At 39.5% G+C, this 121,638-nt stretch overlaps 2 protein-coding genes across 2 annotated transcripts; one reads left to right on the top strand and one right to left on the bottom strand.

Annotated features, from left to right (window-relative positions):
- Window positions 1–37,727: 37,727 nt before the first annotated feature.
- LOC126175936 (SUZ domain-containing protein 1) lies at window positions 37,728–102,870 on the bottom strand. The gene is made up of 5 exons (XM_049923014.1): window positions 102,720–102,870; window positions 102,202–102,260; window positions 101,961–102,129; window positions 43,053–43,141; window positions 37,728–38,463 (listed from the first exon to the last, which is right to left on the bottom strand). Exons 1-5 carry the CDS (start codon window positions 102,777–102,779, stop codon window positions 38,352–38,354), a joined length of 489 nt encoding a protein of 162 aa, XP_049778971.1. The 5' UTR covers window positions 102,780–102,870; the 3' UTR covers window positions 37,728–38,351.
- Window positions 102,871–102,956: 86 nt separating this feature from the next.
- LOC126175935 (tetratricopeptide repeat protein 36) lies at window positions 102,957–119,550 on the top strand. The gene is made up of 3 exons (XM_049923013.1): window positions 102,957–103,104; window positions 118,718–118,909; window positions 119,009–119,550. Exons 1-3 carry the CDS (start codon window positions 103,002–103,004, stop codon window positions 119,263–119,265), a joined length of 552 nt encoding a protein of 183 aa, XP_049778970.1. The 5' UTR covers window positions 102,957–103,001; the 3' UTR covers window positions 119,266–119,550.
- The last annotated feature ends 2,088 nt before the right edge of the window (window positions 119,551–121,638 follow it).

Raw genomic sequence — 121,638 nt, 5'->3', positions numbered from 1 at the left:
GGACTAATTGCAGAATTCTGACAGTGCAGTATCATAAGTTATCAATATTACTTGTTTGGAAGTACCTGTAATGAGTACCTGTAATTCAGTGTACCTGACTTATATCATCAGGATATTACTCTTGTGTACATAATATACTTAAACATGTCACTACAAAGATTGTGCCAAGAAAATATTGTAGGAGGAAGTTCATATATGTCGTGATCCCATGTAAATGTGTTGTGAATACTCATATTTGATGCTCCATCAGTAGCTTGCTCTTTTCAATATGTGGTCTGACCCCTTTTTTGCCTTGGTGGTACTAATAACATTATATGTACTGTAATCTCTTCATATATACACACTCATTCACATTGACACATTCATACACGGATTTATACGAGGTACAATCCAAAATTTTCAGGACTGGTGCTGCCATCTGTTGAAACCCTTACCTTTGAACTAATGGTCACGTACACACCAGTCCCAGTGCTTCTGCCACTGGTCAAATGTTTCCTGGAGGTCCTGTTCTCTGAGGGTGTTTATCACTGCCAGTGATGCTTCGTGAATCCTCTCTAGAGAGTCAAACTGATGGCCTTTCAACTTGAGTTTCAGTTTTGGGAATAGTGCGAAGTCGCAAGGTGCCAAATGTAGTGAGTACTGTGGGTGGGGTACAACCGCCATGTTGTTTTTTGCCAAAAAGGTCCTCGTGGGCAAGGACTTGTGATAGGGTGCATTGTTGTGATCCAGCAGCCAGTTCCCTTGATGGCAAAGTTCGGGCCATCATTGCCACACATTTTCACGGAGCCATCACAAAACGTCACAGCAGTATATGGAATTCACTGTTTGATTGGGTGTGACGAATTCTTTGTACACAATTCCCTTGGTATTAAAGAAAATAATGATCATGCTCTTCACTTTGCTCTTCAGCTGTCTAGCTTGTTTGAGTCTTGGAGAGCCCGGGCTCTTCTACTGGGATGATTGTTGCTTTGTTTCTGGGTCATAACCGTAAATCCAGCTCTCGATGCTGGTGATAACCCATGACAAGAAGATTGGATCATCTGATGCGATCTGATGAAGGTCCGTGGACACTTCAACACACTGTGCCTTCTGATCGGCAGTCAAGATCCATGGCACAAATTTTGCGGCAACATGAATCATGCCCAATTCATCAGTCAACATTCGTTGACATGTCCCAGAGGGGCGCAGAAAGCGATGCGCAGAAAGCAACGTGTTTTCTCAGTTGTGCGCATAACGTCACGGTGGAAGCAGCTGTGCCAAACAGTACACAGTTCGAATTGTGTGTGATTGTTTTTGTTGTTGTGTTGTGTTGTGTTTGAAGGAGTATTTTGATTGAGTTCTTTCTTCTGAGGTGCTCAGTCAACAGCGGAAACATTTGGAATTCAGGAGTGTTACGGTTTTTGCTGTAATTGATATTTGATTCGGAACTGAAATAGTTAGCGACAGTGGACAGCGGGATCAACATTGTGTTTGCCAGCTCTATAGTTTATGGTTCGTCCTGTGAAATTCTTATCAGAGAATCTACAAGTGAGTGAGAAAATTAATTTTTTACAATGCCCGGCTGTGCTGTTACGGGTTGTTTTTCCTGCAACCAGAGCACAAAGGGAACTGACGTAATGTATCAGTTTCTGGCATAATGAAACATTACAAAAACTATGGTTGTCGAAATGTTGTAGGAAAGACAGTGTAAACGTTGCGCATGCACAAATATGCTCTCGCCATTTTGCAGAAACAGATTACTTAAGGGATTTACAGTCTAAATTGCTTAATTTGCCCCAAAAAAGAATGCTCAAGCTAGATGCAGTTCCTTCACGCAATTTGCCGTGCAGTAGTGCGACTGTCAATGTGTCAGCCGCAACAGAAGACAGAACCAAACGGTATAAGAAACGAGAACCACATTAGAGATCTCTGGTAACTCTGGAAAAGCTGTCACCAAATAAGAAACATTATAATAAGAGCACATGTACAGATGACAGTTTTTTTTCAGACACAGATAAAGTTACTTTGATGAATACTTTTAGCGGTGTTAGAAGGAAGGAATGCTGTTCTTACAAACAAGTGTGTGCAACTTCAAGCTCTTAAGTAAATTCATTTCAATGCGATTAAATGAATAGTTTCTGATTTATTTGAGCTGAGGTTTCGAATTTCAAGTGTGTGTCAGTGTGATTGTGAGCTGATATTTTACCGATGTTTAAGGCATAAGCTGCAAAAGAATATAACTCATCAGTTTTAACTGTAATATTTTAGCAGCAGAAAAGCAGTTTAGACATCTCAATTCTGGTATAAACAAAATCTTCCGCCAAAAACTTGATGTAAATGCGCATGCCGTGTCGTCTGCTTGTGAGCGCTTACTTCCACGCTGACGTCACTAGGCCAGCCAATGGCAGAGCAGAGCGCTTACTGCCCAACCTTATTATTTAGTAACCTTGGACATGTCCCATAACCAACACCCACTTCATCCTCAAGGCCTTGAATGGTTCGACATCGATCCGCATGAACCAATTGTAGAAGTTTGGCAACAATGTCTGGCATTGTGCGGCTAACGGGCCTTCTAGCATTATGATCATCTTTGATATCTGTACGGCCGGCCTTGAACCGAGCATGCCACTCAAAAACATGCGTAAAGCTCATGCTCTGTCCCACAAACACGTGTTAAATCATTGCAAGGGTCTCCGTAGCACTTTTCCTGAGATTCGCACAGAATTTGATACACACGCACTGTTCTGTTCATGGATCCATCGTAAAATTGCCACACACCAAACACAGAGTATTACAGAAATCACTGTGGGCACACAACACATCTTGCCAGCTGAATGTCACTCCACACATTGACTCATCAGATTTGCAGCCCTCACCACCTAGCAGTGCAAAGATCTACTACTCCTACTTTCCAGATGGCAGCACCAGTCCCGAAAATTTTGGATTCCACCTCGTATACATATAATTACTCATATTGGGATGTGATCTGTTTCCTTTGGTACCAGCTACCTAAATTTTCCTTCCTGCCTTTAGCAGGGTGCATCCTTGCATCATTGCCTGGAAAAGAAACAACTTATAAATTAAGAACATAGTCACTCTGTGGTGACTATTGTATCATTTTTCTCCTCATACACTCATCTTTTTATTATAAGCACATGGGTGTGTAAATTCCCTTAAAGAATTAAATTCCCTTAAGAATTAAAACCCCTTTTTAATTCTTAAACCAATTCTTATTTGTAAGAACGCAAATATTCAGACATGTCCATCATTTCAATTCACCTTCTCCAGTCCTTCCATGTTCATAATATGATTATATCTGCAATTAAATAAGTGTTGTTGTAGATGGGCACAACCACATTATCTTTAGTAGTTGTTCAGGATGTGACCATAGTCCTACAATTATTATCTCTTTCTTTGTATATAGATATTTTCCTTATAGTGTTTTATTCATTGTGTATATAACAACTGAAAATTTGTAAATACTGTACATAGTAGTGTAATGTGCGGTTAGGTTTCTATAGTTAGTTATTCTTCCTTCCTCTGTAAATCTTCTTTTATTTTAAACATCCTTACTATATTAGCTTTTTCTGTGTAGTGTAGATTCCTTCATTTTAACAGCAATTAGCTTATACTAAAGCCTCCAAATTTTGTGTTGTATCCAGTATGCAAAGCGGCATGATGGAGTGGACTATGCAAATGTGCCGAGGTTGCTGATCTGCGTGTTAGCTCCTAATATGCCTGCACATCCTCTCCCTCTAGTAATGTTACGTCACATTTTTATATTTCATGTGCGTTGTCACATTCTATTTGGGAAATATACGTATTGTAGAATGAAACAGCACTGTGATAGTCTTTTGAAATTAAACATAATCTTAAATTATTGTAACTTACCTTGGTTCCATTTAAAAACATGTAAAATGAAAGTTTTCTCTTAAAACTAAGCAAACAATTCTTATATACGAGGGTTGTTTTTTAAGTAAGGGCCATTTTTATTTTTAAAAAAAGATACAAATGCTTCTGTAAAAAAACTTTTATTTTCTGGATCTACACACTTTTACCTATTTTTCTACATAGTTGCCTTGTTTATTTAAGCACTTGTCATACCGTACAACTAAGTTTTTAATTCCCTCTTCGAAGAATTTGGCCGCCTGCTCCGACAGCCAAGAGGTCACGGCCGCTTTCACTTCATCGTCGTCATTGAAGCGCTGCCCGCCAAGATGGTGTTTCAGGTACCGGAAAAGGTGAAAATCGCTAGTAGCAAGGTCGGGGCTGTATGGTGCATGGTCCAACACTTCCCAGCCAAAAGAATCAATCAAATCCCGAGTCTTTTGAGAGGTGTGAGGCCTAGCGTTATCGTGCAGGAGCAAAACTCCTTTTGTCAGCATGCCGCGCCTTTTGTTTTGAATTGCTCTGCGGAGCTTCTTTAGAGTTGCACAGTAGGCATCTGAGTTGATTGTCGTTTCTCGTGGCATAAAGTCCACTAGCAAAACACCGCGCCGGACCCAGAACACAGATGCCATAATCTTGCGCTTTGACAGCGTCTGTTTGGCTTTGACCTTGACGGGTGAGGTTGTGTTTCGCCATTCCATCGATTGTCGCTTGCTTTCGGGAGTGATATGGGATACCCATGTTTCATCTCCAGTGACAATTTGACTCAACATGTCATCCCCTTCTTTCTCGTAAGGAATCAAAAAGTCCAATGAAGTGGCAAATCTCTTCCCTTTGTGGTCCTCTGTGAGGAGTCTGGGTACCCACCGAGAACACAGTTTCTTAAAGTTTAGGTTTTCAGACACAATTTTGTACAAAACCGATCTTGAAACTTATGGAAATCCCAAAGAAAGAGTGGAAATTGTGAATCTTTTGTCCTCACGAATCTTTGTTTCAACTGCAGCCACCAAATCATCAGTGATCACATAGGGCCAGCCTGAGCGTTCTTCGTCATGGACGTTTTGACGGCCATTTTTAAACTCTCTAACCCATTGACGCACTTTACCTTCACTCATTGCATTCAAGCCATAAACTTCTGTTAACTGACGATGAATTTCTGCAGCTGATAGACTTCTCGCGGTCAAAAAACGTATCACTGACCGTATCTCACATGCGGCGGGCGATTCAATAATCGTAAACATTATAAAGTAGCACAGCGATGCGTACACGTCAGCTACAGAGCTGCAACTTGCATCAGTGTGAACGGGAAGGATGCCGGCAAGGGGCGCGGTGGCTTGTTGCAGCGTCCGCATGAACTACGGGACTCTACGCGCGAACGGCCCTTACTTAAAAAACAACCCTCGTACATATTATATTGAAATATTTCATTTGTTCATGTACAGTACTTTAAATGAGGTTTGACCTTTGTCCCATTCTTTTAGTTTACAAATTCTCTTAGATTCTTGTGAGGATAAAGTCCCATGTCCTTTCCACTATTAGGGTAAGCTATTAGCTTACCCTATATATGCAATTGGATGTGGGATTTTGTAACCAAAAATGGCCCAGTGTACAAAAGCTGCCATTAACGACTTAGGTTCCCATATTTCGTACATTTAGGGTACATTTGTAGTAATACCTCTTGTCCTACTTGAAATTGTGCAGTGCACCCTAATCTTTTGTCATACAACTTTTTCCTTTACATCATCTTTTTCTCCAAATTAAACAAAGCCTGGGATACTTTTTTTTTCAGGTGACATCCCTCCCCTGGGTATATTGGGCAATAGTCTTTCCCACTCATTGACTTCTCTCCTTTTAAACATCAATCCAGTAAGTGTGAAACCAGCTGAAGTGTGTGGTAAGTTGTTAATGATTTGCTGAAATGGTGAACTCAACCCATTCCATGTGCTTCTGGGGTGTATAGGTACGTATAAACCTGTTAAATTCTTTAAATATCCTTTGTATTGGGCTTGCCTTGGGGTGAAGTCTGGATATCAATATATGTTTTATATTGTTTGTGTTAGTAAATTCTTCCATCTATTACATGCAAAGTATGCAGCGTTCTCTATTAACAATATCACTGGCTTCCCCAATATCAGGAGATAATCTTCTGTAAGCCTCCTAATAATAGAACCTGCAGTCACAAACCACACTGCATACCACTTAACATATTTTGTGAAAACATCATTCAAGGCAATAACATATTTGACACCCCCTTTCCCTTGCGGATACAGTCTGGCAACATCCAAGGACACTATTCTAAAGGTTTTGTGGGCAGTATAGGATGTAGTTCAATCAACTTGGACTTATTTGTGTGCTTCATCTTTTGGCAGGTAATGCACTTCCAAATTACTTGGTGAACTCTTCTCCACAAGCTGGGAAAATAGCAGTACATATCTGTCTCGTTCGTGCATTTGGAAACCCCATAGTGACCCCATACATTGTGTGTACAAAATGAAATCATTAGTGTAACTTTCTGGTAAACAACCCCCCCCCCCCCCCCCCCACACACACACACACACACACACACACACCACAAGTTCCTGATTTGCTACACGTCGATCAAACAGGACTCTCTTGCATATAGTGTAGAATTTCTTCAAATTCTCATCATCATTTTCAGACAGTTTCGACGTTACTTTTCTCCCTTGCTGGTCTCCCTCCTTGCAACTGCTCCAAACTCTTGTGTCTTGTCCTGCATAAATAGAACCCTAATTTCGGGATTCTGCTCTGTGAATTCTAAAAATTCATTGAGCCCTTGAGGTAACCTTGACAAGGCACCTGCAATTACGTTTTATTGACACTTTATGTATATAATTTCAGACCTGAACTCCTGCAAGTACATGCACCACCTGGCTAACCTGTGATGTAATAATTTGCACATCAACGGAAATAAAGTGCTTTATGGTCACAGTAGACTTTGGTGTGCTTGCCCCACAACTAGTACTCAAATTTCTTAAATGCCCCTATAACCCAGAGAGCATCAAGCTCTGTCATGGAATATGACTACTCAGATTCAGAAATTGTTCTACTAGCAAAACTTATTGTCCTGGGTGTCGACTCCCCATCATCTTCAGTTATCTGAAATAAGCATATTCTGAGTCCCTGTGAAGAAGCACCTGTACTCAAGCAAAAATCCTGTGGCATATCAGGGTGGTGTAGTATGTTTGCACATAGTAAAGCTTCCTTTATTTTGTCGAATGCTGCTTCACCTTGTTGTTTTTCTTCAAAAAAATCAACAATGCATCACTATTCAATTACTGACCTGGAATGAATTGCCTATTTTTTTTTTTTTTTTTTTTTTTTTTTTTTTAATTCTTTGGCGATGGGAAATGTTTGATTGCATCAAGTTTTCCTGAATCAGGTAGTATGCCCTGTCATGAGATAATATGACCAGGAATTTGAACTTTTCTTTTCCAGACTCTGACATTGTTAAGTTAACTGTACCCCATATTCTGCAAGTCGGTAAAACACCTGTGCCAAAAGCCTCGCATATTCTTCCCATGTGGGAGTAGCTATTAACAGATCATCAACATAGAGAATGGCTCTACTGAGGAGTTCTGGTTCCAGAACTTTGTCGAATTTGGAAGTGAAAACACCTGCACCTTTGTGTAATGCTATTTGCCAATATGACATGTCCAATACAACATGTTTAAATCAATTATAGTGAGGTATTTAACATTGTGAAATTTCAGTAACTGTTCTTCAAGACTGTCAGGGCGTGTCCTGACAGGAATGATGATTTTGTTTATACTTTAGGTATCAAGCACAAGCCTGATGCTACCATTGGGCTTGGCAATAGCTAAAATAGGGCTAAATATGAGGAATAGGAGGGTTGTATGATCTTCCAATTTATCGTCCTTTCAATTTCTTTCCTCACAGATCCTCTTTCTGGCCAAGGAATTGGATATGAAGGAAAGCAGAAAGTCTCCCGTGGGTAAACATCCATTTTATACTCATCACCCTTTATTACCATGGGGCACCTTCCAAATACTTGCGCACATTTAAGTATTACTCCTTGTAACTCCACCTTCTGATCCTCTGGCAAACAAACAGATTCACTTACCTTGGTTCGAACAGTCTCCAGTTTCATGTCATCTTCAGACAGCTGCTCACCCCTTTGTGTATCAACAAACAGTACATTTGGATATGAGAATTGTACTTTTATATCAGTACTCGCTTTGAGAGTATTAGCATTTTTGCTGGTTTTAATTAGATTTACTGACTTTTGTTCATTGATTGTAAACAAAATTTTCCTTGTCCTACATTAATATGTACTTTATATTGTCTATAGGTATCCATTCCAGGAAGAGTGTTTACTACAAGTTTTTCCACTACCATAAAAATACACTTTAGAGAAAAATTGCTGATGGTAATGGGTACTAGCACCTGATGTTTAGCTCCTTTTGACTTCTTCCCCACTGCAGTCAGAATATGACAATTCTGCACCAGAAAGTTTGGTATATAACACTGTCATTGCAGCTTGTTAAACAGACCTTGTGATATTACATATGTCGATGCACAGGAGTCAAGTATCACAGGTACATCTAGATTACATATCCAGGCATTAATTACAGCTTGCACCGACTCATTAGCCTTGTCTAAGTTGTTTCATATCTATCCCTTGGTCACACCTGAGAAAGTAATTTGGAATAAATTTCTTGCTCTGACCCCTTCTACTGGTCTGGGAATGGGGGGCTTATCACAACGTGTTCAAGTTTTTCTGATTGTTGGGTGGTTAGCCTTTTCATTGTAACTTCAATTACCTGCACGTTGTGGTTGTGGCCTTGCCAGTTCGTGTCTTCTAATGCCCTGGAATTAAATTCTCCTTGACCTTGATTCCCACCGTATATATAATTGTTATTCTGTTGATTGTAATTGCCAGGTGGATGACTGCCAGATGGTCTATTTGCTGTTGTTTCCTGGCAATTACTGCATTGCTTATTGCCACTTGCAGAGGGGGGGGGGGGGAAGGGGGGGGGAGTGTTTTGAATTTATTGGCCACAGCCTCTCTGTTCAGTATAAACTAGTTATTATGATTCTTTTTGTGATTTTCTTTGAAACCCCCTTTTTTTTGTTTCTCTGTTACCATAATTATTTCTTGTATTATTGTTGTTGTTGCACAGGCCATAAAGGTGCCAACCTTGTTGGTTATTGCCACTGTTGCCATTCTGCTGTTGACTTTTTTGTGGCGGTGTATACTATGTATTAATATTTTTATGGTTTCAATGGCCCCTCTTCGTACATTAGGTCAATTGAGTCGAGTGTGTATACAAAATACCATATATAATTTTCATGTGTAATGATAAACTTTTCCCTGATATGGGCAGGCAGGTGACTTTTCAGTATTTCAATATGTCCACGTGGGAAACTGGGTTGGCAGGTGACTTTTCAGTATTTCAATATGTCCACGTGGGAAACTGGGTTTTTCCAATACCTGGTTTTGCTTAAGTACTTTTCAAAATCCTTCCTCAGTCCCCCATGTTTGCTACAGAATGGTGATCGGTTGAAAACCTCTTGATGTAATCTCTCTTAGACTGCTGTGGACCAATATTTTTCCAAGAAAGCCCGTTCAAATTGCTAATAGGTATGGCATCTATCAGTCATATCTGCTGCCCACAATGAAACATCGCCCTCTATATATCCCAAAACGAACCAGATCAACCTTCTGTGATTCTGTCCAGTTGCAGGGCAACATGTTATGAAAAGCTCTGATAAACACTAGGGCAGGGGCGGGCAGGAATCCTGCACATGTGCGGTGCACATGCACGCGTGCAGTTAACAGGTGTTCCGCGTGCACACAGGGGCAAGCTGGCCACCCGCTTATCTCCCATCCCCACCATACCTTCTGTCCGCTCCTTCCTCTGTAACGCGTTTTGTTTCCTAGCTTGCTTTATTGAGTGAATGAATAAGGGTAGTAGGAGTGCTTGAAAGAAATCATGGTTTGAAAGAGTACCTATTACCTACGATACGTTTTATTTAATTATCACAGGTGGAGTTTACAATACGTTTAATATCTGGAACAAAATTTCTACATACAGACAAACACAAACAGTTACGTAAATTTTCATCACTGATGTTTGCTCTTAACCGAGACTTATTAATTCAGCAAATGGTTTTCCAGCTCTCGCTATATTAAGTGCAGTCTTATAACTTGCACATACCGCTGGGCTATTTTTGTTGTCGTCCTGAAAACTTGAAAACAGTGCTCCATAAAATGTTAAATCAGTTAGATGAGAGACGTGACGAGAGAAAGTCACAGATCTCTTGTGACAACAGCAACTACGACAAATTCAAATGGCTCTGAGCACTATGGGACTTAACTGCTGTGGTCATCAGTCCCCTAGAACTTAGAACTACTTAAACCTAACTAACCTAAGGACATCACACACATCCATGCCCAAGGCAGGATTCGAACCTGCGACCATAGCAGTCGCGCGGTTCCAGACTGTAGTGCCTAGAACCGCTCGGCCACTCCGGCCGGCCAACTACGACAGATTCATCTGGTATCGTCAGATCGCTCTTCTTAAGCTCAGTCAATTCCCGATCTGCTCAGAATCCGACAATAAATTGTACTCGTCCTTGTGAAATTTATTATAATGGCCTTCAATACTAAACTTCCGTTGACCAGCAAGAATACTGCCACATATTAAACATTTCGAATTTTCACGTTTTTGCACAAAGAAAAAATGATTCTCCCATTACTTTTTAAAAGATAGCAAATCTCCACTTCTCCGTTTCTTGAAATACAACGTTCACTACATAGTGCTTGCTTCGCATCAATGTCCGCAGCTTAGCCTGGCACTACACTGCCGCAACCTGCCGGCTGTCGCCACAGCCCCGGTCGACGCCTGCATGCGAGCAGCACACGTGCAGCGCTGTGCGCTCATGAGCCACATGCAACGTTTGCCCGCCCCTGCACCAGGGGATTTGTTTTCTTAGCCCCAATTGAAAATATTGGAAATGCCTATGATGGAGTAGATCCTTTCTGCTGACAAACATGTGGTATTGTCTGTATGCATCTGATTTACTCTGGATATGTTTGCGCAACTGGTATTGAAACTGGCAGTGGCTGTAGCATTTTGTAATTCATTTCTTCTCCATCTGAAGGGCTGGTAGCAAATGTTTGATAAGTATTCAAATGTGTGTGAATTCCTAAGGAACCAAACCGATGAGGTCATAGGTCTCTAGACTTACACACTACTTAAACTAACTTATGTTAAGAACAACACAACACCCATGCCCGGAGGAGGACTCGAACCTATGGTGGGAGAGGCCATGCGATCTGTAACATGGCGCATCAAACCGCGTGGCCACTCTGCGCAGCTCAATAAGTATTACTGCTATCTATCTGGCCGACTGCATTTGATTGCTTGCCATTGGCATCTCCCTTGTAACACCCTCTACATTAATGAGACTGCTTTGCAATTTCCCTTCTGCTCCCTTTATGCCTACCTCAATCCTATCAATCAATTCATTTTCCCTTTCCTTCACTACCTCTTCAACTGCTTCAACATAGGTTTTATGCCCTTGTATGACCTTCTGTGTGAGGGTCATACCCTTATCCAGCATTCCCTTTTCGCCCCTGGCCTTTCAATTCTTTACCTCCTTGTCGATTTTTTCTTGTGCTTTCTTTATGAATTTAGTGCCTAAATCTAAATTACTCAATTTTGCCGACAGCTCCTGTACTTCTTCCAGCAGTGCTTTAGGTAAAGATTGCAACCCATTAACAGTACCTGTAATAGTTCCTAAATTTCTGCAAATTTCTGACTGAGCTTCTTGCATCTGAGTCTGCACCTCCTTCACAATCTTAATTTAATTGCCATTTCCTTTTGTATCCAGTCTATAGATGACTCTTTTGATCTAGGTTGTTTACCTCCTGAGACAAATCAGTGAATAATTCCACCTTTAATTTCTTCCCCATATCGACTCTGGATGTTAAATCATTAGGAAGGTCAGTGCATAGATTTTGACTTAAATTATCAAACCACTGTGATAAGTCATTTTTAAAATCACGAAATTTTTTGTCAAGTTTTTTGTCTTGTTGCGTGTAGAAAAATTATTAACTAAATCCTTCATTAGATCAGTGAGGCCTTTATACTTGTCCTACACTGATACACATTAGCGTCTTGTGTACCTACTGTGTCTTCTTCTGTCAAATTTAAAACAAATTCTCTTGACAAAGAAAAATTGAAATTTACTGATTCCGCACTAGTGCCTCTTTCACTGGCTTCATGCAAGAAAATGCTTCTCGATGAGATTTGGGAATTAGTCTCATCTACCATGAGCATGGTCGCGTCACGAGATAAGACATTATTATCATCAGCATAAACTGAATTTGTTTAATATTCCCGGCTGCCGTTGATATGATCGACATTTTCGGTGTCACTATCATTTGTCATCGCACATTTTGCATTGTCTACACTATTTTCATTAGTTGACAGAACCTTTTTAATTGGTTCCATTTTGTAAATCTTTTGTAAAGTTATAAATATGAAATAAAACTGAATTTTAATCTTAAAATTGATTGTGAGAATTTTCCCAATCGGTACATGATTTATCCTATGCCAGTATTGCAGATTATCGTTGCTGTTTACAATTTTTGTATCTACACTCCAAAAAATCAAAATAATTGTAACACAAATGTCTGTTGCTTTTAAAAAATGCTTCAGATTTATGACTGGATAGGGTAAGATACTGATGTTACTTTCGATCGAAGCAATACCAAGTGTAGTCATGTGAGCTATAAGATGGAGCTCTTTTCTACCTCGCAGATGATCTTCTTAAATGTTGTTGATACAGTTCCTCCATTAACCACTTGTAATTTATGCACATTTGCCCATCTTGAAACAAAGTAAATAAATAAACAATTAGTACAATAGAATATTATACAACATGTTTTACATCATTTAATTATTGCACCTGTTTAATCTGGCACTGTCCAGGGAATGGTCCCCAGTTCTACTGTTTAATTAATAATTTTAAGAATAATGATTATAATGGAAATTTGCTGGCACTGCACAAGAGGTGCAACAATAGTGAGTTCGCTCAGTAAAAAAAAAATTTACAGGTACCGATGACATAGATAGATCTGCTGAAATACAGAACTAGTAAGCGGCATAGCTAACACTTGGTTCAAGAATCATAAAAGAAGGTTGTATACATGGAAGAATCCTGGAGATACTAGAAGGTATCAGATAGATTATATAATGGTAAGACAGAGATTTAGAAACCAGGTTTAAATTGTAAGACATTTCCAGGGGCAGATGTGGACTCTGACCACAATCTAATGGTTATGAACTGTAGATTAAAATTGAAGAAACTGCAAAAAGGTGGGAATTTAAGGAGATGGGGCCTGGATAAACTGAATAAACCAGAGATTGTACAGAGTTTCAGGGAGAACAAAAGGGAACAATTGACATGAATGGGGGAAAGAAATACAGTAGAAGAAGAATGGGTAGCTCTGAGGGATGAAGTAGTGAAGGCAGCAGAGGATCAAGTAGGTAAAAAGACGAGGGCTAGTAGAAATCCTTGGGTAACAGAAGAAATATTGAATTTAATTGATGAAAGGAGAAAATATAAAAATGCAGTAAATGAAGCAGGCAAAAAGGAATACAAACGTCTCAAAAATGAGATCGATAGGAAGTGCAAAATGGCTAAGCAGGAATGGCTAGAGGACAAATGTAAGGATGTAGAGGCTTATCTCACTAGGGGCAAGATAGATACTGCCTACAGGAAAATTAAAGAGACCTTTGGAGAAAAGAGAGCCACTTGTATGAATATCAAGAGCTCAGATGGAAACCCAGTTCTAAGCAAAGAAGGGAAAGCAGAAAGGTGGAAGGAGTATATAGAGGGTCTATACAAGGGCGATGTACTTGAGGACAGTATTATGGAAATGAAAGAGGATGTAGATGAAGATGAAATGGGAGATACGATACTGCGTGAAGAGTTTGACAGAGCACTGAAAGACCTGAGTTGAAACAACACCCTGGGAGTTGACAACATTCCATTGGAACTACTGACGGCCTTGGGAGAGCCAGTCCTGACAAAACTCTACCATCTGGTGAGCAAGATGTATGAGACAGGTGAAATACCCTCAGACTTCAAGAAGAATATAATAATTCCAATCCCAAAGAAAGCAAGTGTTGACAGATGTGAAAATTACTGAACTATCAGCTTAATAAGTCACAGCTGCAAAATACTAATGCGAATTCTTTACAGACGAATGGAAAAACTGGTAGAAGCCAACCTCGGGGAAGATCAGTTGGGATTCCGCAGAAATGTTGGAACACGTGTGGCAATACTGACCCTACGACTTATCTTAGAAAATAGATTAAGGAAAGGCAAACCTACATTTCTAGCATTTGTAGACTTAGAGAAAGCTTTTGACAATGTTGACTGGAATACTCTCTTTCAAATTCTAAAGGTGGCAGGGGTAAAATACAGGGAGCGAAAGGCTATTTACAATTTGTACAGAAACCAGATGGCAGTTATAAGAGTCGAGGGGCATGAAAGGGAAGCAGTGGTTGGGAAGGGAGTGAGACAGGGTTGTAGCCTCTCCCCAACGTTATTCAATCTGTATATTGAGCAAGCAGTAAAGGAAACAAAAGAAAAATTCGGAGTAGGTATTAAAATCCATGAAGATGAAATAAAAACGTTGAGGTTCACCGATGACATTGTAATTCTGTCAGAGACAGCAAAGGACTTGGAAGAGCAGCTGAACGGAATGGACAGTGTCTTGAAAGGAGGATATAAGATGAACATCAACAAAAGCAAAACGAGGATAATGGAATGTAGTCAAATTAATTCTGGTGATGCTGAGGGAATTAGATTAGGAAATGAGCAGACACTTAAAGTAGTAAAGGAGTTTTGCTATTTGGGGAGCAAAATAACTGATGATGGTTGAACTAGAGAGGATATAAAATGTAGACTGGCAATGGCAAGGAATGCGTTTCTGAAGAAGAGAAATTTGTTAACATCGAGTATAGATTTAAGTGTCAGGAAGTCGTTTCTGAAAGTATTTGTATGGAGTGTAGCCATGTATGGAAGTGAAACATGGACGATAACTAGTTTGGACAAGAAGAGAATAGAAGCTTTCGAAATGTGGTGCTACAGAAGAATGCTGAAGATTAGATGGGTAGATCACATAACTAATGAGGAGGTACTGAATAGAACTGGGGAGAAGAGGAGTTTGTGGCACAACTTGAAAAGAAGAAGGGACCGGTTGGTAGGACACATTCTGAGGCATTAAGGGATCACAAATTTAGCGTCGGAGGGCAGTGTGGAGGGTAAAAATCATAGAGGGAGACCAAGAGATGAATACACTAAGCAGATTCAGAAGGATGTAGGTTGCAGTAAGTACTGGGAGATGAAGAAGCTTGCACAGGATAGAGTTGCATGGAGAGCTGCATCAAACCAGTCTCAGGACTGAAGACAACAACAAACAACAAGCGGCATGGGCTTATTACTATCGGAATTAATATATTTCATGTTATTAGTGAACCAAACAGAAATTCATGTCCTCTCTCTATCATGGACGATAAAAAAGAAACAGTACAAGATACATGAAACATTCAATAGGAGTTTTTACAAAACATTAGAAAAATAGTGTTCCTCTTTTTTTTCCTCACTATCTCCACAGTTTTGATTGCTGTGCACATACCACATTTTAATCTTTTCTCACAAACTACTTACGCAAATTAATGGATAAAAATAAACAGAGAAAAATGAAACATATTCCTAAATATCAGTCAGATTTGATACTGAGTTTGTGGCTGAGTTAGCCCTCTTCTAACTATAATCTGTCATAGATCCCTCAAACAAAAAACTGTGCTCAGTTCTTGGGAAAAAAGTGCAAGTCATACCCATCTATAATAAGGTAGTGTCCTATAATATCAATGACTCATTGTTGGAATCGGCCAACTCGTACAAATACCTGAGTGGAACACTTTGTTGGGATATGAAAAGGAATGACCACATAAGCCCAGTCATGAGTAAAACAGATGGTAGACTTAGGATTATTGGTAGAATACTGGGGAAGTACAGTCAGTCTACAAATGAGATTGCTTACAAACCACTTGTGTGACCGGTTCTCAAATATTTCCCATATCAGCTAGGACTAACAGGGGATACTGAGTGTATACAGAGAAGTGCAGCATAAATGATCACAGGTTTGTCTGATCTGTGGGAGGGTGTCACAGAGATACTGAGGGAACTGAACTGGAAGATTCTTGAAGATAGACGTAAACTATCCTGAGACTGTCTACTTACCAACAAAAAGGTTCAAGAACTATTTTTAAATGGTGACTCTAGGAATATACTACAACCCCCTATGTATCGCTCACATAGGGATTGCAAGGGTAAGATTAGAATAATTACTGCACACACTGAGGATTCAGACAATCATTTTTCCCATGCTCCCTACGTGAATGGAATGGGAAGAAACCCTAATAACTGGTAGAGTGGGACATACCCTCTGCCATGCAGTCTAACATCAATAAAGAGGACAGTTCCAGCAATGTCCTGGTTGTCAGAAATCTTGGTGTAATGGACAGAGACCTCACCAAACACCTGCTGAACTCTCATAATTTTTCCATGACTGAGAGCAGCAAAACATGATCCCCACTAGCTGTTGCCAGTTAACAGTGGACTACCAATTACTATCAAGCCTCATAACTGACAAATAGTCTGTTATATATTCTCCTCTCTCCTAACACTGACTGTGATAGGTTAGAGCCAACAAAATCTAGGTGATGGTCTTATGGCATTAGTAGAAATGCAATACAGTTTCATGTAATAGTTTTACATTAAGTCTCTATATTTTACAGTTGTTAATGCTTACAGTGATTTATTGCCAACAGTGTAACTGAACAGTAATGAGTCTTTCTGCATATTTTTATTCAACACATTATTTTGATGTATACTGAGGATCAGCTGCCAGTCCCCTTATAAAGCTTCACTCCTCTGCATGTCTTCCTGAATTTGATACTGCTCGAACTTGGATTTACATGTGTAGCCACCATTAGATGTTACAAAATGAGAGATATTAGTATTGCTACAAACAGCGTATTGTCCACCTTGGTGTAGTGGTTATAGTCACTGGCTGGTGACATGCAGGTCACCTGCTCAGTTCCTGCTTCTTGCAATTATTTAACACTTAATAATCATCATTTCTGACAGTTATTTATAGAGTAATGGTATTTGTTAGAATATAAAATCAATATCCGCCTTCTGAGTCATTTGATGAAGCTTGTCATGAATTCCTCTCTGGTGCTGTCCCCTTCATCTCAGAGTACCACTTGCAACCTACACCTTTAATTATTTTTTGCACATATTCGAATGTCTGCCTTCCGCTACAGTATTTATCCTCTGTAGCTCCTGCTTGTGCCATGGAAGTTTATTATCCAATTCTTAATATATGTTCTACCATCTTGTTACTGTTTTTCATGTGTTCTTCTCTTTACAGATTCTATAGGAAATTTGCTCATTCCTTATCCTCTCAATCACCTAATGTTCAATGTCCTTCTATAGCACCGCATCTCAAACACTTTGATTCTCTTCTTTTACAATTTTCCTGCAGTTCATGAGTCACTATCACACAGTGACATGCTCCAAATGTACACTCTCAGACATTTCTTCCTCAAATTAAAACCATTGTGCGTTATTCTGCTTACAAACTAGCAGAAGTCCTTCACTTAATGGTCCCTATTTTTATGTTTACTTTGTTGATAATTTCATTCCTGTTACTCCTCATTCCTTTCCACTTCTGTGATTTATGAAGAACATCAAGATAACTGCCAAGGACTGCTGAAAAAGTTTCTTTAGTTAACAATCCATTTTGATCTACACACCACCATCAGGTTCATAAAAGCATCTACATCACCATATTACATGTTATAAAACAATTGGCATCAAATAATGAATTCATCACTGTTGTTATGTGGTCAGTCATAAACTGAGCCAGACAGTGCACTTATTTATGCTACATAAACAGTCCATATTGATGTAGCAAAGTTAAGTGCACTGTGTGATGAACATTTCCTTTTGAATTCTTCACATTTTTCCTTTGCCTCCCTGTACTTTCTGTTTATTTCATTCTTACATCACTTTTATAGCTGCATTCCAGTCGTTTCCTGAACATTTTTGTGCTTACTTCTTTTCTTCAATACAATTAAGTACTTCTTCTGTTACCCAAGGTTTCTTCAATATTGCCTTCCTTGTACCTATATTTGTCTGTCTGACATTTCTCCTTTTAGAGATGTCTTTTTCTTTTCAATTGAACTACTTACTTTTGCAGTGTCTACAACCTTAGCGACCTTCAAAAGCTTCACCATTCCTCAGTACTTTTGTATTCCACTTCTTTCTACAGTGATTCTTTTGGACAGCTCTCTTAAACTTCAGTCTACTCATCATCATTACTAAATTTTCATCTCAGTCTATATTTACTCCTGAGTATGCTTTAGTACCAATATCTGATTTTGGAACCTTGTCCAACCACCAGCTGGAATATTCCCAGGACCCCAGGCCTTTCCAAGAACACCATCTCCTATTGTGATTTTTGAACAGTGCATTCACTATTACAAGCTGAGATTCATTGCAGACCTTCAAGATGAAGTCAATTGCAAATCTCAGTTACTCTTTCTTCTCTGTATTTCCTGCTAATGAGTCCATATTCTCCCCTAACTCTGCCTTTTTTCCTTTCCCTACTGCTGCATTCTAATCACACATAATGATTAGACTATACACGCTAAACTGGCAAAAGTTATGGGATATCTCCTAACATAGTGTTGGGCCCCCTTTGCCTAGCATAGTGCAGCATCTCATGTGGCAGGACTCAATAAGTCATCAGAATATTGGGCCATCTATAATTCCAAAAGTATTGCTGGTGCAGGATTTTGTGCATGAAGTGACCTCTCAATCATGTTCCATAAATGTTCAATGAAATCCACATTAGGTGATCTCATACCCTACCATCAGCTCTTACCAACTGCTGGAACTGGGACTCACCTGAACAGTCCACAGTTTACCCGTTGTTTAGGGCCCAACCGATATGGTCACGAGCCCAGGAGAGGTTTTGCAGGCAAAGACACTTGTGTCTGTCATCTGCTGCCATAGCCCATTAATGCCAAATTTTGTACATTTGTTGTATGTCCCATATCGATTTCTATGGTTATTTCATGCAGTTTTGCTTGTGTGTTAGCACTGACAACTCTACGCAAACATTGCTGCTCTCGATCATTAAGTGAAGGCGTCAGCCATTGTGGTGAGAGGTAATGCCTCAAATTTTGTATTTTTGGTACACTCTTGACACTGTGGATCTCAGAAAACTGATTTTCCTAATGATTTTCGAAATGGATTATCCAGTGCATCTAGCTCCACCTACCATTCTGCGTTCAAAGTCTGTTAACTTCCGTTGTGCAGCCATAATCATGTCGGAAACCTTTTCACATGAATCATGTGAGTACAAATCATAGGTCCACAAATGCAATGCTCTTTATACCTTTTATACACAATACTATTACCATCTGCATATTGCTATCCCGTGAGTTTTCTCACCTCAGTGTAGTCTTCCTTTACGTTCTGAATTGTGTGTTCAATAACCTCTCATACGTTCTATGTCCTTTCACCATCTGCTTGTGACATTGGCATGTATACGTGGACTAGTAACATCAATGATGTTGGTTTGCTGTCGTTTCTGAGAGCAACCGTACCACTGAACTGTTCACAGTAACTCACTCTCTGCCCTATCTTCATATTTGTAATGAATCCTATTGCCATTATACCATGTTCTGCTGATGTTTATCTATATTCAACTGCCCAGAAATCCTTCTTCTTTGCAGTTCACTTCACTGACCCTTTGAATTTCCGTTTTTAGATTTCTACCATGTTGAGACTTCTGATATTCCATGTTCTGACTTGTGGGACATTACCCTTTCACTGACTATTCAGTTTTTTCCTGTGGTTATTCTCTCCTTGGCAGTCCTCTCCTGGATCCAAATGGGGGACTAATCTGGAGTCTTTTGTCAATGGAAGTATCATCATGCCTACTGCATCCATCCAGGACTCAAGATATTTTTGTCACAAATCAAAGATGCTATTGCTATATTACTCTATGTACATATAAACAGGAGCACACACTGCTAAGGCATGCCATTTTTGTGTGCACTCAAAAAACAGCCTTTCAGTGTGAAGTGTTAGTTGTAGTGGTTGTTGACAATGATCTTACTCACATAACTAATATGGTGATTAGCCTGTCTCTTTTCTTGGCCTACATGTACCTGGGACATTGGGGAATACTTCAGAAACTTTGATGGTTGTTGATAACAGTAGTCTATTGATAAAGGATTCATACCAGACACTTCCAGAAGAAGAATACAGCAGGCTTGCAACTGGTTCAAAGCTGACACCTCAACTCACATTAAACCATTCCAAACAAATCAATCTCAATTAGACCAGATACCAAAAGTGGAGATCAGTGGCCCCACACTGGATGAAACTCCATATGTGAAGTTCCTAGGCATCCAGATGGATAATAAAGTAAGGTGACACGAGCACATGGATAACTTAACCAGAAAACTCAGTTCTGTCTTCTTTGCACTTATCAATCTTTCTCATTGTGGTGACCTGCAGGTGGGATTGCTAACATACTTCATTCAATACTGTCATATGGCATAATAGTCTTGGTCGATGTGGATGAAGCCAAAACATATTTATCCTTCAGAAACATGCAATAAGAATATACTGTAAAGTTCATACCCAAACATCTTGCAGAAGCATCTTCAGGAATCTAAGGACTCTTACGTTTACTCCACGTGCTCTCTTAATGGCATCTGTGGTTAATAACAAGTGTGAATTTGGAATGAACTCCATAGTTTACAGACACACCACTAGAAGTAAAACTAACTTCCATATAGACTATGCATCCCTTCCAAAAGGTACAAAAGATACAAAATTCTATAACCAATTGCCGACAGAGGTGAGGCTGGAAATTGAAAATCCCGATACTGAAAAGGAGAATAAAAGAATCTCATTAGCCACTACTCCAACCACTTGACAAAATATTAATGTGGCATTTAAGTAAGTCAGGTGTCAAAAAGTGAGAAGCTGAGTTATTGTGGAAATTTCACTGTAAATGCCGAGGCCAGTAACACGTATTTTGATATAAGTGCCAGGACAGTGGGAAGCAGTGTTTACAGCTGTCTCAAGATGGCACTCGTGTCAAGCACCAACATTGGTGTTCAAATAATGAGCCATGCACCAACTCTCTGTTCACTGTTAGTGTCTTTGCATGCAGTTGTGTGAATTGCTGACAACTGAAGCTGCTCTGTGGTTTGTTTGCAACAATAGGGCATTGCTGAAATAATTATTACAGATAAATAGTACAGAATATTGCAAAATGGAAAGGAAACTGAACCACCAAAATGGAGGAAGAGAGGGGAAGATTGTGATGCAAGGGAAAGAAAGAAACTCAAAAAGGCAGTATTGTGGTTCCAGCTAGATAGGCTCCCAAGCACCAGATAGGCCTTGAGTAGTGTTTTAACCTTTATTATGTGGACTGGAATCAACATAAGTAATATTCAAGTATTTTAATGCATTACATTTATTATTGAAATGAATTTCATATAAAAAAAATTAGCATTCCGAATATGTGGTTATAATTAACTACTTGCACAGAATCATTTAGTTACTTGAAAAAACTTTATGTTGTCATATGTTGATTTAAAAATGTTATTGTACAAGGGGTGTTCAATCAGTAATGCAACACAGTTTTTTTCTCAGCCAGTTTTGGTTGAAAAAATGCATACAGATTCCTGGCAGTGAACAAAAGCATAGTGAGTCATTGGGCGAGTTGTCTGTCATCACCACAACAAGGTCAAGCAAAGCTGCGACGATGACGATGTTTGGTTTGTGGGGCGCTCAACTGCGTGGTTATCAGCGCCCGTACAATTTTCCAACCTTTGCTCAGTCCAATTTCGCCACTTTCCTGGATGATGATGAAATGATGAGGACAACACAAACACCCAGTCATCTTGAGGCAGGTGAAAATCCCTGACCCCGCCGGGAATCGAACCTGGGACCCCGTGCTCGGGAAGCGAGAACGCTACCGCGAGACCACGAGCGGCGGACAAGTCAAGCATAGCTGTCCAATCTTCTTAGTGCCAGCCAGCTGCACACACCTGTAACTCCTGTAATACTGAAATGAGCAGATACACTCATTCGAGGTGATCGATGGGTCAGAATCAAACACCTCGCTGCACAACTGGATGTTTCTATTGGTAGTGCTGACACCGTAGTCCTCTAGTTGGGGGTACTCAAAGATGCGTGCTCACTGGGTTCCTTGCTGCCTAACAGAAACCGTAAAGAGTAATAAAGACCATTTGTGCATAATTGCTTGCAAGTCATGAGACTAATCATGGCAATTTTTTTTGTACCAAAAACATACCAGCAATCCATAGAGTGATGCCACACCACCTCCCTTGCAAAGAAAAACTTCAAAGCTGCATCCTCAGCTGGTAAAATCATGGCAACTGTCTTCTGGGACTCTGAAGGGGTTATTCTGTATGTTGTTCTCCCTCATGCTGCAGTGATCAACTCTGAAGTATATTGAGATACCCTCAGGAAATTGAAGAAATGACTTTAGCATGTCTTGTCACCACAAAAATGCATACAAACTTCTCTTTCTCCATGATAATGCAAGGGCTCACACAAGTATGTGCACCCGAGAGTAGCTCACAAACTTCATTGGACTATTCTTCCTCATCCACCCAACAACCCAGATCTCTCACCTTCTAACTTCCATCTGTTTCGCCCAATGAAGGTACCACATGAGAGACAGGTCCATCCAGTAAAGTGGTGTAAGGCCATCACATTAACTGGAGATTATGTTGGAATATAGAGTCTTGCATCCAAAAAAGTGGGGAATAATATGGTATAATAAAATACTAAATAAAGCCAATGTGCTTTTAGAAAAAAAAATTGCTGCATTATTTGTTGAACACCCCTCATATATACTGTTTCACTCTCCTAGGTTTCCTGCAAATGTCAGTTTAAAAGCAGATATATTTCATATGAGCAGAAATGTAAGTTGCTTAATGATTTCTATTCAATAAAAGACACAGTGAAGACAAATAACTATGCAGTGTCTCACTAGTGTTTGGAAAGTGAAGATGCAAAGATCAAAAGTAAATGACGACAGTAATCAAACTCCTCAGCTTTCTATTGAGGAAGGTGTTGAAGAACCAGTAATTCCAAAGAACCAGTTATGTTAAGGTCCTGAAAGACAAGTTCTCCAAACAAAAATTTCATCATTTTGTCAAATGACACTTGTTCTGCATGTGATCTTAAAGTCAAACTGCGAGGCAATCCCAATAATAAAGAAAATAAACTGCAGCTAGAACTACAATACCATAAAGCAAAGAAAGTTATAGCTTCCATGAAAGTTAACACAATCCAGAGTCAAAGGCCTAACTCTCAAGTATATACATCTGCAATGGATTTACAAAAAGTGATCTCTCTTCAGTCATTAAGGCACAGTGAGATGTACTATTTACAACATTCTCAAATTACAACTTTTGCATTAAGTCTGGTCACACGTTTCTCTCAATTGAAACTGTATCTGGCAGGGATGAGAATGAAATTACTTCCTGTGTGCAAAAAGCCTCTACTTCAAAACTTACTTGTAAAAAGAAAGAGATTTGTCAAGTGACAACTTCTGTGGGCAGAACAAAAATATGTCGATGTATCTGTAGGTTTAACCAACAGTAAAGCATTACTTTAATGAAATAAAACCCAAGTTTTTTGTGAAAGGACATTCATTCATGATTTTGCTCACTTTGAGAAAGGGAAGATGCTAACTATGTGAAGTTCCAAAAGATTTAATTCGCCTCATCACTGAAGCTACGCCCACAACACTGATCCTAGTGACTTATGAAAGAAACGTATTCTATGACTTAAGTCAGCTGCTGAAAAGTATATGAACATCACCAACGTGCATATTTCAAAAGCACAGTGGATCAAGCAAACTGCTGAACACCTTTGGGGCACTGCAGGTTCGGTTGACTGTTAATGCAATTGAAGAGTTCAAGGAACATTACATCTTAAAGAGGAATGTGAAGACAACACTGTGAATCTAGGTTGTCTCAAGAAAATAAAAAGGATTTAGCTACACTGATTCCATTTGTGAATGAGGGGAATAAGTGGTTTTATGAGAACCTTGTAAAATGCTTTAAAATTGGCACAGTGGCACTTTTATTGTTATTTATATTTAAGCCATTGCCTACACATTTCATTTTCTTCAAATTTTTAATGCATTGTTCTTAAATCAAGTAACATAGAATAAACACACATATATGACAAGAAACTTTTGTAGTGATCCTGAACTTTTACAGCTCTTGTGTAAGTGCTATAGACACATTTTGTTCATTATCTGTAAACCAGTTTTTTGGCACTTCGCCTATTATTTACTTATATGCCACATTTTGACTTCATTGATGTAAATTCTACATCACTTTGTTTTACACAGATCACTATTCTATCAACATCCACAGTGACAATGTTTTGTGTGAAGTACATGCTTTGTTTGATATATACAATAAAAAATAGCTGACTAGTGCAAAGAAGAATCAGTGGTTTTTTGAAAGTATCAGTTTTTCTCCTATTACGTGCATTATAAAGCAATCTAGAAGTAATTCCCATCATCGTCAGTGTTAGTCTATTAGCATTAGTCGTATTTTATTGCTAGCATACTCTACAGAAGTAGCCAGCTGTGGCAGCTTCAGCTTATTAATTATTATTATTAAAATATGATCTTGCTTGGTCCACATTCCTGATAGCTCTCCTTCATGACAGAATTTACAGGATATGTGTCTATATGAATGAATGAAATCAGTCAATCAATGATTGGACACGCTTATGGATTCTACAGGATAAAGTTAGTAGGATCCAAAAGGCTACACAAAACTGTTGCTGTACAAGCAGGAACCCCCTTAAAAACAATGCCTCCCGCAGTCTGCTTTGTCAAGGTAACTGATGGATACAAATGATTAAAGATTCAGATACACACCGATTCAGATGCACATCAGGCAACCAGCAGTGCTTTTGGGAGATACTGCAAGAATCTGACAAAATGGCTAAAGGAAAATCCAAGATGGAATAATGACAGTATTATGAAAAAGATAAGTCAACTCTCTCCATATACACTGAAGAGCCAAAGAAACTGGTCCACCTACCTAATATCATGTAGGGCCCCTGCGACCATGCAGAAGTGCCACAACATGACATGGCATGGGCTCAACTAATGTCTGAAGGAGGGTTGGAGAGAATTGATACCATGAATCATGCAGGGCTATCTATAAGTACCCAAACAAGTCAATCTGCTCAATTCAATTTGAAACAAGACTCGTCTGACTAGGTTCCAGTCATTAACAGTCATATGTCGGTGTTAACAGGCCCGGACAAGGCGTAAAGCTTGGTGTCATGCAGTCATCAAGGGTACACAAGTGGGCCTTCAGCTCCAAAAGCCCATATCAATGATGTTAAGTTGAATGGTTCACACACTGACACTTGTTGATGACCCAGCATTGAAACCTGCAGGAAATTGGAGAAGGGTTGCACTTCTGTCATGTTGAACGATTCTCTTCAGTCCTCGTTGGTCCCATTCTTGCAGGATCTCTTTCCAGCTGCAGCTATGTCAGCATGCGCGCGGGATCATGTGCAAGCAAGTGTTGTCTATTTTTGACAAAGGTCTTATTGGCCAAAAGTTAACTTTTTGACAGTCTTTTTGTTGTGCCTTTCTCGACTCAGCATCTCCGCTATGTGGTGAGTAGCAACTATCCTTTTCATAATATTGTTATTAATCTTCAGTTTCCATTTGGAGCCGTAAGGACCGCACACTGATATTTTTCAACTTTGGACACATGGGACAAATTGCAAACCATTGTAAAGAAAGGAAAAAAATTAAATCTTGCAAGACCTACAACAGGGCAATTCTACATGCATGTGACAGAAGGCTACAGCCAAACTGCATAAGCCGGCCAAGCCCCCTATCCACCAATTCCAGGTGGATAGGGAGGTGGGGCAGGGTTGCAGTTTCTCTGATAACCAGGAAACCTATCTGTGTTTGGATTCTTATTGTCTGCAGCTGCCACAGCACAGGTTATTTCATATAGCCAGCAAAAGAACCCTTTGTGAGGATAAATTATTGTTTGTGAAAAATACGAGGGGGAGTCAAATGAAAACCTTAAATTTGTAATAACAAATCAAAATTTCGTTCCATTATCCTATAAGTTGATAAATATGCTACAAAAAGCATGCAGAATGGCCTGTAGGTGGCAGCATAGTGCAGATGCACACATACCGTCACAGTATCAGTATAAAGATGGCCGCCCCACTTGCGACTTGCACCAGGAAAGAGCAGCGTTCTGTTACTCGGTTTTTGTGTAGTGAAGGTGTGAAACCTATTAAAATTCATCAACGAATGAAGGTTCAGTACGGTGATGCATGTTTGTCACAGCAGCAAGTCTAAGAAGGGTGTAGGAAGTTCGCAAATGGTGTGACTTCAGTGGAAGATGCTCCTCGTCCAGGTCAGGCACAACGAGTTGTGACGCCACAGAACATTGCAGCAGTTGAAGCCATAGTGAAGGAAAACTGCGAGTGACACTGAGTGACGATTGCAGCATGTTTACAGATTAGTCATGGGTCAGCACACCACATTGTGCATGATGTGCTCCAGTTTCACAAAGTGCTGCAAGATGGGTGCCAAGGCAGCTGGCTCCTGAAATGAGAGAACGCCATGTTGATGCTTGTGAAGAACTTCTTCAGCACTTTGAACGAGAAGGTGATGGCTCCCTTGCAAGAATTGTTACTGGGGTCGAAACCTGGGTTCACTTCCACCAACCGGAAATCAAGAGAGCGAGCAAGGAATGGCGCCATTCCTCATCATCAAAACCAAAGAAGTTTCGAACAGAACCATCAGCAGGGAAGGTTATACTGATTCTCTTTTGGGATGAAAAAGGCATCATTTTGGAGCATTACATGCCTAGAGGGACCACTGTCACCAGTGCATCATACACAGATCTCCTTAAAAATCATCTGCGGCCTGCAATCAAAACAAAGCGACATGGATTGCTGTCAGCAGGTGTCCTTTTGCAACATGACAATGCAAGGTTCCACACTGCCCGTACAACAGTTGCAACAACCACAGACCTGCATTTTGAGTGTCTTCCTCATCCACCATACTCACCTTGCCCCAAGTGATTTCCATATATCTGGACCACTCAAAGATGCAATAGGAGGAAAAAAGTTCCGTTCTGATGAAGAGGTACGCCACGTGGTGCATGAGTGATTGCGCGGACTACCAAAAGAATTTATCTCTAAAGGAATTTATGCACTTCATAAGTGCTGGAGGACTTGCATTAAGCGTGGGGGAGATTATGCTGAAAAGTGGTACAGCTTTGTGCCACTTCTGCACAATAAATAATATTTTACAAAATATTTAAGGTTTTTCATTTGACTCACCCTTGTATAAGGACACAGAATGACAATCATTTTGTTGCTCACAAGTTTTTCATTGGGTGTAAGTATTTTAGGTTTAGATATGTTCGCTGCATTTGGGTTCCAACTATTGGATGCAGTGAATCTGGTACCCAACTCAGTACCATTACAGGATTTAGAATCATCAAATAGTCTGCTCCGCCTAAATTTTGTTGTGCATAGCCAGTTCTGTTTGCAGTGTGTGGCACAGAAAAAACTGACTTAAGTCAGGTTACAGGACTTGGGAGTGATTGTGCCAATCTCAGCTAATCAGTGGATGACTCCCATGGTGGTCGTGAAGTAAGCAAACCAGTAGATCAGGATTTACAGTGATTTTAAGGGCATGATTAATGTGCAAAGTGAGATCAACATTTACCCAACCCCTTGGACAGAGGTATTGGTCCAACGTTAACTTGGGGTTAAGGGTGGGGGGTTTGGTTGCAGCATTGTTTTTCAAAGATTGATTTGTAGGATGAGTTCTTGCAGTTATCTCTAGATGCTGGCATGTACAAAATTCTGTTACTAAAAACACTTTTTGGAATGTATCAATACAAGAAGTTGCCTTGGGGGTTGTATCAGCACTATGATTCTTCCAGACATCTACAGAGCAACTGTCTCAAAGTGAGTAAACTATTTGCATATTTTGCTGATGGGTGCTACAAGGATGAGCACATGCAAAACTATTTCAGCAGCTCCTGGAGAATGGGCTTTGTCATCACCCAGACAAATGCAAGTTTTTTTCACCAGGGAAAAGTGAACTACTGTGCTAAATTCATTCTCCAGGAAACTCAACTTGCACATCCATTGCACCATCTGACGAAGAGAGGTGATCTGTTTGTTTGGTCTCCTGAGTGGCACAAAGCATTCTTGCAGTTGGAAACACACCTGAGGTCATTCCTATGCTTAGTGATGTTCACACGGGGCAAGCTCCTGACCCTTGCAGCTAACACGTCACAACAGAGGACGGGCCGTTCTCTCTCATAAGAAAGCTGATGACACAGAACAACAAATTACTTTTGCATCTGAGGTGCTCTTGCAGGCACACAAAAATTGTTCACAAACTGAGGTGGCATTGACCATTGTGTATTGTAATAGAATTCCACATTTGTCTATAAGGGAATAAGTTCCAGTAACAGATCGCAAACTGCTTGTTTCTCTTTTTGGTCCACATTCTCACCTTCCAGATAATAAATGGTGCAGTGTTTGCAACATTGAGCTCTGTTCTTGAGCAGTTAACAATATGACATTCATTTACATCTCACTACACAATTTGCAAATGTCAATGCATTATGACACCTCTCCACTGGCCCCAATGGTGAGTTTGACCATGACCATCTGGAAGCAGTGTTTTGCTCCAGATGAGACTGTGCTCCATACATTGCAACAATTCCTGATACTGGTTGTGAAATAGCAATGGCTACTAACAAGAACCCCCTTCCCCCTCGCCCCTTGCATAGACTTGTGTCAGTGGTGTGAATTGGTAAGACAAGTATCTCCCTAAAGTATCAGCCTATGAAACATAGGCTGAATACTGTTCAGAGTGTAGTATTGCCTACAAAAGAAGCTGCATGTCGCATTGTCGTCCCACCTCTGCCCTGTGGCTCCATCCTTCACTTGCTTCATATTTTCCATTGGGGGATGTCAAGGACGAAAGCTTTAGCTTGGTGCTACAATTATATTATTGGCCTGTGAAACACATACACAGCACTATAGAGGCAGCTTGAACTCCTAACCAAGCCTCCCCAGCAAAAAGTTTTACCCCTAACCCTGACCTGAGCACCCTTGGGAGAGGGTGAAAATTGACTGTCAGCCCATTTTAGGGGGCAGTGTTGTTGCTGGTTGTGGGTGCACACACTAATTTTCCAAATGTGGTTCACATCTCCTCTATAACCGCACGGCACAATCGGAGCACTAACTACCATTCTCATCATTGAGGGAGGCCACCCCAACACCTTAGCACTTGACAACAAATCTCAGTTTATTTTGGCAGAATTTGAGAAATTGTGCCAGCACTATTAAGTACAACACCTGACCACTGCCCCTTTCCACCCCGCGTCAAACTCAAAAGGAAGCAGATGGTCAGAACCTTCGGGATGCAAATGAGATGAGGAAAGCACTGGCATCAGTGCCCACTGACAAGCCTTTAACAGCATTTATTTCGACCTACCAGTCCACTCTCATGAACAAATGGAACCTGGCTGAAGTACCACAAAGACGCAGCCTGTACACATCCCTGGTTCTGTTATGCCCTGCCCATAGACACCAAGCCCTTGTTCCACAACCCACTACAAGTAGGGTGCCATTTTGTGGGCTTGCACATTCGGTCGCAAGCTGGGTTTGCCACTAGGCATTATTCTTGGCCACAAGGGGTGCGAACTGTTCCTCATCACAGCTGGACAGGAGCACCTGTTTCATCATTGAAACTGGTTGTGGCAGTAGCCATACCCACTCCTCCAACCAGCACAGGGAGCTTTCAGCACTACCTTGCTCAGTGACCATATTTTCAAGTGGTCCTCACAGACTGCTGGTGCTTCTATGTTCACACCCTAGCCACAGTCACAATGCTATTACAACCTGCGCCCACACCATTACTATCACCAATGTCTGCAGCCAATGACCAAACCGAGGACAGGCAACCTATGGAGGTTGAGGCCCATCCTCTAATACTATTTTCACTGGCTATTATCAATGCCTCAGCAGCTACTGCATGAAGTGAATGAACAAAATGGCCAGGGGATGGAAACACCGGAGATTGAGATTCCGTTGGAGCCACTGACAGGTATCCAGACTGCTCTCCTTGTCCTGGTGCGCGAAGCACAAGTCTGGTCCTTTCTGATCCTATATGTCAATTAAAATGGGGAGCAAGTTAGTATTGATACCAGATTCAGACACCGATATTGAGACGCATGCACCTACACTGGCCATACCATCGGCAATGTACACATCAGGGGAGTTGGCGAAACCCTGTGCGGACGCAGGCAATAAGCAAAGTGACTGCGCACTTCTCGGCTCATTGTGTTTATGTATCTGAAGCTTGCTGGTCGCCAACATTACTATTTGCACACAATGACAAGCATGTTTTAGGTTTCTCTTGTTCTGCTATTCTGGTTTTGTTTGTGCACTGTTTTTGGCATTTATTTTGATTTTCTCTGTTTGTCCTTCTGGATTTATGTATGGCTAGCCAATGTCCACTCAACAGCTATTTAACAGTGTTCCTGAGAAACCATGTTGTGGCGCTCCCCAGTGGGATAGTGCATTACAAAACCAATGGCTTCAACATATCTGTAAATTTTAATTTTACATTACAGTATTCACATTCAACGTTTGTCTTTGTTGCTAATCTTAAGTGGCGATTGGAAGGAGAATGAGCTTTACAAAGCCTATAATGACGAATTTGTGCCACATGAAACAACCAATTATTATGGTACCCCAACTACCAAATGGACTGTTGAAGCAAGTACTTATGCACAATGTTGCCCCTTGTTAAGCCTATTTTACTCTGGAGCAAAAATAGGCACATGAACATCAGCAAACAAGAATTCTCTGCTGTAAATGGTAGGCGAATGAACAAACTTCAATTGGTCATGTTCAGTTTGCATTCACAAGTGTTCGCTCATGTTATGCTGATTGCATTTCGATGCTAAACAAAAATGGTTTACCCAAGATCATGTATCTGCCCTCTAGCTACACAGCTGATTTTTATCAAGTAGGTTATGTGACATGCTGTGTGTGTATTTTACATTTCATTAATAATATTTTATACATACTATCTTCTTTATATGTACTTTAATAAAATCCTTGAGTGCTTTGGATATACACTGCTGGAAATTGAAATAAGAACACCGTGAATTCATTGTCCCAGGAAGGGGAAACTTTATTGACACATTCCTGGGGTCAGATACATCACATGATCACACTGACAGAACCACAGGCACATAGACACAGGCAACAGAGCATGCACAATGTTGGCACTAGTACAGTGTATATCCACCTTTCGCAGCAATGCAGGCTGCTATTCTCACATGGAGACGATCGTAGAGATGCTGGATGTAGTCCTGTGGAACGGCTTGCCATGCCATTTCCACCTGGCGCCTCAGTTGGACCAGCGTTCGTGCTGGACGTGCAGACCGCGTGAGACGACGCTTCATCCAGTCCCAAACATGCTCAATGGGGGACAGATCCGGAGATCTTGCTGGCCAGGGTAGTTGACTTACACCTTCTAGAGCACGTTGGGTGGCACGGGATACATGCGGACGTGCATTGTCTTGTTGGAACAGCAAGTTCCCTTGCCGGTCTCGGAATGGTAGAACGATGGGTTCGATGACAGTTTGGATGTACCGTGCACTATTCAGTGTCCCCTCGACGATCACCAGTGGTGTACGGCCAGTGTAGGAGATCGCGCCCCACACCATGATGCCGGGTGTTGGCCCTTTGTGCCTCGGTCGTATGCAGTCCTGATTGTGGCGCTCACCTGCACGGCGCCAAACACGCATACGACCATCATTGGCACCAAGGCAGAAGCGACTCATCGCTGAAGACGACACGTCTCCATTCGTCCCTCCATTCACGCCTGTCGCGACACCACTGGAGGCGGGCTGCACGATGTTGGGGCGTGAGCGGAAGACGGCCTAACGGTGTGCGGGACCGTAGCCCAGCTTCTTGGAGACGGTTGCGAATGGTCCTCGCCGATACCCCAGGAGCAACAGTGTCCCTAATTTGCTGGGAAGTGGCGGTGCGGTCCCCTACGGCACTGCGTAGGATCCTACGGTCTTGGCGTGCATCTGTGCGTCGCTGCGGTCCGGTCCCAGGTCGACGGGCACGTGCACCTTCCGCCGACCACTGGCGACAACATCGATGTACTGTGGAGACCTCACGCCCCACGTGTTGAGCAATTCGGCGGTACGTCCACCCGGCCTCCCGCATGCCCACTGTACGCCCTCATTCAAAGTCCGTCAACTGCACATACGGTTCACGTCCACACTGTCGCGGCATGCTACCAGTGTTAAAGACTGCGATGGAGCTCCGTATGCCACGGCAAACTGGCTGACACTGACGGCGGCGGTGCACAAATGCTGCGCAGCTAGCGCCATTCGACGGCCAACACCGCGGTTCCTGGTGTGTCCGCTGTGACGTGCGTGTGATCATTGCTTGTACAGCCCTCTCGCAGTGTCTGGAGCAAGTATGGTGGGTCTGACACACCGGTGTCAATGTGTTCTTTTTTCCATTTCCAGGAGTGTATTACTGAGGACATCAGAAATAGTCTGAGGTATAGAAGCTATTGAAATGCGAAACAGTCACTATCATTAATGCCTGCAGTTGATAATAACCAAATTTTAAATGATAGCCTTCCTTCAGATTAGGTTTGGTGGTAGCGTTCTGCTTTTAAATTTCCTCATCAATAGTGTAATAAGGACCCAGAGGAAAATGTTAACAACAATGTGCAAAGTTTTGGAACAATACTAACGAAAATGTAGCTGCAATTCAGTGTTAAGTGATCTCCACACATTTCACACTTGTGGACAAATTGTGACACCTAAATTCTTATTTCCTTGTGGTATTTTGCATCTGCAAAAACAATGTACTTGTCATGCAAAATAATCCTCTACAATCTCAAAGTTATCCAACCTGCCGATTATTAGCACCACAACCCAATGGTGCAGCATTCTTAGGCTATGCCAGTTCTCTTCCATTCTATCTAATGTAAATGCTTCTTCACAGATTCAAATGTATGAAAGCACAGGTGAACTTTCTGTGAATGCTCGTTCACTTACGCTCGCTCACATTCGCTCAAATAGAGCACTCCCCCCTCCCATTTGTTGTGCAATCTCACATTCTGATCTACTGAACCTCTATATCCTTATTTTTCATACAAATTTCACTATTAAATATATAAGCTATCAAATCTTTACTCAACTGTGTGTATAAAACATGTGGCAAGAATTTCAGTCATTCATAAAATAAGTGATGTTTCTGGTATTTCAAGACCAAATTACAAATCTTCATGATTCTTATTTAAAAAGAATGACCTCAAATAACAAAAAGACAAGGGATAAGTTTACTTCTAATTTAATACTGTTATTTTGAAAAATTCTAGTATCCATGTCATGCAACTATTCAGAAGAGCGAGCAGCAAATTTTGACCCTTTATACAGAACAATATATTACAAGCAAAAGTACTGTAATGTCATGCTTTACACTACTTGTGTCACTTGACTATAAACTGCAGCTGTCACAGATACAGACACACAAAGACACACCGTGTCATTGGTTGTGGTATCTCACTTTCATTCTCACTGCTTCCATATGTGTGAAAGTTTCAATTCAGAAATCAAGAACTTAAGTTCAAACTCCTAACTATGATGCCCAATTTCTTTTTTATGAGCCTATTAAGGGATCAATGTCTCCACTATATGGCAAGTACGAGGGTTGAATGAGAAGTAAAGTCGCCACCTTAATTGGGTTTGGATGGGAATGCAGTGTTGTGATGTAATTCTCTGAATTTATTGTTCCACAGTCAAGGAAATCAACATGGATAACACCATCTGCATCCCAGAACACTGTGGCCATGATTTTTTCCACCTGAGGGCTACGTCTTTAATTTCTTTTTCTGGGACGAGTCTTTGTATCGATATTCCTTAGACTGGCGTTTCATCTCCGAGTCGTAATGGTGTAACCACGTTTTGTCTCCGGGTCGTAATGGTGTACCCATGTCTCGTCTCGTGTTACAATTGAATGGAGAAAGGCATCACCTTCATTCTCATAATGCAAGAGGAGTTCATGGCAAATTTCAAGCCTGTGTGCTTTCATTTCAGGAGCCAGCATCCGGGATACCCATCGTGCATAGATTTTCCGATAGCCAAGCAAAGCAATAATGTTACCCACACGTTGTTGTGAAATGCTGATTGTGCTTGCAGTTTCTCTCTGATTGATACGACGATCATTCTGAATCTGTCAACAATTTGCTTGCGAAACTCTGTAGTTGCTGTCACAGGATGTGCAACTCTTTGTCACGCAGGTCAGATGTTCCCATCTCAACATCTTTAAACTTATTCACTCAATGACGCACAGTACTCACATCAACACAATCACCATAAACTGCTTTCATTCTCTGATGACTCACTTTTGGGGGTGACACCTTCTGCAGTCAAGAATTCAATGAGTCTACATTACTCAAATCGCATTGACTGACTATCTGCGCAGGGTTCCATACTTTACACTGTAACAACACAACTGTTCAATGCTAAGGCTTCCTGCCAGCTGGAGCTATAGAGAAGAGGCTACAAAACAAGCCAGTACCTACTGAACACAAATGCTGCCAACTGTTGAAGAGTTATGAATGTGGAGGCATTACTTTTCAGTCAATCCTCGTACTTGCTTGTCTTTATTCTCTCCATTGTATTCGGCCCAGGGTTTCACTTTTCGGTATTAACTAAGAAGATAAATGGATTTCACACACATGCTGTATTGCTTGAACTTATGGTCTGGACACTACTCCTAAAACTTGTTGTCATGCTTCAACGATACAGGAGCATTAAACAAATTGGATACATTATTACAAAATAGCAATGATCATAAAACTATCAGCATTATGAAAATCTGCAAGTGTTTACTCCCACCTAAACCAAAGCAGACAGACTTTAATAACCCATCAATGACAAGGCCATTGAACATAAAGCACAACCTAGGACTGGGACAAAGGTGAGGGATGAAATTGGCACTGACCTTTTAAAAGAGGCCGACCTGGCATTTATAGCAAGTGACTGATGTAAATCATTGACACCCTAAACCTGGATGTGCAGATGGGAATTTGAGCTACCATCCTCCCAAAGTGTGTCCTGTGTGCTAACCAATGTACCATATTGCTCAGTCATTACATAAACTGTAAAGATTCTTTTCAGGGCTCATTATGATTACATAATTTTGAAACACAAAAATGTCATTAATGTACAGAAGAAGCCATCATTGTTTTCTTGCTAATTTATTTTTTGTTCAATATATTGAAAGATTGAATTATTGGACTTTCAATGTCTTTATACCACAGAATGTATTTCCTGGGGACCACATATACTACTGTAAAAGAATTATTCAGTGTTTGATATAAAGACAATTTTATCATAAATAAACCTTATTTTTATAAGGATATGGGAAAAGCTACTACTGAGGCTTTGTTACACAATTTAATCTTAACAAACTGCTAACTTCTTTGGCATCTTGACTGTGCTACATATCTGTCACTGCTCACAGTTCAGCAATCTATTTTTTTAAATATTAAAACAAGTGATATTGATAATTTTTTAAAAATATATTAACTTCCTTCACAAGTAACCCATTTTAATAATAATTTTTACATATATCTCAAAATGAGGGCACATAAAAAATATCCAAGATTTAATCACTAATGTTTCTTTGAGGTGGAAATCCTACATCTGAAAACTTTAAATAATTTAAATCTTAAAAACTGGTTACAAACCTTCCAAAATTTATTTGCATGCAGCAACAATGATCCAAGGACAAATACCAGCAGCATATCTTTAACAAAAAGTGAAGCCTTACAAAGAGACACTAAATGCTCATTAATCACTGTTACAATCTTTTTTTGGGTACAGATTCAATTAAATAACAATTATCATAATGCAAGATTCTGAATACAGACCATTCTTCATTAAAATAATACTTGAGCAGGCAGAAGTGGAGAGTTGGCCTTCTACCATCAACTGCTTATACTCCAATATAAACACAGTAAGACTAACACTCCAATGACTTTCTAAGAGATAGGAAACGGCAATTCATTCAACTCATTGATAGTGCAACAGAAAAATCCTCTGACACTAGAAGTCAGAAAAACCTATCCACTCAATATTTAAAATGAAATGATTAAACATGAAAATTGTGAAACCAAATACGAAGTGCAAGCAATTTTCAACTTCAGAAAGGAAAATCATATACATAGAAATTAATATTTCTTTACACATAATAAAAGAAAAAAAGCTTTTTGCCTTTCATCTGTTGTTTTGCTGACACTGGGAAACTATTCATTTTTACTGAATTTCTGCAGTCAAAGTTGTGACCACTGTGGATTAACATGCCACAAAGTATTTTCTGGCCCCTACACAGTCTGTGATATTTTTCTTACATTACTATAATCTGCTTCATTGTGTATCTACTTCCATTTCAGAATAAATAGCTGTAATATTCTTCTGTAATAAAAATAAAAATTCCTTTGAAGTTGTTCTATAAGCCATTTTGCCCAAAATCTAAGGCACGTTAATGTGTTTATCTAACTTAAGCCAGGCAGCACAGTTTTTGCAAATAGTAGAAAATTTATTAAAAAAAACAGCCAATGAGGAAAATGCTATTTAAATGATAATTTTAATGATTGCATAAATTAAAACTTTCCCTTCTTTATGAGCTATAAAACTCTCATTGTGTTTGATGGCAAATTCTACCTATATTGAAAATGTGTGCTCAAGAATTACCAAACATTTACAAACCATTTGAGCAGGCCTGACAATTACTTTTCCATACATACAAAACTGACTGTGACATTTCAGAAAACTCTCCAACAAGATTTACATCCATACACAAAATCCGTGGTGGAAATACTTCTGTTCAAGACTAGATCACGACTTCAGGTAGTTCCAATGTATCAAACAGTGGAATGCATCCTGGACTTTTAACATCTTGCAGCTATCATCATTGTTTGTCATGATATTAAATAACTACAATTCAGTACACTCAGTCTTCATGTTAAGTTACAACAGAGGGAATCTTGTATCAGAAGGATGAAACAAACAGAACATGTCTCACTATGCACACTTACATTTATGAAACTGTCATTTTTTTTTTCTTTTTACAAAATTGGAAATATGCACATTCATTATCACTCCATGTCCCATTATTTATTCTCAAATTTATATGAAATGTGGAAAAGTATAAATTCACTTAATTCCTGTAAGCTTAAGTGGCAGCACTGTTCCACCAAGTTCCAAGTGGCATAACAATTTCTTAATGCACAATCTTTACATGTATATCCAGCACATAGATATAATTATCTACTTTTTGAATGAATTGTTTTAAAAATATGCAATCCTGTTATTTGAGTTTAATTCTGTTCACTGCATCTAAATCCTGTTCACTTTTCCTTATTTCATACTGTCACATAAGTCAAAAATGTCTGGATAGAAACACCAACCATGACACAGTAACAATAAAAAAATTGAGTGATAGAGGGAGGGGGGAGGAGAGGGAGGGAGGGGGGAGGGAGAGAGGGAGGGAGAGAGGGAGGGAGAGGGAGAGGGAGAGAGAGAGAGAGAGAGAGAGAGAGAGAGAGAGAGAGAGAGAGAGAGATATATGACGACGACGGTGATGAAGAAGAAGAAATATCTGGTAAGGTATTGTCCTGTTTCCATCACTTATTCTATCATAACAAGAAAGTTGAAATCATCAGCAGAAATCAAAATGCCACAGAAACGTGTGAAATTATTTGCAACTGAAAACAGTCTATAAAAAAAAACCATAAAACCTAAAACATATATAAAATTTGAACAACACAACATCCATGGCAATGAAATGAGTGTATGATATATAATATGTATGTGATTATGTATATGAGAGGTTGTTTCATCACTGGTTTTCATTTCCATAGGGTCCACACACACAGAACTGCGAGTCCATTAAATGTATCAAAATATCAACACAATTGTCTCTTAAGTCATGCCACAACAAGCTGATACAACTAGGCATTGTCTTGTTTTCACTATATAAATCACGCAATTATGTACAATCACATCACAAATATTGGTTGTGAATTCTCCCTTCTCCCATGTGCCTCAAATGTAGGCAATGTCAATTAATTAGTCTGTATTGTCACGGGGAGAGGCAAGGCAGGAGACATCAATAACGTAGTGCTCCTAAGGGCACTATCTACGCAAATTGAATCCTCTCGTTCCGTCGGGTCCCTTCGGATGACGCAAAATGTTGCCAGTTTCTGACGTTCGCAACACCTCCATTTTTGTCTGTATTTTGCTTATCCTGAAACAACGAAGTACAATATAAACAGTGAAAACATTTTACATCACTTCATCACTACATTTAAATAAAAAAATAAAAATAATAATAATAAAAAATCAAATTAGGATAAGACAATGCTCCTACTACTATTTTCTGGCCTTACCCCCATATCTTCATGGTGTTGGCATGTCGATCGGGATTTGGCAATACCAGAGGCAGAGGGTGGTCCCTCACCTCACCATTACTACTATGCTGAGACAGGATTTATGTACCCCATCTGCCTGTGTCTAGTGTTGTGGAGGAGGAGGAGGAGGAGGAGGAGGAGGAGGAGGAGGAGATTAGTGTTTAACGTCCCGTCGACAACAAGGTCACTAGAGACGGAGCGCAAGCTCGGGTGAGGGAAGGATGGGGAAGGAAATTGGCCGTACCCTTTCAAAGGAACCATCCTGGCATTTGCCTGAAGCAATTTAGGGAAATCACGGAAAACCTAAATCAGGATGGCCGGAGACGGGATTGAACCGTCGTCCTCCCGAATGCGAGTACAGTGTGCTAACCACTGTGCCACCTCGCTCGGTCTAGTGTTGTCCCATGTGAAACAGTGAGAAGGTTTTTGAAGTGTTTGCAAATCATGTAATTGAGGCAGGATTTGGGTAAAGCTCGATATTCGCCTAGTCGGATGTGGGAACCACACCCAGGCTGGCTGACACACTGGCCTTTGTTGTCAATCTACCAGTGAATTCTATCATGCTATTGCACATGGCTGTTTGGACGAGTCATTTGGAATAACAAACTAATATCAATATTTTGCAATAAAGTTGTTTATGGGCTGCAAGAAATTCCACTGTAATCTCAGAAAGTAGTTTATCTTTCTACTTATCCTTCTTATCCTTTGATTTCAGTGAAGATTTCACCCTTTTATCTACTGGGAGGATGGTACTTTTCTTCTGCCCACTAACTGCAGGTGCTGGTCCTTGTCCGGACACACACACACACACACACACACACACACAGGTGTCCTCATCCCTCATATGTGGGAACTGCCGTTGCTACAGGGGTAGGGGGCAAGGGAGCTGAAGTTCCTTCCCCTCAACTGTGGGGCAATGCCAGGACGTGTCGTGTAAGACCGTGTCATCACGTGAGGTTTGGACTATGACAACAGTCGCAAAATTTGAGACCATATCAACTGGATGAAGTCTTTCAAACTATTTCTTTGCACCTCAATGAGACAGGTGGTCAAGTGTTTTATACTCTTGGATTTTATTCTGACTCTTAAATACTGAATTATGGTGAATGAGAAGGGTGCACTTCCAGACAGTTGACAAAGTGAGGTGGTTGGTCACAAGGGCTGCCCGTCCACATGCCCAACAGATAGTCTCATTAGAACAGCCACCCAAAACATCTCATCAGAGGAGGAAAAATAAGGCCTGACATCCCATCTAAAAACCATGACCTTAACCTTCTCAGGTAAAATGTTGCCATCGAAGGGTAGGATAAAAGCTCCAGTGTCCACTCTATTACCTTTGGGTCCCTTCTGGATGTGGAGAACAAAATGGACTGCACACCACACCTGATTAGTGTGCATTTCTTCATCAGTTTGTAGCATTAGGTTAAAATGGGAGATTAACACCTTGAATTCTACTGACCTTGTTAATAGGAGAAATGGTGACAGGTATATCTCTTATCTTTGCACAGGCCTGAAGTGCCCGTGATTGGTTGATGTGTGATGTTTTGATCATCAAAGGTCCATTTTTCACTTTCCTATTGCTGTAATCTCCCCAAATTGATCTTCAATATTTGCAAAGAAAAACAGTGGCTTCATTGCGGCATTTGATCCACCGTCAGTTCGAGAACAAACCAAGAGCTCGGCAAACTGTCCACTCCCATAATAAACAGAAGTCAACCATCCGCCTTCCCTGTTACCATTCTTACACGCTCGTTCCATTTCATATTGCCTCGCAACGTTTCGGTTTGATATTTAATCTACATTACTCTCGAGCATTGCGCTAATAATGCAGTATTCGAACATTACTGTATTGTCTTTCCAATTCATCTGCATTAATTTACATTTTTATACATTTAGAGCAAGCTGTCATTCATCACAGCAACTAGAAATTTTGCATAAGTCATCTTATATCCTCCTACAGTGCCTCAACAACAGCACATTCCCGTACACTACAGCATGTTCAACAAACAGATGCAGATTGCTGCTACCCCTGCTGTCAGATCATTTATGTACAGCCAGAATAAGAGCAGTCCTATCACACTTCCCTGGGGCACTCCTGATGATACATTTGTCTCTAACACTCACTATCAAGGACAACATACTGTGTTCTATTACTTAAGAAGTCTTCAAGCCACTCACACATCTGAGAATCTATTCCGTATGCTTGCACCTTTGTTAACAGTCTGCAGTGGGGCACCATGTCACACACTTTGCAGAAATCTAAGATACAGAATCTGCCTATTGCCCTTCATCATGGCTCACAGGATGAGATGTGAGAAAGGGAAAGCAATTCCATTTTAAAATACAGTTTAATTTAAAGAACAAACTGTATTTAGATTACATTTAAATTGTAATTTAAAAAATGCATGTTCACTGTAAATTTATTCTTTTCAGAAAAATGTTTCTAATTTGTGACAGTAGTAGATGTCCTGATGGCATTTTTTTTGTTAACAGCATTCATTCATGATTTAGTTGTTCACTGTGTAAACGAAATGACAGCCATTTACAACTAACTGTAATCAGATGCAAAATGTGGTGGTTGTTAAGAAGGCCTACAAAAATGTTTAGAATGGAAGCAAAAATTACTTCTTTAACTTATTTACCATCTCAATGAGTAAAATATTCAGTCATCATAATGCGCCTAATACCCATACATACATTTTGCATACAGTAAGATTATCTCCCCAGTGTCATGACATGATACCCACTAAAATTTTATATACTACACTAGCCAGACTCAAATCATGTCTTCTATACCTGTTACTTATAAGTCAAATTTTGAATCTGAAACAGTGAAATGCGTGTATTTTGTTGTACATGTCATTTCAATGTCATGTCGGATGCAGAAATCGGACATTAAACAGAACAGTAAACATGCAGTATGTGCCTGTTTACTTGCACCAGCCCCATCTCTAGCAGTGGAGCTCACAGCCTAACAAACTTTCTTGTACTATTGCTAGCAACTGATAAGCAGAAATCAGTTAGAACCACTACTGGATTATTTGCAAGCTATTAACAACTCTAAAAGAACGAAGTGTGAAACCAGGAGTGCCAGTGACTTACAGACAGCTGTGATTGAATTCTATAAATGAGTTTAAAGCTCTAAAGCAATCCACTTGTGACAGCTAACTAGTGTTTGCTTTGAGCTGAGTTTATAGAACATGTTCAATAACTGAAAGGACACTACTTTATTAAATTTAAAGAAGTTGAGAAGAATTAAAAAGCTTTCTAGTGGGAAGCTTTTTCTGCCCTCATAAATCCATATCAAATTAGCTACACGGACTCAAGTAAAAAGCTTTTACAGCGATACACTCTATATCCAAATAATAACTCATGAGAAATGTTTATTTTATAAGCATTAGTTCTAATGATTTCATATTTATTCTATTTATAATTGTAAGAAGTATTCCTGCAGTACAAATCAACTGAATTGGTAGCATATCACAGTGGCTAATTTGCATTCATTGATTGGAAACTCAGCAAAAATTGCTAAACATATAAATTAGAGATGATCTTCAGGTACAGTTGACTGTGGGATGAATGCATTTGATGAGTTGTGCTCCAGCCAAATGCTGATAATTGGCGACAAACTTTGCTTATAACATTTCACCGATGAACAGCATTGCTCATTCCATGGTACGTCTAAATCAATGGGTATCATAGTGCCACGTGCAATATTTGTTGTCCAATGACAAAACTATTTATGCAGTTGCCTCATTCACCTTAAGAATGGGCAGTCTATTATGTGATCTAGAGTATTATCAAGGCATCATCACAAACTAATAGTAAAAATCTGAAATGACATGAGGATATTTCTCTGAAATTACTTCAATTATAACCCATTATACTCCGATATTACACGAAGATAAAGAACCAGTCAGTAAAGTTATCTGTGTAGTGACAGCTGATTACCCATAAATCCTAATATTGCTGAAATTTGGGGTTGTGTGCAAAATTTAACGTCATACTTTTTGTATGATTCTTACTGCATCACTCATTTGTCTTAAACTTTTTCACTAACAAATGTTTCATTCCATAATTATTATTATATTATTAAATAAAGTGCATTCATTTAACAAAAAAGCAAAAATTTGAAAATTAACATAAATTATGCAAACTTGTCTTAATATATTGGTAGAAGTACAATAATAAATACATGATCTTATTGGATTTACAACCCAGCTACTCTTCTTTAAATATTCAAAACAGTATATCGTAAGTAAATATTTACAGATATAATCTTAATGTGTTTAGTTTGGTGACATTCAAATATATGCTCCCACAACCACTACTTATTAAAAGATTTTCTATTTCTATTCCACATTCCCACTGAGCAATTTGAAATTATGTTTGTGTTACTATCACTAGCAAAAAGTACAGCACCAACCTATCATCAGTTGAGGGCAGGTGTTGTTCCTCAGGACTTCGAGCTTCACCAAGGATTCGTAATCTAGCTTCAGCATAAGCTTGTTCACGCTGTAAATAGAGGAAAAAATAAAGTTTTCATATGAATATTTTATATTTGATGGAGAAATAAATTTTAAATCATGCTATACTTGCTTTTCTCACTACCACACATCTTTAAAAAATGTAATGATATAATGTGGAAATGTATCAACTAATTCTAAATGACTAGAAGAGGGCATATATGCTGAAGATGTTACGCAAAACACAAACTAAAATATCCTGTTATATCAAACTGTGTTTTCAGATCACGATGGCTGGGGGATTAATGGATCAGAGGCATTTATTTTCAGTTACTGTGTCAAGTACTGTAACAATGTCTGAACAGAAAGGATTTTAAAAGAGAGTATTTTGAGTCTGTCACAATCGAATCATGACCGGTAAATAAGTTTCAAAGAACTGTGGGACAGTAAATATTTTCACCTACTTAAATACATAGGTGAAAAAAATTTTAACTAGTTGAATGCAGGCAATGTGGGACAACATATTTTACCAATTAAAAAACTATACAAATAACCATTTACTTGAACAATGCCTTCAAAGACTATGAGGATACTGAAACATTCAAATACAAAGTGGAGATTCTTGAAAATAATTTAGGAGTACAGGAGATCTCTTAATGGCGAGTAGTCTCCTTTACTACTAAATAATTTTCATGCTGCCAGAACTTTTCTTACTAAATAAATGAAAATTCTTTGACCTGTGTGGTCTTCCCACTTCAACATCCTTTGTATTTACTATTTTTCAAACGCATTTTCAACTGAGGATATGGTGCATTAGTAATACACTGGACTTGGATTCTTGCTCAATGGAAATGTCAGCACAGACCTCTTGAAAAGGACACAGCTGATTACATCACTCCACCTGAAGCTTGTGCTCAGGTGCTCATCCTGCCACATTGTCGGCAGGATGTTAAATCATAATATTCCCTCCTGACTTCACCTCTCTTCTGATCTGTATCACAAGTTGTGTTGCCCAAACTGTACATGGTTAATAGCACTGGTTTTATTATTATTATTATTATTATTATTATTATTATTATTATTATTACAAGTTCATAAAAACAGAAAAAGAAATACTTTCACTTAATCCATTTTTCCTCTCAATAATCTTGCCTTCACTATTTTTCAATCATGCGCACTTAGATTTTCATTTATTAAGACATATATAATTTTTTTTGAGAAATCTCTAATTTTTTCACGAATTATGATGATCAGATAGTACAGGGTTAATATCACCGATTTTCTCACCTTTAACATGTTGATTATAAAGAGCGTTTGTAAAATAGTTATCTAGATGTGGCATGTACGTGAACAGTAAATGTTCAAATAACACTGATATTTATTTGGATTTTCTCTTGAACTTACCTGAATTCTAAACATTGTTTCCTTAATTTGACTTTTTCCCAAAGCCTCTTCTCACATATTTACAAATGACATTTATGTTCTTGAAACAAATTAAATCCTATTTCAAAGTCACTAGCATAACTACTCATATTATTCAGATTTTAAAAAGGACATGTTACTTGTCTAAAAGAAGAAATATTAAAAGTTTTGGATGTATCTGACAGGTACTTTAATTCTGATCTCAGTTGCCACTGCAACAAAAAACTTTATAAACAAAGTGGTTGAATGATATGGACCTAAGATACAGCTATGGAGAGAAAAAGTTCAACACCCAGTAGCGGAAATCAAACTACATTTGTTGAGAAGATTGCAAGATTAAAGTCAATAACTACAAAAGCACACCAAACTAACAGAAATGGAAGTGAGGAATAATGGATGCAATGCTAATCCCGAACTACTATAAAAGTAACTCAAAATTTCTTTTCTGTCCACATATAAGACTGATGTCAGGCATGCATTCCTAATAAAGTTTCAAAGAGTCAGTACAAGTGTCGTTCACTTAGTCACTACAAACACATCAAGTGAAAATCACTTAGCCAAAACTTAGAGCTGAACCCAACGAGTGGTGACCTCTATGCTGATGCAGGTCCATTGACATATAACTGTGAGGTCCTGGCTGTTACCAGACACTTACATATTCTCATCTGCAAGTTGAAGCTTAAGGCTTTACTATCTATATGAACCCCAAGCCCTTGATATTTGCATGCAGGCGAAAGAGTGCCAACTGCTCACCCAGGCAATTTAATCATCTCAAATTTGTGGCCAAGTTCACAACACACATTAGACACATATTCGAAATTAACAATGATTTTGTAGACTTTCTATCGTGGGTCAACAGTGTCTCAAGTTCACTAGATTTTTTTCACACTTGCACATGTGCAAAAGGAAGACAACAAGCACAGTATGTACATCAATAAACCCACATCAGGACTGAAGTTGCAACTCAATGATGTACCAGGAGAAGAAACACATCTGTACAGTGAGGTCTTTTATGGTTGACTTTGTCTTTTCCAACTGCCAGTGCTCAGAAGGCAAGCTTTTAGCACTGTCCATGAGTTGTGCCATCCTGGGGTGTGTCCCACCTTTTGTCTCATGTCTCAGGATTTTGTGTGGCCGGGCATGCAGAAAGACTGTCAGGAATGAGTCAGATCTTGTCTCAAGTGTCAATCCTGCAAGATTACCCACTATGTCCAAGTCCCGACTGGCGACTTACCAGATACCCCCACGCGCTTCCCCCATGTACATTCGGACATTGTTGGACCACTTCCCCCATCAAACAAGTAGAGATACTTATTAACAATGACTGACCATTATACCCATTGGCCTGAAGCAGTACCAATTCATAACATCACAGATGAGACATTAGCTTCCACCTTTGTTCTAACATGGTTTGTGATATTTAGACGTCTGCTGCATATCTCAATGGACCACAGACATCAGTCTGAATCAGATCTGCTTGCTCAGCTGGTCAAGTTTCGTGGTTATACCCACCGTAAGACTACTAGCTACCACCCGACAAGCTATGGGATGATCAAATCAAGTCAAACACCGGTTCATCCGTGGCAGAATTGGTTTATGGTGAGACACAGCTACTGCCTGGTGATTTTGTTGACACAGACATGATCGAGATAGCTGCTCAAGATCAGTCAGATTTTTCGCATCACTTGAGACAGCACATTTCCAGGACCCATTCTCTTGAGAGCTTCGCAGCATGGCACACCGCCATCTGTTGTGTACCAAGATCTTGAGCAATGTACGTATGTTATGCTCCGCATGGAAGGCACTGCAAGCCCCATATAAAGTTCTCCAATGACATACACAAACAATGGATATTCTGGTGAATGGTAAGGGTACAATTGTCACATTGAACCATGCTAAACTAGCATATGTCTTTCATGACACACCACCGATAGCAGCTCAACAAAGGTGGCCACCCACCTCGGATCGAGATGCTATGTCATAAGCGCCACCACTGTAGCATCCACCTCCCGGGACACAGTTCCAACGACAATGTAGACCAGGGCACAGTTCAACTATGACGTGGACAATTCATTCTGGCCGTAGGATGTGGTTTTTCGATGTCAAAACTGCTTCCATCTGGGACTGATTTAACAGCCTACATGTCAGGCACCACACACTAGTGTGAAGTTCACTGTTGTGTAGCGTACACTGCAGTGCAATGTTCTTAGCAAGTGAATCGGCTGTCTGAGCAGTTCAGTACCCAGCCACCAGGAGTGCTATGTTTTTTTATGCTTTTGTGCGTTTTCTGTGTGTTCTGTTTATTCGTTGTTTTTTTGTGAATTTAATGGTAATGAATGCTCCTTGCCAACGATCTGTTGCAGAGTGTTATTGTATAGTACCCTGTAATCAACTCTATTTTATGTCAAGGTTTAGAGCTCCAAATTACGGTATTTCTATCCTGTCCATTTATAACAGTGACGTCAGTGGTGTACTCCTAATAAAGTATGAAAGAGTCAGTACAAGTGTCATTCATTCAGTCACTACAGACATATCAAGTGAAAGACAGTTAGCCAAAAAGTAGAGCTGAACCCAACAGTTCTAAGCCATGTAATTATCACTGAGGTGTTGAAGTACCCGGATTAATACCATACTACTGTAGAGTCGGCAAAAGGAGATTCATGACAGTTGTAGAGGGCTTGGCACAGCTGCTTCAATTGCACTTCATAGTTTAAAACTGTCAACAGTGCTGCCAGCAGTCAGTTGCCCGAGATCATGTTTCACCCCCTCTATTGTGAACATGATATAAATCCATAACACACAAACTGCTCACTGCCGCCCCCCTCCTGGTCAGGACACGTGCTGGAAAACTAACACCTGTAACACTGCATGACTCTAGAAATACTGTAATAGTCAATCCTTTGGTGTATCTTATCATACTGGCCACACTTAATGGTGATTGCTGTAAATGAGCCAATGCCAATCAGCAATTTCCATTTCCTGACTATTTAAAGCCACTCCTTTACAGCAGATACCTAGGCCTTGATATAACTGACAGCCTAAAACATGGGAGCTGAATCTACCATCCAACTGCCTACCAACAGTATGAGAAGACACCTTATACGAAAGGTGTTGCATTTGGACCCAAGTAGCAAGCACATGGCTGAGAGATACCACTGTGTTCTGTTGATCTTAATGGCTTTTTTCTTAATTATTTTGCACATTACCACCCATCAGAATGTCAAGCCACTGACTGGTTGATTTTTTTCTGCAAAGGACACTTTTACATCATAAAATGTATGTTTATTGTTGTCTATGCTGCTGCTTGAGGGATCTGGGGCAACAAGAGCCAGCATTAACCTGGACCATCGACCAGTGTCTGCCGCGTGCCAGCTTCATCGCCTGTGGTGGAGCTGGCCACGAAATTTAGAAGACTATCATTATAACTATAATAAAGACTCAAAGCACAGTTTCTTTTTCCATTTAGAGGGTCTATTTGGTTTATTAAGTGAATGAAGCCTGACCCAGCACACTGAACACAGTTTCTGGACTTTTATGCTCATTCATGTTAAGGTACGAGGAGGAGGAGAGTGATTTGCTTCTTAATGTGGAAATGGTTGTTTGAGTATAAATTGGAAAAAAATAAATTATTGTGTACAGGAATACTGGGAGAGTTTCACATTAAGTTAGAAAGTAGCACCTGAAAAGAAAACCGCTCTGTTTTTGTTTCTTCTTCTTCTTCAGTAGCACTACAGCCCCCCAGTGAGCCTTGGCTTCTTCAACGATCTTCCTCCACACTTCTTGGTTATTTGTTGCTCTTTTACACCCCAGGACTCCCATACTGGTGAGATCCATTATTACATTGTCAATCCATCTTCTTCTACATCTCCCTTTTCACCTAGCTAAATGGATAACACATTACATCATTTTCCTTGGGATTCTATCCTCTGCCATTCTCTCCAGGTGTTCTAGCCATCATATTCACTGTGATTTCACAAATTTTACTTTGTCCCTACTCATTAACTCTTTTAATTCAGCATTGTAGCATATTCTCCAGCCTTCTTCCTCCCTTATTGGCCCATAGATTTTGCGTAGTATTTTCCACTCAATGGTTCTTAGCACATTTTTATCATGTTCTGTCAACGTCCATACATCTGACCCATATGTGATAACTGGGTGGACTAGGGAGTTATATATTAGCAGTTTCGTTTTTCTTGTAACAAGGATGTTTCTGAAAAGCTGCATATTTGCAAAGTAAGCTCTGTTTCCTGCTTGTATTCTTTTCCTTATAGCCTTTCCAACACTTATTTGTTATTAGGGCTCCCAAGTACTTAAAAGAGGACACTCCTTTGAAGCATTTCCCACTGATGTTTAGGTTTTTAGGGGTTCTTCTGGCCTCAGATTGTGACATTATCATATATTTTGTTTTGTTTTCATGTACTACGAGGCCAATTTTTAAGGCTTCTGTTTCCACTGCCTGGTATGTTTCTTGGAATGTATTGATATTCTAATGGTTTTGACGACACAAGAACTGGATTGCATTCACAATTCACACTCTCATCAGTTGACTTACATGATGTGAGTAACTGATCCTCTTCTCTGGATATTTAGCTACATCAATCTCCCAAAAGCTTCTTCTACGAAGATTTTCACTCGTTAGAGGAATTAATTAGACTCTTTCTCTATTCTTGAAATAATTGGGTACCCGTAGTATACTTTCAGTTCAATCATGATATATATTTTCAGCTTTCACAGACAACAACTTCTGCAAGTCAACTTAATCATCAAACATTAGACTATATTAAACATATTTATAACAACACTGGTCTAACAACCAAATGATTTATGGACGTCACATACGTCTCACCTCGTACAGGGCTAAGACATGACGTAAGTTAAAAGTCTATAATCAATTGTTTGTTTGTCTTTTTACGATAATCACATTCACTAACACAGCAAAGAATAGCCTATAATTACTCCATCTTCTTTCATACAGCGTCTGTGGCGCTAGCGGCAAACACTTGTCGTCATCAGTGGACTGCCACTCATACAGTCTTCTCATGACAAACTTCCAACCTGCACACAGAAACAGGTGGCGCAGTAGATACGCTTCCACTCTCCCACTTATATTTAAAATACCATGTGTTCGAGACGGTGGAAGGATGAGTGGCTCTAGAATTTACACGGAAATTCTCAAAGCACTACATATCCCTCCCCTCGGCTCAAACATGCGATATTTTATACATAATCACCATGTACATTAATATCACATAGGATAACACTTCATTTCTCAACAATACATCTTCTTCTATTAATAATCGTAAATACTCTTGTTCTTATTGCCTAGTCATTCCTTTTTAACATTTTACTACAATTATAAAATGTGAACCTTTCAATCCATGTTGGAGTTAGCTCTTTCAATATTTAAAATCGAGAGGACCCAAATTGTTCTGTTTTCTGCTCTTTCTCCAGGTGTGCATGACCCATGAGTAATCTACTGTTTGTTCCTTCTTTCCGTACTACCAGGAACTCTGGGTAAAATAAGAGTATTTTTTTCTTTTTTTTCCACTTGTAAACATAAAACGTAATAGACTGGTGATGCATAGAATTCAAACTTACTGGACTAACTCCTATAAAACATGTGACTTCAGTCACGATACTGTCCTTTTGCCCTTTAGGAACAGTACCTATACCTCACCTATGGGTTGACCCTATTAGTGCACTCCCTCCTCCTGTTTTGGTAGGTATGCCCCTCTCGATTCCTATTCTCCTATGGTACAGGTCAATCCCCTTCCTGGTGCCCCTGTCCGCACAGTATAGGTCAGCCTTTCTTAGATCTGCCTATCTGACTTTTGTATTCAATAAATGCTGGGTGCGACCCCTCTTATCCTTCCTGACTAGGCCTCATGGTTCATTGCCCTAGTATACATCTTTATGTACACTACCATTAAACATTCTCTGGTAAAGTTACTCACCTATTTTACACCTCAACTCCACTTTATAATACTCCATCTAATACCCTTGAGTTCTCTTGTGTGTGTGTGTGTGTGTGTGTGTGTGTGTGTGTGTGTGTGTGTGTGTGTGTGTGTGTGTTTGAGGTTTACGGGCACTAAACAGCGTGGTCATCAGCGCCCAAACGCATAAAAACAGGAACACATGCAGTGAAGGGACTAAGACAAACAGCGAACAAGGAGAACGGCTAAAAGACACAGGCCTGACGCAGTTCCAAATCCTCACACACAGAGGCAAAACAAGAGGAGAAGGGACACACTAAAATGGAAAGGAAACACAAGGAAAAAAGAAACCGAAGGGAAACAAGGAGGTAATCGTGACTGGCTGACCTCTTACCTAAAACCTGGGTGAGCCAGTCACTCAGCAGCACATTAAAACCCTCTCCCTAAAATCCGAGGCAACAAATTGGACAGGACACAGAACTGTAAGACCTTAACTACAGTCGTTGCGTCATCTTGCAAAATAGAGGGCAAATCCAGTGGCAAAGAAAGCACCGCCCTCTGGTGAGAGAATAAAAGACAGTCAAGTAAAATGTGGCGGACAGTAATCTGGACACCACAAGAACTGCAGATTGGGGGGTCCTCCCGCCGGAGTAAAAAACCATGCATTAAGGGACGATGCGGAGGCGAGTGAGGAGAACCTCATCCCGCCTGTATGACTGGTAGGACGTACGCCATGGCCGCATGGTAGCCTTGACCAGACGCAGCTTATTGTCACCGACTGCCAGCCACTCCTCTTCCCACTGACGCATAACACGAAAACGCAGGAGGGAGGTAACAGCATGGAGGGGGACGGCACATTCAACAACGTGAGGGAGGGAATATGCATCTTTGGCAGCCACATCCGCCAGTTCGTTTCCCCTAATACCCACGTGCCCCGGCACCCAGCAGAAGGACACCTCCTTCCCCTACCGTTGCAGGTGGAGGAGGGCATCATGGATGTTCTGGACGACCGTATCCGCTGGGTACAAGTGTTGCATGGTCTGAAGGGCACTCAGGAAGTCAGAACAGATGAGGAACTTAAGACTGGGAACACACCTCATCTGCTCCAATGCCCGCAAGATCGCAAACAATTCGGCATCAAAGATGGTAAACGCCGCAGGAAGCCTTAACTGGACGACTCGATCAGGGAAAACAACAGCACAACCAACAGAGTCCCCCTCTTTAGAGCCATCCGTAAATACTGGTACATGGTCGGGATGCTGGTTTAAAATATCATAAAATAAGGAGATAAAAACAAACGCAGGAGTGCAGCTCCTCCTGTACTCCGACAAGTCTAAAAGGACGCTGGACCTCTGGAGCAACCAGGGAGGCAGGTGAGTAAAACCTTGTCGTCGGGGGGCCACACGCTCCACACCAAGGGACTCAAGCAAATGCTTGGCACGAATCCCAAATGGTCTCGTTGCCCTGGGACGACTGTAAAAGAGACGTTCCATAGGCGGTCGGGCAACGGTAGGGTACGCAGGGGAGGTAGGACAGGCAAGGAATTGACACACCCGTCGCACCATGAGGAGTTTCCGCCGGATGGCGAGCGGCGGTTCCCCTGCCTCAGCACACAGGCTGGGGATGGGACTGGTACGGAAGGCACCAGTGGCCAGCCTGATACCCTCATGGTGTACTGCATCAAGAATCTTCAGAGACGAAGGCCTTGCTGACCCATACACGGTGCAACCATAGTCAAGACGCGATCGGACGAAAGCCCTATAGAACTGCAGCAGACGCGCCCGATCTGCTCCCCAGGAGCGATGGCTCAGACACTTCAAAGTATTCAGTGCCTTCAGGGCCCGCACCTTGAGGTCTTTAAGGTGAGGCAACCACGACAACTTGGAATCAAAAGTGAGGCCCTGGAACCGCACAGTGTCACTAAAAGGAAGACTGGTGTCCCTCAGACGCAATTCAGGGGAGGTAAAAAGACGTCGAGAACGATTAAAATGAACACGCACACATTTGTCTGCAGAAAAGGTAAACCCGTCCGCGCAGTCCATGCCTCTAATCGCTGTATCGTAAGCTGCAACTGCCGACTAGCAGTGACAAGACTGGAGGAAGAACAGAAAACAGCAAAATCGTCCACAAACAAGGAGCATTGGACAGGACTCCAGATAGTGGACATGATACTGTTAATGGCGACGGCAAAGAGGGTGACACTTAAAACGCTTCCCTGAGGAACACCATTCTCCTGCACATACAAATCAGATAGCACATTACAAACCCTATAACGAAAGAGGCGGTGGGAAAGAAAGGACTGAATGAAGATGGGGAGACGGCCACGAAAGCCCCACTCATGGAGTTGATTGAGGATATGGCGGCGCCAAGTAGTGTCATACGCCTTATGAATGTCAAAGAAGACACCAAGACAATGCTGGTTACGTAGGAAGGCCTGCTGGATGGCCGCCTCCAGCAGGGTCAAGTTGTCTACAGTCGAACGACATCTCCGAAAGCCACACTGAGAGGGGCTAAGGAGCTGCCTGGTCTCGAGCAGCCAAACCAGGCGACGGTTGACCATGCATCCCAACGTCTTCCCGACACAGCTCGTCAAAGCAATACTTCGATAACTGCTGGGATGCGTGCGGTCCTTCCCCGGTTTGAGGAGAGGAATCAAAATCGCCTCCCTCCACAAGTCAGGGTATGCGCCGGATAACCATATCATATTAAAACAATGCAGGAGACCTTCCCTGGATGGCAGCAACAAGTGCTGCAGCATGCTGTACCGGATTTGATCATGATTAGGCGCAGTATCATGAGCCACAGACAGCGCCGAATCCAGTTCCCACATTGTGAAGGGGCAGTTGTAGGGTTCAGAATTTGGAGACCGGAAGTCCAAGTGACCCCTCTCGATGGCAGTTCGGTAGCGGCAGAAATCTGGACCACAGTTAATAGTGGCGGTAGATTCCGCAAAATGCATGGCCAGTGTCTGGGCAATGTCTCTCAGCGCCGTGAGGAGACATCCCTGATGCAGCAATGCCGTGACAGGTAGTTGGCTGCGTTTCCCGGAAATCCTCCTGATAGCTTCCCATACTTTCGTAAAATTAGTGGAGCGGGAGATGGAGTTCAAGAACAATTGCCATGACCGTCGTTTGCTCTCTTTAATCACTCGCCGTGCTTTGGCCCTTGCCACCCGAAAGGCCGCAAGATTGTCAGCTGAGGGACGGCACTTGAAGCAGCGCAGAGCTGCACGGCGGGTTCGGATGGCGGAGCGGCACTCAGTGGTCCACCAGGGGACAGGACGCCTCTTGGGATTACCGGATGACCGTGGAATGGACAATTCAGCAGCATGGGAGATCACGGCTGTAACATGGTCTACCCATTCGTGAACGCTGGCACGGTGTTCCAAAACAGCCAGTTGGCTGAAAAGTGTCCAGTCAGCTCTGCAGAGGTGCCACCGAGACGGCACTGATAATGCCACAGCCTCATCCAGGAGGTGAATCCAAAGGGGGAAGTGGTCACTAGAATGGAGGTCAGCAACAACCTCCCACAGAGCAGAATCCGCGAGTGCTGGAGAGCAAAAGGAAAGGTCAATAGCCGATGACGACCCGGAAGCAGCACAGAAATGAGTGGGAGCACCAGAGTTGAGGATGCACAGTTCTTCAGACATCATGAAGCTTTCCAGAATGCGACCCCTGGGGCAAGTAGTCGGAGAGCCCCATAAGACATTATGAGCATTGAAGTCCCCCAGCAGAAGAAATGGGCGGGGGAGTTGGCTAATAAGGTCTGTGAGAGCCTCAGAGTCTATCACATCCTGAGGTGGTAAGTAGACTGAACAGACTGTGAGCCTCCGACCCACAAGAAGGTCAACTGCAACTGCTTGCAAGTCTGTAACGAGAGGGAGCTCAGATGAGGGGTGCATGTCACGGACAAAAACCGCAACACTACCCTTTGCCCTTTGCCCCGTCAGATCATCTTTCCGATATACGGTATAGCCTCGTAAAGAAGGAGCATCAGTGGCCCGAAAATGTGTCTCTTGGAGACATAAGCACAAAGGGCACTCTCGTACAAGGAGTTGTAATTCGGTCACATGCGTCCTGAACCCATTCAGGTTCCACTGTAATATGGGAGCCAGTGATTAGGGTGGCTGAACTTTCACCCTTCCTCTGTGCTTCGGAGGAGAGCCCGTACCCGCCGGAGATTTATTCCTGGGGCGAGAAGATCGCCCCCGGTCGACATCAATGTCCATCAGCTCCGATGACGACCCACGGGAGATGTCAGACAGTACGATGGCCTCGTCATCGGACCGACCCTGACTAGTCTCCTCAGGTGGCAAAACCTTCACCTTCAGCGTCTTTGTCTTGGAGGGCTTAGAATGCAGAGCCTTGTCTACAGGAGGAGCTTTACTCGCCTGGGCAGAAGGCGCCATAGGGGGAGAGGCAGGAAGTACCCCAATGTCAGCAACCACAGCCTTGTCCGACGTTGCAGGGAGAGCCGCAGGTTGCAAAACAACCGCAGCAGCACAAGTGCACTGGCAAATGCAGGTATTAGTGCTAACACTAGCAACCTCTGTTTGCGTAGCAACAGTGGCCATTGGTACCGGTTTCTTCAGAGCGGAAGCGAAAGATGTTGTAAACACAGGAGGTTGCATGGCCTTAAAGAGCTTCTTGGCCTCACCATAGGGGATGCGCTTAGATGTTTTAATCTCCTGTATCTTCCGTTCTTCGAGATAGATGGGGCAGACCCGGCTCCAGACAGGGTGACTCCCAGAGCAATTCACGCACTTCACAGGCGATGAACAATCGGCTCCTTCATGGGCAGGCTGACCACATTTACCACAAGTGGCTATCCCATTGCACCCCAACGTAGTATGCCCAAAGCGCTGACATTTAAAACAGCACATTGGGTTGGGGAAATATGGCCTGACTGGCAAACGTAAGAACCCCGCTTTAACATGCTCTGGGAGTCTCGGGCAACTGAACGTGAGAATAAACGAGTCGGATTTGACTAGGTTCCCATCGACTCGTTTCATAATATGCTGCACGTCAACAATACCGTCATCAGCCCATTCAGATTTTAACTCATCTGTGGGGATATCCACCAAGTCCCTACATGTCACAACACCCTTACTATAGTTCAGAGTGGAGTGGAGCTCGGCCTCGATAGCGTACTCTCCGAGACAGGTTGCTTTCCTAAGAGAAGCGACTTGATGGGAACTAGAAGTCTCAACTAACAGAGTCCCATTGCGAAGTTGCTTCACAGATTTAAGTGTTCCTGCAATCCCCTCAAGACCCTTGTGGATGTAAAAGGGGGAAACCCTCTCAAAGCTACCCTCCTTCCGTTTAATAATCAAAAACACAATCTGATTATCAGCATGTGCTCTGTTACGACAGTCTGATAAATCTCGATCAACACCAGGCGCTGGAGGACTCGCAGCACGAAGTCGCTTCTTCGATGGGGTGTGTTTTCCTACCAGTGGCCCACCCAAGCCACTGGTAGGGGGAAATGTAGAGGTCGAAGGGTCCATTGCGGTCCCACGAGCAGCTAGGGAACTAAAGGTCCGCTCAGACAGAGCCCCACGTGCCTGAGTAAGCCTGATACAACTGGGGTGCGGCAGGTGCCCCAGAGGTTGCCCGCTTGCGACTGTTCCACCCCAACAGCCATGCATCTCATAGGCGCGGAGCACACCGGAAGATTGAGGGGTTTTTATAGAGGTTGTCCTTCCTCGCAATCCAGGCGGTCAAGCCAAGATTACCATTCCCCGCAGCACACAACATTCCACCGCCGCGCCATACGGTGGTCACTGAAGCACGTCCGGGGGTTATGGTGACAGGAAACTGGCGGCGCTGACCAGTCCCCAGCTCAGGACCCCGGGGTCGCCAGGCCCATACTCAGCAAATGAATGCTGAGCCCCTGGGGGATTGAGTTCTCTTCCGCTCCTCACTCTGATCATATAAGTAGATACTATGCCTACACATATTGTTCAACTCATAGTAGATGCTATGTCTATCTGTATTAACCAACTCTCAGTAGATACTATGTCTACACACAATGATCAAGTCCCACTACTCTATAACTCAGCAGAGTATTTGCTACCCTGACTTTTCTCAAACAGTTATCACAATTAACTCCAATTTGGCTTATCACTGTTTTATAATTATTACCCCAGCTCTCCTGCTCCTGTCTCTCTAGGTTCACGAGTTGATTGCTATCCTTCTTTCTTTATATACCTGTACGTATATATAAGAAGAGACAAAAAAAGGGAATGATGTAGAACCATCACTCATTAAAAAACAATGTAATTTGTGCATCTACCCAAATGTACAAATACCTTTATTCCCCTACATCCCTTGGTGGTTCTGACATCACTTCTGGTTTCTAATTTGTAATTTTCATGTTTGTGTTTAAGTATATCTTTGTGTCGATGTGTGTTTGTACAGCCTGATTCTTTGGCCTACTTATATGAAATAAGTTGTAGGTTATTGAAAACCACGGACATTAAGAAGGACTTCAGCGATGGAAGTAGTTGAATATGGAAAGAGGGAAAGATAGATAGGCACTCAAATGAGAAGTAAGAAAAGAAAAAGTAGAAATGGTTGCTAAGATCGAAGAAGTGAAAGAAGATAGCCCCAAAGACAGGAAATCCTTCCCACACCCCCTTCCCCAGGATCCCTACCTAGCCGGTACTCGAGTGAGCAGCCAGAGGAGGTATGGTGTTAATAGTATCCTACAAGAACGGACATTCTCACCTTCACCCCGAAGAAAAATCTTAGCAACCCCTATGGAATGGCAAATGGTGAAGAATCAGTCACACTTGTTTGCGAGAGTTGTTTGGAAGGTGTGGTGTATGTTCTGTGTTAGCACTGATTTGTCTATCGGTGGAAATCATGCTTTAATCTACAGTACCCACCATTTTCCAAAACCAATACAAACCCTCCCCTTTACATAACATTTCATAAAAGGTATAAAATATTCTATACCAAATAAAAAATTATACACTACAATCAAATAGTTGGTTTAGTTATTCAGTTTATACTATATTTTATACACACATAAAAAACTCTGTTCAGTTTATGTCGTCCTGATATCACACTGTTTGAATAGTACCATGATATTATTTTTCCATTAATACTTACTCTATTCGTCTCATTCCATGTTTAGAGATCATTGTTTTTCCACGATTCTCTTAAGTCTATTATTTTTCTGACATATGTGGTTTTCTATATGCTAAAATTATAGGATGGTTTAAGAATTCATTAATAGATAACAGAATAGTTTAAGATTTGAAGAGAATTCCGTGTAGGAAAACTAATTTTGAAGAAACACTGATACAAATCGGGATCTGGTGGTCGTCACTCCGCCTGTTAACTCAGAACGTTAACGTCCCTGGGAGACAGATGTGATTCTGCCCAGATCCCATGGATCTGATATTGACTTTACTTGAGCAAGTGCAAACCAGTACTTCTCATTAAATTTTGTGTGAAAGGCTCCCCACGACAAAACAATCACCACTTTACTGGGTAACACAACATCAGGTAAATTTATTCTGTTTTCTACTCAAGCCTGGATAAGTTTGAATCCTTTCAACAAGTCATCTACATTTCTCTCGGTATTACTAAGTTTGGAAGATAAAATTGGAGGCACGTTGTCAGAGGTCACCCTTGCGGCATCTCTTCTACCTGTTCCTCCACACTACTGATATTTATTATGCCTGACGTTGCTAGTTTCTCTTTAAAATTTCTTTCCACATTATCAACCCGAGTGTTAATGCCTGCGATTTGCGACTGGACCATAGGAATTAGTTTGTCCTACTTCTCAACACTTCCCTTTAAAGGGTTTAATCTTTGCTTTACAGCATCAAATGTAACATTACACACACTTTGAAATGATCCCAAATTTTCACTAAATTCAGATTCTACATTATTATATTTGTCTTCAGTATCAAATTCTAGCTTCTTTGTCAAATTCTGAAATTGCTCATTCTGTCTCTGGTCAAAGTCAGTAAACAGTTGATTTACGTGAGTATTTAAAGAACTAGTTAGTTCACTCTTTAAACCTAACTTCAGATTTTCGATTTTCTTATTTAAAATGTCAAATTAAGTCTTTAATAAACCTGTATTTGTTGATTGACTGTTCAAGGTTTCACTCTGCTTACTTAAAACCTCACTTTAAGCGTCTAATTTAATATTTAATTGGGTATTCACTATTTCTCTACTTAAATTAACATTCTGTGCATCGAGCTTTTCACTTAATGTTGCTGAATCTGCCTTCTGTTCACCCAACTTAGCATTCAACTGAGTATTCACTAAATCTAATCTAGAATGTACTGAGCCTATCTCTTTTCTTAAAGCTGCACTTTGGGCTTTAATTAAATTTCCTAACTCAGTCCAGTCTGACATTTCCCTTCTCACTTTAATAGCAGTGGTTGGTTCTGAAGCTAGCTGCTGTTCTTGATCCATAACTTTACACGTTTCAGACCTCGTGAGCATTAAAAAAAATTCTAGTCTACTTATAATGACTAAAATATTACAGTCTTTTTCAACAGTTCCTTCACCTTTATACTCAAATAATTAATGTTTTACACTCACCCGGCATAGAGTTCTAGCTGTGTAGGTGAGTGTATGTGTATTCAGTGGTGGTGAACAGCACTGGTGCCGGCAGTGTCTAACATTGTTTGAGCGTCGGCATCGACAAGCTGATGTGGAGTCAGCACTGGTGAGCAGCAGCTGCCGCCGTTGGCGTCAGTTGCTGGTTAATGTGTCGGTGTTTGTTGTGATGTGTGAGAGAGCTGTGTACTCTCCAAACCGAAACTTCTTAGTCGAAGTATTCTTGCATTTGCAACTTTCTTCCATTTTGTTCCTTGGACTCAATCCAATTACTTGAAACAGTTATCTTATCTTGCTATGCCTGATTCCTATGGCAACTCAAAATATCTTCTTCCCGTTTCCTTCGAGTCCTGTCACTTAGGTCACCATATTCTAACAGTTTTGATAACACGAGCAGTGGTGCGAAACTGGATTGCATTCACAATTCACACCTCACTTTCATCCGTTGACTTACGTGATGTGACTAACCAATCCTCTTCTCTGGATATTCAGCTATGTCAAAAGCTGCTTCTCCAAAGATTTTCGCTGGTTAGAGGAATTAAGACTCCTTCTCTGTTCTTGAAATAACTGGGTACGCATAGAATACTTTCAGTCCAATCATAATATATTTTCAACTTTCACAGACAACAACTTCTGCAAGCCTACTTAGTCATCTAACATTGGAGTCTATTAAACATATTTATAATAACATTAGTCTAACAACCAAATGATTTATGGATATTACATATGTCTTGCCTTGTACAGGGCTAAGACATGAAGCAAGCTAAAAGTCTATAATCAATCGTTCGTTTGTCTTTGTACAATAATCACATTCACTGACACAGCAATGAATAGCCTATAATTACTCCATGTTCTTCCACACAGTGTCTGTGGTGCTAGCGGCATACACTTGTTGTCATCAGTGGACCACCACTCTTACATTCTTCTCATAACAAACTTCCAACCTCCACAGTGAAACAGGTGGCGCAGTACATACGCTTCCACTCTACCACTTATATTTAAAATATCATGTGTTCGAGACAGCAGAAGGACGAGTGGTTCCAGAATTTACGCAGAAATTCTTGAAGTACTAAAATATTTCTTCCTACTATAGCAATGTCATCAGCATATGCCCACACCTGGCTAGTTTTGATAAATATGGTGCTTCTTTTGTTGATTTTCTTTACTGCATTAAGCAGGGCTACAGTGAATAGAACAGTGGAGAGACTATCACTTTCCTTCACATCTTTATTAAAGTCAAAGCTTTCACTAGTTCTGCTGAGGACCTTTACTTTTGCTCTTGTCTCTGTCATTGTCATTCTGATTTTAGCACATACACCAACTTCTTCCAGTACTCTGTATAGTTCTTACTGATTTAGGCTCTCAAAGGCTTGTTTGAAGTCAACGAATAGGAAATGCAGATCTACATCATATTCACAGAACTTTTCCATAATTTGTCTTATCACAAATATTTGATCAGTTGTTCCTCTGTCTGGTTGAAAGCAAACTAATAGTCCCCTAGTATGTCTTCTGCACACTTCTGTATCCTTTCGTTTAATATACTTGTGAAAATCTTATAAGCTGTACTTAGGAGTGTTATACCTCTATAGTTTTCACATGCTGTTCTGTCCCCTTTCTTATAAACGGGGATTATTATTCCCGTTTTCCAATTACCTGGTATAATTTCTGTTTCCCATATATCTGATATTAATGTGTGCAGTTCCTTTATTACAGCCTCACCACCAATTTTTTTTAATTCTGCAATTATGCTCTTTTCCCCAGGGGCTCAACTCTTTTTTGACTTGTGCACAGTCTGGGAGACCTCTCGTAGTGTTGGCTTTCTTGCCTCACTGGTATCACTGTCTACTTCCAGATCCACTCTTTCCTCCTGTGTGGCTGTCTCTTCTTCATCTAGGTTGGTGCTTCGTGTATCTTTGAAATGGTCTGCCCCTCTTCCCACTATCTGTTCTTCCTCCCTTATTTTCCCATCCTTACTGGAACAGGCCATTGTTTTTGGCTGTAATCTATTCTTCATTTTGTACAGCATGATAGAACTTTCCTATTTCACTCTATTCCTTTAACTCTTCTACTTCCTGAAATTTTTTCTTAGTCCACACTCTTTTCTTTCTCTTGCATAGTCTGTTAGCTCTTCTCCTTAATTCTTTATATAGTTCCATATTATTTCTGGTTTCTCTCTGAAGCACTTCTGTTCTTGCCCTGTTCTTTTCCTCTATTGCTGTCCTGCAATCTTCATCAAATCATTTCTGGTTTCTTCTGTTCCTTCTTATGCCTATTATTTCCTCTGCACCATCTTTAATTGCTTTTTCAATCCTGTTCCACCTTTCGTCTACTCCTACACTGTGATATCTGCATGCTCAACATTCTGCTTAGTGTTACTTGGTATTTGTTTTTCTGTATTCCATTTCATCATCTTTCCTATTCTGTTGCCATTTGTTAGTGACAGTTTCTCTCTCAAGACTGATTTTATCACAAAGAGATCTGAGTCACAGTTTGCTCCTCTGCAGCTCCGCACATCCGTAACTGACGCGGAGTGGCATGCGATCACTAAAATATGGTCAATCTGATTGACTACTCCATTGGCTGCAGATTTCCAAGTACCCAGATGGATCCGTTTATGTGGAAAGCAGGTACTTTTAAAAATCAATTATTCATTGCTGCGAAATGGCATAGTAAGTCTCCATTCTCTTTGTTTTCTTCATGTAGTGAATATTTTCCAGAAACTATATGGATGTTCATTCCTCCCTATTTTTGCATTAAAATCTCCTATTATTAGTGTCAGGTCATATTTAGGTACTGTGCAGCATACTTTTTCCAAGTCTTCCTAGAACTGTTCTTTAATTATATCCTCTTTCCTGTGTTGGTGCATGTGCATTCACTATTGATATACTCCTAAATTTCCATCTTAGTCTGAGTCTGCACATCCTTTCATTTATGGGTTCAAATTCCAGAAGGCTTTTCCTAACTTCCCTAATTATTATGAACTCTGTTCCAAGTTAGCCTGTTCTTTCTTCTGGTCCACTATATACCAATGAGTGCTCAGGTTTATCTAATCTGCCCATTCCCTTGCCACCTGATTTCCTGTAGTCCTACATCATCATATTTAAATTTTAAAATTTTATTGGCTATTTCTTTCACTTTTGCAAGCTAAAGCATTGTCCTCACATTCCATGATGCTACTGTCAGATCCTTTATCAGTTTCCTTTGCCGAGGTCGTGATACATGTTTTCCATCCAGTGTCCGAGGATTCTTTTGAATTTCCGTAATATTTTTTTTTTTTCAGTATGGGGTTATTAGCCTCATGCCCAACCCCCAATCTGCAGGACCAGGATTTGTACTAGTTTTACTCCTCTAGGGAAACTGGCTTCACTATGGCTATGGAGCCCTCCCTGCACTATGTTGTGGGACACACTTCATCTGGCTCCTTGGCTCCTCAGTCGAGACCAATCTGGCTTGGGTGACCTTGCCAGTAGCTGTGCTACTGCCGGCATAGCTCTCGACTTCAACAAAGTACGCAAACCCTCCCACCCGGCACTGAAGGTGCCTACTATAAGGCCGTGTCCCCTGGAAGGGTCTGTTTTTGTTTGGTAGACATAAACATGGCTGAGCTATGTAGGTTTGCTTTGATTTTTATAATGTATTCCTTATTTATTTAGAGTAGGAAGTGTAGCCTGGAAATTTTAGAGAAGTTGTGGGATTATCCACTTCTTTTTTGACTCAACACAATGGCAACGAGAATAATAATTTTGGTGAATAAAACTAATCCGTGGTTGTAATAAGACTAGTTGTAGGGTAGTTAATGAATGCTTCAATACTACTAAAAGTTTAGCACATTGTACCAAGCAAGGTCGCGCAGTGGCTAGCACACTGGACTCGCATTCGGGAGGACGACGGTTCAAACCCGGGTCCGGCCATCCTGATTTAGGTTTTCCGCGATTTCCCTAAATCACTCCAGGCAAATGCCGGGATGGTTCCTTTGAAAGGGCACGGCCAACTTCCTTCTCCATCTTGCCCTAATCCAATGAGACTAATGACCTCACTGTTTGGTCTCTTCCCTCAAACCAACCCAACCCCATTGTATATTACCCGATCCATATTATGTAATGGACAGGTGGTGTAAACTATGGTTTTTATTAATATAATCTAACCTATTTAACGTGACTTGTGCACTTTATGCATCATGTCAATCATGAAAAATTAGTTAGATAAGTTGTAATTAACATTTTCATTCATGATTCTTGAACATTCTGATGTAAATATTATCGATTTTCAGTCATTTTGATACTATGAAATTATCATACAGAAATTTAATCTGAAATTTGTTTCATCATTTTGTAATGTACGTCAATTATTCTCAAGAATAAAATAGAAAGTGAAATCAAGATGTACTTAATGATTTTATGATAGGTATTGATACTGTAACTTCACAACCAAATTTTCACACAAAAGTCAAAAGAGCAATATTTAGAAATTATTTAGGATGAATCCTTTATTATCTTTAAAACCACACTAACAGTTTGTTGTAAATCATTAACTTTTCATTAGAGATCAGTAAATGTAATTGCTTTTTACAACAAGCTCATGAACACTCATTGTTAAGGTAGGAATATAATAGAGGGAAACATTCCACGTGGGAAAAATATATTTAAAAAGAAAGATGATGAGACTTACCAAACAAAAGCGCTGGCAGGTTGATAGACACACAAACAAACACAAACATACACACAAAATTCTAGCTTTCGCAACCAACGGTTGCCTCGTCAGGAAAGAGGGAAGGAGAGGGAAAGACAAAAGGATATGGGTTTTAAGGGAGAGGGTAAGGAGTCATTCCAATCCCGGGAGCGAAAAGACTTACCTTAGGGGGAAAAAAGGACAGGTATACACTCGCGCACGCACACACACACACATCCATCCGCATACACACAGACACAAGCAGACATTTGTAAAGGCAAAGAGTTTGGGCAGAGATGTCAGTCGGGGCGGAAGTACAGAGGCAAAGATGATGTTGAAAGACAGGTGAGGTATGAGCGGCGGCAAATTGAAATTAGCGGAGATTGAGGCCTGGCGGATAGCGAGAAGAGAGGATATGCTGAAGGGCAAGTTCCCATCTCTGGAGTTCTGACAGGTTGGTGTTAGTGGGAAGTATCCAGATAACCCAGACGGTGTAACACTGTGCCAAGATGTGCTGGCCGTGCACCAAGGCATGTTTAGCCACAGGGTGATCCTCATTACCAACAAACACTGTCTGCCTGTGTCCATTCATGCGAATGGACAGTTTGTTGCTGGTCATTCCCACATAGAACGCTTCACAGTGTAGGCAGGTCAGTTGGTAAATCACGTGGGTGCTTTCACACGTGGCTCTGCCTTTGATCGTGTACACCTTCCGGGTTACAGGACTGGAATAGGTGGTGGTGGGAGGGTGCATGGGACAGGTTTTACACCGGGGGCGGTTACAGGGCTAGGAGCCAGAGGGTAGGGAAGGTGGTTTGGGGATTTCATAGGGATGAACTAAGAGGTTACGAAGGTTAGGTGGACGGTGGAAAGACACTCTTGGTGGAGTGGGGAGGATTTCATGAAGGATGGATCTCATTTCAGGGCAGGATTTGAGGAAGTCGTATCCCTGCTGGAGAGCCACATTCAGAATCTGATCCAGTCCTGGAAAGTATCCTGTCACAAGTGGGGCACTTTTGGGGTTCTTCTGTGGAAGGTTCCGGGTTTGAGGAGATGAGGAAGTGGCTCTGGTTATTTGCTTCTGTACCAGGTCGGGAGGGTAGTTACGGGATGCAAAAGCTATTTTCAGGTTGTTGGTGTAATGGTTCAAGGATTCCGGACTGGAGCAGATTTGTTTGCCACGAAGACCTAGGCTGTAGGGAAGGGACCGTTTGATGTGGAATGGGTGGCAGCTGTCATAGTGGAGGTACTGTTGCTTGTTGGTGGGTTTGATGTGGACGGATGTGTGAAGCTGGCCATTGGACAGGTGGAGGTCAACGTCAAGGAAAGTGGCATGGGATTTAGAGTAGGACCAGGTGAATCTGATGGAACCAAAGGAGTTGAGGTTGGAGAGGAAATTCTGGAGTTCTTCTTCACTGAGAGTCCAGATCATGAAAATGTCATCAATAAATCTGTACCAAACTTTGGGTTGGCAGGCCTGGGTAACCAAGAAGGCTTCCTCTAAGCGACCCATGAATAGGTTGGCGTACGAGGGGGCCATCCTGGTACCCATGGCTGTTCCCTTTAATTGTTGGTATGTCTGGCCTTCAAAAGTGAAGAAGTTGTGGGTCAGGATGAAGCTGGCTAAGGTAATGAGGAAAGAGGTTTTAGGTAGGCCGGCAGGAGATCGGCGTGAAAGGAAGTGCTCCATCGCAGCGAGGCCCTGGACATGCGGAATATTTGTGTATAAGGAAGTGGCATCAATGGTTACAAGGATGGTTTCCGCAAACATGCCTTCGCCCTAGCCAGATTACACTCCCATATTTTATTTTCTCAGGCTTGTCTGACATTTGGCATCACCCCCAAAGGCCTCACACTTAAAGCTCCCATCTCTGGCTGCAACCCTTCTTTTCATCAGTCCCTATACCAGTTCCAAACCGAACAATCCATTGCCCTCACCCACCTAATCCTTCACCTACACACCCACTCAGCCAATCAACACTCCCAACAACTCCTATCCTTAATAAAAGTCCTCAATCTTTCCTCTCCCACATCCACACCGGCTGTTCAGAGCATCCTCTTACAGGCCAACCGCAAATTAGAACAGCATGCCACCCTCCACCTTAAAAAACTATCCAATCTCCTGGTTTCCCACCTCCGGAAAGGCAACTCACTCACCCTTCACAACCTTTCCAGCAAACCTCAACCTCCTCTCATTGCACACAAACCCAGTCTCTCCCATCTACTCAATCTCCCACTTCCAGCTCCACTCCCTCCAAAACCTCAAAATTCCAATCAACACAATCTGGAACCACAACACCCCAATTCAGTAGTTAACCTTTCCTCCAAACCTCTCTCCCAATCCGAAACCTCTGTCCTATCCAAAGGCCTCACCTTCAGCCCCACTCCCATATTTAACCAAACAGCCCTCGTCAAAGATTTACTGTCCTACACCCGTACTCTCTGCTGGAAACATCACTTTGCCACGAAGAAAAATGATCCTAATCCTACTCCTAATGATCCAACTCCCCAAGACACTATCCAAATTGAACCATGCCTGGAACAGTTCCGTCCTCCGTCATAGTGGGACCCACCTCCTCTTCCTCAAAATCACCCTCTCCTAACCTTCCAGGAATTTCTGACTTCCAGCCTTGCCTCTCAATCCTTCTTAAAAAGCCTTAATCCTACTCCCAACATCACCACTGCTGAAGCCCAGGCTATCCGTGATCTGAAGGCTGACCAATCCATTGTCATTCTTCCGGCGGACAAGGGTTCCACGACTGTGGTACTTGATCGTCGGGAGTATGTGGCTGAGGGACTGCGTCAGCTTTCAGACAACACTACTTACAAAGTTTGCCAAGGCAATCCCATTCCTGATGTCCAGGCGGAGCTTCAAGGAATCCTCAGAACCTTAGGCCCCCTACAAAACCTTTCACCTGACTCCATCAACCTCCTGACCCCACCAACACCCCGCACCCCTACCTTCTACCTTCTTCCCAAAATTCACAAACCCAATCATCCCGGCCGTCCCATTGTATCTGGTTACCAAGCCCCCACAAAACGCATCTCTGCCTACGTAGATCAACACCTTCAACCCATTACATGCAGTCTCCCATCCTTCATCAAAGACACCAACCACTTTCTCGAACACCTGGAATCCCTACCCAGTCTGTTACCCCCGGAAACCATCCTTGTAACTATTGATGCCACTTCCTTATACACAAATATTCCGCATGTCCAGGGCCTCGCTGCGATGGAGCACTTCCTTTCACGCCGATCACCTGCCGCCCTACCTAAAACCTCTTTCCTCATTACCTTAGCCAGCTTCATCCTGACCCACAACTTCTTCACTTTTGAAGGCCAGACATACCAACAATTAAAGGGAACAGCCATGGGTACCAGGATGGCCCCCTCGTACGCCAACCTATTCATAGGTCGCCTAGAGGAAGCCTTCTTGGTTACCCAGGCCTGCCAACCCAAAGTTTGGTACAGATTTATTGATGACATTTTCATGATCTGGACTCTCAGTGAAGAAGAACTCCAGAATTTCCTCTCCAACCTCAACTCCTTTGGTTCCATCAGATTCACCTGGTCCTACTCTAAATCCCATGCCACTTTCCTTGACGTTGACCTCCACCTGTCCAATGGCCAGCTTCACACATCCGTCCACATCAAACCCACCAACAAGCAACAGTACCTCCACTATGACAGCTGCCACCCATTCCACATCAAACGGTCCCTTCCCTACAGCCTAGGTCTTCGTGGCAAACGAATCTGCTCCAGTCCGGAATCCTTGAACCATTACACCAACAACCTGAAAACAGCTTTTGCATCCCGTAACTACCCTCCCGACCTGGTACAGAAGCAAATAACCAGAGCCACTTCCTTATCTCCTCAAACCCGGAACCTTCCACAGAAGAACCCCAAAAGTGCCCCACTTGTGACAGGATACTTTCCGGGACTGGATCAGATTCTGAATGTGGCTCTCCAGCAGGGATACGACTTCCTCAAATCCTGCCCTGAAATGAGATCCATCCTTCATGAAATCCTCCCCACTCCACCAAGAGTGTCTTTCCACCGTCCACCTAACCTTCGTAACCTCTTAGTTCATCCCTATGAAATCCCCAAACCACCTTCCCTACCCTCTGGCTCCTACCCCTGTAACCGCCCCCGGTGTAAAACCTGTCCCATGCACCCTCCCACCACCACCTATTCCAGTCCTGTAACCCGGAAGGTGTACACGATCAAAGGCAGAGCCACGTGTGAAAGCACCCACGTGATTTACCAACTGACCTGCCTACACTGTGAAGCGTTCTATGTGGGAATGACCAGCAACAAACTGTCCATTCGCATGAATGGACACAGGCAGACAGTGTTTGTTGGTAATGAGGATCACCCTGTGGCTAAACATGCCTTGGTGCACGGCCAGCACATCTTGGCACAGTGTTACACCGTCTGGGTTATCTGGATACTTCCCACTAACACCAACCTGTCAGAACTCCAGAGATGGGAACTTGCCCTTCAGCATATCCTCTCTTCTCGCTATCCGCCAGGCCTCAATCTCCGCTAATTTCAATTTGCCGCCGCTCATACCTCACCTGTCTTTCATCATCATCTTTGCCTCTGTACTTCCGCCCTGACTGACATCTCTGCCCAAACTCTTTGCCTTTACAAATGTCTGTTTGTGTCTGTGTATATGCAGATGGATGTGTGTGTGTGTGTGCGTGCGCGAGTGTATACCTGTCCTTTTTTCCCCCTAAGGTAAGTCTTTCCGCTCCCGGGATTGGAATAACTCCTTACCCTCTCCCTTAAAACCCATATCCTTTTGTCTTTCCCTCTCCTTCCCTCTTTCCTGACGAGGCAACCGTTGGTTGCGAAAGCTAGAATTTTGTGTGTATGTTTGTGTTTGTTTGTGTGCCTATCAACCTGCCAGCGCTTTTGTTTGGTAAGTCTCATCATCTTTCTTTTTAAATATACATTGTTAAGGTAGGGTATAAATTGAGTGATGCAAAGCACTTGAAGTCAGTCACAGTTTGGCCAACGTAATGATGCAAAGTCTGTAACAGCTGCTTTTGTCAGTGATGATAGAAAACAGTTTATATGTGAACATCTTTGTAAAGGCTTACAGAAAATACATCTGCTGTTAAAAGGCTTCATTAGCATGTTGAAAAATATTATTTTAACATCCAAGTTTTCATCACGTCCAAAATCCATGCAAATCTGCAATATACATCCCCAAAGAACTTAACTGGCAGACGAGACTCAACAGTTCAAAGCTAAGAATTCCATTGAAAAACTACATCACTCTCATACTATGATGAATCTCTTGTAACTAGCAGCATTTTAACCAGAAATGCAGCGGGGGTAACATTGGACAGTCCAGCATCATGTCTTTGCATTTGGAGGTTTTTCAAAGATTTTAATTATGTAATGGTTAAGCAGCATCATTAAATGCATGAAATGCGAAAGAAATTTTACGAAAAAATTTTTAAGTTTTATATGTTCTTATGGTGAAATAACAAAAGTATTCTTCTTTGTATGATTGGCTTTGCTGCAATATCTGAGGCAAAGATAATGCTCGGGTTGTAGGGATGCAGCCTACTCAAGCCTTATAAAATTCACAGCAGTCTTTCCATTGTGTGCCAGCCAGTCCGCTGTAACTAGCTCTGACTTCCTAAATGTTGCGCAATACTTTAAAAATCAAGTAAATAACCTGAAACATTTCTAGCATGTCAGGAGTAATACTAAATCGATATGTGTTGAATATCAGTTCAATAACTTTAACCATTTTCAAAATTTGGATGGTTTTCTCTAAAAATCATTGGCACAAAAGAAAAGAGCTAGAAACTTAAAAATTTATATTTAGATTCCTTTTGCATAATAATTTAGTAGAAACAGTATTCTGGATCTCACAAATTAAAATTTTAGTTGAAATTCATGATTTTCTGGTTTTTGTCTTAGAAATTAAGGAAGCAAGATAGATTAAGTAGGCGAATAAATAAAGCTAGGATGTTTAAATTTAAGTAGAAGGGAGATCCGCTATAATCATAAAGATGTGAGAAGTTTCAATGGAATAACTATAAAACTATAGCTATAGCGTATCTCCAAAGAGCAAGTTCAGAGCTTGTCTACTGCGTGTAGTGTAACTAAATTAGTTCTCTCGCCCAAAATATTACACTTAGCTTCGTCAGACTTTTATTACGATTACTTACTTGTGTGCTGATTACACAATTAAATTGAAAGCTTCATCGGCCATCAGCAAAGGAAGCAATGATTTATTCGATAATAAAGTGGTGCATTACTAGCCCAGCGGCTAGTCGGGAGAGCAGATTTGATCAGGCGTTCCCTTAGCCGTCCGCGCCGCGGCTTAATATGTAAGAAACCTGCGTGAAAAAAAAGAGGAAGGCCCCAGTTCTCTCCAGACGCTGATTAGCGCACCACCTGTGCCAGGAGTCGCGTTGCGTCGGTATCGTTGGTATAAACAGCCTCGGATGCAGTACTGAGTTACTCAGGATACGCGTAACCATGAAATCGTTTTAGAGTGAAGTGTTAATTTTGGGATGATGTTAATGATTTATCTTTAGTTTGCGTATGTCGTATTTTCACGTGCCGCCGCAGGACAGACATTCTACCATTATTAGTGTGGCGTTTGGTGAACATTATCATCAAATTATGGCAAGCATTCACTTTAAACATTTAATTTGAACAGTTATAGTTGCATCAGCGCATTAGACTCTGAACTGCTCTGGTAATTGGATTGTGTGGATTCTTTTTGGTCTGTGACTTTCAGAATATAGTGAACATTTGAGAGAGAATGGTTTCTGATTATGAATCCCAGACAATCTCCTAATTCCTCAGAGCTATAAGCTGTAGCTATAAATGTATTTCTCAGATGAAGTGGGCACTAGGAATTCTAATTACAGGCTTCACGTTTTGCTAATCACTTTCTGGTTGCCAATATTGTAGTTAGAGAGCCAGTGTTGAGAATGGCAAACAGCATAAATACATAACATTTATTCTATTATTCCATCCGCCGCCCCACAGGGTGACTATCCACACATTAAAAACTACTGTCACTAGGACTCTGAGTATACTTTTTGAAGTTAAAAATTAGGATCTATTCACTGCTGCACACACAATTCAGAGCTGGTGAAGATCACATTGCCCCAGCATATCTTATCAAAACTGTAAAAGTAATCCATGTAACTTTTCGTAGTTTTGTAAAGCAATTAAGACTTGAGGGTTCTTTTGAAACAATAATGTTTATCTGGCTACAATTTTAACAGTCCTCCAGCGCGTATCACTATTTTCAAACTATACAGTGTCAAGAACGTTAACAATTAGTGTGACATATTTGACCCTCATCACTGTTACTTTAGACAGCAGGCAATAAGAAATGAAAACTACTGTATTTGGTATAATTGATCTGCCTGGATAGCAAATAATAGCTAATTGGCAATTTTTGTGGCAAGAATTGGATTTCTAATTAAAGACTGTAAAATTTCATGGGTCAGACTCCATTATTAGGAAGAAATAATGCTCAACCAGTAAAAAAACTATGAGTCAACTGGCAAAATATTTTATCATTACTGTGGTCTTAGGCACACTGAAAGACACTTTCCTTCTCAACCCATCTGGCAAGTCTCCTCCAAACACAGTTTTGTGGGTAACATTTTCATAACTCTCCCTATTTCACAAGCTTCAACAGTACTTTTTCTTCATTCCTATTCCTTTCTTTTCAATCCTTCTGCCAGAAAGAGCCACTGGCTCTGAAAGTTTGTGCATTTTCCAATCTTTTAAGTCTGTTTTCTCCTTCCACCTCTTGGTGGGTAGATTTTTTAAACTATACAATTATATTTTGAAACACTGGTTATTTTTATTGATTCATCAATCATTTTTAAATTCTTATGCATCACCACATTTCAAGTGCTTCTAGTTTCTTCATCAATTTTTCAGTTCCACTGCATTGAACCTTGTGGTCCCGGTTTATCGGTTCTGAAACATCTGCCTCAGTCCATGTAAATACTTAATGACAAAGCTATTTTGGAAAAATGTGATCAGCTTTGCCAATTTTTGGTCTTGTTTTGGATAAGTTTTTTAAACACACTTCCCAAATAACACAATTATTCACTAATTTTGTTGTTATTCTGCATCTATGTACATACTCCACAAACCACTATATGGTGCATTGAGGAGGGTATCATGTACCTCTAGGAGTCATTCCCTTTTCTGTTCAACTCACAAATGGAGCGGGAAAAAAACAGTGTTTACACACCTCTACACCAGCCCTAATTTTTTGTCTTGCCTGTCATTAAGTGAAATGTACACTGACAGTAGTATACTCCTTCTGCAGCCAGCTGCAAATGGAGGTTCCCTAAGTTTTCTCAACAGTGTTTTATGGAAAAAATGTTGTCTTCCCTCCAGAGGTTATCATTTGAGTTCACGAAGTATCTCTGTAATACTAGTATTTTGTTAAAACTGACTGGTAACAAATCTAGCAGCACACCCCTCAATCACTTCAATGTCTTCCTTTAATCCAACCTGGTGGGGATATCAAACAATGGAGCAGTACTCAAGAATGCATCACACTAGTGTTCTATATGCAGTCTCCTTTATAGACAAGCAACATTTTCAACTAATAAACCTATGTCGAACATTAGCCTCCCAGTGTCAATCTTATGTGCTCATTGTATCTCGTCTAACTTTGTAATGTTACACCAAGATATTTAATTGATATGAATGTCAAGCAGTACACAACTAATACCATATTCAGACATTGTGGGATTGCTTTTGTTACTCATCTGCATTAACTTACAGTTTTCTACATTTAGAGTTAGCTGCCATTCATCACAGCAATGAGAAATTCTGCCCGAATTATCCTGTATCCTACAGTTCTAAACATGGCTGTTTCTCAACAACCATATACAAGTTTCAACATAGGACTCACAGCCAACCGGTTGCAAATAATAGGTACACTGTGTAATGGATCTGGGAGACGTTATTTTTTTTACCATATTTGTCGATACCGAATTGTAAATGTTTTCTTATATTTTTGTCAGGATTTATTATAATTTGTCTTATTATATGTTAATTTACTTCTGTTTTTGAGAGTAAAAGCATATTGATTACTATTAGAAAATGTATCGAAGATTAGCAGAGAGACTGATTACAACTGGAAGATTGTGTGTGGTGTAAAACATCTTTGACATTGGAGTCATCTTTGACTGTTCTAAGTCGGCAGCTAACTCTTGGTGTGTGTTTACCATGGTGTTGACGGAAGAACAATTTGAAGTATGTTACTATTATTTTTGTATTAACTAAAAAAAAAGAAGAAACTACATTTGAAGAAACTGTATTTGAAACACCAAAATGAGAGAAACACGTTGAACCACGTCAATTCTGCAACCAACAAAGACGCATTGTGGAATCATTCTCAGACAACTGAAGCCAAGACTATATCGCCGTATAAACGTTTAATGGAAAAGGTACTGTCACGAAATATGGCAAATTTAAGTAAATAAGAAAAAATAGTGATCATATTTTCAACTTGTGTCATTGCCGCATTTCAATTGTGGGCGTCAGCCGGGATAACAGTTAGCCGTATTTCAACTTTTGTCTCGTCCGGGATAACATTTTGCAGTATTTCAACTGGGGGCTCAGCCGGGATATCATGTTCACGAGATTTTCAACAGTGCTACGAGGAAGAAAATTTTTGTGTGTTAATACCAGTTTCTTCAGAATGAGTGTTACAGTGTTTGTGTTCATCGGGAAGTAAAAGTTTTGGAGAAGAAATGTTTCGGCGAAAAATATAATTTTCGACAGAAGAAAATATTTCAAGAATTTTGGTCAACAATCAGATGGATGGAAAACGTGGTTTTGCAACAGTAGAAGAGTGTTCCAGATAAGTCACGAAACCATCGTATTTTGTTAAAACAATATTTTTATCTTGTTTTGTATTGTTGTGTATAAATTTTTGTTCTTCACAATGACTTATGAGATTTTCGAGAGTATTGTGCCGAAAGTAGTAATTTAATAGACTTCGAACATCAGGACAGGTCAAATGAAAGTGAAAGAACCGATAAGTTTGATTTAAAAAGTTTTCTTGTAAATTTCACGAAAGAAATTAAACAAACACTTGACGACAATAAGACTTACTGGGATGAAAAAATTGATAACATTTTGTTGCAAGTGCAAGCAGTCAATACCCAAGTGGGTGATCTTTCGAACAGAGTTGACAATGCTGAGGAAAAAATTGAATCTGTGGAAGCAAAAGTAAATGAAATTGATGCTAAATTGAGCGGTGAAATTAATACTGTAAAAAATGAGTTACTGGCAGATAGGGAAATAAATTTAATTGATTTTAATGACATTAAAGGGGAAATTAAAAATTTGGATGAGAATACAAAAGTTTTAGTAAAAAATGTAGAACAAAAAACTGACAATCGTTTGGTTACTCTAGAAGAAAAAGTAGAATGCAATGATTTAGAAAACAAAAAATCTGTCAAAGAACTTAGCGAAAAAATTGAAAGTTTTAACATTGAATTTCAAAGCAAAAATTACAATGTCAACACTTGTAATCTTGTATCTAATATTCCAGTGAAGCACTTTTCGGTAGATGGACCCTTACATCCCGTTGATTTTATGCAGTATTGTAAAGATTGTTTTTTACCTCACTCACCAGATGAAATAAAAATTAAATTTGTGAAAAAGTTCTTGGAAGGGGAAGCTTTGACTTGGGCAAACCAGATCGTAACTATGGGGATGACATTTTCAGAATATGAATCAAAATTTCTGGAAAATTTTTGGGATGATCTTAAACAAACTAGAATCAAAAGTGAATTTTTGAATGGGCGAAACTATAGAGAATCAGATGGGAGCATGAAACAATTTTGCAAAAGTGAACTTCAAAAACTTATTCATTTAACAAAACCTTTGGATGACTTGATCAAAATTGATACCTTAAAGAGAAGATTGCCATCAGCAATGCAGTTGAATTTAGTTCAATGTCCTGATAGTAATGTAGAGCAGTTTCTCAATTATATTGAAAAGTTGGATAGGGTAACAACAACAACACACAGTGGGTTTACTCAGAAAGGTAACGGTCAAAATTGGGGAAATGATAACTTTCAAAAAAGGGAACAAAACAATTATCATGGTGTCAGTCAAAATTCAGGGGGATATAACAATTTTCAGAAGAGGGACCATAATTTTTATCCAAAACAAGAACAACATTTTTGCAGAAATAACAGACAAAATTCAGGGGGATATAACAATTTTCAGAAGAGGGACCATAATTTTTATCCAAAACAAGAACATGATTTTCGCGGTAATAATCAACAAAGTAGAGAACACTTTAGGGATCAAAATCACAGAAATTTTGATAGAGGTCAATACGATAGAAACTATCGACAATTAGGTAATGTTTGGCAAAGGAATGGGAACAGAAATGTGGATCAGAGGCATTGGCAGAACCACAATCAGCAGTTCAAACAGGAACAAGTTGTAATTCAGGAAACAAAAAACGAGTAGACGCCCCCTTGAAGGTCCGCAAGGTTGAGGCAGAAGGTGAGCATGATGAAAGGACCAATGGATTTGAGTATCATAAACCCAAACATGACAGTTCCAAACCTAAGCAATCACATGAGGTCATTAGTTGTTACTTATTGAAGAAATTTCAAGAGGAAAATAATATTGATAAAGATAAAATTTTCAGTACACAAGAACATACAGTAGATAAAAGTAATTGTGATTCATTTAATTTAACAGAATTTTACACTTGGGCAGAAAAGAACAACACTTTGTCAGATGATGTAATTTGTAGTAGTTCAGAGATGTGTGTGAATGAAAGAGAGAATGCGTGCTGTGAGAATGAAAATATTGGTGAAAGGGATCTGGTAACTTTAGAAAGGGGAAATAATATTTTGGGGGATAATTTGAATGTGTATGACTTGAATATTTATAATGATAATGATGTTGTTGATAAAGTTGATAATGATAGTAATGGTATTGATGATGATGATGTTGAGGAAAGGTGTTTCATTAGTTTAAATAGAGAGTTGGGTATACACATGGTTGAAAATGGATTAAATAGTGAGAATATTATAGACATTCCCAGGGATGTTACCAGGATGAATAAGACTCACAAGCTGGGTGTATGTAAAAGTGTGAATTTTGATGTTGTTGGTAAAGAATCTGACTACACAAATAACGGTGCCACATGTATAACTTGTAGCCTAAGTGAAACTTTTACAGATACTAATGACACACACACATTTCTTATGAATATATGGCTGAACAGTGAAACTATTTCTTTTGACAAGAACTTTAGAAAGATGCTTATTAATGTATGTGAAACTGTATGTCCTGAGTGGTGGAAAAAGATGAGATATTTTATTTTTGAAAAGCTGAAGGATAAGTACTTCAATAGTATACAATGTGATTTGGATGAAAATTATTGGCTATTTGAGATAATAGAGAGTACTAATGATAATTTTGTGTCTTGTGCAAATTTTATAACTGTGACAAATAATACATGTAATGATATACCATATGATTCTGATAAGTATAGGTTTGGGGAAATTGAAAGTGATTTGTTACATGAGGATACAGGTTCTGAGAAAAGTGATCAATTTTGCAGTCCTTATATAAAAGTTCAAATTGGGTCATGGATTGGTAAATGTTTAATTGATACAGGAAGTGAGATCTCGGGAATATCTGAAAGGTTAAGCAAGAAATTGAAAGTGGGGAAAGATTTTGTTGAAATGCCAGTTGTTGGGGTAAAGATAAAAGGTGCTACTGGGAAGAGCAGTAAATTGGTAAAAAGCCAAGCTTTAGTGACATTTTTAATTGAAGGCAAGTTGTTCACACATGGATGTTTTATAATTCAGGAATTTAATGAGGATTTTCTTTTGGGTATGAATTGGATAGTAAAAGTAAATACAGCATTTGATTGGGTTGGAAGAAAACTTTTGATAGAAACTAGTGAAAGGGAATACATTCAGACAAATTTTGTGAACACACTTGGTGATCAGAGTAATGGAAATTTTGACAGTATCAATTTACTAAAAGAAAATAGATTGGAGAGTATTGAAACTCATAGGTTTGATACTGATGAAGTTGAATTTGGGAATTTAGTAAATTTGAAAATTTCAGAAACACAAAATTTATCTGGGGAGCAGAAACAACAGTTAGAAAATCTGCTGTGGGAATACAGTGATGTTTTCAGTGACATACCTGGTAGGGTAAAGGGTTATCAGTGTGAGCTTCAGGTAAAATCTCATGAACCATTTTTCATAAAACCATACATTATTGCAATATCAAAAAGACCTGCTGTTGAGAAAGAGCTGAAAAAGATGGAAGGATGTAATATAATAGAAAGGAGTATCAGTGCATATAATAATCCTCTAGTAGTAGTTCCGAAAAAAGATGGTGGAGTGAAACTATATAAACAGAAATCATAATTTCAAAATTTAAATAACCTATTATCATCTAAAACAAAAGTCCTCCACTGGAATACGCTTGTTAGAACAAAACTGCCTGTACAACCAAGTATGTATATTTGCGTGTATAAATCAATAATTTGAAGTCACATGTTAATTGAAACTGATGAAAAAACACTGTTGTAACAAAAAATGAGGTAGAGATTTATTTTTACTTTTTTACAAAAAAAAAAGTCTCCATAGTGAGCATTTCTGAATTTTTCTAATTTTTGGAAGCCAAGTCTTCCCTGTGGGTGAAGGCATGCATGTGAGGACATGCATGCAAAGGTATAAGTTTCAAAACCAATTTTAGATAAAGCCTCATGATATATGAGCAGTTTATTGTTGTTTATACTGATGTTGTGGGGAGCAAAAGTACTGTTCACAAGAATGTGACTTGTAGTAATATTGTAGTAGAGAGGCAAGTGTACATAAATAATTGCAAAAAATTTAGACAGTACTGATGTATCTTTAGCTGTACTAAAAGAAGAAAATCATATGAAAAAAAAAATAAATAAATACAAAATAAAAAAAAAAACATAAGTAAAAAAAATTAAAAAGAAAATCATAATCAAAAAAAAAATATACAAAAAACAAAAAAAAACATGACTAATAAAAAAATATAAAAAATAAAAAATATCAGAAGTTAAAAAAAAAAATATATATAAAAGGCAAATATAGAGAAAAACACATTACACTATATATGTCCAGTATCATTTTTACTGTACAATATGTAAGAATAATGAAACTAACATTAATATTTATAAAAAAAAAATTTAAATCTTATTCTGGGAAATGAGTTGTGCCTTTCTATTATTTTCAATCTGTATGCTGTATGTTAGAATATTTCTCATGTATGATTTATACCATGTATATTTGTCATGTCAAATAATTTCTTTACTTGAATTTTTGTGTATGAGATTGATGGGGAAGTATCATTGCAACAACAGCCAGTAACAAGTCCACAGATTCAAAGAGTCCAAATTTGGAAGAGGTTATCAGACTGCATCATTAATGTACTAATTGTGTAATACAGATCCATTACTGAGTTTGGTCGGGATTTTGTTGTATATGTCCATAACAACAAAAGCCCTGGGGAGCAGTTGTAATGGATCTGGGAGACGTTATTTTTTTTACCATATTTGTCGATACCGAATTGTAAAGGTTTTCTTATATTTTTGTCAGGATTTATTATAATTTGTCTTATTATATGTTAATTTACTTCTGTTTTTGAGAGTAAAAGCATATTGATTACTATTAGAAAATGTATCGAAGATTAGCAGAGAGACTGATTACAACTGGAAGATTGTGTGTGGTGTAAAACATCTTTGACGTTGGAGTCATCTTTGACTGTTCTAAGTCGGCAGCTAACTCTTGGTGTGTGTTGACCATGGTGTTGACGGAAGAACAATTTGAAGTATGTTACTATTATTTTTGTATTAACTAAAAAAAAAGAAGAAACTACATTTGAAGAAACTGTATTTGAAACACCAAAATGAGAGAAACACGTTGAACCACGTCAATTCTGCAACCAACAAAGACGCATTGTGGAATCATTCTCAGACAACTGAAGCCAAGACTATATCGCCGTATAAACGTTTAATGGAAAAGGTACTGTCACGAAATATGGCAAATTTAAGTAAATAAGAAAAAATAGTGATCATATTTTCAACTTGTGTCATTGCCGCATTTCAATTGTGGGCGTCAGCCGGGATAACAGTTAGCCGTATTTCAACTTGTGTCTCGTCCGGGATAACATTTTGCAGTATTTCAACTGACAGCACTAAGGATGCCTTCATCAGAATGAAACTTTGAGAAATCATCAAATTACACTGAGAAGCATTGGTCAGAGTTAAGGGCAGATATGCTCAAATCAAAAAATAAAACTAAACACAATCCCGCCTTTGGCACATACACCTAGCTAGGAACAACATCAACACCTATATCTTTCCATTCAAGCTCTGATTTCCCTTATTTTATTATGATAATCATTTCTCCCTATGCAGCTGGTGTCAACAAAATGTTTTCGTCATCAGAAGAGAAAGTTGGCGATTGCAATTTTGTGAGAAGATTACACCTCAATTAGAAATGTCGTTTTAGTGATGTCCATTCCAAATTCTGTGTACCTTGTCTGTGACACTATCTCACTTCTTTCCCTATGATACAAAATGTGCTACCCTTCTTTGGAATTTTTCAATGTACTCTGTTAATCCTATCTGGTAAGGATCCCACACCGTGCAGCAGTATTCAAAAGAGGACGGACAAGCATAGTGTAGGCAGTCTATTTAGTAGATCTGTTGCAGCTTCTAAGTGTTCTGCCAATAAAATGTATTTTAAAAAACTATAAAATTCAAAGGAGACAGAATGGCTAGCCATTACTTACCTTCAGCAAAAAAAAAGGTACTGCTAACAGGTGCATATAGGCAAACTATCTCAGCATTCAGAATTGTTAATTCCTTCCCTGTGCAGGCAAGACGGATAGGTTAAGACATGTCAGAAAGGAAGAAAAGGTCATTTGAGAGGATACACTAACATTTCCCCCTTCATCTTCGTCTCTCCTCTTCCTCCCAACAGATGGATTTTTCTCAAACTGAGGTTCCGAGTGACTATCCTTCCTTTTTTACTAAGTCCAACTCATCCCACTTTCCCACCCGAGACGGAAACTAACAGTCCCAAATTAGGGAATAGTTTTTCTTCTATTTTTTCCCATCAGCAGTACTTAGAATGGGTACTGAAGACCATACACCCTAGCCATTTGTGGGTGTCACATCTACTGTGATGAGCAGTCCCTCTCTAAATATGCCAAGGTCAGGTGACAAATTATCTTACCCACCTTATACAGAAACATATTTCTCACACCCTGTGTCTCAGTTAGATTAGAGTAGATTAGATTCAGTTTTCGGTTCCACAGACCCAAAAAAATTAGATGATTCTCGCGGGTGTGGAACAAATCAGAAAGTATAACAAAAAACATAAAACATTTGAAAATAATACTTACTACTCTGAGATCATTTGTCAGGAGATTGTCAGTCGCCTAAAATCACCCACACACCCTCTGACCAGCCACAAAGGAGTATCCCTGTCATGACACAGTACCACCCATGGGTAGAGCAACCAAATCACATTCTCTGACAGGGACCTAACAACATCATCATGTCCTGAAATGAGAAATCTCCTCCCACAGTGACAACTCACTATCCACTTAACCCAAGCAATAGCCTTGTCTGTCCCTATTGCACCCCTGCTACCAGCACCTTGCCTGACTCCCACCAATATAAAAGACCCAGTTGCAAAACCTGTCCCATACATCTTCCAACTACCACCTACCCCTGTCCTGTCACAGACACCCGTGGAAGTATTCAAATAGTCTTCCAACTCCGCAGCAACCACTGTGCAGTATTCCACATGGACATGACCACTAACAAGCTGTCTGTCCACATGAATAGCCACCATCAAACTGTGACAAAGTTGCAGCTGGACCACACAGTAGCTGAGCATGCTGCCCAACACAGCGTGCTGGACTTCAATGGTTGCTTCACAAGCAGTGTCTTCTGGATCCTTCCAGACACTAGTTTTTCTAACCGCACAAGTGGAAATTCTCCCTGCAACATATCCTTTCTTTCCACAAATTGCTGGCCTCAACCTTCATTAGCCCCTGTCCTCCACCTACCTACCCTGCCCATACTCCAGCCACATGTATGACCTCTACCCATATATTGCACCTGAATAGTCCTTTACTTGCTGCTCCCTTCAGCCCCCCTCCCCCTTTTCAGCACAGATCTCCCACTGCTGCATCTGGCAGCAAAAAATCCTGTCACCCACCACATCTCTGCATGCTCCACAGCATCTACTGCTACTCTCCTACCCTCACCCACTATACCCCACAACTCTTCTGTGACCCACAATCCACTCCAACCAAGTGCCACATTGAGACTACAGTGTATGGACATGACTGTGGCCACATGTGTGCAGGTTGCACTTGTGTGTGTGTGTGTGTGTGTGTGTGTGTGTGTGTGTGTGTGTGAGCGTGCGCGTGCACACCTGCGCCTTCATCTTATGAAAGACTGATGGCTAAAATGTGATTCTTTATCTTATGGAAGACTCACAGCTAAAATAAATCTAAGTTTATTTTTAAATATAGTAATAAAAGTTCTGGCAGAATGGTAATAATTTATAAGTACAACTCCAAATGTTAAATTCCTAGAAGTTACTGAACCCTTCAGAACTAACACAGGTGTTCAGCAGGGCAATGGGCTCTCGCCGATTCTCTTCAATCTGGCCTCAGACAAGGTCCTCCATCAACAAGGTGTGTACAAAAGTAATGATACTTATTTTTTTTTTTATTTCTCAAAGTTTTTATCTTTTTCAAACAACAATATTGTCCCCTTCAAAATAATTCCCTTCGGCAGCTATACACTGGCGGAGTCATCGTTCCCAGTCTTGGTAGCAGCACTGGACGACCAACTGGTAGGGCCTATAACATGTCAGTCACATTCTTTGCAGTGTTCTCCATAGTCCCAAAATGATGTCCTTTTGAGACTTTTTCAATTTTGGCAAAAGGGAAAAGTAACAAGAACTCTACTTAGGTGAGTAGGGGGCATGGAACAACAGGAATGCCTTTTGAGGTCAAAAATTCCGTGATGGGAATGTCCATATAACATTTGTCCGCAACAGCCGGTCTCACTCATTTCACCCTTTCCGTGAGACTTTAAAAGACATCTTTTCATTTTCAACATGTTCTCAGCCTTCCAAAAATGATTTGTAGCAGTGAAAAACTTGGGCTCTTGATGGGGAACGTTCCCCATAGGCTTGTTTTAACTTTTCGAAGATTACATTTCTGGATTCCAAAGTTTAACACAAAACTCGTTCGTATAACGTTGCTCTAAATTCCACTGTTCCATTTTCATAACACACAACAAAAATGCAACTTTTCTGATGGTGCTCTTAAAAAGCATGTGACTGCTGTATGGAGCTGAAACTTTGATTGAGCATCTGGAAGGGGTGAACACATTGGTCTGCACATGTAGAACAACAAAGCAATTGCTAGATAGCCTGCAATGTTGCCAATCTCATTATGTTTTTCACACATCTCATGAAACAAGGATGAAGAAGATCTAATATGAAATGTCTCCCTTCTGTTGACAATATTGCAATAATTTCTAAGGACAAAACAGATGCAAAGAGAACGATAGAAACATTCACGAAATTGCAGCTAAAACATGATAGCAAATACTGTATGAGAAAATGAAATACATTGAACATAAACACAAAGAGAAAAATATATACAAACAACACAGAAATATCAAAAGTGTTGATATGTTTAAGTATTTGGGAGAACTGATACAGCCAAATGGATTAGATAATACCACAAGCAGAGAAAGATTGTAGAAAGTGGAATTAGCATACAAACTACCCCAAAACCAATATAATAAAGGATCAATATCATTCCAGGCAGAAATTAAATAACATGCACCAGTAGTTAAACCAGAAGCACTATATAGACCTGAATACCTAACATTGACAAAAGAGGTAAACAAGAAACACTGAAAAAGAAAGAAAAGAAAACACCTAGAAAAATTTTATGACCACAAAACAACAAAGATAACAATTAGATGAAGAGGAGAAATTGGTACCTATACAGAAACATAGAAACAAGCACAATAAGGAAGAGGAGATAAAACTTTAGTGGCAACATTTACAGAATGAATAACAATAGGCTAATGAAGAAAATTTTTAAATTTCATTTACAAATTACAAAACACCACAGGAGGACTGGAAGAGATCAGAACGTATCTGAGAAAACTTATCACAAAAGACACCATACAGGACAAGAAAACTTTCAAGCTACTGATCAATATTGCAAAATTTCCTATCCAACAAAAAACCACAACCAAAGAGGGTGACGCCAAATGAACAAAAGCAGGCTATCAGGCAAAACATTAGGTAGTTCTGGGACTATTATTGTTGTTGTTAATATTATTATTATTATTATTATTATTATTATTATTATTATTATTATTGGCTTGTGGGGCACTCAACTGTGCACTCACATCAGCACCCGTACAAAGTCCCAATTTTTTCACAGTCCAATCTAGCCACCTGCCACAAATGATGATGAGGATGATGATGAAATGATGAGGACAACACAAACACCCAGTCCACGGGCAGAGAAAAATCCCCAACCTGCCCGGGAATCGAACCTGGGACCCCATGATCCAGAGGTAGCAATGCTAGCCACTAGACCACGGGCTGCGGAGAACTGTGAAGTTTGGAGTGAGTGGGGACAGTGGTTAGCAGGGACTCAGGCCAGGAGGATTGTGAGAGTAAAGGATGTGTCGCAAGAATAACTCCCATCACAGTAGTTCTGAAAAGCTGGTGCTGAAGGGAAGGAGTGTGAAGCAGCAACAGAACTAACACGCTGCATTCAGACGTGTGTCGTGGCACTGGGTGGTTAACTCTGTTCATTGCCACTGTCTGGCAGCAGCCATTTGTTCTAGTGGACAGATGGTTGATGCTCATGTACACGTAAAATGTTGTGCATAAATTGCAACAGAGTTGGTACATGCTGCTTCTGCAACGGCCTCTGATAGGACTGGAGTAAGATATGCAGGGCAAGTTAATCAAGCATGTCTTGCACATGGTGTCTTCTACAGGGATATGACCCATGTGGTAAGAGGTTGGGAGTGGGCGTGGTGTAAGGGTAAACAAGGATGTTGTTTGGATGGGTTGGGCGACAGAATATCGCTTTAGGAGGTGTGGGAAGGATTGTGGGTAGGATGTCACTCATTTCTAGGATGATACTAGATGATGGGGGGAGTGCTCCTATGCAGCTGATTCTGGGGAGGGGGCGTGATTAGGTCTGTGTGAGGGTATTGCACGGGAAATCTGTTTGCGAACTAGGTCTGGGAATTAGTGCTTGTCTGTAAAGGCCTTTGTGAGACCATCAGCATACTGGGCAAGGAAATCCTCATCACTGAATATATGCTGTTCACGTGTATCCCAGATGTGTGTGTATCAATTTTTGGTGTGGGAGAGATGGCAGCTGCAAAATGCAGGTACTGTTAGGTTAGTTGGCTGAATGTAGAGAGGGGTATTGATGGATCCATCAGAGGTGGAGGGCAATGTCGAGAAAGGTAGTGCTTTGGATGAGGAGTACCAAATGAAGTGGATGTAAGAGAAGGTGCTGAGGTTTTGGAGGGACACAATAGGGTGTCCAGCCCCTGGGTACAGATCAGGAAGGTATCATCAATGAGCCTGAACGTGGCCCCGACTTTTTTTTATGTAAGCTTTCCTCAAAAAAGTAGTTTTGTGTGAGAATACAGCTGGTAAGCTGCATAAGGAATGAGGTAAAGGGTTTGGAATTTGAATGACACTGTGAGAGGTAGTGTTCAATAGCAACAAGGCCTTGAGCATGAGGGAAGTTGGTGCATAGGGAGATGGCATGAACATTGATGAGTCAGTGTCCAGATGGTAATGGTGTGTGGATGGTCGACAGTTGGTGAAGGAAGTGATTTATATCTTTGATATCACAGGGTAGTTTATAAGCAATTGGTTGGAGGTATTGGTCAACAAGGGTGGGGATTATTTCAATGATAGCACAATAATCAGCTACAACAAGGTGTCCAGGATTGTTGGGTTTGTGGATTTTGAGAAGCACATAAATGATGTAGATTTGTTGGGGTGAGGAGGAAGATGGGCTCAAGGGAGGGATTCTGGGATAAATCTAAGGATCTAAGTAGGAATTTTAGGTAATTTGGGATTTCTGGGATGGCATCACTACAGTAGATGCTTGTACATGGAGGAGTCAGACAGTTGGAGGAAGTCTTCTGTCAGGCAGTCACTGGTTCATCATGACAGTGGGGAGCATTTGCCTATAGGGAGAATGATTAAACAAGGATCTGATTTGATGTTGCAAATGGCTGTCCGCTTCGAAACTGTGGCCAAGAACAGAGTTGATAAACTGGTAACATAACACACTGTTGCTGAGCACAACATACTCGAGTTTGAAACATTCCAAGATGTAGGCTAAATTTCATATGTATTATTCAATGATACAATTGAGCCTTTGTAATGGCAATATATTTCTTGCCTTTTTACAATAATAATAATCACTTCCGTCAGTTACAAGAAGTTACCATAATATTTCTCAAAGTTTGTTGTTCTATTATTTTAGTTTTGAAGAAATTATGAGAGACAGTAATAGGTCACAACTGTGGTAATTAACAATTGACTTTTTCTACATTTTATCAAACACAAGCTGGAAAGTTTGAAATAACCAAAAATTTATTTACAAAGTTGTCAATTACAATTTGTTATTTATTATTTCATGTTTGCTTTGTTGATATATATAGCATGGGCAAATTTACAGAGAACTATTCTTTTGCAGAAGTTCTGTAAAACATTTTACTTTAATTTAAATAACAAACTATTATGGTTATATTTAAATTGGCACTTCATAGTATATGTATTTTTTTCCTATAAATTTATTCTGTTTAAGAAATCATTTGTATTTTGACAAACTTTCTGGAAGTTCCTGTTCAAGAAAGTTCACTCACCATATGCGAGATTATTTAAGACCTAATGATGAGCTATCATTTAGTATGTCAGTTTGCTATCAGCAGTTCAGTTTTCTAGCGGATGTCATATGTGCACGATAGGTTAGTTGATCCTTGTCTGTCTGATTTCTCTGTTTCAGTTGTTCCTTTACACTGTGACTGCTTTTATAACTCAATTTTATACAGTGTTTGGTGAATCAAGATATTTGTTAACAGTTATGACAAATAAAATTCTCGTGATAAAAGATGTAAAGAAAAAGCATTTGAGTAATCAGTTAATATATAAAAAGGACCCAGATGTTCAATGTTGTTAATCAAGAAGCTGAATGAAATAATCCCTTAGTCACTGAAGCCTGAGCATATGGTAAGTACTAATTCCATAAGTTTTAACACATCTTTCAAGAAAACCTATGTCTCGCAAAAATAGTTTCTTCACTAGACGTGTTTGCAAATAATATACATACTGTTTATTTAAATCCGTTAGGGATGTCTGAAGCTCAATGACTGTTTCACAACCACTGTTGTCTGGATCCGTTTCTGAACAACACAGATGGGTGTTATCCTTGCAATACATCCTTCACTCTCATAATCCCCCTCCTCTTGTTTCCATTATCCTAATGTCCTCACAGCCTCTATCCAACAGGCTCCTGTTCCACCATCCTACCACGGTGCCTGTGTGTCGCATACCTAGTCTGTGTACCTTCTGCCCCACCCTCCTGCATTCCTATCCTGCACATCTACAGCCTCCCTCTGAGCCACTAGCAACTGTCCCCTTCCCCCCCTCCTGCTTCTCACTTTTTTCTCCATCTACCCGCCCCACCCGACATAATCCCTCACCCCAGCCAATCTGCCAAACTGCAGCACTAAGATTTCACTCTTTTTGTGAAGGCCAGCTGACTACTCAATTCGTCTGCTATTTGTTAAGTCTAATTTAAATTGTGTCACCTGTTCAATGCCTCCTGTTGTGGTTAGCACCTATCTATCATGATTCCTATTTTTAATATTTCACACACACATTAACACTAAATGTCATTTGTATTAGAGCTTGCCAATATTATGGAAACAGAAGTAGATGTAGAGAAGATTGTAGATATGATCCTGCAAGATAAATCTGGGAAAACAATGAAAGACCCAAGTCAAATCAAACCACCTGGAGTACACTGGTCTCCCTAAGAAATATTGAGATCCTCGAGTGAACGAATGATGACAAAACTAATCCACCTGTTACGCAGGATATATGAGATGTGGAAAATACCCTCAGACTTTCAGAAGAATTCAATACATACAAGTCCAAACCAGTCAAGTGATGTAAATATTACCAAACTTTAGTTTAATATGTCATTGTTGCAAAAACACTGATATGAACTGTTTACAAAAGAATGGAGAAACCGGTCATACAAACCTAGGCGAAGATTGCCTGGGTTCCACAGAAATGTAGGAACAGATGGGCAAAACTGACGCTATTGTTTATCTTAGAAGATAGGTTAAAGAAAGGCAAACCAATGTTTATAATATTTGTAGATTCGGAAAAAGATTTTGACAATGTTCACTGGAATAAACTCTTTGAAACACTGAAGGTTCCAGGGATAAAATCAGGGAGCAAAAGTTATCTTTTTATTTATCCACATTATATGAATATTATTTGAGGGCTGCAACTGTATTATAAGATTTTTATGAAATAATATACACTGTAACAGTCACTTGTTACTAATATTTTATTAGTATGGCACGTTTCGACAACTTATAATAAGGTGCATCTACAGTTACTTTTATACATTGTGATTAATATGAAGTGAGGTTAGTTTCCTTTGATGTGTGTGCCAGTGAGGAGTTGCGAGTTAAAAAGACACCTGTTCAGGAAGGTAAATATGTTATAGTGTCTAAATTATGTGATAAGCATGAATAGCTGTGCATTTTCTTACATTTTGTTGGTAATTTCATAGTATGGCACACCGGGTGCAGTAACAAGTACACCATAACTTGAGACTTTCTTGTTTACATCAATCCAAAGAGTCTTAAAAGCCAAAATGAACTAGTTTCTATTGCTAAAGCAGTAGTATACAGTAAAAACAAATCATTTATGTCTAGATGTATCTGAGTAGTTGGTAAAGACTTTTTTTTCCTCAGTGCAAGAAATTGACTGCATTCATGGACCTCCTTGAAATAGTGCTAAACTATAGCTATTTTACATTTAATATTAAAATATATGTGAAACATAGATGTCTTGCAATGGGTTCAAGTATAACAGGTAAAATTGCCAACATATATATTAATCACCTTGAGCAAAAAAACACTTGCTAGAAAATCAAGCTTTATGGATAAAATTATTTACTACAAACATCATGTTGTTGATACATTGCTCCTGGTATATGGTGACAAATGATATTAACAACATTCAATAAACAGGATAGAACTATAAATTTCACACAGGAATATGAAAACATCCGTTTCCTAGGCCTTAACAACAGTCAAGGAAACAATTCACATACCTTCAAAGTTTACAGAAATACAACAGCAACAGATACCACCATACACAGCTCATCTTGCCACCCTACAACACACAAACATGCTGCATACAGAGCATTAACAGATGCAGCAGAATACCATTGGATAAATGTAAATCTTGATGAGTTCAGTACAGTTACACAAACAATTACAGCTGCAATGGCACCTCTTTGACAATCTTACGCAAAAAAGAAAAAAAACTATATTAAACCAACCTCTACACAGAAAATGAAAAAAAAATCACTGTTTGCATTCCTTTAACGGGCAAATTCTCCTATAAAACAGCAAAAATTTTTTGGACTGTACAACATTACCATAGCCTTCACAGCATAAACTGCAACACATACTGAGACACAACATTAAACTCATACAAATAAACACTCACTATCAGGTGTTTATAAAATAGTATTATTACCTGCAAAGCCCTCTATGTAGGCCAAACTGGACGAGACTTCCAAATGAGATAACGAGCATATAAATGTCCATTATACTAAATGTAATAAATCATCAGTAGCCATCCACACAAAAACAGGGTACCCATTTCATGATCTTCATATACAGGGTGTACATAAAGTATGGGAATACTTTCAATTATTTATTGCACAAGAATCAAAAATTGTACAGATATCATACATGTCATTTTGAAGAGAAATCCTGAAAGTTTTATTTCATGTATAGTGCACACAGCCTACTTTGGTAACCTGCCGATAGTCAGCGCTAGTCACAAACATGGCGAGTTCAGGTGCGCAGTGGGCTTTTTGTGTGTTGGAGTTTGACAAAACCAAGTGTGCAACAGCTGTTAAACAGAAGTTCAGAACCAAGTACAGTAAGGAGCCACCAACAAGGAAGGCCATTTACCACTGGCAAGGCCATTTACCACCAGCACAAAAAATTCGTTACGACGGGTTGTTTGTGCACGGCAAAGAGAATCAGACGTCCCAGTTTGAGTGAAATGAGTGTGGAGGGCATACACGAGACATTCATAAGGAGTCCAAAGAAATCTGTGCGTCGTGCATCCCGTGAACTCGAAATTGCTCCAGTGGAAATTCCTGTGACAGAAGCTGTCTACGAAACCATTCAAGTTCGTGGGTACCTGAACACAGAGATGCCGCATTGATGGATCGGGTGTGCTACAGAAGAGGACAGGTGTTTCATGAAATGGCCTCCCCAATCACCAGATCTCACTCAGTGCGACATTTTTCTGTGGTGACACATTAAAGATCTGATGTACGTACCGCCTCTACCACATGATGTAGCAGAGCTCCAGGAGAGAATATGGGAAGTGACTGCCTCAGTTGATGGAGCCATGCTGGGATGACTATGGCAAGAATTCGATTAGCGTACTGATGTCTGCTGTGTCACTCATGGTTCGCATATCAAATGTTTGTAAAAAAAAACCTTTCAGTGTTACTCTTCAAAAAGAGACATTTGTGCAATGTTTAGGTCTTGTGTAATAAATAATTGGAGACTTTACATACACCCTGTATTACATAAAATGGACAAGGGACACCAAATCAACTTTTATGTAGAATTGGAAATGCTCATTCATGGCACAGTACATGGAGACATGTTACTAAATGATAAACTTGAAAATAATGACATTAACTTCTTTAATAACTTCTCGAATGCTAACGCCTATTTCACTGGAAAAAAGTCTTTACCAACTACTCACTTAATATTGGTCACGACATAAATACATCTAGATAGAAATGTTTCATCTTCATGGAATACTACTCCCTTAGCAACAGGAACTACACGTAGTTTATCTTAGCTTTTAAGGCTCTGGATAGATGTAAACAAACGACTGTTAAAGTGTTAAATTATGTACTTCCTACTGTACTGTGTCCTAGACAATTAACAAAAATTTAAGTAAGTAAGAAAAAAGATTAATAATGCTTATTACATAATATACACACACTTTTTTGACACACAACCTCACTGGCACACACCACAAAGGTAACTAATCCCACTTCACTTTAACTACAATGTAAAACTAACTATAAATGGACCTGATGATGGCAGCATGCAGCTAAAACATGACGTTCTAATAAAATATTAGTAACAAGTGACTGCTGCAGCATATTTTACTTCATAAAAAATTTTATCTACATCTTGTGCAGAAACCAGACTTCTATTTTAAGAATATAAGGACATTAAAGTTAGGTAGTAGACATAAAGGAAGTGGGAAAGGGTTGTGGCATCTCCCTGATGCTATTCAATACTTACACTGGGCAAGCAGTAAAGGAAACCAAGGAGAAATTGGAAAGGGAATTTCTTTGAGAGTGCCAATCACAGAAATTCTGTCAGACACAGCAAAGGACTTTAAATACAATCAAACAATGGAAAATTCAGGACGGAATGCAATAATATTATGGAAAGGAAAATTGCATAGAGCACAGATGCTGAGCCCCAGATAGGAAAAAAAAAAAAGAATGTCACAAATATTATTTATGGATCACATGTTGAAAACAATAGACTGGTTGGGTGAGATTAAGGTATGTGAACACAAAATAAGCAGTATCGCACATGCGGATGACTTAGTTGTGATGGCAGATTCGATTGAAAGTTTGCGAAGTAATATTTCCGAGCTAGATCAGAAATGTAAGGACTATGGTATGACGATTAGCATCTCAAAACGAAAGTAATGTCAGCGGGAAAGAGATATAAACAGATTGAGTGCCGAATAGGAGGAACAAAGTTAGAACAGGTGGATGGTTTCAAGTACTTAGGATGCATATTCTCACAGGATGGCAACATAGTGAAAGAACTGGAAGCTAGGTGTAGCAAAGCTAATGCAGTGAGCACTCAGCTACGATCTACTCCCTTCTGCAAGAAGGAAGTCAGTGCCAAGACTAAGTTATCTGTGCACCGTTCAATCTTTCGACCAACTTTGTCGTATGGGAGCAAAAGCTGGGTGGATTTAGGTTACCTTATCAGTAAGGTTGAGGTTACGGATATGAAAGTAGCTAGGATGATTGCAGGTACTAGTAGATGGGAACAACGGCAGGAGGGTGTCCACAATGACGAAATCAAAGAAAAACTGGGAATGAACTCTATAGATGTAGCAGTCAGAACGAACAGGCTTAGATGGTCGGGTCATGTTACACGCATGGGAGAAGCAAGGTTACCCAACAGACTCATGGGTTCAGCAGTAGAGGGTAGGAGGAGTCGGGGTAGACCAAGGAGAAGGTACCTGGATTTGGTTAAGAATGATTTTGAAGTAATAGGCTTAACATCAGAAGAGGCACCAATGATAGCACTGAATAGGGGATCATGGAGGAATTTTATAAGGGGGATATGCTCCAGACTGAATGCTGAAAGGCATAATCAGTCTTAAATGATGATTATGATGTCACAAATTAGCTTTCAGCCAGTATGGCCTTCATCAAAAGCAAACCACACACACACACACACACACACACACACACACACACACACACACACACACACACACACACATCTATTTTTGATGAAGGCCATATTGGCCGAAAGCTAATTTGTGACAGTCTTTTTGTTGTGCCTATCTGCGACTCAGCACCACTATATGGTGAGTAGCAACTTTCCTTTTCATGACTTTGAAGAAAAGTTGCATGGAATAGACAGGACCTGTAAAAGACGTTATTTGATGGGAAAAAAAAAAAACATTCAACTTAAATCAGGTAACTATGAGGGAATGGAGATCAGAAAAGGAGACAATAAACGTAGTATACAACTTTTACTATATGGGCAATACAATAAATGACAATGGCCAAAGTAGAAAAGATACACAACGCAGACTCACAATAGCAAGAAAAGCTCTTCTGAAAGAGAAATTCTTTATCTAATATAAATACAAGTATCACAAAATCTTTTTCTGTAGATATTTGTCTGGAGCATAGCCTTCTGTGGAATCAGACAAGCAGTGCAGATGGGAAGAAAAAAGTAACTTTAGAAATGAAGTATTACACTAAAATCCTAAAAATCAGATGTGTAGATCTAATAACTAACAAAGGTGTATTTAATTGTATTGGGGAGATGAGGGTGTTATAATGCAACTTGACAAAAGAAGATATTAGTTGACAGGACACATCCTGAGCCACAGGAATTGTCAAATTGGAGGGAAGTGAAATAGAGAAGAAAGAGAGAGAGAGAGAGAGAGAGAGAGAGAGAGAGAGAGAGAGAGAGAGTGTGTGTGTGTGTGTGTGTGTGTGTGTGTGTGTGTGTGTGCACGCTGGAGGGGGGGAGTCAAGGTTCAAACATGTAGGTTGCAGTACTTGTGCACAGATGAAGCGGCTTTCCCGAAGAGACTAGCATAGAGAGCTGCATTAAGCAAGTTTTTGGATTGAGTACCACAATGACAAACAATATTAGAAATTCTGACTTCATTTTGTACGTAGAGAGGCTGTCTAAAATCAGTATTGTCTCCTACTCTTCAGAGGACAAATCTTCGCAAGAGTGCCTCTCATGTACTTCATGACACAGCACAGCATACTTGTGTCTCAACTACAAATGCTGCATGAACATGAAAATTGCTGCAAGATCAACTTAAAACTCGTAACTGATGACTATTTGTGGACCTGTGAGCTGTGCATAGCAGCCGCATGTGAAAGTAAATTTTCAAACATTATCAAAAATAAGGACGAAATAATCAGAATGCTACAAACCGATATTGAAGTGCTAGAAGCGAAATACGTTGTCCTCCAAGACCGATATACAGCTCTACAAAACAGTAGTGCTTCGACAGTGTGTGTAGATCGGTGTTATGTACGTCATGAAAACGTAACCGTCGACGATGCCACATTTATATACAAGAAAGGAAACCCACAAGTGAATAAAGAAGCCTCAACAGTGGACAAAGTTCAGTGCTTGATAAACAGTGATAATTCAAATAACAAAAACAGTGCATCTAAAATTGTAGTAGATGGCAACACGAGTACACAAAACACGCGTGGTTGGGTAAGAAAAAGTTCCGATCGCGTACGTAAACAAACACAACGGAAAAATAACGTAAAAATATTTGGAGACAGTCATGCTCGCAATATTTCAACATGCATGTCGAACTCTGCTCAAGATGGTTCGTGTATGTCAGCAATTGTTAAACCAGGAGCAAAATTCGTGAATGTGGTAGAAGACATACACACAGAATGTGCTAAATTCACGGAAAAAGACTGTGTTGCGATAATCGCAGGAGCAAACGATGTTTATTGCAACGAGGCCAGCACTTTCATTAAAAAGCTACTCGTATTGCTGTAGTTATTACAGCATACAAACATAATACTAACAACTGTGCCCACGAGATATGACCTGGCAGACTGGTCTTGTGTGAACAGAGAAATTCGCCTAACGAATAGTAAACTGAAACACTTTTGCACTGGATACAGACAGGTATGAGAGACACTGCTTCACAAAGCATGGACTACATCTAAATCAGTTTGGCAAAAATAAACTAGCAGCAGACATTGGAAAAGCTTTTCATGAAATAATAGGCCTAAACAATAACGATCATGAAAGCAAACCAGTCATAGCCCTACCTAACGAGGGAAACTAGTGAGCTGGGCCAACTCGAGCAGGATTTGGTCCAGTAACAAAAATCTGCAACAAGTAATTAATACACAAACGAAAGTTCACTCAAACAGCAATACAATTAAAGACAAACAAAAGTTAACAGTGTTTCATCAGAACATAAGAGGCCTATACTGCAAGCTGGATCAGTTCACAGCAAATATAGAAGACACAAAAGGTATAAACAGTGCCCACATTCTGTGTCTAACAGAACACCACATCACTGCTGGTATTGAAGTGGTCCCTATTCCCAACTATGTTTTGACAACGTCTTATTGCAGGAACTATATGGACAAAGGAGGAGTAGCTGTATATGTAAAAAAAAAAGTCTTGTTCACGGCAATAAATGTAGAAAGATTCTGCTTTGAGCTACATTTTGAAGTATGTGCTATAGAGGTGCCAGACACTGTCTCCAGATTAACAGTTGTGGCAGTTTACAGGGCACCATCTGGTAATTTTAAAGTGTTTGTTAAACAATTAGATACTCTTTTGTTGTAGAAAAAATAGGGGCATGGTAGTTGTTGGGGATTTTAGCATAGATTTCTTGGTTAATTCTCCCTGCAAGGTGGAGTCTGAAAATCTCATGTGCACGTACAACCTTGTTCCTGTGGTTAGCTCGCCCACCAGAACCACCTCTTCCAGTACTCTCATTGATAACGTTTTTGTTGATCAGAGTAAAGTCAACCATATTAATACTGAAATGGTTATAAATGGTCTGTCTGACCATGACGGACAATGAGTTACTTTCAACAGCTTGGGAATTCCTCTGAGTGACACCTCACTTAGATGGAAAACAGTAAGGAAAATAAGTGAGGAAGCTATTCAAACGTTCAGATCATGTCTTCAGCATACTGATTGGACACCTGTTTATATAGCAGAAACTGCTAATTCAAAATACAATTTATTCACAAATGAGATAGCAGGTACCTTTGAAAGTGTATTTCCAAAAAAGTCATACAGAGTCCATCCTGCTAGGTCTGCAAAAAAACCATGGCTCACTAAGGGCATCATAGCTTCCTGTCAGAGAAAAAGACAACTCTACATAGCATCAAAGACTTCTAACAACCCTGCTCAGCTAAAACATTATAAACTCTACTGTAAAATTCTTGCCAAAGTAATTAAAAACTCTGAAAGTATGTGTATAGCATCTGAAATTACTAATTCTGAAAATAAAATTAAAACAATCTGGAATGTGATAAAGAGAGAAACAGGGACAGTAAACTACACCAAAGACAAAAATATTGTTTTAACTGTTGACAACTCAGAGATAACTAATAGTGAGGAAATTGCTGAAATCTTTAACCAACATTTTTTTTAACTGTCCGAACACAGATAGGTTGCCATGGTTCTGTAGATAAAGCTGCCTGTATAATGAAAAATAATTTTCCAGAACCTTTCAGTCAAATAAGTGTGCTTCCCATTACTGCCAATGAAATCAAAAAAATCATACAGTCTTTGAAAAATAAACATTCTGCTGGTATCGACGATATTTCAAGCAAGCTGTTGAAGGCTTGCTGTAGTGAAGTGACCGAAGTTTTGTCTCACATCTGCAACACATCCATGCAACAAGGAGTGTTTCCAGACAGAATGAAATACTCTGTTGTCAGGCCCCTGTACAAAGCAGGGGATGCTACAAATGTGTCAAACTATCGCCCTATCTCTCTATTAACAACATTTTCAAAAGTCCTAGAAAAAGCTCTGTACAACAGGATTGTGGCACACCTTGGTGACCTGAACATCATTAACAGTCAGTAGTTTGGTTTTTAAAAGGGAGTTTCAATAGATAACGCAATTTTCTCATTCACAAATGATGTTCTAGAGTCTATAAACAGCAAGAGGCTGCCCATTGGTGTCTTATGCGACCTATCAAAGGCGTTCGCCTGTGTAGATCACCAGATACTCTTCAAGAAGGCCTGTCATTATGGAATTACAGGACCTGTAGGGAACTGGTTAAAATCGTACCTCGAAAATAGGAAGCAGAAGATTATTCTAGATGTTTCAGATAGTGTATCACAATATATAGTGGACTCTGAGTGGGTAATTGTGCAGCATGGAGTGCCACAGGGATCAGTGCTTGGGCCCTTGCTGTTCCTCATATATGTTAATGACCTGCCTTTATCCATCAATAAGCAGTGTAAATTTACAATGTTCGCTGATGATATGAGCATTGTGGTGGATAATGTGTCAACTACTGACTTACAATCCGAGGTCAATGATATCCTTAAAGAAGTTCTGGATTGGTTTAGTATTAACTCCCTTTCAATAAACCTGGGGGGGGGGGGGGGGGGGGGGATTATCCAGTTCCAGACAACCCACAAAAACCCAAAAGAAATAGTTATCACACAGAATGATCAGATGATAAAGCAAGTGTACTTATCAAAATTCCTAGGCGTATACGTGGACAGTAGGCTGAACTGGGAACATCACATTTCACAAACACTAAAACGGCTGACGTTGGCAACATTTGCTTTACGAATTTTGTCACACTTCAATGACATTACCATCTCAAAGTCAGCTTACTTTGGCTACTTTCATTCAATCATGTGTTATGGCATCATCTTCTGGGGCAATACACCTGCCGCAAAGAAAATCCTCACAGCACAAAAAAGAGCAATAAGAATCATTTGTGGTGTACCCCCACAAACCTCATGTCGAAATCTTTTTAAAACGACTTGAAATACTGACAGCAACATCTCAGTACATATATTTACTGATGTGCTTCATAATAAATAACCCCACTCTGTATGAAATGAATTGCCTACATCATGAACATAACACCAGAAGAAAAGAGGATTTCCACTGTGAGTTAAAGAACTTGACACTTATTCAGAAAGGGGTAAAGTACGCTGGAACGAAAATTTTCAATTCCCTACCCAACAGCATCAAAAGTATAAGGAGTAGTACATCAGTATTTAAACGTAGCTTGAAAAATTATTTACTTGAGACCTCACTTTATTCACTAGAGGAATTCTTTCAGAGAAATAAGTAAAACCCAGATTGGAAAGATGTTTTTAAATTTTTTGACACTGTTTACTGTTAAACTAATGTAATAATGCCCTAATGTAAAAATTCCTGTTTTTCTCATTTCCATTTTTGGGTCACTTTTAAACCCAAAGTGGGAAGTTTTGATTACTGTTCAAGGTTAAAATAGATGCAATAATGCCCTAAATATGAAACTGCTATCTTCACATTTATGTTGACTAGTTTTTAAGCTAATAAGTATGACTTTTGTGCACTGTTATTAATACTATAACAATGTCTTTATTCAATGTATTTTAATATGTACATTGACACGTTCCACATCTGAGTGACTTGCTCACATGTACAGATCTATGGAACAAGTATATAAATAAATAAACAAGTTCTAGTTCTCGTGCAAACAGTACCTGCAAGAGGTCCCCCCTTCCAAATAAATGATGAATAGAGCCTATTGCTTGCATAACGTTTGTTGTAATAAGCCTTGACCATGTATCAGCACTACTACAGGGATCTTCTTCAGGACAAATAAAGTGACCTGCCTTACATTATGTTTAAATTATAAGCACAGTTTATGAACTAAAACACTCTAGTCAAATAGCAAAAATCATAGATTAAGTCCCCCACGAGAACAGCAGGACTTGAATCAACAATTTCTGTAACGTGACTTGAGCATTTTAGCTCATAATACATGCTTATAATTTAAATGTAAATTAGGTTATGTAACTATTCTTTCTGAAGAAGATACCCCTAGTGCTACTGAAACCTGGTCAAAGTTTACTACAGTGCACTTTATGTAACTGATCTGCTGTATCCCTCACTTATTAAAGGTTTATTTATGGTTTCTAATATAAACCATGTTTTAAATTATTGAGAAATTAACTGCTTTTATACATTCCTTTTGTGAGAATTAATCATACAGCTTCATCAAAATTTTGCATGCTTTATGAGCTCCATAATGCAATAGCAAATACAATTTCATTTCTGCTATCTAATTCATGCATAAGTAAATTGAAGCACCAAGGAGATTTCTGATGTATCTTTGAAACAATCTCACGGTATAATTGGAAGGAGAAACAGCATTGGTCGTATTTTTTTGTTTTATTATCCGCAAAATCGATTTTCGGTCACTTAGTGACCATCCTCAGTGCTGTAATATACAATTAAAAGTGGTAGGCACTGGTATCAACAAGCTTAGAGCGATCACACAAACTCGCTCTATGTTTGTTGATACCAGTGCCTACCACTTAATTGTATATTACAGCACTGAGGATGGTCACTAAGTGACCGAAAATTGATTTTGCGAATAATAAAACAAAAAAATACAACCAATGCTGTTTCTCTTTCCAATTATATCCATTATCTGGTCGTGGTGCACAGAACACTCATTGGAGTCACCAATCAATCTCAGGGTAATTATAATTTATTTTACAAAATATCAATTTTTGTAAAAACTTCAAACAGAACATAAACCCCACTGTATTAACTAATGAGCTCTCTGGCCATTAGAAAACAAACAGTTACCACTAAAATAATTGCTGCGGTTTGCAGGAAATCAGCAGTGACAACAGCATTAGGCTCATGACCTTTGGAACATTGGAAGGAATGTTCACCAACAGCACAAATTTCCAGTGGAAGGATATACATAAATGAACTTAGGTACTGCCAGATGGTAAAACAATCAGGTAGATCACATTGCAACTATTATCAAAGTAAAGACCTTTGTGATGGATGTAAAGATAATATGGGGCAAAGAATGTGGGAGCAGGCACTCACAGTAAATAGCTAGTGAATACTACAATCCACAGCCAGAGTTAGGAACAAAGTACTGTGCTACCATGTTGATGCACTCAAAGATACTACAAAGAAAGACATTTCAGCTCCATTTCAGCAACCAACTTGAAACTCTGCAGGAAGAGTACACAAAATAACCCAGAAGAAATGTGAAAAGACGTCAAGGATGCAGTAAATGAGGTAGCAAGTGCTGTCATCAAGCCAACCAGCAGCAGGAAGATTTGGTTTGGAGACAAATGCATTATGGCATTGGGCCAAGGGAAGTGAAGCTAAGGAGAGTTGGATATGAGGCACAGCAATTGGACAAGGCAAAGCACAGTTTGTAGAAGTATAGAGAACTACCCAAGCAAACTCAAGAAAACCAAAGAGAATGCACATCAAAGAAATGATAGTGGAGGCTCAATAAGATTACTTGAGATAAGCGAGACAAAAGAAGTACTGCAAATATAACTTCTTTAAGAAGGTATACCAGACCAGCCAGAAATTCAAGGACAATAATGGAACCATACACACCAATGAGTTCAACATTGCTGACACAGGGGAAACAAGACTTCAGTCAACTCCTCAACTGCCGGGAATCTAAAGATCTGCTCAAATTTAAACCTCCTGACAGTGTGGATTTGGATTATCCACCACCTACACTGGAGGAAATAAAGAAGGAAATAACGAAATCTGAAGAACAAAAGGCCAGGAGAAGATGGAATGCAGGCAGAAGTCATTTCAGTTGGACAAAGGGTGACCACCACAAGAAAATTCACCAACAAATCAAGAGCCTCTGGATTTTGGAGATCACAAAAGACTGGAAGACTGTTCCAACTAAGCTACATAGAAACTGCCCTCCTGAACGTCTGCTATACGATCTTGCCCAGCTTTATACTAGATCGAATATGAAAATTTGCAGAAGTGACTGGTGAATATTAGGGTGGGTCTCACAACGAGCCGTTAGACTGTCAACAATACCTATGTGCCGCGAAAACTCACTGAAATGAGGGAATAAGGCATGTGCTCTTCATAGATTTTAAGAAGGAATATGGCTACATTCACTGGGACAGCATGACGAATTACTTAACTGAGTTTGGAATGCCCAAGAAATTTTTCAGCCTAGTCCAATATGGTCTCATTTACTCGAAAGGCAAAGTAAAACTCGAGAACAGAGAGCTTTTACAGCAACACTGGGTTGAGACTAGATTGGGTGTTACTGATATTGTTCAACCTGACGCTCAAAAAGATGATGGAAGCTTTCTATAAAAACCCCAAATGCACTGATGTACAGGATGAGAAAACCATACCTCACATTTGCCAATGATGTTGCCCTGTTGTACAGATGTAAGGAAGAACTGACGAGGATGAGTAGTGACATCATGGAGGTGTCTGAGATCTGAGCAGAATCAGCCTCCTTGTGAATGAATTGAAGACTGAGTGCACGGTGATGGGCAGGACCTGTGCCTATTCAATCAAGAGACCCACTCCAGTCTCATAGCTGGAACAAGGCCATTAAATGTACATAATTTTATATATCTGAGGACCTTTCCAGAGGACATGAGAGAGAGAGAGAGAGAGAGAGAGAGAGAGAGAGAGAGAGAGAGAGAGAGAGGAGGGAGAGAGAGGACAGGGGAATGCAAGTTGTAATTTACCCATTATGTCTCAGTAAATCTATTTTGACTTCCTCAGTCTAACTTATGTCTTCCTTTGCTAAGGGCTTTTAAAGATGTTTGAAGATTGATCAATAGTATCTGAGTAAGAAGAGGAATACCATATGGCTGGTTGGTTTGGGGAACGGGATGAAACAGGGAGGTCATCGGTCACATCGGATTAGGGAAGGAGATTCGCCATGCCCTTTCAAAGGAACTACCCTGGCACTTGCCTGAAGCAATTTAGGGAAATCACGGCAAACCTAAATCAGGATGGCCAGATGTGTGTTTGAACTGTCATTCTTCCAAATGCAAGTTCAGTGTGCTAACCACTGCACCACCTCACTCGCTGGAACACCAGTCGCGACAGTGTAGGTCAAGAGAATCTAGTATTGAGCAAACTAAGAAGAAAAATCATTTTACACCAAAAATTCAATCTTACTTTTGAATTTAGTTCAGACACTTTCGAATACACTGTGATACACAGGGCATTTGGATCTAGGATACAGATAAGTCACAAGATCTGGAATAAGGAAAAATATGAGCCTCAGATTATTTTCAACTCAAATTTAACAAATACGTATTTGGTGACAACACTTTGTTATTATCTGTTTCCATTAATATCCTTTTTTTCTCTTTCTGATAGTTAACTCAGGTTTATCAATTACCTGCAACTCCCAATGCTTCAAAATTTGAATTTTGATTTTTCTCTGTTTCCCTTCTTTCACTCTCTCTTTATCTCAACCCCAAGATCTAGAACAACATTTTTCATTACTCTGTGTATTGTTTTCATCTTTATTACTTGCAAACTCCTCACACACCTTCAACATTGCAAACGTACAATTTGAAAGTCACTGAAGTTAGGGTGCACTTCGCATATCCATCACCCTACATTTTCAGCAAAATGTTAGGTATACAATGACATCATTACCTCATAAAAAAAGCACAAGGAAAATTTAATCACTACAATTTTCTTCATGATGAGAATAATGTCAAAGATCTGTTAAAACTAACCAACTGGTTGCAACAAGTAAGATTTTTACATACCACAAAATCTCACAAAGATCCTTAGGGGTTGGCTTAATGTGACAGAGTGATAGTATGGTTTGGAAATGCATTGACGGCCAAAGACAGATGTGGTTATATTCACAGCCTAATTAAATTCCATGCTTCAAAAATGTCACTGATAAGCTTGTGGAAATCTTCAATCAGTATTTTTTTCCGGGAACTTTTCTGCATGTATGGCACGGATACTGGCCTATGCATTATTTGGTAGATTTCCAGTCATAAGTTCTGCTCAGTGGTTCAGAGGATAAATGCAAGACTATAAACCAAAATATTCTTGACCATCAGTGGTCTAGTGCTAGGAATTTTTTTTTTTAGAATTCACTTCCGTCAAAAGCAAAAAAATATCAAGTTACGTCATCTTCCAATAAATGAGTGACTTTGTTCTCACATTAGCTGAAGGCAAGAAAATACCAATCCCACAAAAAACAATAACTAGTAAATAAAAGTCGAGTACAATGTAATCTCAGAATAACAGCTTGACTAATCTAATAGTCTATACACTACGTTTTTCAATGTAATACTTCAGATCTACAATTAGAGACAGTAATCGAAGCTAAATATGTTTAGTATCGCAACAATACTTCCACTATGAAAATGTCAATTCAGTAGCAACTCATTCTTCATTTTCTATTCTCACTCTTTGTTTTTAAGCTGTGTATAGGGGCATTCACACAAACATTATACAAATTGATATATCACACGCAGAAGACTTTAGATATAGATGTATTTTTACCTGCTGAAGGGTTCTTACAGGCTGACGGGGTTTGGTATCACCATTAAGCAAGTGTCCATTTCCATTACCCTGAGCAGTCCTCTGAGGCCTTTTAAGTATTTTCACTGCAGGTTCCGGCATTGGAAATGGGTTGCTTTGCAAAATTATTGGCCCATTCGACATAACAGGGCTGGAAATAAATGTCATGTATCCAAAACCGTATAATGAAGACCCTGACGGATAACTAGATTTAAGCACTTACTTAACATTCTCAGTCTCTTCTGGTGCTGTAGGTGATGGTAAGAATTTTCTATCCAAGACCTGTGAATATGAAGAAAAAATAATAACTTTAGGGTGCCTCGACAAACTTCCTTTGGTTACATAAGTAATAGAAAAATATCACTTCCACTGAAAAAAACTGTAGCAGAAAACTGGATTCAAATTCGCTTGTGTCATTTGCCTTGCAGACTGAACTAGAAGTCTTTAAACACTTGAAAGCCCACTACAACTCTTCAAATAGTCACTGAAGCAATCAAAGTAAGTGTCTGGAGTTACAGTAACTATGGAAGACGTAACCTGTCGCTATTTAAATGGAATCATATAATTAACAGGTAAAATGTCGGCCACGGTACAGCGGCGCTCTTAACATATCAAACAAGCACTTTCTTCTCATTTCACTGCCAGTACCTTTAAAACCCAACTTAAATCTAAAACAAGTGAACAGTTGCAGTTGTAGACACAATAAAGCCCGAATTATCAAACAAGACATGTCACACTTACTCCAGAGTCTTCAATTTCTTCCCAGCTATCCACAACATCCAATTCTTCGCTGGCAGCCATATTGGGTCTACGCCAAAGATGTGTGCTCTATTTTGATGACTGAAACTGTAATCCATCGAATTGTGAAAGATTGATACAGATAATACTTGTGTCCAGGTTGGCGATCAAATTATAGATTATGTTTCCTCCTCTTAACAAACAGAAATTGCATGTTATTAATTACAGTCCCAGTGTAGAGTAACGTCTTTGACGAAAAAAAATAAACAACGACAAAAGGTAAAAATGTCAACGCAACACGATAGGGAAATACTTGATACCATATTTAATCCTTTAGGGCCCCTCGCAGACAAATTGCCAGACGAGGCAACTGACGAATCTGTTAAAGGTACTGTCTATTCTTCTTCATCAGCAGCGTGTAATGTTCTGTTACTTCCCGACAAATATTTTGGTATTGCGAGTTAGTACTGCAGCATATGTCACTTAGGAAATAAGCTTAACACCAGATGGTTGTCAGTTATAGCGTTTGAAGTAATATTTTCACACAATCTCATTCTCTCAGTAAAATTTTAGGTGCGCCTGAATTTTGCGGCAGTTCGGTATTGCATCCATATAACAAAACAACCGTGTAAAAATAAATGGATAAATCCGCACAGTTTGAGAATAAGCTTAACACCAGATAGTTGTTAAATATTGCATTTGAAGTAACATGTTTACACAATCTCATTCGTATAATTTTTGGTACGCCTGAATTCTGCGGCAGTGCAGCACTACGTTCATAACAATACAACTGCGTAAAAATAAAACGGATACATCTGCACAGTATGAGGGTGGATTAAGTACCGCGTTTCAGATTCATAACGTGAACAATAGTAATACTGAATGTTGTATGAAAATGTCAACAGGACTGCTTATCAGAATAACTCGATCACTATCACTTGCGCTAAGAATGAGGAAGGGTGTTGGTCGCCATCCAGAGTAAGAAAGCGCACCATTATTAGACGATGGGACAACCCAAATCGCGACAGATGGACCGGTGGTCAAATGTATGTGCTCTAAGCTTCAACTGCAGACCTCCAACATGTTTACTTTCTCCATCTGAATGTATTTACACCAACAGGTGTTACATGAAACATACTCTATGTCCGCAATGAAGATGAGACCAATGTTAAAATGAGAAGAAATTTTTGTGGCCAATCTGTAAATTAATACTGTATATTCTTCGGCGGGCTCGTTCTGAAGTTGTAAATTATATTTTGTTTGTAAAATACATAGCATCATCAAAGAAAACGCCCTTTAAACTGTTTAGGCACTTAATTTATCTGCTCGACAGTTGCGAGAGGTTGATTCAAAGGTCTCCGCCCCGCCCTCACATTCTCACCCATGCTAGAACACGAAAATAAGTTTCTAAATAAGTATCAGTTATTCCATTATTGAAGAAAATCTATGTATGCACCGAAAGAAAAAGAAAAGTTCGTTGTAAAAAAAATATTGATGAGATAGGCTGCAACATTAGATCAGGTATAGCAGAATCGTACTTTACAGTGTCATGATTTGACAATGTAATCAGGTCTCATGGTTATCATTAGTGCAGATATTGCAGGCTTACGGCTGGTCAAGTTTTATTAGGGTATGAAGATCGAAAACATATTCTGTTGCATAGGCGGGATGCAGTCTGTATGAGGGCAAGGCGTAGGCTGCAAATTTAGCTACCGGTACCTCACATTCCATAAAGCGCGCAAGAGATAAAGAGAATTCCAACGATATTACAACCGTCACCATTCGAACGTTTACTGCGGTTATTGTTGGCCATTGGAAGGAATTCTCTACAACCACATCTAAATCTATAACGCAAGCTATCGTGAAGTGCATGGCAAAGGATACGTGCCATAGTACCATAACCACTGTTAGGGTTTTTTTTCCGCACCATTCACATATGGAGCGCGGGAATAATGATTGTTTGAACGCCTCTTTGCGTGCTGTAATTATACAAACATTATTCTCACGTTCCCTATGTGAGCTACAGGTAGGGGATTGTAATATATTCCTAGAGTCATCATTTTCAGCCGTTTTTTGAAACTTTGTTAATAGACTTTTTATCTTTAATAAGAGTCCGCCACTTCAATTCCTTCAACATATTTGTGACACTCATCCACGGATCAAACAAACCTGTGACCAATATTGCTGTGCATCTCTCTATACGTTCTAGCCCTTCTTGGTACGGGTCCAACACACTTAAGCAATATTACAGAACTGGTCGTAAGAGTGATTTAAAAACAATCTCCTTTGTTGGCTGATTGAACTTCCCCAGTGTTCTGCCAATAAACTCAAGTCTATCACCAGTTTCGCCCACGACTGAGCCTATGTGATCATTCCATTTCATATCCCTACAAACTGTTACGCCCTAGGATTTGTATGTGTTGGCCATTTAAAACAGTGACTCATTGATGTTATAGGATACTATGTTTTCTCGTTTTGTGAAGTGCAGAGTTTTACATATGTGATCATTTAAAGCGAGTTTCAAACCTTTGTACCACTTACTGAGATCTGATTCAATTTTTCTGCAGCTTCTTTCAGATGGTACTTCATTGTAGATAACAGCATCATCTGCAAAAAGCCTGAGGTTACTGTTAATGATGTATACAACCTTATTAATCAGTCACAAATTACATGTGATACCCCATATGATTGTACTTTTTACAATAAGCATAGGTGTGGTATTGCGTCAAAAGCTTTTCAAAAATCAAGAACTACTGCACCTACCCGACTGTCTTGATCCAAAGCTTTCAGTATTTCATGTGAGAAAAGTGCGAGTTGGGTTTCACATGATTGATGTTTTCGGAATCCACACGTTGGCACGGAGCAGATCATTCTGTTCAAGATATCTCATTATCTTTGAGCTCAGAATATGTTTTAATATTTTACAACAAATCTATGTCAAGGATACTGGGCAGTAGCTTTGTGGATCACTTCTACTATGCTTCTTGTAGACAGGTGTGACCTTTTTTTTCCAATAACTGGGCACCATTTTTTGCTCGAGGGCTCTATGTTAGATTATAGTTAAAAGAGAGACTGACTTGTCCACAAATTCATTATAGATTCTGATAGAAATTCCGTCAGGCCTTGGAACTTTGTGTCACTGTAAACAATTACAGCTACACCCTGTAGAACGAGTGATGATGTAAGTAATCAGTGCAGATCAAATGTGCTCAGTTTTGAAAAACGCTATTAGTTTAAGCTATTGTAATTGGTGAACATAACCTCTAATGCAATCAGACAAGCCCATGAACTGTGTTTGTACATGTATAAAAGTACTTGATCCGAACACTTTCAATTATAAGAACCTGGCGTGGTTTCTGCTCCTTACTTTCAAAGTAACATTGTGAGTAATATATTTTGTTCTTTTTTATTTCAAGCTTCAACATTAAAATGTTTACTATTTGATGCAGTAATAAACTCTGTTGACATAGGTTTTGACTTCAGTGTAAGTGGATCCCAGATTTCACTCCTAAACCGGATACAAACACGCCCATTGTGTGTTCTCTTACATCAAGGGTAACATCCATGCCCTCTGTTCAGAATACTGTAAGTTTAACACCCAGGTGCTGCTGTTCCAAGCAGACACCCTAAGTGTAACAAGGAAATCACCTTGAAATCTCCCGTTATCAGCACCACTGTAGCAGAGTTCTGATCTTGGCGCATTGACAGTACTGCTGCTAGAAAATGCCATGCCTGATCGTTTTACACCCACTGTGACTGTAACTGACAATTTTTTGGGTCAACAAGGATACACGTATAGCTCATCTGCTGCAGAACCCTATCTGCAGTTTGCAGTGAATAGTGTGCTTTGAAGTGTGTATACATGCTGCACAGTCAATTATGTCACATGTTGGTACCTATTTTCCTTTCCAACCTGGACAAACATTCTCCCTATCAGTGGGGAAGAGTAGTACACAATGAAACAAAAATTATATATTTGATGATTTTGAAGAAATTGTTTCTCACAGAACAAAATATTTGTATTTATTTAAAAGTATAATTCATTGCCCACATTATGTAGTAAAATAAAATAATTTGGTCCCTAATTAATATATGAACATAAAATTTGAAAGAGACACTCCAAATGTTTATTGTTATTTGAGTAGCTTGAATCATACATTAAACATTAATACATATGTTAAATACAAACATTGTGATACAATAACTTTTACTCACTGAATATCAAATTGATTGCATATAGAATTAATTTTGAAAACTCTCCTAGTAGCCATAGGCAGTGCTGGAAGCAGAAACATTGCAGTGACCTTACATGATACAGAAGCTATGTCTTTTGCTTCCGGGAATCACGAAAACCATTTTTTTCTCAAAGGAATGAGACCTCATATTTATCATCACCATCTACTGATAGCCACCAATCACAAGATACCAGTTAGAATCAAAGAGATCTAGTGATGAACACTCCTCTGATTCATCATATGATACCTCATCTTTATTGCTTCATTCATCACTTTCACTTGAAGCTCTTATACTTTCACATTGCTTAGTTTTTCTGTTGTTGGCTCTCTTCACACTTATTTTTGTCTTTTCTTCTAGCTTTATCCTTTTCGTTAAAGTTTTTTTCTTCAGTAGCCATTTTTGCTGACATTGCAGTCAATATGTTGCTTCTCCATTTGAGTGTCCAGTTGTTTTTATAGGAGGAGCTTTTGACAAACCTTGAAACTCCTTTGGTGAGATACATGATTTGCTGGTGCTACTGTTATCAGTGTGTAAACCACAGTTGGCTGCCTCATCATTTTGCATATTAAATTCCAAAGCATTTGGGGGGTTTTACTGAATTAGGCACACCATCAGAATTTACAGTGTGGTTTGGAACTGCAACCATAAGGAAATCCAACTCATCAAAGATGTTGATATTAAGTGAATAAATTCCACGTTTTCTAAACTCAGAAGTTAAATTTGTTGGTGTCACTGCCTTCAGAAAACTTTCACTGGTGAATTCTGCAACTTGATACATTGTCATGGTCTTGAATTTCTCAGCATCCATAAGTCTACACTGTTTCACTGTGTACTGTATACAAATGTTTCACTGCGTACTAAATACACCATCAACTAAATGGTAGCTGTATGTATTATGGAAAATATTTAACTTACAAGTAAATGTTGTAATTTCTCACTATCAAGCAGATGCAATAGCATGTACAGAAGAATATAGCTCACCATATTTCCCACCAATACAGCCAAAGATGTCCTTGCTAAAGGTCGATATACAGTGATATTGACATGGAGCAAAAAAGTTATTAGAAACAGCTGAAATAGAATGTTTCACTGTTCACTACTCTCCTCTCTCTCTTTTTGTGTTGGCTTGTGTCAATTCAGAGTCAGATTCTTTATTCACCATTGACCACCTGAGGTGGAATAGCCAATTTACATGGATATCATATAACATTTTCCTTGAATAGTAGCTTAAAGCTAAATGAGCATTGCAAATAGTGCCCGTAGATGATAACATACACCATAACATAACATAAATACTTTCAGTAACATCACATAATGAAATCCTTAAAAATTAATGTCAATTGATTTTCTATTCATAAATTCTGTTATATTGTAAAAAGGATTGATTAGTAACCAGTTTAGTAGCTTGCTCCTGAAGCTACTTATGTGAGCCGACCAAGAAGAAAATTGAAGTTATTAAATATTTTTAGACTATTGATTAGATGGGAATTCCCTGTTCTTTTCAGCCTGTGCCTAGGTATGTCTAATTTTGTTTTGCCTCCGGTATTATGGTGGTGTATGTTTTCCCTCATTTCAAAATCTGCTATGTTGTTTTTTATATACAATTCTGAGGCGTATATATAAAGATTAATAACTGTTAATATTTTCAGCTGAATGAACAGTGGCCGGCAATGTTCTGATCTACCAGAATTGCTCATTGCACGTATCACTTCCTTCTGAATTATTAGAACTTCAGTGATGTGAAATGTGTGTCCCTATATGAGCAGTCCATACTCTATATGTGACTGAAAGAGTCCAAAATAAATAACTCTTAAATATTCTTTTGTCACCAGGCTTCTCAGTTTCCACATTAAATATGTAGCTCGATACCATTTTGTGCAGGTATGGTTGATGTGTGTTTCCCAAGTTAGCTTAGAGTCTACATGAATTCCTAGAATTTTAACTGCTTTCACCTCTACCTCATTTGACAATCCTAGTATAATCTGTTGGTTTTTATCAGGATTGCAAAGCAGTGTATTTGATGAGAACCAACAATGTGGATTAATTTCACTTCCTGTTGTCTTGTGGAATTTTCTTCTATAGCAGTGCATCTATGAGGGCATGCTGAAAGTAATGCCTCCAAATATTTTGTGTGAAATCTCATAAAGTTTTTTAAAGAAAACAAATGTTATTAACATTCTACATATTTATTCTTTATGTCTACACATTTGTAGCCCTCTGCTGCTAGAGACCTCCGAATTGTGCATAGCATGGTGATGTGTAACGTAATCACACCTATGCTTATTGTCAAAAGTTCAGTCACATGGGGTATCGAGTGAAATTTGTGACTGGATTAAGGTATTTTTGAGATGGAGGGTGCAACATGTTACCTTGGATGGAGAGGCACCATCAGCTGTAGAAGTAACTTCAGGTGTGCCCCAGAGAAGTGTGTTGGGACCGTTATCAGTCATGTTTTATATTAATTACTTTGCAGGCAATATTAACAGTAACCTCAGACTTTTTCAAATGATGCAGTTATCTATAATGAAGTACTATCTGAAAGAAGCTGCATAAATATTGTCAGATCTTGATAAGATTTCAAAGTGGTGCAAAGATTGGCATCTTGCTTTAAATGTTTAGACATGTAAAAATGTGCATTTCACAAAATGAAAAAATGTAGTATACTAGGACTATAATGAGTCACTGTTGGAATCGGCCAACTCTACAAATATTTTGTAGGGATATGAAACTGAATGAACACATAGTTTCAGTTGTGGGTAAAGCAGGTGGTAGACTTCAGTTTATTGGTAGGATACTGGGGAAGTGCAGTCCATCTACTAAAGAAATTGCTTACAAATCACTCATGCGACCCATGCTAGAATATTGCTCAAGTGTGTGGGACAAATACCAGATAGGACTAACGTGGTATATTGAACGTATATAGTGGAGGGCAGTACGAATGGTCACAGGTTTGTTTAATCCATGGGAGCGTGTCACAGAGATACTGAAGGAAATTAAAGTTTGAAGAATCAGCTTTAAATGGTGAATCTAGGAATGTACTACAATCCCCTATGTATTACTCACATAGGGATCATAAGGATAAGATTAGAGTAAATACTGCATGCACATAGGCATTCAAACAGTCATTTTTCCCAAACTCCATATGTGAGTGGAATGGGAAGAAACACTAATAACTGGTACAGCGGAATGTACCCTTTCCCATGCATCTCATGGTGGTTTGCAGAGTGTAGCTGTGACTATGTAGGAGTGTGAGAAACAGTATCCTGTAATTGAGTTTTGAGTTCGAAGAGTTCATCCACACAGGGAGTACATTATCCTTCAGCATGATAATGCCAGACCACACACGGGCACTGCAACATCTGCCACAGTCCAATGCCTTGGGTTCACTGTCATTGGTCATCCTCCCTTAAGTTCTGACATGTCTCCATTTTATTTTCATCTGTTTCCAAAACTTAAAGAACACCTTCGAGGACTTCACTTTGATCGTGCTGAAATAGTTGAAGTAGAGGTGAGATTTTGGCTTCGTAAACAAAGCCAAACATTTTACAGCGACAGTATCAGAAGACTGGTTTCTCGTTGGTAAAAATTGACTGTGTTGACAAATAAATATGGAGACATTAAGAATAAAGATGTACAGTGGTAATAACAATTGTTTTACTTAAAAAGCTTTAAGAGTTTACACATACATCTATCTGAGGCATTACGTTTCAGCATGCCCTTGTAAATTAAACAGTATTTATTCAGCCAACATTTACAGTAAGAATATTGTGTAATGTAGATAACCATGCATCTTTAGGTGCTTACCTTAAATGAACAGAATGGATGGTGAGAAAGAATAAGCTCCACACTAAGATAACTTAATATATTTACATTAAAGTACCAATTACAAACACAGCAATTTAGCGCCAAAGTGCAAGTTAGCCTAACTGTAAGTTTGTCAGTTAGTAGATCAGCAGGTAGGCATACTTACTCACCCAACACCAACTCTGCCAGTGAACAACCTAAATCTTTTTCACTCCTGATCGAAAGCCTAACAATATTTGCTTCAGCGACATGTCACCAGTCGGTGTCTGCTGTAACAGTTTGTGCAGTCTGCTCTCCAGGGCTTCAAATGTGGCACTACACAATGAAACCTGTTGAATAAAGCAAGGATGCCATGTTGCAAAAATATGCACTCTGCCTGCCTGAACCGCAAGTGTGGTCATTTTCTACAGAAGGTGAGAAGTTTCAAATTTCCAAAGTTCCTGCCTTGAATTTTAGGGACCTGTAGGTTCATTTGAAGAGCCTGCCTCTGCTGCGGTACCTTTTGTACTGAATTTTGAGGTTGCTACTGTGGCTCCATCTTGATTGTAGCACTGTCGTTATTGTTAATCATGATTCTAGTTCTTTGTTGGGGTCACCATTAAAGCTATCTACCTTAAGTGAACAGAATTGATAGCGAGAAAGGATAAGCTCCCCACTTGCAAGATAACTTAATATATTTATACTAAAGCATCAATTACAAACACGGTGAGTTAGCACCAAAATATATCAAGAGCGAGCACCAAAACAATAAAACAGAGAAGTCATATATAAAGATGAAATGTACTGAAACATGTCACTGCAGCCTTTGTCCACTGATCGATATTACTTGCCTCTACACATACTCCAGAAGCCTTTGCAATATTTTGCACTCGCTTCTAAATACTCACTAATGTTTTCTTTCTCTTTTTTTTCTGGTAGTAAATAAAATTTATTCCAGCCAAACTATGAAGCATAAATCATAACACAATACACAAAAATTATATTCATACAGTTTTTGACTTCTTGTTTTGGTTGAGATTGGAGCTATGTATTCTGGTGCAATGACCTTCATCAAGCTTCCACTAACACATAACAAGAAATTGGGAACTCAACTGACTTAAAGGAAAGTTAAATACATACCTCATTATTCACTCTTTCTGAAAATTATCTGACTTTCTAAATTTAAAGATTACAAATTTTTGTTAGCTGCGTGTCCAGCAGCAGCGTTTGTTGATAAATAGTAATGTACTGTAAACAGTGTTCAGTATTTACAGATGTTGAGAACTATTTCCTTTCAAAATACTAATAAAATCAAGTAAATGTTAAGCTAGTAGTGAAAGACAAAAACAACCTATTTAAATGTAACTGAGGAGGCAGTAATGTTTTTCAAAGTAAGATTTTCTTTCCAATTACCTTGATTAAATTTGGCTGGCATAAATATGAATAACATTAACAAATAGGGGCTAAGTCAATTGTTAATAAAGTATACGGATTAAGTTTCTATGATTTGCTTGTCTTTTGTTAATGTGTACCTCAATTTGGTCCACTCTTCCTTCTTGATGTGATCTGTGGACTATGATGAATGAATGAAATGAATGGCATCAGTTCTCTTGGATGGGATGTTGGTTTTCAATATCTTCTGCTAGTAATTTCAACATAATTCGTCCATTTTTCAATTCAGAAAATTATTATAATGCCAGGGACAGATATGCTGACCAGAACTTACCTTCATGAAGTGCAACTCGCAGTACTGCACTCAAAAACAGAGCTCAGCAGTTTTGGAGGTACTAGTTCAGAGAGTAAGGATGTATTAGATATGGGGAGGAGGGGGGGGGGGAGGCACTTGTTGGAAGGGGAGGAGAGCAGGTCACTCAGAATTTGGGCAAGGACGGACCCAACATCCAAACAGAGACTTTCCCTCTTCTCTATCCCATCCAACATCTCTTTCCTCCCTGAAAAAAGCGAAGCACTGGTATTTATTTTTGTTTGCTCCTCTCAGCTGAACTGTGAGTTGCACTATCTTATTGGAGGAAAGTGCTGTCCAGCCCAACTCTCCTTTTGATAATTTATTATTGTCATTACTCACATCATCATTAATACCCAGCATCGTATGCATCATCATTTTAATTATTTTATTGTTTTTCTCCTTATATTGCTCTTTTGTGTCCTATCTTTTAAATCCTACCCCTCCCTTGTCTGTCCACTTAATTACATGGCCAGTTAACCATCTTGCAATATTTCCTGCTTGTCTCTTTATATTACTATCATTTCCATTCCATTCTTTATTCTTCTGTAGGAGTGCCTACCAAACATTGTTTTTTCCTGATACACTCACATTTTCTATTAATAATCACTGAATGCTTTAATCTTCTCTTTATATCTGTACATTCATCAGCAATCGCTTCCTTCATATGAATTTTTCATCTGCTTATATCAGCTTTTCATGACACACAGTATTGTATAACAAAATGCCTTACAGCAGACAGTCAACTGAAATGGGCTTCCCACTGTGGTTGAATGCAATAACTCCCACTATAGTTGACCCAGTGTAAGTTGACCCCTGACATTTGCAGTGGGCTGGGTGCCACCTGAAACGATAATAGAACACAATTTTGAAAACGTCTTGTTGTCACAACTCTGAAGACGGCTACTGTTTTTGCCTACATCCATTAGCACTTTGCACTGGAAAGCTGGCAACAGTGCCACGAGCTGTAAGCAATCATTTTATGCCATCTCGACTCTAGCTGACGTGCATCTTATTTAATTTTAAGATACTGATCACACTATGCATGTAGTTAATGCTGACATGTATTAATGTGCATGTATGCTACTTCAAGAACAAACGTACATGTGTGTTGCACTTATTTGATTTTACATGTGGACTGAACACCTGCGATATTGTGCTCGTACCTGTTATGGTTATGCTGAACTCTTAGTTTAGAGATACCATCACATCAACACCTGTGATATTGTGCTCATACTTGCTATGGTTATGCTGAACTCTTAGTTTAGAGATACCATCACATGCTGCTTTCTCCCACTCTGCTGTGTGGATCAAATGTTTTTTTATAGCTTGATGATGTTCAAGGGGTAAAATTAGTTAATTAGCTAGCAGTGGAATAAAGTGTTTATTTCAAAACAAAAGAACATCCTACACATGAAAATAATCACTCTTAGGCAATGTACAGTTAATGCAGACCTACAGATAAAGAAAGACGATTGCTTACAACCTTCTTTCTCAATCTCTCCAAACAAATTAAAACATCAGACAGATATCTGATTAGCAAATACCAAATAGGCTTCACAACAGGCCAGTTATGTGAGGAGTAGGTATGGGTTCTAAATTTAATGTCATGGACCTACTGCTGTACGAGTACGATTGTCAACTTTTATTGCTTTACTTTATTTATCTTAATCATTCACAGACCATCCCACAATGATATAGGACTTGTCAGGGTAATATAGTGCACATAAATGGGTCAAAATATACTAAACACAATATATATTGCTGTATCCTACTACTGGTGCGTGTGAGTGTGAGTGCGAGTGCATCAAGTGTAGTGTTGCCACATATGTGTACTAAATCAACCGCCAGCTATATCAGAGGGGGCCAGCCACGAGAGGCTGCCTGTATGAAATGTGCACATGGAATGGTCTCTGCTGTACTGTCTACTGGTGGCTCAAGCCTGCATACACACAGAGCAGCACTAACTCACTCTATGTCCTTTTAGTTTCTACTGCTCACATCAGTTGTTCTGTGTATTGCTTATGATGCACCTTCTGTGTGGTTCTTTTGTATTGTTACATGTGGAGTCATGAAAGCCTTATTTCTATTACTATGCAAAGGTTTATGAATAAAGCCATATGTGTGTTACTTGGATCAGTTTCATGCACGATTTGGTTACTACAAATATAACATGCTTTGTGAGGATAGAACAGGTCATCTATGAGGATAGGACAAGCGGTCAGGTGAGGCTTTGATTAGTGATCCATCCCAGCATTTGCCTTAGTGATTTAGAAAAACCACAGAAAACCCATATCAAGATTGCTGGACAGAGCAACTCCATCCTCCTGGATATGAGATTAGTGTCCTAACAGCTGCGCTGCCTCATTTGGTAAGTCCCTATTGTATAATGTTCCCTGATTTACGAACAATTTGTTTCGGGTAACATGTAATATGAAAAATAGTTTTGTTCTTCTTTGTTGAACACACTAAGGATACCCGCTGATGGCTCCTGGACTGTTTCCAATAACTTATAATATATTATATAGTTCCAATCTTTATTTCCAAACACATTAAGGACAGCCATTTGTGCCTTCTGGACTGTGGAGATGCTGCTGGGCTTCTAGAACCAACTTCAAAAAAGTCTGCCTCTGTGGACAGACATACTGTATTTGGCACAGAGGAATAACTCACATTGGACAAGAAGACTGGAAAATAATATTCCACAGTCCTATGAATATGGTAACTAAAATGATATTCCTTGGTATATATGTGACATTACAAACATATGAGTGGAAATATTAGTAAAGATATTTTGAATATGTCACTTATTTTTACCACTTTCAATTACATTTGTGTAGTATAAAGATATACAGTATCTGAATGAAGTACATTTTGTTGCCAAGAGGGCACTCTGTGAAGACTTCAATGACTACCACACCAAAATATTAATGAAAGATCTCTCACAAATCTCAGAGAGATTCTGTTCATACAATGATGAGCCAGAACATTATGACCACTGACCTACTACCAATATAAACCCGTCCAGGCGATATCCATGTCACCTGTCAAGGAATAATTGCTAGTCATCACATGCATGATGCATGTAGTATCGGTTAGTGTGCTGTCCATGTGTAGAATGGGGAAGGCACACAATCTATCTGAGTTTGATCCAGGACAGATTGCAATGGCCCAGAGGCTAAAAACAAACAATTTGGAAACTGCATGACTTGTCGGGTGTTCGAGGAATGCTGTGATGAGTGTCTTCTACTCATGGTGAAACCATGTCCAGATGTTGTGGGGTTGGGCGGCCACCCCTCATAAAAAGTGTTGGATGTTTTAGGCTGGGCAGACTGGTAAAACAGGACAGGTGACTGACTGTGGTGGAGCTAATATCAGACTTTAATGCTGGCCAGAATACAAGTGTGTCTGAACACGCAGTGTACTGAACACTCCTAACGATGGGTCTCTGCATGTGCCAATGTTAACACCATGACATCAGCAACTACAGCTGAAATGGGCATGTGAGCACTGGCACTGGATATTGGCACAATGGCAGAGCATTGCATGGTCTGATGAATCCTGATACCTTCTTCATCATGCTGATGGGATGGCATGAATCCATTGTCTTCCAGGCGAACAGCTCCTTGATATAAGTATGGGGGAACATAGGCAAGCTGGTAGCACCTCCACTACACTCTGGGGAACACACATGCACACATGGGCATCCATGAGTCCAGTGCAGCTCTTGCAAGGCACCATGATGGCCAAGGAGTATTGTACACTGATTGCAGAGCACATACACTCTGTCACGGTAATTATATTTCCCGACGGCAGAGGCATTTTTCAACAAGACAATGTGCCATTTCACAAGGCCAGGAATGGCAGCATCAGAACTCACCCCCCCCCCCCCCTCTCCAATTTATGGGAATTAGATGACTTGAGTGTGCAGATGTGGTGCCAACTCCCTCCAGCGACCTACCGAGGCCTCATTGCTTCCATGCCACAAGGCGTCACCAGTGTTATCCATGCCAAACATGGACATACAATCTATTAGGTAGGTGGTCATAATGTTCTGGCTAATCAGTGTATGTAGCAAGGAACTGAAATTGAGGCTATCAGAGCAAAAGCATAAATGGTGAATTCCATATTCAAATGAAGGGTATAGCCAGGAGTACTATCCAAATTTAATTCTTGCACCATTGTAGAGATGAGTGATATAGATATCAGTGCCAGTGGTGTTGAGAAAGAGCTTAAATTGAACAGAACTCCAAGAGTCGATGGAATTCCTATCAATGTCTGTACCAAATTTGCAGCCGAGTCCAAATTTGCAGCGGAGTTAGCTTCTCCTTTAATCACGGTGTATTGTAGGTTAAAACTGCAACCAGTGGTTGGAAGAAAACACAGGTCTCATTCATATGTACTGACATTACTGAGGATTTCTTGGTAGGAAGGTGCAGCATTTTGCCTTCGAGGTAGAGTCATCAATAGATGTAGAAGTAACATCAAGTGTGCCCCAGGGCAGCGTGTTGGGACCATTTCTCTTCATGTTGTGTATTAATGGCCTTGGAGACAATATTAACAGTAACCTTATAATTACCCTGGAGACAATATTGATAGTAACATCAGTCATTTCTGTAACTGTAATGAAGTACTGCTTGAGAAAATCTGCACAAATATTGTCTGATCTTGATAAGATTTCAAAGTAGTGCAGAGATTGGCAACTTATTTTAAATGTTCAGAAAAGGAAAATTGTGTACCGTACTTCACTGAATGAAAAAATGCAATATCCTATAACTTCAACACCTATGAGTTACAACAGTGCATTTGCGTCAGTGTGTGGTCTATTTTTGATGAAGACTTTACTGGCTGAAAGCTTTATTTGTGACAGTCTTTTTGTTGTGCCCATCTGTGACTCAGAATCTTCGCTATTCCTTTTCATAATACTGATATAATTTTGTAGGTACATTCAGTGACATATGTGGATACTGTCTGCTAAATGTGTTGCAAACAGATTTAGTATCAAAGGAGTAATAAATTCAATCTCATGCATGATGCAGCAGTTTCTCACCCATCTCTGTTTTTATGACTATATATCTCCTGATCTATGTGTCACACAATGATACAGTTTTGCACATAGATTAAGTGCTACATGTGAGTACTGCCTGCAAAATGTGTCATGAATACAGTTAGTAGTAAAAAAAAGTAATAATTTAAAACATCTCACCTATTGTGAAAATGTAGTAAGAGATAAAATTTTTCCTTTTATCTTCATGTGAGTAGTGTCAGTGAGAAAAGTTCCATAAAGGTTTGAAATTATGTGTAAAGTTCGTTGCAAGTCACTAAGTGCACTAGATCTCAAATACGGGATGAATAAAACTGGGTATTTGTGCATCGTGGTCCACACTTCTTTTCCAGCCCCCTTTATTCCTTTTGACAGGTAGGCAGTTCTTACCCCCATGGTGATTTTTTCTAGACAGTAAGTGGTATGTATACCAAGTTTGGTTGAAATCAGTCCAGTGGTTTCTGAGGATACGTGGAACATAAATAATAGCTGTGTCAGATTCGATATACAACCCTTTTCTTCAATTTCATCTTCCCCTGTCTACATATCATGTCTTGTTGAAGTGAAATTTTTTTGTAAAGATGAATACATAATACATATTTTACAAAGATTTTGAAATAAATTGATGATGTTGTTGTCTTAGGAACCATTCTACTTGAAAGCTGATCTATTCATTTAAAAGTCAGCTGCATAATGATTCCACATGACTGCATTCATGAAAATAAAGCCAAACCATAAATAGCCAGTGTACCCAGCAGCCCTGTGTAGCCATTATTAATATCTTATTTTGTATATTTCGTCTTCCTGTTTTTCTTGTACTCTATTCTTCAAAACTGTAAAAACCAGTCAATTATGAAATGCTTATGTATATATTGAGGAAGCAGAAATAAATAATGGGGTCTTATCAGAACAACTAGAAAAGCACCTAATTTTTTTCAAAAGTAGTTGCTTTTCTAGTTATTCTGCTATATCCACTTAGTGCCTTTTTAGGCACAAATGCAGTAAACCAGACTGGTGGTAAATAATTGTAAATTTATAGACTCAGTCACTGCACCTTGTTGACAGTAAAACTTTATGAAGCCATACACAGAATATGATTTATGTATGAATGAGTGGTGTTTTAAAAACACAAAAAATACATGAGAATAATTAATGTGGTATAGAATTATTTCTTAATTTCAAAATAAATTCCAGATGAAGAAGATGAAAGTGATCCCACCGTCAAAGCTGCAAAGCAACTGGAAATGGATGCAGTCACCCTTGCAGAATCTGGAAATATTGAGGCTGCCATTAACCTGTTTACTAAGGCCATAGCTACGGCACCTTCTAGACCTTCTGCATACAACAATCGAGCGCAAGCATACAGGCTCGGTGGAAAAATTTCAGGTGAGAGAAAAGTCCTACACATTTACTGAACATAAAAATATTAACATTTTGGTGTGTAATTTACTGATAGGTTGGTATGCAACATATTGAATATTTCAGAAGCTGTCGCAGACTTAAACTTGGCGATACAGTTGAGCAACGGCCGTGGTAAATCAGGGTGCCAAGCACTTTGTCAACGAGGTATTATTCATCGTAAGGAGGGCAATGACGACCTAGCAAAGGAAGATTTCAAAGCTGCAGCAAACTTGGGAAGCAAATTTGCAAAGCATCAGCTAGTGGAAATGAATCCATATGCAGCACTCTGCAATCAGATGCTTCATGATGTTATGAAAAAATTACAGGCACAGGAAGCATAAAACACTCAATTGTGTCATATGGATAAACGGAAACTGGCAATACTCTTTGAACTTCTGACTCTGTTACATTAAACATGTGGGAGAAGGGATACTAAACACGCAACACCAACTGAAGATAATCATGCAAATTACTAAATAATGATATTAACAGTATCTTTCAAGGTGTTCTGAGGAATGGCAAAAAAGGAAAAAAATTGCTAATGAAAATGGTTAATGGTTAATTCAGGAAAAAGGTCATACTGTATATTTCATTATCAAAATAAACACTGTTCTTTATAACATTTAGATTACTGTGAACTGTATCCAAAATCATCCCCAAAACTCCTCTGGTACTGCATCTTATATTTCCCAAAAATATAATATGATAGTAATGATTATTATTATTATTATTATTATTCCTGGTCAAATCTTTCTACTGGGTACCACTTCAGCAACTTGCATGTCCCTAATTTTTTATTGTGATTGAATTTGAACCACGTGCTGTTTCAAGTGAAACTTCACATGATTAAGAGGTGGTGACTACTTTAAAGGCAGACTAAAACTACTTTAAAGGCAGACTAAAATATTCCATAGTTTGACTGAAATTGGATCCCTGACGTTTCGGTTTCCAGGCGCGTACTTTACCACTAAGCCTGACAGTGTAGTGATATCCAATGTTTCAATCATAGTATCAAGCTGATAGTACCACCAGACACTTTGGCTTTCCTGAGAAGTGTAATATTATTTATACAAAAAAGTTATAAAACTATTTAGTGATTTCACAAATGACTGTAAAATACCAGTTTTGATTTACAGTAAACTTATGTACTTATTACAGAACAGTAAACATCTAGCACAGTATTCTGTGATTTAGACTCACTCTGAAAATCATCGTCATCATCATCATCATTGTAGCTACAACAATTGTAGTGTCTCTTCCCACTGGTTTCACCAAAGCTAACAATATGCCAAGCAATTGTATTTAGGAATTAGCTTTTATACAGTAGTACAACCCATAACCAATTGCTATACTCATGTATGTAGAACACTTAAAACTTGCTGAAATTTGACACATATTTGTTGTAGAACAATATTCTACTAACTGAAGACTGGCTTCCTCTTAATCTACACTTTGTTCATTTGTACATTTTCGAGAAATGTTTTGTACTGGAACTGTACCAGGATCCTAAATTTGTTGAAAATGAGGTTAAACAGTCTTGAATGTTTATATTGCAGTAAGGAAACAATTTACAGTATTCTCTATAAGCAGCAAGAGCATTTACTTTAAAAACTTGAACACAAGTACCATGCTGGCATATTAAGCACAGAGGAACTATTCGACCAATTGGTTGCAGTTCTTAGGTCACAAAGCCTTACAATGACTGGGTTGCAGTTCTTAGGTCACAAAGCCTTACAATGACTGGGAGAGTGGTGTGCTGACCACAGGCCCCTCCATATTATATCCAATGACACCACTGGCATAAGATGACACAATGGTTAATTGGGTCCAATTGCCCACCGAGGACATGATGCGGAACTTTATGTTGCCTTACCTGTCTTACATTAAGCATCCATAAAGATGTGGGCATTGTTCACTGCTTGTTTTGGCATATAGAGAGCTTGAAAATGAAGTCTTGCCTTATAAGTGTTAGTCTTATGTTTCAGAATGAAGTGTGCGCGGAAAAACTGTGTGCAGCAACTTTGAACTGCTGTATTCCCATACCCAATGGAACTGGAGAAGAGGATATGTATTTTTCAACACAAAACAGTCCATAAACACAAAACAGTCCATAAACACAGGTTCTGAAATACTTATCATTCCTTTCAAAATCCCTTGTATAAGACAAACTGTCAGGAATTAGAAACTGCAGTTTTTGACAGTTGGTATTTCTTTATTGTAATACTCAGTATTCATCTCCCTGGTTTTGACATCAGACTTACCTTCTACAACAGAAAATAACAGTCTCAAATTTTTTGTTATAGAAAGCATGTGAAGTACAACATAACAAAGAATGTTTATTTTATAAATTATTTTCATTGTTCCTTTTTCCAAATTCAGGTAATATTTGAATGCAGAGGAAATGTATGAGATTTTAATGAATGTTCTATGGAGAATCTATTCCTTTGTGATCCACAGTTCGAGACTGATGTCACGAAATTAGAAGAAGGAGAGGTGAACGGGTGGGGTGCACATAGCTTGAGAAGAAACTTAAAATACTGCATTCTTCAGTTGACAACAGAACAATAAAAGAGGTGCTGCAAAAATATGAATATGGCACAAGTAATGGTGTTTTATCATATATATTCACAAGTGCTGACCTCTCCAGGGGATACCACCACTTAGAGGTTTGCATAAAGCTAGAGGTTTGCGTAAAGCTAAAGATTTGCGAAAAG

The sequence above is a fragment of the Schistocerca cancellata genome, chromosome 3 (assembly GCF_023864275.1).
Source record: "Schistocerca cancellata isolate TAMUIC-IGC-003103 chromosome 3, iqSchCanc2.1, whole genome shotgun sequence".
NCBI lineage: Eukaryota > Metazoa > Arthropoda > Insecta > Orthoptera > Acrididae > Schistocerca > Schistocerca cancellata.
Note: the sequence above shows the minus strand (reverse complement) of the source record. Positions and strands in the feature narration are given on the sequence as shown.

Excerpts from the sequence above, each read along its gene's own strand:
- LOC126175936 (XM_049923014.1), bottom strand. The coding sequence starts at position 102,779 with ATGGCTGCCAGCGAAGAATTGGATGTTGTGGATAGCTGGGAAGAAATT. Across the intron at positions 102,130-102,201 it reads GAAGAGACTGAGAATGTTAA|CCCTGTTATGTCGAATGGGC; the intron begins GTAAGTGCTTAA and ends ATTTATTTCCAG. Across the intron at positions 43,142-101,960 it reads CTGTAAGAACCCTTCAGCAG|CGTGAACAAGCTTATGCTGA; the intron begins GTAAAAATACAT and ends CTCTATTTACAG.
- LOC126175935 (XM_049923013.1), top strand. The coding sequence starts at position 103,002 with ATGTCAACGCAACACGATAGGGAAATACTTGATACCATATTTAATCCT. Across the intron at positions 103,105-118,717 it reads AACTGACGAATCTGTTAAAG|ATGAAGAAGATGAAAGTGAT; the intron begins GTACTGTCTATT and ends AATAAATTCCAG. Across the intron at positions 118,910-119,008 it reads GCTCGGTGGAAAAATTTCAG|AAGCTGTCGCAGACTTAAAC; the intron begins GTGAGAGAAAAG and ends TGAATATTTCAG.